The sequence below is a fragment of the Nomascus leucogenys genome, chromosome 14 (genome assembly GCF_006542625.1).
Source record: "Nomascus leucogenys isolate Asia chromosome 14, Asia_NLE_v1, whole genome shotgun sequence".
Classification (NCBI taxonomy): domain Eukaryota; kingdom Metazoa; phylum Chordata; class Mammalia; order Primates; family Hylobatidae; genus Nomascus; species Nomascus leucogenys.
The window spans coordinates 34,980,867-35,123,920 of NC_044394.1; the positions used below are offsets into that span (position 1 = coordinate 34,980,867).

The 143,054-nt window shown below is 43.5% G+C and overlaps 4 protein-coding genes, 1 non-coding gene and 1 pseudogene across 28 annotated transcripts; 1 reads left to right on the forward strand and 5 right to left on the reverse strand.

The window, feature by feature from the left end:
* Positions 1-8,811: 8,811 nt before the first annotated feature.
* On the reverse strand, positions 8,812-49,576 carry TIA1 (TIA1 cytotoxic granule associated RNA binding protein). Of its 21 annotated transcripts, XR_004033360.1 has the most exons (15): positions 49,324-49,576; positions 35,498-35,594; positions 30,101-30,199; positions 28,620-28,674; positions 28,415-28,447; positions 27,700-27,818; positions 27,091-27,178; positions 24,676-24,741; positions 23,903-23,978; positions 16,083-16,324; positions 15,739-15,834; positions 15,543-15,627; positions 14,708-14,831; positions 13,715-13,860; positions 8,812-12,222 (listed from the first exon to the last, which is right to left on the reverse strand). XR_004033360.1 is itself a non-coding variant. In XM_030827886.1 (14 exons), the coding sequence occupies exons 6-14, from the start codon at positions 27,704-27,706 to the stop codon at positions 12,096-12,098; spliced, it is 858 nt and encodes a 285-aa protein (XP_030683746.1). In that variant the 5' UTR covers positions 27,707-27,818; positions 28,415-28,447; positions 28,620-28,674; positions 30,101-30,199; positions 35,498-35,594; positions 49,324-49,575; the 3' UTR covers positions 8,812-12,095. The 21 variants fall into 21 exon arrangements, 11 of the variants coding, with proteins under 11 accessions (XP_030683746.1, XP_030683751.1, XP_030683750.1 ...); XR_004033357.1 differs by lacking the exon at positions 24,676-24,741; XM_030827886.1 differs by lacking the exon at positions 24,676-24,741 and having other exon boundaries at positions 16,216-16,324; positions 49,324-49,575.
* A 333-nt stretch (positions 49,577-49,909) lies between these two features.
* Positions 49,910-49,980, reverse strand: TRNAG-CCC. The gene has a single exon. It is a non-coding gene; the product is annotated as a tRNA-Gly (tRNA).
* Positions 49,981-55,077: 5,097 nt separating this feature from the next.
* On the reverse strand, positions 55,078-55,233 carry LOC105738585 (annotated as a pseudogene).
* A 3,395-nt stretch (positions 55,234-58,628) lies between these two features.
* On the forward strand, positions 58,629-78,938 carry PCYOX1 (prenylcysteine oxidase 1). Its single transcript, XM_003262516.4, has 6 exons — positions 58,629-58,815; positions 59,901-60,107; positions 61,760-61,934; positions 73,233-73,444; positions 73,785-73,937; positions 74,969-78,938. The coding sequence occupies exons 1-6, from the start codon at positions 58,704-58,706 to the stop codon at positions 75,625-75,627; spliced, it is 1,518 nt and encodes a 505-aa protein (XP_003262564.1). The 5' UTR covers positions 58,629-58,703; the 3' UTR covers positions 75,628-78,938.
* A 698-nt stretch (positions 78,939-79,636) lies between these two features.
* SNRPG (small nuclear ribonucleoprotein polypeptide G) lies at positions 79,637-92,351 on the reverse strand. Of its 4 annotated transcripts, none has more exons than XM_030827895.1 (4): positions 91,432-92,113; positions 87,949-87,971; positions 86,353-86,477; positions 79,637-79,959 (listed from the first exon to the last, which is right to left on the reverse strand). In XM_030827895.1, exons 2-4 carry the CDS (start codon positions 87,965-87,967, stop codon positions 79,909-79,911), a joined length of 195 nt encoding a protein of 64 aa, XP_030683755.1. In that variant the 5' UTR covers positions 87,968-87,971; positions 91,432-92,113; the 3' UTR covers positions 79,637-79,908. The 4 variants fall into 4 exon arrangements, with proteins under 4 accessions (XP_030683755.1, XP_030683756.1, XP_003262565.1 ...); XM_003262517.4 differs by lacking the exon at positions 91,432-92,113 and adding an exon at positions 92,198-92,351 and having other exon boundaries at positions 79,640-79,959; XM_030827894.1 differs by lacking the exons at positions 79,637-79,959; positions 91,432-92,113 and adding exons at positions 84,460-85,652; positions 92,198-92,351.
* Positions 92,352-94,594: 2,243 nt separating this feature from the next.
* FAM136A (family with sequence similarity 136 member A) lies at positions 94,595-101,327 on the reverse strand. Its single transcript, XM_012501182.2, is given in 4 exon segments — positions 94,595-96,095; positions 99,766-99,906; positions 100,517-100,744; positions 100,746-101,327. Coding segments are annotated over 4 exon segments (738 nt in total). The 5' UTR covers positions 100,926-101,327; the 3' UTR covers positions 94,595-95,906.
* Between the last annotated feature and the right edge of the window lie 41,727 nt (positions 101,328-143,054).

Genomic DNA, 143,054 nt, shown 5'->3' on the forward strand with positions numbered 1-143,054 from the left:
ATTTCTGTATTTTCATCTTTTGATCCCTTACCAAATTGTCTCATATAAAAAACAACTTGGCTGGGGGCAGTGGCTTTGTAATCCCAGATTTTTACTGGCACCTGCAATCCCAGCATGTTGGGAGGGTGAGGCAGGATTGCTTGAACCCAGGAGTTTGAAACCAGCTTGGGCCTTTTTTAGATACCGTGTCTCAAAAAAAAAAAAAATTTAAACAACAACAACAACAACAACAAAACTTAGACCAAAACGGAGCATAAGATAGAATGCACAAAATCAAATTTTCTTTTTTTCTCAACTTTTATTTTAGATTGGGGGTACATGTGCAGCTTTGTTACCTGGGTATATTGCATGATGCTGAGGTTTGTGGTATGAATGATTCCATCACCCAGGTACTGAGCATAGTACCTAATGGTTAGTCTCTCAACCTTCCCCCAAGTAGTTCCCAGTTTCTGTTGTTGCCATCATTATTTCCATGAGTACCCAATGTTTCACTCCCACTTATAAGTGAGAACATGTAGTGTTTGGTTTTCTATTCCTACATTAATTCACTTCAGATAGTGACCTCCAGCTTCCTCCATGTTGCTGCAAAGGACATTATTTCATTCTTTTTTGTGGCTGCATACTATTCCATGGTATATATATGTAAGGAAAAGGGCTGCATGGCAGTCAAGAGTAGGCCAAAGTATACATCTGGTGCAGCATGACACAGCAGGATTGGAGTGTGGGTGCACAATCCTGTGCATTATATAATCACAGTTATGTAACCATGTTATAAGTGAGCTCATCACCTGGCTCTGAGGTGCAAAAATGTATCACTGACACTGTGAGAGGGGCACATAATAAAGCCATATCCCGCCTGCCTCCGGACCCCCAAGTGTTCTTTCAAGTACGTGCCACCTGTCCACCAACTCCCCTCGGACTCCAGCTTGGGTTGGAACCTGACAATTGGCGTAGTTGGCAGTATTCTGAAGTGAGTGAGTCCTCAGCACCTGATGATCCCTGGTTGGCCATGTGGCCCCAACATGGGTTGTGGTACCTGGTGGCAGCTGTGCTGCTTGGATGGGCCCTGGTGGAAACATGGGCAGAGGTAGACAGGTCCCCCGTGAGCATGGAGAAGGCCCTGAAGCACCTGGAAGCACACAGCACCGAGAAGGAGGGTGCCTTTGCCGGCAGAGTTGGATGGGCATTTTTGGCTATAGAAAGTGCATGCCCAGTCCCTGCGGGATACAGCACAGGTAAGGAACCTCCAGGTGCTAGCTGAGTGCCTGGAGGCCCAAATACACAGCTTGGAATGAGAACTGGGAACTGCTTTAAGTGCAGGCTTGAGCCTGCCTTCCTGGCCAGAGACTCCCATTCCATCTGATAACAAGGAGGAAGAACCCCTGCTACAGACTAACCCTGTGGTCTGCCAGAAAATAGAGCATGAAAACAGCCACTTGGGCCCCAAGGGTGGGCCCAGGGACCCCCTACCGTGGTGGAGCACACTTCATATAGTGCCTACACCCCCACTCAGTTGCGGGAGTTAGGTAAGTAGCGGAAGCCCCTACCTGCCTGGATGCTCCACTTCTGGGACAAAGGAGCTGACAGTATTTCCGGTTCCACTGCTGAGATGGAAAAGTTGGCTTCTGTCACAGCTCACCCCTCCCTCCGTCAGCGGTTGCAGGTGAGCAGGCAGTTGGCACAAGGGAAAGGTGACCATATCCTGATTGAATGGCTGATGGCAGCCATGTGGACAGGGTGGAATGATGCCAGAGAATTATCAAAAACTGTGAGTAAATGGCGATCATATGCAGAGCTGGTGGAGGTAATTCGGAAGATGGGTATGTGGCAGGCTATGTTTGATTTGAATACCCAAGGGCCAGATGATGAACGCTTTACCTCCTACACGAGGGACCTTGTTGGGCTCTGCATCCCCGAGTGGTTTTGGCTCTCTGGCTGTTGTCCTTCTCCATACATGGGGCATAAAGTGACTACCATACATAAGGTGATACTGCCATGGCAGCCCTTGGGGAAGCAGAAAGCCAGCAGTGGGAGCAGGGAGTCTGTGCTATAAAGAAGGGGAAGGTATCCCTCCCATAGGGAGCCACCCCACAGGAAAAAAAGTGGCCCCAGCAGGCGACCCCCATGCAGATGTGAATTGATCTGATACTGGCTGGGGTTGCTTGAGAGAAAACTGACAGGCAACTCAATGAAGTGCTGTTAACTTTGTGGAAGCAATTGTCCCTGGGGCAGCAATTCTGGAAAATGCCCAAGATGGGGCAGGATGATGCTGCTCGACCCAGTCCTGCCGGACACTGCAGCTCAAGGATTACTTGCAGATGGGTGGAAGAACAAAGCCTTTCGTGTTTGATTAGGGAACTGGCCAAGGTGCCCGGCTTGGCAGGACACCAGAGATCAGAGGCCACATGTGGAATTGGCAATCCACTGGTACCCCACCAATGTACAGCAGGTGTTGGTGCTGGTAGGTACTGATGCAGATTATAGCCTCATCTATGGGAAAAGGGATAAGTTTTTAGGCAAGGCTGCATACATAGATGGTTATGGAGGCCAGTCAGTGAAAGTCAAACCTGTATCTTTGCACCTCGGCATTGGCTGCTTGGCTCCCCATTTGTACACTGTGTATATCTCTCCCATACTAGAATACATTCTGGGGATGGATATTTTGCATGGTCTTAACTTACATACCACAGCCGGAGAATTCAGACTCCAAGTACATGTAGGAAAGCCGGTACTATGGGGACATATGCATTACCTGCCCAGGTTCTGCCACAACCCCGATGGGTTACCTCCGCTTGTCAATATTGCTTGCCAGGAGGGCATACGGAGATAACTGAGACTATTAAGAAGCTAGAGGAGGGCTGGGCTTGGTGGCTCAGGCCTGTAATCCCAGCATTTGGGAGGCCAAGGCGGGCAGATCACGAGATCAGGAGATTGAGACCATCCTGGCTAACACGGTGAAACCCCGTCTCTACTAAAAATACAAAAAATTAGCCAGGCGTGGTGGCACACGCCTGCAGCCCCAGCTACTCGGGAGGCTGAGGCAGGTGAATGGCGTGAATCCAGGAGGCAGAGCTTGCAGTGAGCCAAGATCGCGCTACTGCACTCCAGCCTGGGCAACAGAGTGAGACTCCGTCTCAAAAAAAAAAGCTAGAGGAGGTGCGGATAGTGCATGGCACCCACAGCCCCTACAGTTCTCTGGTATGGCCAGTCAAAAGGCCTGTTGGGACTTTGTGGATGACAGTGAACTATCAAGAACTAAATAAAGTAACAGCCCCTTTACATTGCAGCTGTCCCGTCTATCACGGATTTGATGGACCACCTGACGATGGAATTGGGACAGTACCATTATGCAGTGGACTTGGCTAATGCATTCTTTTCAGATGATATCACTCCAGAGAGCCAGGAATAGTTTGGCTTCACATGGGAAGGGCGACAATGGACTTTCACAGTGTTGCCATAGGGCTATGTGCATAGTCCCACCATACGTCATGGTCTTGTTGCTATGGATTTAGCCGCCTGGAAATGTCCAAAGGGGATCTGCCTATTCCATTACATTGATGATATTATGTTAACCTCTGATTCTCTTGCAGATTTAGAAGCTGTGGTGCCCCTCTTGCAACGACATTTGGCAGCACGAGGTTGGGCTGTCAATGAATCCAAGGTCCAAGGGCCTGGACTGTCTGCCAAATTCTTGGGAGTTATCTGGTCAGGTAAGACAAAAGTCATACCAGAGGTCATCGTAGACAAAATTCAGGCATATCCCAGGCCACCACGTGAGGCAGCTGTAGACCTTTGTGGGCCTGTTGGGGTATTGGCAGGCGTTCATGCCCCATTTGGCTCAAATGACAAAACCGTTGTACTAGTTGACAAAAAAGGGGGCTACCTGGGATTGGGATGATAAAGCTAAAACAGCCTTTCTGGCAGCCACGTGGGCTATTCAATAAGCACAGGCCCTACAAGTGATTGACTAGGGGCACCATTTAAACTCTTTCTGCCTTGGCCTCCTAAAGAATGGGAGTTATAGGCCTGAGCCACTGCGCCTGGCTTGAGAATCTAAGGCTGATATTAATTTCAATCCTTTTCCATTTGGTAACTTTATTTTTACTTATTTTTCTTGAGATGGAGTCTCACTCTGTCGCCCAGGCTGAGTGCAGTGGCGAGATCTCTGCTCACTGCAAGCTCCGCCTCCCGGGTTCATGCCATTCTCCTGCCTCAGCCTCCCGAGTAGCTGGGACTACAGGCGTCCGCCACAACGCCCAGCTAATTTTTTGTATTTTTAGTAGAGACGGAGTTTCACCATGTTGGCCAGGATGGTCTTGATCTCCTGACCTCGTGATCCACCCGCCTCAGCCTCCCAAAGTGCTGGGATTACAGGTGTGAGCCACCACGCCCGGCCTCCATTTGGTAACTTTTAGAATATTGTCTGGTGTCGGCCGGGCGCAGTGGCTCACGCCTGTAATCCCAGCACTTTGGGAGGCTGAGGCAGGTGGATCACGAGGTTAGGAGATCCAGACCATTCTGGCTAACACGGTGAAATCCCGTCTCTATGAAAAATACAAAAAATTAGACAGGCGTGGTGGCGGGCACCTGTAGTCCCAGCTACTCGGGAGGCTGAGGCAGGAGAATGGCGTGAACCCGGGGGGTGGAGCTTGCAGTGAGCCAAGATTGTGCCACTGCACTCCAGCCTGGGAGACAGAGCAAGACTCTGCCTCAAAAACTAAAACAAAACAAAACAAAACAAAATTCTAGGCTGGGAATGGTGACTCACGACTGTAATCCAGGCCCTCTGGGAAGCCAAGGCAGGTGAATAACCTGAGGTCAAGAGTTCCAGACCAGCCTGGCCAATATGGTGAAAACCGGTCTCTAGGAAAAATACAAAAATTAGCTTGGCGTGGTGGCAGGCCTATAACTCCCACACTTTAGGAGGCCAAGGCAGGAAGAGTTTAAATGGCGCCCCTAGTCAATCACTTGTAGGGCCTGTGCTTATTGAATAGCCCACGTGGCTGCCAGAAAGGCTGTCTTAGCTTTATCATCCCAATCCCAGGTAGCCCCCTTTTTTGTCAATCAGTACAACGGTTTTGTCATTTTAGCCAAAGGGGGCATGAATGCCTCCCAATACCAATACTACAGCTGTAGTCCCAACTACTCAGGAGGCTGAGGCAGGATAATCGCTTGAACCGAGGAGGGGGAGGTTGCAGTGAACCGAGATCGTGCCACTGCACTTCAGCCTGGGCAACAGAGCAAGAGCAAGACTCTGTCTCAAAAAAATACAGTAAATTCTACCCACTCTATTTTCTCAGTTCTTTTCCTGGGATTCCTGTTGGTTATTAAACCTCCTGTATTGAGCCAACTTAATTTTTTCCCTTCACTTTTGATTTCTGTTCTAAAACTGTTCCTTGTCTTTTAATATTCTCATTGAATTCATTCATATTTTAAATTTCTTTTTCTGGTATTTTACTACTATCCTGCTCTAATTGTTTTTTGTTGTTTTTTGAGACAAGGTCTTGCTCTATCACCCAGGCTGGAGCACAGTAGCACGATCTTAGCTCACTGCAACCTCCGCCTCCTGGGTTCAAGCGTTTCTCATGCCTCAGCCTCCTGAATAGTTGGGATTACAGGCACGTGCCACCACATCTGGCTAATTTTTGTATTTTTAGTAGAGACAGGATTTCCCCACGTTGGCCAGGCTGGTCTTGGACTCCTGGCCTCAAGTGGGTGATGCACCCGCCTCAGCCTTCCAAAGTGCTGAGATTACAGGAGTGAGCAACAGTGCCCTGCCATATTTTATTTATTTATTTATTTTGAGACAGAGTCTCACTCGGTTGCCCAGGCAAGAATGCAATGGGATGATCTCTGCTCTCGGCACCCTCAGCCTCCTGAGTTAAAGTGATTCTTGTGTAGCTGAGATTACAGGAATGTGCCACCATGCCCAGATAATTTTTGTATTTTTAGTAGAGACGGAGTTTCACCATGTTGACCAGGTTGGTCTCGAACTTCTGACCTCAGGTGATCTACCTGCCTCGCTCTCCCAAAATGCTGGGCTTACAGGTGTGAGCCACCATATCCAGGCCCTAATTTTATTTTTTGTAGGCATGAGGTCTTGCTCTGTTGCCCAGGCTGGTCTCAAACTCCTGGGCTAAAGCAATCCTCCCACCTTGGCCTCCCAAATTGCTGGGATTACAGGCCCAAGTCACCGTGTCTGGCCTCCTAATTTCTTTTTGTTTGTTGGTTTGTTTTTTGAGACAGTCTCGCTCTGTTGCCCAAGCTGGAGTGCAGTGGTGCCATCTTGGCTCACTGCAACTACTGCCTCCTAGGTTCAAGCGATTCTCCTGCCTCAGCCTCTTGAGTAGCTGGGATTACAGGCTTGTGCCACCACGCCCAGTGAATTTTGTATTTTGTTTGTTGGAGACGGAGTTTCACTCATTACCCTGGCTGGAATGCAGTGGTGTGACCTTGGCTCCCTGCAACCTCCACCTCGCAGGTTCAAGTGATTCTCCTGCCTCAACCTCCTCAGTAGTTGGGATTACAGACATGCGCCACCATGCTTGGCTAATTTTTTTTTTTTTTGAGATGGAGTCTCGCTCTGTTGCCCAGGTGGGAGTGCAGTGGCACTATCTTGGCTCATTGCAACCTCTGTCTCCCAGGTTCAAGCAATTCTCCCACCTCAGCCTCCTGAGTAGCTGGGATTTTTTGTATTTTTAGTAGAGATGGGGTCTCACCATGTTGGCCAGGCTGGTCTTGAACTCCTGACCTCAGATGATCCACCCACTTTGGCCTCCCAAAGTGCTGGGATTACATGCGTGAGCCACCATGCCTGGCCTGCTTGGCTAATTTTGTATTTTTTTTTTTTTTTTTTTTTTTGAGATGGAGTCTCGCTGTCGCCCAGGCTGGAGTGCAGTGGCGCCATCTCAGCTCACTGCAATCTTTGCCTCCTGGGTTCATGCCATTCTCCTGCCTCAGCTTGCCGAGTAGCTGGGACTACAGGCGCCCACCACCATGCCCAGCTAATTTCTTTACATTTTTAGTAGAAACGGGGTTTCACCGTGTTAGCCAGGATGGTCTCAATCTCCTGACCTCGTGATCCACCCACCTCAATTTTGTATTTTCAGTAGAGACGGGGTTTCACCATGTTGGCCAGGCTGGTCTCGAACTCCTGACCTCAGATGACCCGCCCACCTCGACCTCCCAAAGGGCTAAGATTACAGGTGTGAGCCACTGTGCCCCGCCTAGTTTTGTATTTTTAGTAGAGACAGGGTTTCACCATGTTGGCCAGGTTGGTCTCGAATGCCCAACCTCAGGTGATCCGCTTGCCTTGGCCTCCCAAAGTGCTGGGATTACAGACGTGAGCCACTGAGCCCGGCTGTAATTTCTTGAATACAGCATCTTCTTTTATATGGGGACATTCCAGTTCCTCGAAATTTTCTGATTGAGAGTTGCTTTCTGTTTAGAGCTACCTTTCACAATCAGTTTTCCTCAAATTTCTAGTGGTATTTTCCCATCCCTAGGTAAAAGTGAAGCACTAAAAACCTGTCTGGATTTGTGCACATGGGCAGGCCTTATTGACTGGCTGCAGAGGGAATGGTGGCCAGTTGGCCTTTTTGGTGGGTACTCTTAAATGTCAGTAACTGTTGTCTCTCAAGAGTCACTTAGTTTTACCACAGAAGGATCCTCCAACATCCTGCCTGGTGGGCAGGTCTGGCTGTTGGCATTCTAGAGCTGAACAAGGATAAATAGCTAAGAATCTCATTTATCCAGTATACAAAATTGTGCTGAATCTCTATTTTCTGAACAGCATCACCTAGTAAAGTAAGTTTGCTTTTTCCTTTTTAAAGTTGAATTTACTATCTCAGTAACTTCACCCTCCAACTTTAGGAGCCATAGTGTAATTAATTATTGGCAATCTTGGGAATATCTTATCTCTGAAGCTAGTGCTGGAACAGCCATTTGAGTGAGCAGACATTTCAAATAACTGTAAGACACTCAAGAAATGCTACCATTGGCTGGGCGCAGTGGCTCACTCCTGTAATCCCAGCATTTTAGGAGGCTGAGGCAGGTGGATCACCTGAGGTCAGGAGTTTGAGACCAGCCTGTCCAACATAGCAAAACCCTATCGCTACTACAAATACAAAAATTTGGCTGGGTAAGGTGGCACATGCCTGTAGTCCTAGCTACTCAGGAGGCTGAGGCAGGAGAATCACTTGAACCCAGGAGGCAGAGGCTGCAGTGAGCTGAGAGTGTGCCACCGCACTCCAGCATGGGCGACAGAGAAAGAGAGAGACTTCGTCTCAAAACAAACAAACAAACAAAAAAAAACAAAAAAAACGGTTTTTATACACGAAAAATGAAGTGAATTAAGCCTGTTTTTAAAAAGAAGGCTGGGCGCGGTGGCTCACACCTGTAATCCCAGCACTTCGGTAGGTCAAGGCAAGTGGATCACCTGAGATCAGGAGTTCAAGACCAGTCTGGCCAATATTGTGAAACCCCGTCTGTACTGAAAACACAAAAGTTAGCCAGGTGTGGTGGCAGGAGCCTGTAATCCCAGCTACTCAGGAGGCTGAGGCAAGAGAATGGCTTGAACCCGGGAGGCGGAGGTTGCAGTGAGCCGAGATCACGCCATTGCACTCCAGCCTGGGAGACAATAGTGAGACATCATCTCAAACAAAAAAAGGTTTAAAAAAACCTGCTACCATTGACATCTGTTGTTTTCCTGTTTGGTTAATACATATGAATACATATAATACATATGAATTTCCTGTTTGGTTAATTCATATGAATTAAGGTCTTCAAATGAAGGTAGAAAAACCTATTCAATTGAGACACACTCACACATTTTATTAAGGCTCTTAAATTGAAACTCATCATTTTGGATGTACATTCAAATTCTAAACACAACAGTCAAAATGCAGTGACTGTAATAAAATGTAATAACCTCCTATAAAGAAACGACTGGGGACTATCATTTTTGTGATTTAATAACACAGTGAAAATCCAGGAAGAATGAATTGAGTTCCTTCTAGGAGTTGTTTATCCTGCTCATGCTTAAGATTGATGATTTCGTGAAATAAAGAACATTATTTAAGAGAGAAAAAAACTGATTTTTTTTTAAAGAAATCATCACTCTCATTTGAAAGGTTTGCTTTCTTATTTCCTATAAGTACATTTTGTTTTTCTAATTCAACTGTAACCTCAGGACCACTGTAAGCACTTAGTAAACCTGTCTTTGTACATGCAATCTAGTTCTTAGCAACTGCCTTCTCAAATGGAATAGAACTATAACACACAAATAAAAGGAAGATGTACACGCACAGGGAAAAACAGGAGGAAAATAAAGACTAGAATGTGAATCTTATTTTTAACAAGTATCCGCAAGGAAAATGAGACCCTGGTTTCATAATTAATTAAATCTGCAGAATGCCAATTCCATTTGGTGTTAAACAGTAACCCAATGTAAACCACTGATTCTGGAATAACATTAAAAAAAAATAACAAATACCCAAGTGAATATAACAATATGGATAGACCAAAAAGAAAAAAAATCTCACACACAATAATCACTGCAAGAAGATCCCATAGGTTATAGAAAACATAAAGGAACTTTAATATCCAAACATTCAGGGTAAAGAATACTGGATTAATCACCTATTAAGTGTGAATCACTTCAGGTTCTTTACAGTACCAGAAAGTAAAATCTAAATTTTGCATATTGCAGCGCATGAAACCATTTTAAAAACTTTAATTTCCTTACCTGATACTAATACCAGTATGATTTTTAGACTGAAAAACTAAGAGTAAGACTTAAACCAAAGATAGAGGTGTTCCTGAAATGTGAATTTGTTCAGTAGTAACCTTTTCATCTTAAGTACTGATACCACTTTCTTCTCAAAAAGTAGTCAATGTACATTTTAAGATTTGTGCAATAAGCCAATATGCTGGATAATAAAAACTGCTATTACTGGAGATAGTCAGAATAAAAGAAAACTATTTAAATTATTTATGCCCAAATAATTTACCCTGCAGTCCATGAGATGTGCAGGAAATAATTTTTTTAATAAGAGAAAAATGAGGGTCCTAAAGTAGAAACATAAGCCAGAAGAAATCTAAAAATAGCTTCCTGATATTTTATTTTTTTAAAATATTTCATTTAAGCTGCTTTTGGTTGCATGCCCTGATCTGTAGAAGTTAACAAGGAAATAAAATTTCCAAATATTTAAAAAATTTACTCATCTTCCATAAAGCGACTTTTAATGTATCAACACTTAAAAATACACAGTGACTTAATGAAATATCAGCACAACTGCATAGAATTGAGCTCCAGAGAATTATACACTCGAGCTGTCTTTCCTGGGCTCTGGTTTACAAGGGTATTGGCTCAGAGACCAGCTTGGAGTCATTTGCCCCTACCCGGGAAATGCAGGCCAGGAAACTTAAGATTTTGCAGGCCTTTTCTGTTTCTAGGTAAAATGCAGGGAGCTCTCTGAAGGTCTTGAAAACCATCAACCATTCAAATATGTATACTGGGACCTTTCCTCTCTGAGTCAAGGAAGAAGGAGGTTTGTGACCTTCACTGAAAACAAAGTGAAACTTCCCACACAAGTCTTCTAAGAGACTCTGAAATATACTAGAAATTTCAAAACTAGAACAATGCCAACAAAGATTAAACCTCTTAATGCTTGGAGCCACCCCAAAATAATAAAATCGGGAACTCCAGGAAAACAGGTACCAAAAGAATCAAAATAATGATTGCACTGAGGATTCTCTTATTTGAAGGCTGTTTAAAGAGGTAGGATTTTAAGGTTTTTTTTTTGTTTATCTTTTGGCCTCTGAACATTTAAAAAATGCTTTGCCCAGCTGGTCCTTCAGGCAAAATTTGGAGGTCACAATGAACTCCAAGCCTGACACAAAGATATTCTACAGTTTCACAGCTATCATTTGTACATATTAAGTTGATTCACTCTTTTTGAGCAAATCTACCTAGAAAACGGCAAATTAATATATTCCTTTACATACAACTTTGTGTCTCAAAATTCTTGAAAAACAAGAGCAGATGACTTTGTATTCAAAGACTACCAAAGTATGTATTTGATTTTCACATGCAAACAACTTAAAACCTTATAAATCTCATGTCAACTCTGCATGATGCCTTGAAGGAAATGACATACAAAGTTTGCTAACTGTGCAAAATATTAAATTGCTAAAACATTTTACATAATGAAATAATACATGTAAATGTTGAAGTTAACACATGAAATTAACATGGCATAAGAACTTATCACATTTCAGATATTTTCTTTAGTAACAAGTTTTTGTTTTTATAGTTCCTGGTACACAGCAAAGTTTATCACGAAAGATAAAAATCCTTTTAAACAAATCCAACAGGAAATTCTTGAGGCACCTTCTCATATAAAACACAAGATGAATGCAATTATCAATCCATCTGAGAAAAGTTTTCAATCTAAATGAACATCATTTTTTCCATTTAAGTATATTTTACAGAACTTTAATAAGGCAAGACAAATTTGTGAAAAAAGATGTAGATACAAAAATGATGTAAACTAATAATTTATATTAAAAAATCCCAAAAGGATAACAGTGGAGATGGGACAGCTCAAACAATGCCTTTTTTTTTTTAACCTAAAACAGAATTGTGCACAAGCTGAAGATGACAAAGAACTTCTAGACTCTGCACAGTTTTGGTTTTTTTTTTAACATCTTTATATTACATGTTTTAAATCATATTAGGAATGCAAACTAGAACTGCACACTACTTCAGTGGAAAAAAGTTCAATATTGTGCAATTTTCTGCCTCTTAATAGTTAAAAAGTGGCAGCAATCCCTGCATTTGTGTTTGAAACAAGGATCTGAGAAACTTTATCAAAAAAGGTAATGAAGGCAAAAATTGGCAGACATCCAGCATCTTGTTTCTTTTTAAAACAATGTGGATGATAAGTAATTTCATGATTAAAAATGAATCTTTTAAATAAATACATTGTATCTGACATTTGCACTGACTGATTTGATAAATCTTTAAGTAAACAACGGCTTTACTACACTCCCTGTAGCCTCAAGCCACTGGCTTTAGATTCTGGAGTCCTTTTTCACTGGGTTTCATACCCTGCCACTCGATACCCAGAAGGCTGATTGGGCAACATGCTGCCATTTTGCCCTTGAGGTGGTTGCACTCCATAATTTGGTCCCATCCATGGTGCAGAAGACTGTGTCTGACTGGTGGAGAATGTGAAAGAAGCAGAGGGGAGAGGAAATCCACTGATTAAAATAAAGTATTGGCAAGAACAAACAACAAGAACAAATCTGGGAAATGGGAAACATACTTTTTCTTAATCCCAAATAGAATAATTTATGCCAGGGAAAATGAAAGCTTTTACTAAAGTTTTTTTCTCTTAAAAACAAGCATCCCTGTATGTTTAATTTGGACAGTTTAATTTTAAGAAAATACCCTGAACTTATCAATATTCATCTCCTTTGAATATAGAAAAACCTAACCCCATTCTTGGAAAAGAAAACTGTCCATCTCATCTCTGTATCTTGGTTGAACATATTTGTTGAGGAAACCACTACCTGAAAGAGTCAGGTAGGTTCCCTACAATGAAAAAAAGAACATTATACTACTCAAAGAAATCAAAACAATTATTAGCATATGAAAGCTCATAAAAATTCATAGCATTACAAGATTTTTTTTTTCTTCTTTTTTTTTGAGACAGGTTTCCATTCTGTCACCCAGGCTGGAGTACAGTGGTATGATCTCAACTCACTGCAACCTACATCTCCCCAGGCTCAAGCGATTCTCCTACCTCAGTCTCCCGAACAGATGGGATTATAGGCATGCAACCACCATGCCTGGCTAATTTTTTTTTGTAAGTTTTGTAGAGATGAGATTTCGCCATGTTGCCCAGGCTGATCTTAAACTCCTGGACTCAAGTGATCCGCCTCCCTTGGCCTTCCAAAGTGCTAGGATGCTAGGATTATAGGCTTATGAGCCACCATGCCCGACCACAAAATTCTTTTTTTTTTTTTTTTTTGAGACAGTCTTGCTCTGTTGCCCAGGCTGGAGTGCAGTGGCGTGGTCTCAGCTCACTGCAACCTGCGCCTCCCAGGTTCAAGTGATTGTCCTGCCTCAGCCTCCCAAATAGCTGGAACTACTGGTATGCACCACTATACCTGGCTAATTTTTGTATTTTTAGCAGAGGTGGGGTTTCGCCATGTTGGCCAGGCTGGTTGCAAACTCCTGGCCTCAAGTGATCCACCCACTTCAGCCTCCCAAAATGCTGGGATTACAGGCAGGAACCACCACGCCCGGCCCACTCAATTCCTTTTTAACTTCCCAAGTATTTTTATTTCCAGTGTGTTTTTCAGAAATGTAAGTAAAATCGTGTAATTCAGGGTGTATAAGGAAGCTTGCAATATAACAATGCATATTGAAAAAACCCTTTGTACAGAAAAAAGCATAATGAATACAACAACTAGCATCAAAGTCAGTGTATATAAGAATGGGAAAGTGACCATTAGTCATGTGAAAAGCTTAACAACTATTAAGCTCTTATTTTCTTATTAAAAAACAATTTTAAGTTCTTTCAAGGCTATAGTTACGCTTTACATAAGAGGCCCTATTAGCCACTAATTCTTAAAATTTCTTCCTACTTAAAATTTCTTTAGACACTTTCAAAGGTTAGTAAAGGAAGAGATCAGATATGCTTACTTAAATCCTTGCTGGTTCCATGCCTGGCCATACATTCCATACGCAGGAACTTGCCAACCATTAGGCATATACTGGCCAATTTGTTGTGCATTTCCATACCACTGGCCCCACTGGCCATAAGGTTGGGGATATCCAATTTGATTCTGCTATTAAATAAAATTTAGTATTACTTGAAGTTGTATATATACAATCCTAATATGTTGATACCACAAATTCTTAGCCAAAACACACAGGGCCATCATTACAATTAAAATGACAGGATAAACAAGAGTTGACTGCTTTAAAAAAAAAAAAAAAAAGTTGAGGTTATACTGCTGTAACTCTACGTGATACTCTGAATGGCATAGTTTTTGGAAGGCATCAGTTGATACCCTAGTAATAAATGTTAAACTTAGTAGAATGTTTAAGTGTTTGGTATACTATCCACATGATTGTTTCCTTTAGATAGGGAAGATGTGATTAGTTATTTCTATATTCAGCTTACTTAAGAAACTTATATAGTTTAGGATTTGCTTACTCCCATCTCTGTGCTCCATTTACAGTTTCCTCATAGAAATCTTTGTGGAATCAAGTTTGAACCACTAAAGCTGCCTGGAAAAAAAAAAGGCAGCAAAATCTGGAAGAAAAATGCCAAGGCCATAACTATATTTACAGCTTTATTTTTGTTTCAGTTGAGTCAAGCATGCTTGTGAGTTCTCCAAATAGTATGTGAATAAATCTACCAAGTATTAAAAAAAGATTTAATACCCTTTTAGGTTTCTCGGAGCATTTTAAAATCCACTGTGTGAGCATGAGTCAATTGAGGCGGTCACATTCATCATGTCACCACTGCAATCCATGAAACACCATTCTGGAACTATAATACATGTAGGAAGAGCCCTTATATACTATCATTTTAGCTAGAAACTTATTAACAAGGATTATCAACAATCTTCACCTTAAAATAACATTATTAGCCCAACAATTACTTCTCAAAGTTAAGAACCCTCTCACCTGTTGCACGGGATTTATCATATCAAGAGTTTCTTTGCCCCAATAGCATTTCACAACATGACCTTCAATGGTAGTACCATTAACAGAAACAATTGCATGTGCTGCACTTTCATGGGAATTGAACCTATTGAAAACAATATTAAGAATCACCAATACAAATTCTTTTAAATATTTATGAATAAAACCTACTTTTAAAAATCAAGGTGTCTGAGGTAAAACAGTTTGCGTAACATGGTGTATTTTCTTTGCTATTTTTTTCAAAGATCTTGTAGTTCTGGGGAAACTTGTGTTAACAGAGAATGTGTGTTTCACTGGCCTTGTGTTAGGGAGGGAGCTATAAAATCACAGAGGCAAATATGCTAGATGCTAGAGAAATTTCAATTTTTTTTTTTTTTTGAGACGGAGTCTGGCTCTGTTGCCCATGCTGGAGTACAGTGATTGTGATCTTGGCTCACTGCAACCTCCACCTCCTGGGTTCAAGTGATTCTCCTGCCTCAGCCTCCCGAGTAGCTGTGATTACAGGCATGTACCGCCATGCCCGGCTAATTTTTGTATTTTTAGGAGAGACAGGGTTTCACTATGTTGGCTAGGCTGGTCTCAAACTCATAACGGTGATCCACCCGTCTCGGCCTCCCAGAGTGCTGGGAATACAGGCGTGAGCCACCGCACCCGGCCAAAATTTCAACTTCTTTACAACCAAGGTAAATCTTTAAGAAAACGAGGTAAATGTTCAAAAAATATTTTGGAGGAAAAAGTTTATTTTTTATTTTTATTTATTTTCTGGTTTTCCAGTTACATTACCAAGAGAAAAGTTTTTTTAAAAAACCATCCCTACCGAACAAATGAATATCCTTTATCTGGAAAGACTCGAATTTCCATTATTTGTCCAAATGGTGAAAAAGTCTGACGCATTAGTTGTTCTGTTAGACAAAAAACCAAAACAAACAAATCACACTAAGTTATATAAAAATCCTACAAATATTAAGCTTTGCATTTTAAAAATTAATGCCACACAGGGCAGGCTCCCATACCTGTTAGCCCAGAAGTAACACCTCCACAGTATACAGTACAGTTGCTTGGACTAGACTGATTTACAACCTCATCATATGATAGCTGTTTGGTATTTGCTGGTGAGAGAAAAGGTTTATGTCTTTAATTCATTAAATAAAATGTGCAGAAAGAGAAAAACAGCATTCACTACACTACTGTAAAGGTAACATTAACCTTGATCAAAATGCTTATATTACACATATTATACTTCAGGATTAAACCTCCCCCATGAATGTCTAAAAAATTACCCAGTATTTTCTATTTAATAGGAGACTTGACATTAGAAATAATATTATTTATAATTACAAAAATGAAAACTAAGTACATTTTTGAATAGTAGTCTTGATTTGCTTCTCATCTATTTCTGCAACAAGTCTCCGGGAACAGCTCTAACATTTAAAATCTAGTGTATTTTTCTCCAAAATTCCACATTTCCTTTTCTTCTCCAATACACCTACACTCATATGTACTCTTTGGAGCGGGAGGCTTTCGGGTTGCCCAGTTAGTTCTGATTTGTCTTCCACCAAGCCACTGGCCACCCATCTGTTGAATGGCGTTTTCAGCATCCTGTTCCGTACAACATTAGAAACAATAAAGAAGTCACTATTAGTTGATGTTAAACAACTTTTAGCAGTAGAGAAAACTTGGTGCTTTTCACAAATGTTTAAGTGAAAATGCTTTATGAAATACACAACATATGATAGCTTTCCTAAAATGCAATGGTGCTTTTTATATTTTTAAATTTTTTATTTTATTTATTTTTTGAGATAGAGTCTTGCTCCGTCACCCAGGATGGAGTGCAGTGGTGTGATCTTGGGTCACTGCAACCTCTGCCAACTGGGTTCAAGTGATTCTCCTGCCTCAGCCTCCTGAGTAGCTGGGATTACAGGCATCTGCCACCATGTCTGGCTAATCTTTGTATTTGTAGTAGAGATGGGGTTCTGCCATATTGGCCAAGCTGGTCTCGAACTTCTTTTTTTTTTTTTTAAGTCTCGCTCTGTGGCCCAGGCTGGAGTGCACTGGCGTGATCTTGGCTCACTGCAAGCTCCGCCTCCTGGGTTCACGCCATTCTCCTGCCTCAGCCTCCCAAGCAGCTGGGACTACAGGTGCCCGTCACCAGGCCTGGCTCATTTTTTGTATTTTTAGTCGAGACAGGGTTTTGCCATGTTAGCCAGGAATGGTCTTGATCTCCTGACTTTGTGATCCTCCCAACTCGGCCTCCCAAAGTGCTGGGATTACAGGCGTGAGCCACACTGTGCCTGGCCCTAGTCTCGAACTTCTGACCTCAAGTGATATATCCACCTCAGCTTCCCAAAGTGCTAGGATTACAGGCATGAGCCACCATGCCCAACCCAATGGTGCTCTTACATTATTTTTCTCTTATTTGAATATTAAACTTTAGGAACATTAATCATCTGAAAAGGTCCTGAGCCCAGCAGCCCTAATGAGGTAGATATCATAAAGTTCATGCAACTCAGACTACTACAGAAGAAAATCTTACTTTAAACAATCTAACAAGCTTGTTAACAATATGTGGTTTCTCATTCATCCAACAAATAAATATTGAACAGTTATGTTCCAGGCATGCGGTTAAGAGCTAGGGATACACTGGGAAACAAGCATACATCGTCTCTTACATTCTTTTGTGGGGAACAAATAAAGCAATTACAAATTGTGGTAAGACCTATGACAGAAACAAAAGGCTGAGATAGAGAATATGGGCACAAGGATCTACTACAGACAGGATGAATAAGAAAGGTCTTTCTGAAATGACATTTAAACTGAGCCTGACAGCAATAGGAGATAGCCAAGTCAAAACAATGAGGAAGAAAGCCCCAGTGGAGAGAAAAGTATTGCAAAGTGTGTTAAGGCACAAAAGTTTGGTATGCATCTGAAAGCAGCATGTGAAAGACTAGTTTCAGTGGAATCTAGTGAGCAAAAAAGAATGTCAGAGAATGAAACCGAAAGATTTTAATCAAGGAATCATCATGACCTATGTTTTAAGAAGGCCATTCTTTTTTTTTTTTTTTGAGATGGAGTCTCGCTCTGTCTCCCAGGCTGGAGTGCAGTGGTGCGATCTTGGCTCACTGCAAGCTCCACCTCCTGGGTTCCCGCCATTCTCCTGTACAGAAGCCAGCCACCGAGCCAGAAGCCAGCCACCGAGCCCGGCTAATTTTTTTTTATATTTTTTAGTAGAGACGGGGTTTCACCGTGTTAGACAGGATGGTCTCCATCTCCTGACCTTGTGGTCCGCCCGCCTCGGCTTCCCAAAGTGCAGTGAGCCACTGCACCCAGCAAGAAGGCCATTCTTAGGGCTAAGAGGAGAATGGCTTAGGATAATGGGTAGTAAGAGGATAAAGATACTTTATGAAACTTGTGCAATATTCTAGATTTTTAAAAAGTGTTGGTGGCCAGGAGCACTGCAGTAGCAGTGAATGTAACTTAAACTCAGGGCCAAAATAATGGGGGCTGGAGGGGACACCACAAGCAAAAGGAGAGAAAAGATAACTCTTAGGTTCCTCTAGAGAAATTGGAAAGACAGCATTTATTGAAATGGGGAGAAAGACTAGGAAAGAAAAGGGGAACAGGTCTGAGGAAGAAACAAAAAGCTCCATTAAGAAAAAACTTTGAGATGTCTGTGAGACATATAAATGAAGACCATTTGTTAATAAGTGTGGAACATAGAGAAGTAGACTGCAGATACAAAATTCATGCAGACTAGAGAAAGAGCTTAGGACAGAGCCCGGAAAAACAGCAAAACTTGAAAAATGGGTAAAGGAATAATCACTAGCTAAGGTGACTAGGGAGGAGTAGCCAGTGATGAAGGAAGAAAGCCACAAAAGTGTACAGTCCAGGGAGCCAAGAAAACAGAGGTTAAGAGGTGACCTTGAAAATAGAGTAGCATTGGTACAAAGTGAGTGTAAAACCAGCTTAGAGTAGACTAAAAAGTAAATGGAGTGTAACTTTTGTGTGCACACATCAAAGGTAAGCTTAACCTACTACTGAAGGAACAGGCAAATTCAAGGCCTTTCTTGAAATACGAAAAGGAAATGCTTTAAAAAAAAAAATTAAATAGGGTCTTATTTTGTCATCCAGGCATAATCATAGCTTACTGTAGCCTTGAACTCCTTGGGCTCAAGTGATACTCCTACCTCAGCCTCCTAGTAGCTAGGACTATAAGCATGCACCAACATGCTTGGCTATTTTATTTATTTATTTATTTGTTTATTTTTTACTATGGTAGGAACGGCCTTTACTGGTTGCAACAGGCAACGAGAGGGATTCGGGGTCCACAGACTAGGTTGCCAGGCTTTTTTTTTTTTTTTTTTAATGGAGACAGGGTCTTGCTATGTTGCCCAGGCTGGTCTCTAACTCTTGGGCTCAAGCAGTCGTCCTCCTGCCTTGGCCTCCCAAAGTTCTGTTATTACAGGAATGAGCCACTGTTCCTGGTAGGAAATGCACATTCTTAAAAAGAAACAAATATTATCACCCTAACCAGTCCGAACTCCATGAGATGCTTAACTAATGTTTTGTGTTGAATTGTGTCCCTCAAAATGATATGAATTCCTATACCCTGGTATCTGTGAAATATGGCCTTATTTGGAAACAGGGTCTTTGCAGAAGTAATTAAGATGAGGTTATATTGGATTAAGGTGGGCGCCAAATCCAATGACTCAAGTCCTTATAAGTAGTAAAGATTAGACTAGGCACGGTGGCTCACACCTATAATCCCAGCACTTGGGAGGCTGAGGCAGGTGGATCACTTGAGCCCAGGAGTTCGAGACCAGCCTGGACAACATGATGAAATCCTGTCTGTACAAAAAATAGAAAAATTAGCTGGGCATGGTGGTGCAACACCTGTAGTCCAAGCTACTTAGGAGGTTGTGATGGGAAGATCACCTAAGCCTGGGAGGTCAAGGCTGCAGTGAGTTGTGATTGTGCCACCACACTCCAGCCTGGGTGACAGAGTGAGGCCCTGTCTCAAAAAAAAAAAAGAAGATGATTATATGGATACACAAAGAGAGAAGATGGTCATGTGAAGATGAAGGCAGAGATTGGAGTTATACAGCTACAAGCCAACGAATGCCAAGGATTACCAGCAACCATCAGAAGCTTGAGAGAAGCAACAAAGGATTCTTCTACAGAGCCTTCCAAAGAGCATGGACATGCTGACACCTTGATTGTGAATTTCACGCCTCCAAAACATTGAGAAAATAAATTTTTGTTGCTCTAAGCCATCCGGTTTATGATACTTTGATACAGCTCCACAGGAAAAAAATAAAACTACTCACTCAAAAAAGTGGAAAAAAAACAGAGATCTATCTAAGTTGGTGGTTGTGAATGGGAGATCAAGTAGAAGCATATGCAAACAACTCTTGAGAATTATAGCCGAGAAATGGGGATATAGTTAGGGAAGGGATGTGAGGATAAACAGTGGTTTTGATTAAAAGATACTAGATGGCCGGGAACAGTGCCTCATGCCTATAATCCCACCACTTTGGGAGGCCAAGGCGGGCGGAATGGTGGAAGCCAGGAGTTCGAGCCCAGCCTAGGCAACAAAGTGAGATTGTTCCTACAAAAAAAAAAATTTTTTTTTTTTTTTTTTTGAGAAGGAGTCTTGCTCTGTCGCCCAGGCTGGAGTGCAGTGGCGTAATCTCGGCTCACTGCAACCTCTGGCTCCCGGGTTCAAGCGATTCTCCTGTCTCAGCCTCCTGAGTAGCCGGGATTACAGGCGCATGCCACTATGCCTGGCTAATTTTTCTATTTTTAGTAGAGATGGGGTTTCATCATGTTGGTCAGGCTGGTCTCGAACTCCTGACCTCATGATCTGCTTGCCTCGGCCTCCCAAAGTGCTGGGATTACAAGTGTGAGCCACCGTGCCCAGCCTTTTAAAAAAAAAAAAAAAAAAAAAAAATTAGCTGGGCATGGTGGTGTACACCTGTGGTCCCAGCTACTCCGGAGGCTGAGGCAGGAGGATGGCTTGAGCCCATGAGTTCAAGGCTGCAGTGAGCTATGATCACACCACTGCACTCCAGCTCCAGCCTGAGTGACAGAGAGAGACCCTGTCTCCAAAAAAAAAAAAAAAAAAAAAAAAAAAAAGGAGATCCTAGGTTGATGAGAATGATCCAGTAGAGAAGGAATACAGTGATGAAGTGATGACACAGAATAGTAGTAATAACAAGAACAGCACATCATGATTCCATTTATAGGAAATGTTGAGAACAGGGAAATCTACAGAGACAGAAGATTGACAATTGTTCAGGGCTGGCAGGAGGGGCATGAAAGGAGAAGGATAGTGACTGCTAATGAGTCATGTAGCTTCTTTTTGGGGTGGTAAAAATATTCTAAAATTTATTTTGGTAATAGTTGCACAATTCTGTGAATTACCTAGAAACCACTGAATTAAAAAAAAAATTTTTTTTCCAGCCTGTCGCCCAGGCTGGAGTGCAGTGGTGCAATCTCAGCTCACTGGATCCTCAACTTCCTGGGCTCAGGTGATTCCCCCACCTCTGCCTCTCAAGTAACTGGGACTACAGGTGTGTGCCACCATGCCTGGCTCATTTTTCGTAGAGAAGGGGTTTTGCCATTTTGCCCGGGCTGCTCTCAAACTCCTAGGCTCAAGTAATCTGCCTGCCTTAGTCTCCCAAAGTGCTGGGATTACAGGTGTGAGCCACTGTGCCCGGCCACACTGTATACTTGAATTATATCTCAATAAAGCTGCTGTTTTTTTTTAAAAAAAAAAAACAACAATGAAGCAGTGGCAGCATAGGCTCAAAGTCCTTGAAAAGGCAAGAGAGGTGGGGACACAAGCATAAGTGATTTTGCCTTTGACAGGAAGGACCTTTCCTGTACTATAATAGGAGGAAGAATGGGAAGGTGGATGAATTTTATGTAAGTTTGGTGGTTGAAAGATGAGAAACACATGTTTGCCAAGATGGTACTCTGTACTCATCTAAAGTGTGTGACCATTAAATTAGAGGCAAAACCACCTGAACTCAGTTTTTTTCCAGCAACATTCAGTTATTTTGGGGTAGGCAGAGAAGCTAAGCTCAATCAGTATTGTGGTTTTCCTAGCATATAGAACATAGGAAGAGAGGCTGGGGGTAATTACAATCAGGGCTGTAGCACCGCGTAACAGAGCCAAGCACGTATCACAAATTTTACATAAGTTGAAATTTATAGAAGATTTTATAGAAGATTGTATTATTTACTGCCAGGCGCGGTGGCTCACGCCTGTAATCCCAGCACTTTGGGAGGCCGAGGCGGGTGGACCACAAGGTCAGGAGTTTGAGACCAGCCTGGCCAACATAGTGAAACCCTGTCTCTACTAAAAATACAAAAAATTAGCCGTGCATGGTGGCAGCACCTGTAATCCCAGCTACTCAGGAGGCTGAGGCGGAAGAATTGCTTGAACCCGAGAGGTGGAGGTTGCAGTGAGCCGAAATCGTGCCATTGCACTCCAGCCTGGGCGACAGAGCGAGACTCTGTCTCAAAAAAAAAAAGATTATATTATTTACTCAAAGTTACATTTGTTTTATAATGGTTGTCAGAATTTGTATACATCTCTGGCTAACTCCAGAGGCCATACACAGGTTATCAATAGACATCCTTTGCTATTTGACTCTAGTTCACACTAAATACACATTCAACAGTGATTTTTATATAGCAGAACCCTATAGTCCACAATCTCGAAAATGTGAAAAATGAGTTCCTAGCCCATCAAACCCCCAATTTATTTCCCTAAGTTGCATTAAAACATCCTAAAACCTATGAATCAATCCTCTAAGGAACTCAAATTAATCACAGCTATCAATCCATTATAGAAGGTATTTTTCTACCTTTCTAAAATATTATGCTATGCTTAATAGTAAAGTTTCCAGAACCAAATAAATTCTCTTAATTTTTATTTTCTCATCTTACAGGAAAAAAAATCTTTGGTAGATGGGACATGTACATGATTGAGCTTGTATTGTTTTCACCTCTCAATATACTTTAAAATGTTCAACTTTTCTTTTTTTTCTTGAGACAGGGTCTCACTTTGTCACCCAGGCTAGAGTACAGTGGCTTGATCACAACTCACTGCAGCTTTGGCCTCCTGGGTTTAAGTGATTCTCCCGCCTCAGCCCCGCAAGTAGCTGGGACTACAGGCATGCGTCGCCATGCCTGGCTAATTTTTGGTAGAGATGGGGTTTTGCCATGTTGTCCAGGTTGGTCTTGAACTCCTGACCTCAAGTGATCCAGCCACCTTGGCCTCCCAAAGTGCTGGGATTACAGGCATGAGCCACTGGGCTCGGCTGAATTTTCGGAATTTCCGAAAAATAAAAAAATAAAAAAAATTAAAAAAAAGTAAAATAAAAAATATATATATTTTGCAGAGATAGGGTCCCACTATACTGCCAGCGTTTATCTCAAACTCCTCAGCCTCCCAAAGTGCTGAGGTTATAGGCATAAACCACTGTGCCCGGGTAATATATAATTTTTAAAAAAGTTCCTGTCCATCACAGTATTTTATTTATTTATTTTTTGAGACAGGGTCTCACTCTGTCGCCCAGGCTGTGCTGTGGCATGATCTTGGCTCACTGCAACCTCTGCCTCCTGGGTTCAAGTGATCCTCCTGCCTCAGCTTCCCAAGTAGCTGGGACTACAGGCGCCTGCCACCATGCCCGGATAATTTTTGTATTTTTAGTAGAGACAGGGTTTCACCAGGTTGACCTGGCTGGTCTCAAATTCCTGACCTCAGGTGATCCACCTGCCTCGGCCTCCCAAAGTGTTGGGACTGCAAGTGTGAGCCACTACGCCCGGCCTCCTCACAGTATTTTATTAGCTACTTTTAAACTACCATGGGAATATAAACTAGGGAGATAATGAATTAAATCCATAAATGGGATTTTCAACATCTACCTTTGGCTGATAATTTAAACAACTTTACTTTCTACATTCTGAAAACATCTTATCAGTACTCTGCATGCCTCAGGTGCCAATAAATGTTAAACAGACAAAACAGAAGAAGATATCTTCTAGTGAGGGTTTATTTTAATTATCAGTAAAATAAACAGCAGACGAAAAAAAGATTAGTAATTAAAATGGAGTGTTTCCATTCTTTACTTCTTTAAGCATTGTCCATGCACTTCTCATTGAGCTCACCCATTTGTTGAAAAAGGAGACAAAGCCATATCCCTTAGACTTTCCTGTTGCCATGTCTTTTACCACTCGGGCATCTCTGAAATCAGAAACAATCAGAAGTTTAGGTTTGCAAACTGTCCTCTGGATATCAAATGAGAATTTCACACACAACTCATTCTCATGTTTCACCTTCATTAAAGTGAACCTTTAATGCAAATTCACCTTTTATTCTACAAAATTTATCATGTATTAGGAAATGAGGCTTAATTTTACAGACATGCAAATCAATAACTTAAGTATATATGTATATTTATATTGTACAGAAATTGCCTCTCTCTTCAAAAAACTTTTAAAATTTTTAAATATTAAGCATGGTGAAAGCACTACTCACATGAACTACTTAACCACTTATAAAGTTCACAGGACATTAGATGAATGGCTTTCTTTAACCATGCAATTTATAACTTATTTGACACTATATTCTACCTAATTATTAAAAAAAAATAGAAAACTGGAAACCAAAAGAATGAAAAAGTTGTATATTCCCTAAACTAATTAAACTATTTAATTTTTTCAGATCAATTTATACCCCCCTTTTTGTCTAAATTTTGAGAACTTGACATTTTCAGAAATGTTAAATCATTGAAGAAAAATACTAGACACACACAAGTTTTAAGCTAGACAAGAAAAGATTTTACACTGAATTTTATAATAGCATTCATATAAAATTGATTGGAACTACAAGATATAAAAGCAAAATTTTAAAAAGTCAGAAAGTAAAAAAGCACGCCAACATTTATCCACTGTGAACCGTAGCTTGTAGTTAGCCAGGGCAATTCTGTCCATTCTTCAGAGACACTCTGCAAAATAACCAGAGCCCTATTATTTGAGATTGAGTAAAAACCCAGCCATGATAGCTAAAACTCCATACCTCAAAAAATTGGACTCAAATTGTGCTTCACAGGCAATCTGCTTTTAAGTTAGTCAGGTATGTCACAATGCTTGCTCTCTCAGGACACATGAACAAAACAGGCACTTTTATAACAAAAACCCAAGTCAGAAAGCCATGCAATGTAATTTTCTATTAAAGTATACATAAGCATATTTTAGATCAATCTGAGTGATTTATTAAGTGTTCAGGGTCAAAATGACAAAGACTTGGTGGTGAAAAGGGAAAACCAATGTAAGTCAATGCTCAATATGCAGAAATACTTAATAAATTATCTGTATGGTACGCATGCATTTAATCTGGTAGCTGACTCTTCTACGCTGTAATTTGTGAGTCTACCCTAAACTCAAGGAACAGGAAGAGTTTATAGGCTGTATATAAGGGAAAGCACCATATTTTTTATACTAAATGCTTTTACAGACCACTGTTTATTACACATCTATAAATCAAGCACTGATATTTTCACCTTTCAGAGAATATCATGAGAACCCTTCAACATACAGTTATCAACTTATCTCCTTTAACAACAAAAAATCAGGAAAATATGCTACTGACTGCCAAATGATTCCTTTAAATGTAGGAAAGCTAATTCCTTATATAGCCTAAAACTCAAACATTATACATTATCTCAATTGAAAATCATAAAACTTAAAGGTCTTACCAAGAAAAAAAAAGTATACACCAATAATCATGGGACCATAAGAAAATCTACAGACTAAAAATATGACATAGAAATATATTTAAGAGAAAAAATTATAACCCATGATTTGTAAATCATGAAATTGCTAAAATTTGAAGGTCATTTAACTTAAACTCACCAACTGTTAAACAATCTTTGCCTAATTCCAAATTAAAATTCCCGTGTTTTAAAAAAAAACTACCTCAATCAAAATCAAAGCATTTAATAAAATAGCTACTTTATCTGTTCACAATGTTAGAAAATTTTTTCTTCTTAAAGTTTCAGAAAATGTTAGCCTTGAAAAATATTCAACTCGTATTTATTTCTCTCTGAAAAGATTCTCTGGAGAAGCAGCAGCAAATATCTAGATCAGGCTTCTTTATCCTTTTATGATCCTATGACTACTCTGACAATAGGATAAAATTTACAAAGATTTTCCACACCAAAATGAAAACACAAAATTGTGCATAGAGATTTAGAGCCCTTGAGAGGCCAAAGGCTAAGACTGTCTAAGTCCAGATATTTGAAAGCAAGCTAATTATTACTGAAACTCTAAGATATTATTAACAGGGACAATCAAGAAATGAAAGCTGTACTTATTTTCCTGATCAGGTCTCACAAAGAAAAATGTCATCTGAAAGAAGTCCATTTATAAGCCCTAATTCTGTGACCACCTTTAAAGTTGGTAATTCTTTGGTCACATGCACTGTCATCCCCTAATCAACGAAAGATAACTCTTCAAACGAAAGCTCCTAAAATTCACCAATACTACTGGCATTTACTTTCCAGTCTCCTCATCTCATCTCTGCTGTTGGTCTGTTCAAACCAAACCACAGCTAGCACTGCCTTTTTACTACTCTTCTAGGTGGAAAAATAACCAAGCAACTGGAAACCCTGAAGTTTTCTAAGCTAATTACTCTACAGAAAGTACTATAAACAACTTGTTATTCTTACTCTAATATGGCATGCTTTTCAAAATTTTAAAGTTATTCTATGATGAATGCTATCTCAAGTAAGGTATTTATTCATAAGGGCCTAAAATGTATGATTAATAACAAGTGCAAGCAAGGCAGTGCTTCATAAAATATTATTAAGGCACTATTATTGTTAGCAGTATTTTTAAAAGGGTGTAAATATCTAGAAAATAATATTCAATAGCTGCTTTTTTAGTTGAATTATTAAAGTTTCTTTTTGTTAAAATACATTAACACAAAATGCATGGTATCATAGAAGTACCCAACAGATCTAAATTCCTTAGTTACAGCACAATTTTACTAAAGATTGTCACTAAGCTAGCTTGATACCTATATAAGAAAGTATAACATGTACAATGGCAAATTTGTCTCTTAAGAGCTATGCTAATTGAAAAAGGATTTTAAGATAATTGAAAACCAAAGGTTTATTCATCAATGGGAAAACAATCTTTTGCTGTTAACTTCTTGAATGATCTCTAAACAATGTAATACATTATAGTCAAGTGATAAAATTAATCTACAAAATTCACAATAGAATTATTTTCAAGTTATGTCTACATCTAATTGTTTCTAATTAAAAAGATTTTATTTATCTTCTGTTACTTACGATATTCTTCCAAATGGTGCAAAAGCAGCTTTTATATCTTCAGTTGTAATTTCTGGGCTGAGATCACCAACAAAGACATGGAAATGATCTTATAAGGGGAAGGAAGGGGAAGTGAAAAGAAAAATAGAACTTTAGAATTTAAAAAGCACTAAAATCTATCCAATAAAGTATTCTTAAAATGATTATGGCTTATGATAAAGTATAAATAAAACACTATCCTATATCTATACAAATCCTATCAATTTTAAACAATGAATCAAGGTAACAATATAGGAAAAATTCTCCTGAAATGACTGTGATACATCTAACTGTAAAGTGACATTTATATTTCTATTTACAGTCAATTATTACACTGGTCTAAGAAAATAAACTAATAACATACAAGTTTCAGTTCTGCAAAAAAATTTAATGACTTAGTTACCATTCTAATAATAATTATTTACTTTTATTCAGTTTACCACTATATTAAGGCTTTACAAATTAAAATAAAATAGTGGTACTGTGAATTATGTAGACTAGATTTGCCTCAGTTAACACAATTTACTGAAGCTAGCTACATGATATATACTTGGTTTAACCATATTTTGTGAAGAACAATCAAAGAAATACCTTGCATTGCAACAGTTTGATGTTAAAGTATTTGACAGTTTTCTCAAAAGCCAACAGTTTTGGTTGCCCAGACATTACACCATTCAGTTTATGTGAATCCATGTGCAAGTGAACTAAGACTGAAGGCAACAGAATGAAAACAGTAATCCCTTCACTTTATATCAGAACCATTAAAAACGCATTGGAGAGAAATAACCATCCCATATCTGAAGTTTTTAAAAAAGACAATTATCAAAAAAAGAAACACTTTAAAAATGCAAAATTGTTGGACCAAAACTTTAAAATGGACACATACATCAATTTGACAAAGCATATTTGGAAAGAAAAGTTACCCATATTTGACAGGCCTTAAACAACATTTTGGATTGCTTTTTGGGAAACAAAATTTGAGGAGCAACTCAAGCATTTGGAAGATCTGGGTATGAAGCCCAGATGGTGACCTCAAGAAAGGAGAGTATTTTGCCCCCTAGTTGGTGAAAGTAGTTCTAAGGCATCAGCTGCTACCAAACGGGTCAGAAAGTTTGAAATAGCACCAAAGTAGTGGACAAGCTATACTTGGTCAACACTGAGAAGGGAGAAAAGTATTGCTAGAGAGACAAATAGAAATAATATCTCCTCCCGCCCCCCTCCCCCAAATATCAAACAAAAAAACTTCAGGTGGTTAGTGAATACCCTTTCAAGAGATTTCATTTTATGTTTAAGAAGATACAATTACCTTGTGAACGCTGTGTGCTGACAACGGTACTACCTGATGACAAAGATTAGATTTGTTCTTAAATTTATTAACACAAACACATTCAATCATATCTTAGGATAACGATCAAAACATTACTGCAAACATGTATGATGTTTATAGGCTTTACAATAAAACTACTGGGTATAACAAAAACAAATGTTCAAAGAGCATAAAATATACTTACTGCTTGTATCTTTCTTTTGACTGCTGGGGGTTGTTGCCCAATTCACTTTGACTTCCTAAAAAAAAATTTCTACATTTATACTTCACAAAAATAAAGCCCAAAATCATATTTGCATCTATAAACACATAGGAAGATACCTGTTTAAGATGAAACACTGAAGGAGATACCAGCTCTGGTCAAGTTTCAATACTTAATCTTCTGACCTACATTTAGGCAAATAATGTTGACAAATCCTAATCTTTATGTGTCTGTTATCATTCAATTAACCTTTCTTACCTAAAGTACCCATATTATTTTTTTCCTTTCATTCTTTTCCATTAGCATCCAAGCTTGAGTAATTCAGCAAATATTTTGGTATTTACCATGTACAATCCACCATGGAAAATACTAACATAGGCTGCTGGTTCACACATGTAATCTCAGCACTTTAGGAGGCCAAGACAGGCAGATCACCTGAGGTCAGGAGTTCAAGACCAGCCTGGCCATCAGAGTGAAACCCTGTCTCTACAAAAATACAAAAATTAGCTGGGCATGATGGTGGGTGCCTGTAATCCCAGCTAGCCAGGAGGATGAAGCAGAAGAACTGCTTGAACCCATGAGGCGCAGGTTGCAGTGAGCCAAGATGGTGCCACTGCACTCTAGACTGGGTGACAGAGCAAGATTCCATCTCAAAAAAAAAAAAAAAAAAAAAAAATAGCTGGGTGCGGTGGCCCATGCCTGTAATCCCAGCACTTTGGGAGGCAGAGACGGGCAGATCGGATCATGAGGTCAGGCGACTGAGACCATCCTAGCCAACACGGTGAAACCCTGTCTCTACTAAAAATACAAAAAATTAGCCAGGCGTGGTGGCGGGCGCCTATAGTCCCAGCTACTCCAGAGGCTGAGGCAGGAGAATGGCATGAACCCGGGAGGCGGAGCTTGCAGTGAGCTGAGATCACACCGCTGCACTCCAGCCTGGAAGACAGAGCCACACTCCGTCTCAAAAAAAAAAAAAAAAAAAGAAAATACTAACATAAACACAGGCCTCTGGCCTCTAAAAGCTTTGTCCTATCTTTTAAATATTATATGTCAATAACTGACCTTTTGCTATAAAGTGTTTAATGTTTCAGCTAAGCGCAGTGGCTCACACCTATAATCCGAGGCAGGCAGATCACCTGAGGTCAGGAGTTTGAGACTAGTCTGGCTAACACGGTGAAACCCATTTCTACTAAAAATACAAAAAATTAGCCGGGTGTGGGGATGCGTGCCTGTAATCCCAGCTACTAGGGAGGCTGAGGCAGGAGAATCACTTGAACCCGGGAGGCAGACGTTGCAGTGAGCCAAGACTGCGCCATTGCACTCCAGATTGGGCAACAAGGGCAAAATTCCGTCTCAAAAAAAAAAAGAAAAAAAGTGTTTAATGTTTCTAAAAAGGAAACAAAATCAATATATAACTTAAATTTTTTCAGTGCAAGTCACCTTCTTTAATTACGACAGCTTACCTTACCCATTATCTTCCGTCCATTCATAGCAGCTAATGCTGCAGCTGCATGACGATGCTCATGAAACTCCACAAAACAATAGGGATCATTTCCAGCTGTCTGTGGGAGAAGAAACACAAAAGCCAATTTTAAGCTTTATTCACCCATTACCTTAAAATTATGTAAAAAAAAAAAATCTTAAACCAAGTTTTATACATCTAAGTTATCAGGTCATGGAGAATGGTCTATTCCACAAGTAAATTTTAGATTTAAAAAAGTAGGCTGGGTGAGGTGGCTCACGCCTGTAATCCCAGCACTTTGGGAGGCCAAGGCAGGTGGATCATGAGGTCAGCAGTTTGAGACCAGCTTGGCCAACATGGTGAAACCCCGTCTCTATTAAAAAAAAAAAAATATACAAAAATTAGCCAGGCGTGGTGGCAGGCTCCTGTAATCCCACCTACTCGGGAGGCTGAGGCAGAATTGCTTGAACCCGGGAGGTGGAGGTTGCCGTGAGCAGAGACTGTGCCACTGCACTCCAGCCTGGGTGACAGAGCAAGACTCCATCTCAAAAAAAAAAAAAAAAAAAAAAAAAAAAAAAAAAAAAAAAAAAAAAAAAAAAAAAAAAAAAAAAAAAAAAAAAAAAAAAAAAAACTAAACAGCCAGGCCTGGTGGAGAGCTCCTGTAGTCCCAGCTACTTTAGGAGGCTGAGGTGGAAAGAATGCTTGAGCCCAGGAGTTTGAATCCAACCTGGGCAACACAGCAAGATCCTGTCTTTAAAATAATTAAAAAGTAAAAAAAAAAGCAAACACTTAAAATCACACTGCTTTTATACATAGCTATTTTCTTCAACAGGTTATACTATAATACTATAATTTAATATTAATGACTAGGTATCCTAACTGGATATATAGCTATACATACCCCATCATCATATAACCATTTGTTCAAGCTACACAGATTAAGTTTGACTGAACTCCTAGGTTCTGAAGTCTCACTTTGGCTTTTTATGATTTTTCTATCCCTTCCCTGTTATAAGTTACCTTTTACTGCTACAAATGTACATAGCTCCTTGCTGATACTAGCTTGCTGAGTAGCAGAAAATCTTAGCCAACCTTCTTAAACCTGTTTTAAAATACAGGTAAATAGGCTCTGAAAACTGAAAAGATTCTCTGGTAAGTAAGATTTTAGAATAGGTTTTAGAATGTGAGCTTTCTGACATCAATTTTTTGCTTGCTCAGAAGCCTTTAAAAAATTATCTTCCCAGCCAGGCGTGATGGTTCACACCTGTAATCCCAGCACTTTGGGAGGCCAAGGTGGGCTGATCACCTGAGGTCAGGAGTTCAAGACCAGCCTGACCAACACGGAGAAACCCTGTCTCTACTAAAAATACAAAATTAGCCGGGCGTGGTGGTGCATGCCTGTAATCCCAGCTACTCAGGAGGCTGAGGCAGGAGAATTGCTTGAACCCTGGAGGCAAAGGTTGCGGTGAGCCGAGATCACGCCATTGCACTCCAGCCTAGGCAACTTTGAGACAGAGTGAAACTCTGTCTCAAAAAAAAAAAAAATTTTTATTCCCTTGGCTGGGCACAATAGCTCATGCCTGTAATCTCAGTACTTTGGGTGGATGAGGCAGGTGGATCACCTGAGGTCAGGAGTTTGAGACTAGCCTGGCCAAAATGGTGAAACCTCATCTCTACTAAAAATAGAAAAATTAGCTGCGTGTGTTGGCGTGCGCTTGTAATCCCAGCTACTTGGGAGGCTGAGGCAGGAGATTCGCTTGAACCTGGGAGGCAGACGTTGCAGTGAGCCAAGATTGTGCCACTGGATTCCAGTCTGGGCGCACAGCAAGACTCCGTCTCAAAAACAAAAAACAAAAAACAAAAAAAACTTCCCTTTTCTGCTGGTGTTCCAGGTAGGTAAGGCTATGTGATAAATAGAACCTGGATGTTTAATTATAAATTAAAGTAGCAGAAAAAAATTCCAATTTTTACACCTATAGTGCAAAATACCAAATGACATTATAGACCATTTTAAAATTCTTTCCATAACCTCCTAAACAGATTTGTTAAAATAAAAAACTAATTCAAAAGACTAGAAAGCTACTAAAATAGAGGAATATACAATTTTATTTCAAGTATAATTAATACTTTTTACTTAATTTTTTTTAGAGATGCAGTCTTGTTATGTTGCCCAGGCTGGTCTCAAATTCCTGGGCTCAAGTGATCCTCCAGCCTCTGCCTCCCAAAGTGTTGGGATTACAGGCATCAGTTACTGTGTACATCCACAATTAATAGTTTGAGAGTCACTGGCAATGACTCGTAAAAATTTTAAAGCAAGGAGGCCACGACAAAGTTTAATATATTGGGACTATATTTTGTCTAAAAAAATTAGACATAAAAAAATTAGAATAAAAATGTTATATAACTCAAACTAACAAAACACAATGGGAATTCTATTACCAAGATCAATGCTGACAGGCAACACTGAAATGAAGTTAGAAAAAGTCACTTGCGGCTGGGTGTGGTGGCTCACGCCTGTAATCCCAGCACTTTGGGAAGCTGGGGTGGGCGGATCATGACATCAGGAGATTGAGACCACCTGGCCAACATGGTGAACCCTTGTCTCTACTAAAAATACAAAAACTAGCCAGGTGTGGTGGCACGTGCCTGTAATCCCAGCTACTTAGGAGGCTGAGGCAGGAGAATAGCTTGAACCTGGGAGGCAGAGTTAGCAGTGAGCTGAGATAGTGCCATTGCACTCCAGCCTGGGCAACAGAGTGAGACTCTGTCTAAAAAAAAAAAAAAAAGAAAAAGTCACTTGCACTTAAGAGTAAATAAATGAAAAAGAATATGTTTTACTTAATTTATATGCAGAAAAAACTTTAACTTTTTAAATAAGAATCAAAGCATATATACACATTATCAGCATATTATCAGTCCAGGGAGTATAAAGTTTATAAATGTGAACATTAGTCTCAGAATGTGAACAGATTGGAATTTAGATTTGAAGAATAAAAATCTAAGCTTTTGAGCGATCAGAATCCACAAATGATAAAAAGTGGCAAAAGCTAACCTGGTTTTTTTCTGTAGCCAAGGCAATCATTAACATTTTGTCTAATGATCTTTCCCCAGGGAAATATATGACCAGCCAGAGAGAGTAGCAGCAGGCAAACCAATGGAGAAGATTTATATTCGGATAAATCAACTGGGGTTTACAGCCTTGTTTTGCCTCATTTCCTCATACATGAAATGAGAATAACACCTTCTTTATGTTTCTATTGAGCATTTGTGACAATGTATTAAAGTAACTGACAGGCAGCAAATTTTCCATAAATGCTACCATTGGGATAAATAAGGAGATCTAGATTAAGGAAAGACTGGCTTTAAATTCCTCTTCATGTTTCCCCATCTTTCCCTCTTGTCTTTCTCTATGGGTACAGGGATTTTTTCTCCTTTATCCAAAGGCATATCGATATTAAATGTGATAGAATAAAAGAACATAACTCTTTGTTGATTTCATCTATATAATATGCAGATGATTTTGTAGCATCGGAACAAAGGTCTGACAACATTTTAAGATCTAAGACAACAAATCAAAGCCAACTGGATAAATATATATTTTTGAGACAGTCTCCCTCTGTCGCCCAGGCTGGAGTGCAATGGCACAATCTCGGCTCACTGCAACCTTCGCCTCCCGAGTTCAAACGATTCTACTACTGCCTTAGCCTCCTGAGTAGCTGGGATTACAGGCGCTTGCCACCATGTCCAGCTAATGTGGGTATTTTTAGTAGAGACGGGGTTTCACCACGTTGGTCAGGCTAGTCTCGAACTCCTGACCTCGTGATCCGCCCACCAAGGCCTCCCAAAGTGCTGGGATTACAGGTGTGAGCCACTGTGCCCGGCTAAATAATTGCTTTTAAAAATATCAAGTAAAAAAAAAGTTGAGCTGGAATACAGCAGGAAAGAAAGTAACAGATTCACATACACACATACATGATTGTCTTTTCTGGAGAAAAGAAAACTGAAAGTTTATAGCAGGCTGGGTGCAGTGGCTATACCAAGACCCTGTCTTTCAAGACAAACAAACAAACAAACAAACAACCCAAAAGTTTACAGAAAGGAGAGACCATGGGACAAAAGGATTTCTCTTTAACATTGGCTTTCCCATTAAAAAATTTAGGCCGGGTACGGTGGCTCATACCTGTAATCTCAGCACTTTGGGAAGCCAAGACAGGCGGATCACCTGAGGTCAGGAGTTCGAAACCAGCCTGACCAACATGGAGAAACCCCATCTCTACTAAAAATACAAAATTAGCCAGGTGTGGTGGTGCATGCCTGTAATCCCAGCTACTTGGGAGGCTGAGCCAGAAGAATTGCTTGCACCCGCGAGGCAGAGGTTGCAGTGAGTAGAGATCGCACCATTGTATTCCAGCCTGGGTGACAAGAGCGAAACTCCGTCTCAAAAAAAAAAAAAAAAAATTTAAAGTCTTTTCCCCCCCACGAGGAGACAAAGACTCCAGGGAAATGGGGTAAGTATTCCCTAAATGTCTTTTTATACATATTATGATTCAGGGTTAACACCAATTAGATGAATGAGTTCAGTGTGTGTGTGTGTGTGTTTTAATACATTAAGGTCTCCAAGTAGGAATTGCCTAAATACAAGAAAAACTTGAATGATGACCTTTTTTTTTTTTTTTGAGACAGAGTCTCGCTCTGTCGCCCAGGCTGGAGTGCAGTGGCGCAGTCTCGGCTCACTGCAAGCTCCGCCTCCCAGGTTCACGCCATTCTCCTGCCTCAGCCTCTCCGAGTAGCTGGGACTACAGGCGCCCGCCACCACGCCCGGCTAATTTTTTTTGTATTTTTAGTAGAGACGGGGTTTCACTGTGGTCTCGATCTCCTGACCTCGTGATCCGCCCGCCTCGGCCTCCCAAAGTGCTGGGATTACAAGCGTGAGCCACCGCGCCCGGCCGAATGATGACCTTTAAAAATAAAGTTAAAAATACTTTCACTGTATCAAATGCCTATTATTTTTAAACCTGTTTTCCAATTTCATTGTAAGAGCTGAATTTATTAGTCAACCAACTGACACTGCATATAAACATTTCTGATGCCTCAATGCACCTGAAAGAGCCCACATATATATAGTTCCCATCTGATCTAGAAATAACTAGTTCTATTGTCATCTTCCATTATGTAATAAAACAAATTAAATTCAGCTGTCAAAACAGGTTCATTACAAATTCACTAAAATCCCTATTAATTTAGAATATAGTAAACTAAGACTATATTTAGACTACAGTAAACTAAGAATTTATACTATATTTAGACCATGGTAAACTAAGAATTCCTTCCAAGCAATGGCTTTAAGTAATGTGTAAAAAAAAAAATAAATAAAGTTAACTAAGTAAAATACCCTTACATCCATAATCATTTTGCAGTTTTTACAAGGTCCAATCTGGCTAAAGAGTTGCAGAATTAGAGCTTCTGTCACATCTCTGGAAAGGTTACCGACGTATCTGAAACACAAAGAAAAACAATTTACCTTTTTTTTTTTGAGACAGAGTTTCGTTCTTGTTGCCCAGGATAGAGTGTAATGGCACGATCTCGGCTCACCACAACCTCTGCCTCCAGGGTTCAAGTGATCCTCCTGCCTCAGCCTCCCCGAGTAGCTGGGATTACAGGCATGCGTGACCACACCCAGGTAATTCTGTATTTTTAGTAGAGATGGGGTTTCTCCATGTTGGTCAGGCTGGTCTCCAACTCCTGACCTCAGGTGATCCGCCTGCTTCAGCCTCCCAAAGCGCTGGGATTACAGGTGTGAGCCACTGCACCCCGCCTTTTTTTTTTTTTTTTTTTTTTTTTTAAAGAAATAGTCTGGTCATATTGCTCAGGCTGCTCTCAAACTCCCAGCCTCAAGCAAACCTACTACCTCGGCTTCCTGAGTAATGGACTACAGGAACCAGCACACCCAGCTCAATTTACTTCAATTTATTTATTTATTTATTTTAAAAAAGGTCTTGCTGGGTTGCCCAGACTGGAGTGTAGTGGCGCAATCTCGGCTCACTACAACCGCCACCTCCTGGGCACAAGGGATTCTCCCACCTCAGCCTCCCAAGTAGCTGGGACCACAGGTGTGTGCCATATCTGGCTAATTTTTTTACATTTTCTGTACAGAAGGGGTTTCACCATGTTGCTGAGCTGGTCTCAAACTCCTGGGTTCAAGTGATCTGCCCACCTCGGCCTCCCAAAGTGTAATATTAAAGATTACAGGCATGAGGCATTGTGCCCAGCCCTTGATTTACCATTTTTAATTTGCTTATTCTCCATCAGTTTCTAAAGTTGTTCATTAAAAATTAAACTTGAGAAATAGGCAGGTCTTTGCCTTAAACTATAATATTTGGGAGTAACTTTTAAAAGTTTGCCAACACTTCAAAATCTCTTTGAAAACAGATGTAAAGTATGTTATTTGAAAATATATTAGGTGGGTGTGGTGGCTCACGCCTGTAATCCCAGCACTTTGGGAAGCCAAGGTGGGAGGATCACCTGAGGCCAGGAGTTGAGACCAGCCTGGTAAACATGGTGAAATCCTGTCTCTACTAAAAACACAAAAATTAGCCAGGCATGGTGGTGCACATCTGTAAACCGAGCTACTTGGGAGGCTGAGGCAGGAGAATCACTTGAACCCAGGAGGCAGAGGCTGGGTTAGCTGAGGTTGCACCACTGCACTCCAGCCTGGGCAGCAGAATGAGACTATGTCTCAAAAAAGAAAAAAGAAAATATATTACACCTTGCTAGTGAAGGGGAAGCTAGTATGTGCATGTCTTAGTCATGGTTTTGCAAATTGATTGCTTGTTTCTCAGTTTCCAGGCTTACCTTAGGAAGACAAGCTTTAAAAACACTCAAATGAATCATCATTAGTTATATAAAATATCTTATACAATAATGGCTGGGTGTGGTGGCTCACACCTGTAATACCAGCACTCTGGGAGGCTGAGGCGGGTGGATCACTTGAGGCCAGGAGTTTGAGACCAGCCTGGCCAACGTAGCGAAACCCCTTCTCTACTAAAAACACAAAAATTAGCCAGGCGTGGTGGTGCCTGCCTGTAATCCCAGCTACTGGGGGGCGGCTGAGGCATGAGAATTTCTTGAACCCAGGAGGCAGAGGTTGCAACTAGCCCCGATTATGCCACTGCACTCCAGCCTGGGTGACGGAGCAAGACTGTCTTAAAAAAGAAAAAAAAAGGCTGGGCGCGATGGCTCATGCCTGTAATCCCAGCACTTTGAGAGACAGAGGCGGGCGGATCACGAGGTCAGATCAAGACCATCCTGGCTACACGATGAAACCCCGTCTCTAATAAAAATATAAAAAATTAGCTGGGCGTGGTGGTGGGCGCCTGTAGTCCTGGCTACTCGGGAGGCTGAGACAGGAGAATGGCGTGAACCCGGAAGGCAGAACTTGCAGTGAGCCGAGATGGTGCCACTGCACTCCAGCCTGGGCAACAGAGTGAGACTCCGTCTCAAAAAAAAAAAAAAAAAAAAAAAAAAAAATTTATACAATCAAACCTAAGAGGCATTGCAATTATTTCTACTTCTATGGTATTACTACTACTAAGAACACTGACGTTCCCCCAATTTTTTTTTTTTTTTTTTTTTTGACAAAGTCTCGCTCTGTCGCCCAGGCTGGAGTGCAGTGGCACGATCTCGGCTCATTGCAACCTCCGCCTCCCAGGTTCAAGTGATTCTCCTGCCTCAGCCACCCGAGTAGCTGGGACTACAGGCACCCGCCACCACGCCCAGCTAATTTTTTTATATTTTTGGTAGAGACGGGGTTTCACCATATTGGCCAGGCTGGTACCCCCAATTTTTATATTAACATTATTTCCCTTATTTGTTCAATGTAGGTAGACTTTGGTTATGCAATGAACACATTTTTGAAAAGTTATAGGTAAATTATCAGTTGTTTTGAATGCTCACAGTGGGATGAGAAACCTTCCATTTAACATTACTGATTGGTAGAAGAGGGTTGAAAGGGAGTAGAAAGATCACAGATTGAGTTGGTAATCAATAAAAATATAAACAGTGCATTACAAGATCATAAGACTGTGATGATCTTCATTTAAAGGGTTTAGACTAGGGGCAGTGGATAACATCTGTAATCCCAGCACTTTTGGAGGCTCACTTTAGCCAAGGAGTTCAAGATTAGCCCAGTCAATACAGTGAGACCCCCGTCTCTACAAAAAATAAAAATAAAGATAAAAAATTAGCCGGACATGGTGTCACTATGTCCCATGGCATGGTCCCAGCTACTTCAGATGCTGAGGTGGGAAGATCACTTGAACCCAGGAGTTAAGAGGCTGCAGTGAGCTATGATTATGCCACTGGATTCCATCCCAGGTGACAGAGCAAAACTCTATCTCTAAAAAGAAAATAAAGGGTTGTTTATTTATTTATTTTGAGACGGAGTCTTGCTCTGTCGCCCAGGCTAAAGTGCAGTGGCGCGATCTCGGCTCACTGCAAGCTCCGCCTCCCGGGTTCACGCCATTCTCCTACCTCAGCCTCCCGAGTAGCTGGGACTACAGGCGCCTGCCACCATGCCCAGCTAGTTTTTTGTATTTTTAGTAGAGATGGGGTTTCACCATGTTAGCCAGGATGGTCTTGATCTCCTGACCTCATGATCCACCTGCCTCGGCCTCCCAAAATGTTGGGATTACAGGCGTGAGCCACCGCGCCCGGCCAATAAAGGGTTTATAAATAAGTTTTTAAATGAGATTTTGAAATGAGATTACCTCTAGTCATTTTACAGAGTTAGAGGTTTATCAGTTCTGGAATCAGGGAATGCAGTCTCCCCAGAATGGTAGTTTCTCATCTGTCTCTCAGGTACCCTTCAGAAAATTTGATACAAGGTATGGACTTTCTCCCCAGAAAAATAAATATTCATACATGCTCACAAAGTGTGGATTCAATTTCTTCTTTCCATCTACCATTCAATAAACACATATTGAGTGCTTAACACGAAGCCTTCAGAAAAGGTTAAGATGGCAAAGGAAGAAATGCTGAGTCTTAATAACAAATGACATTCAAAGATCAGGTAAAATAATGGTACTCAAAAGAGAAAGTAACAGCAACATTTACCCAACAGCAATTTACCAGTATTGGGAGTTATTACTACACCAAGTCTTTATTCTGAAAAAGAGACAGAATTAAGCATTTATCCTATTAAGTAGGAACTCCTACTAAATAGTGTAATCTAATAGCTCTAGTTTAGAAAAGTTCTCCTTTACAGAAGAATGTTAGTTAATAAATGTAGAAAGATAGTATTAAGGCCAGGCGTGGTGGCTCACACCTGTAATCCCAGCACTTTGGGAGGCCGAGGCAGGCGGATCACGAGGTCAGGAGATCGAGACCATCCTGGCTAACACGGTGAAACCCCGTCTCTACTAAAAATACAAAAAATTAGCCAGGCGAGGTGGCAGGCGCCTGTAGTCCCAGCTACGCGGGAGGCTGAGGCAGGAGAATGGCGTGAACCCCGGGGGGCGGAGCCTGCAGTGAGCCGAGATCGCGCCACTGCACTCCAGCCTGGGTGAAAGAGCGAGACTCCGTCTCAAAAAAAAAAAAAAAAAAAAAAAGAAAAAAAGAAAGATAGTATTAAATTAACAATGTGTAAACCCTAATGAAATAACTGATTCAGGCAAGGATCTTTAATTTATGCTTAAACTACATGAACGGTTGGTGTGGAAATAGTCACAAGGTGTCAAAGTTATCACATAGATTACTTAATAAATTGCAAAGGGAAAATCTTACCTTAAAAATGAGAGCTTTGGCTGTTACGACTATGACCCAGTGATAAAATTTTCAATTATTTTATAGATGGGCAACGGCCAATGAGACACTGTGTATATATAATATGAATTACACAGTATCACCTATGAAATATTTACATAAAAAAGTCTAACCTAAATCTAACCAAGCTGAAAATTAGATTTAAGTTTATAGGATATCAGGCAAATAAAAAATTCCACGAATCCAGATGTGGGACATTTTATAAGACAACTCAGTCTCTTCAAAAAATTGTCCTAAAACAAAAACAACAGATGACTGTTCTTGAATAAAAGGGAGTGGTGGCACAAGCCCGCAGTCGCAGCTACTTGAGAGGCTGAGGTGGGTGGATCCCCTGAACCCAGGAGTTTGAGTCCAGCCTGGGCAACATAGCAAGACCTGATTTCTTTTTACTTATTTATTTATTTATTTATTTTATTTTTTTTTTTTTGAGACGGAGTCTTTCTCTGTCCCCCAGGCTGGAGTGCAGTGGCGCAATCTCGGCTCACTGCAAGCTCCGCCTCCCGGGTTCACGCCATTCTCCTGCCTCAGCCTCCCGAGTAGCTGGGACTACAGGCGCCCACCACCACACCCGGCTAATTTTTTGTATTTTTAGTAGAGATGGGGTTTCACCATGTTAGCCAGGATGGTCTCGATCTCCTGACCTCATGATCCACCAGCCTCGGCCTCCCAAAGTGCTGGGATTACAGGCTTGAGCCACCCCACCCGGCCGGCAAGACCTGATTTCTAACATATAAATAAATAAAAGAAACAGAAAGCTGGGCACCGTGGCTCAAGCCTGAAATCCTAGCACTTTGGGAGGCCGAGGTAGGCAGTTCACTTGAGACCAGGAGTTAGAGACCAGTCTGGCCAACATGGTGAAACCTCATCTCTACTAAAAGAAATACAAAAATCAGCCAGGTGTGGTGACGCACGCCTGTAATCCCAGCTACCTGGGAAGGGGAGGCACAAGAATCACTTGAACTTGGGAGGTGGACATTGCAGTGAGCTGATATTGCACTACAGTACTCCAGCCAGGGTGACAGAGCAAGACACTGCCCTCCCTGCCATCCCCCAACCAAAAGAAAAGGACATAAAAAACACTGACAACCAAATACAATGAATAATGTTTAAATGGATCCTGAATGGGGGAAAATAGTTTTTTCTTACAGAATTAATTAATAAATATAGAAAGAATGAGAGAAATAGAAAATCACCATTAAAACACCACAGTAATAATTTCTATAGGAAGATCCACCCATGGAAGCTCACATTAGTTGATGAAACCTTAAAAGGGGAAACAGGGTATCTGCATAGCCTCAAAGTACCTCCTCTAAAATATTTATTAAATATTGGTTTTGGGCCAGGTGCAGTGGCTCACGCCTGTAATCCCAGCACTTTGGGAGGCCGAGGCGGATCACAGGTCAGGAGATCAAGACCATCCTGGCCAACATAGTGAAACCCCGTCTCTACTAAAAAATACAAAAAATTAGCTGGGCATGGTGGCGCATGCCTGTAGTTTCAGCTACCAGGGAGGCCAAGGCAGGAGAATTGCTTGAACCCGGGAGGCAGAGGTTGCAGTGAGCCGAGATCATGCCACTGTACTCCAGCCTGGCAACAGAGCGAAACTCCGTCTTAAAAAACAAAACAAAAAGAAGTTTTGACCAATGAACTAGTAGTTTTATGTGACTATGAATTCTTTGGATATACCTCCCTCCAGGAAGTGTAACTTAATCTTCCTCTTCCTGAGTGTGAGCTAGCCTTGGTGACTTACTTCTAACCAACAGAGTAAGTTAAGAAAAAAGAAGTCATGGTGATTTTGGAGAACAGGAGAAACAGTACCCTTCCAACGTGTTGGCAGGGTGTGGTGGCTCACACCTGTAATCCCAGTGCTCTGGGAGGCCGAGGTGAGAGATTCACTTGAGGCCAGTAGTTTGAGACCAGCTAGGGCAACATAGTGATATGCCCCGTCTCTACAAAAAATAAGAAAAAATTAGCTGGGTGTGGTGGTGTGCACCTGTAGTTCCAGCTACTTCGGAAGCTGAAGTGAACAATGATTGTGCCACTGCACTCCAGTCTGGGCAACACAGTGAGACCTTACCACTAAAAAAGAAAAAAAGTGTTAAGGTCAGAAAGACATCTCACAGAATGAAGGAGAATAAAGAGACGATGACGAAATGCAATGTGGTATTTTCTTGAATTGGATCCTAGAATATAAAAAGGATATCAGTGGAAAAATTGGAATAAAGCCTATAGTGTTAATTTCTTAATTTTGATAACTATACCACAGTTATATAAGATGGTAACATTAAGGGATGCTAGATGAAGGTTATCATGCCATTCTTCCACAAAACCCTCCCCCGCAAAAAACAAAACTCTGTATACTATCTCTGCATCTCTTCTGTGTCTACTCTCACCTGACTCTTGTGCCTATAAGAAATTTTCAGGATTAGCCGGGAGCGGTGGCTCATGCCTGTAATCCCAGCACTTTGGGAGGCTGAGGTGGGCGGATCACTTGAGCTCAGGAGTTCGAGATCAGCCTGGCCAACATGTTGAAACTTGTCTCTACTAAAAACACAAAAAATTAGCCAAGTGTGGTGGTGGGCGAGAGAATCACCTGAACCCGGGAAGTGGAGGTTGCAGTGAGCTGAGATCTCGCCACTGCAGTCCAGCCTGGGTGACAGAGACTCCGTCTCAAAAAAAAAAAAAAAAAAGGCAGAATTTGGTAAGGTCTCTGTGAAAATTTGAGTAAAAAGTATGAATAGTTTTTTACCTAATAATAAATTCCATAAGAGGTTTTCATTTTTATTCTTAGTTGGTATCTACTATCTAGAACAGGGGTCCCCAACTCCCCCCCAGGCCATGGACCATTATGGGTCAGCAGGAGGTGAGCAGCAGGGGAGGGAGCATTACTGCTTGAGCTCTGCCTCCTGTAAGATCAGCAGCATTTGTGAACTGGGCATGCAAGGGATCTAGGTTGTGTTCCTTATGAGAATTTATCTAATGCCTGATGTTCTGAGGTAGAACAGTTTCATCCTGAAACCATCCCGCCCATGGAAAAATTGTCTTCCACAAAACTGGTCTCGGTGCCAAAAAGGCTGGGGACTACTAGTCTAGAACACTGCCTGGAACATTGCATATCATTGCAGTGATATTTATTGCTCTATAAATATCTGTTAAGGAGTTAAATGTACTGTCTCTGAACATTTTCAATTTGTTAGAAAATTCTCTCATTTTGCTTAAGTTACCCTAGGGGGAAAAGATTAGTTATGTCTTTTGCTAATGAAGAAACTGTGTAAACACCAGGCACGGTGGCTCACACCTATAATCCCAGCACTTTGGGAAGCTAAGGTGGGAAGATCGCTTGAGCCCCGGAGTTGGAGACCAGCCTGGGCAACACAGTGAGATCGCTTCTCTACAAATATTTTTAAAAATTAGCCAGGCATGGTGGCACATGCCTGTAGTCCCAGCTATTCAGGAGGCTGAGGTGGGAAGATCCCTCGAGCCTGAGAGGTCGAGGCTACAGTGAGCTGTGATCACACCACTGTACCAGAGCCTGGGCAACAGGATGAGACTCTATCTCAATAAAAAAAATAAAAAATTGTGTAGAATAGTAAGTGCTTGTGTATATACTATACATCAGCATCCTAACCTTATTATTTAACAGATGTATACCCATCACAAAGAATAATCTGTGGCCGGGCGCGGTGGCTCATGCTTGTAATCCCAGCACTTTGGGAGGCCGAGGCGGGCGGATCACGAGGTCAGGAGATCGAGACCATGGTGAAACCCCGTCTCTACTAAAAATACAAAAAAATTAGCCGGGCGTGGTGGCGGGCGCCTGTAATCCCAGCTATTCGGAGAGGCTGAGGCAGGAGAATGGTGTGAGCCCGGGAGGCGGAGCTTGCAGTGAGCCAAGATTGCGCCACTGCACTCCAGCCTGGGCGACACAGCGAGACTCCGTCTCAAAAAAAAAAAAGAATAATCTGTTACAAGAGATGGCGGAAACTGCCTTATTAGTTGGGACCTCCTTCACTAGGTAAACCAGCTTGAACAAATGTATCCAATATTATGCCTGCAGACATCTTAAGGGATATTGATCCTCAAGACTTTTCATTTTTACTTATATTTTGCAACAAACTATAACATTTTAGATAACTGATATTACACATTTTAAAATAAATCCATTTATTGTTGACATCATTCTCACATGCCCCATCTAAGCCACTGGTAATTCCTGTTGCTATTTTCAAAACATATCCATAATTCAACTACTTCCCATCATTTTCACCGGCACTAACTACAATTACAGGCGCTGCTTTCTCTTATACCTGGATTGGCTTCCTGACTAGGCTACTTGCTTCTGCCAGTTTTAAGGTTAAGACAGGCTATACCACTACTCTGCTTGAAACCCACTTACAGCTTCCATTCCTACTCAGATAAGATAGCCCTCATAAGGACCCGTATGATCTGGCATTTTCTTTTTTCTTTTCTTTTTTTTGAGATGGAGTCTCGCTCTGTCGCCCAGGCTGGAGTGCAGTGGCGCGATCTCGGCTCACTGCAAGCTCCGCCTCCCGGGTTCACGCCATTCTCCTGCCTCAGCCTCCCGAGTAGCTGGGACTACAGGCACCCACCACCATGCCCGGCTAATTTTTTGTATTTTTAGTAGAGATGGGGTTTCACTGTGTTAGCCAGGATGGTCTCGATCTCCTGACCTCATGATCCACCAGCCTCGGCCTCCCAAAGTGCTGGGATTACAGGCATGAGCCACCGCGCTCGGCCATGATCTGGCATTTTCTATCTCCCCTAACATTCCTATTTATCACTCTGACCTCACTTCCTACTCCTCTACTACATTTACTCTCTTCAGGCTAACCAACCAGCATGCCCTGCCCCCAAGGGCCCCTTGCACTAGCTCTTTCTAGGGTGCTCCTCCTTCAGATAGAAGCATGGCTCTCCCTCATCGCCTTCACTTTTTTCCTCAAATGTCACTTATCAAAGGATGACTTTCCTTTATTATTCTCTATAAATATCCACCCCTTCCTCCTTACCATGCATACCCTGCATTGTTTCTCCATAGCACTTATTACCATCTAACATAATTACTTACGTAAATTCGTAAAAGGCCTATTATATGTACTACCATATCCCCAGTTTCCAGAAGAGTGACAGCCATGTAGTATGCTCTCAATATTACTGAATGTAATGTTTCTAGCATATTCTTAATTTCTAGCAGTTATTTGGAAACATAAGTATTATCTAATAAATATCTCATTTTAGTCAACCTTGCCTTCAATCTAATCTTTAAGATAGGTCTGATTCTCACCTGTAATCCCAGCACTTTGGGAGGCTGAGGCAGGCGGATCGTGAGGTCAGGAGATGGAGACCATCCTGCCTAACACGGTGAAACCGTGTCTCTACTAAAAATACAAAAGATTAGCCGGGTGTGGTGGCGGACGCCTGTAGTCCCAGCTACTCGGGAGGCTGAGGCAGGAGAATGGCGTGAACCCGGAAGGCGGAGCTTGCAGTGAGCCGAGATCCGGCCATTGCATGCCAGCCTGGGCGACAGAGCAAGACTTCCGTCTCCAAGATAGGTCTGATTCTCAATACAAAAGATTTTATTTCATACAAATTACAAGGCCAATACTATTTGGAGAGTGGGGTAGACAACAAGAATGAAAGATAAGCATGGAGCAGAAGAAAGGCAAGGCCCACATTAGTATATAGCAATTAATTGGGCTCCGTCTTGCTCTGTCATCCAGGCTGGAGTGCAGTGGCGTGATCTTGGCTCACTGCAACCTCCACCTCCTGGGTTCAGGCGATTCTCCTTCCTGAGCCTCCGGAGTCTCCAGTAGCTGAGGCTACTGGCATGTGTCACTACACCTAGCTAATTTTTGTATTTTTAGTAGAGATGGGATTTTACCATGTTGACCAGGCTGGTCTCAAACTTCTGACCTCAGGTGATCCACTCACCTCAGCTTCCCAAAGTGCTGGGATTACAGGTGTGAGCCACCATGCCTGGCCAGCTGGAGGCTTTTAAAGATGGTCTATAATTTATAGATCTGCACTCTTAGCAAATGTGAAAGCCACACAATAACAGTATAGTTATCTCAAAAGAGAACATTCATGCATTTGAGAGTAAACCACACAAAGGATATTAAGGTGTCTGGATTTGAGGGAATTAACTTTCATCAACTAACACCAGCAATGTTTTTCTAGTCTAGTGTGTAGCTTTTAGTTAAGTTGAGTATTTTTAAAGTGACCAAGGCCAATTCAGACTCACTATACACGTATTTTTATTTTTTTTATTGTGGAAAATTTCAAACTTATACATGGAGAATAGTAGTATATATCACCCATATGCTCACTACAAATGTTTGAACTTAATAACTGTACCTTGAATACTCCTCAAAATAATCCTGCAGTATAAACTTTAGGGAAGTTTGTCTCAGAATATGACTCCAAAGTATTGGTGACAAGAAATCAAATATTGGTATTCTCTAACTTAACATGGAGATGCCACTCAGATGTAGCAAATGAAGGAATTTCCAGTGAGCCATTTAGGTATGCGGGTGATAAAAATTCAGACTCTATTTTATCCTCAAGAAAGAGTAAAATCTTAATTCACTGCTTGAAATTCTACCAGATATATATATATTTTTTTGAGATGGAGCCTCCCTCCTGTTGCACGGGCTGGAGTGCAATGGCGCAACCTCGGCTCACTGCAACCTCCACCTCCCGGGTTCAAGCGATTCTCCTTCCTCAGCCTCCCGAGTAGCTGGGATTACAGGCATCTGGGCTGGGCGTGGTGGCTCACACCTGTAATCCCAGCACTTTGGGAGGCTGAGACAGGTGGATCACCTGCGGTCAGTAGTTCGAGACCATCCCGGCTAACATGGTGAAACCCCGTCTCTACTAAAAATACAAAAAATTAGCCGGGCGAGGTGGCAGGCGCCTGTAGTCCCAGCTACTCGGGAGGCTGAGGCAGGAGAATAGCGTGAACGGCAGGGGGCAGAGCCTGCAGTGAGCCGAGATCGCACCACTGCACTCCAATCTGGGCGACAGTGAGACTCCGTCTCAAAAAAAAAAAAAAAAAAAAAAAAAAAAAAAAAAAAAAAAAAAAAAAAAAAATACAGGCATGAGCCACCATGCTCAGTTAATTTTTGTATTTTTAGTAGAGACAGGGTTTCGCCATGTTGGCCAGACTGGTCTTGAATTCCTGTCCTCAGGTGATCCACCCTCCTCAGCCTCCCAAAGTGTTAGGATTACAGGCGTGAGCCACTGTGCCCAGCCAATTATACCAGTTTCTTAAACAAATTTATTCATCACTTACCGTGGACCACACTAAGAACATATATTAAGAGGCTCTGTGTTTTTAATGTGCTAAGAACATATATTAAAAGCCTCTGACTTCCAGGGTCATTAAAGCAAAAATCTTACATTAAAATTAAAAACACTACTAGGAAAACTTAGGGATTAGTACCCTCATGTTTGGTAAAGGTTTGCCTGACTAGAAAAATGGGAGTTTGGGTTGAGGGAGGTAAAAACAAGAGAAGACTTTTACAGCATGACTACTTTGAGGAAGAGTCTCTTGGATGGGGTGTTTTAGTGAGTGATACAAGGCAAAATAAGTCATAAATGTAATAGTTAAAAGTTGAGGACAGGCCAGGCTCAGTGGCTCACACCCAGCACTCTGGGAGGCCGAGGTAGGCGGATCACCTGAGGTCAGGAGTTTGAGACCAGCTTGGCCAACATGGTGAAACCCCATCTCTACTAAAAATACAAAAATTAGCCGGGCATGGTGGTGCCCGCATGTAATGCCAGCTACTTGGGAGGGTGAGACAGGAGAATCGTTTGAACCCAGGAGGTGGAGGTTGCAGTGAGCCGAGATCGCACCACTGCACTCTAGCCTTACTGCCTGGGTGACAAAGTGAGACTCCATCTCAAAAAATTAAAAAGTAAAAACAAAATTAAAAAGTTAAAAAGTTAAGTGGCCAGATACTTCTGGCAGTTTTTAAAATCAAACATTTTCAAACTAATACGGAGAATATTAAGTCTACATTATAAAACACGAGCAGTGCCTTAACCCAAAATGCTGATGACTGTCATAGCTAAGAGGCAAGCGGGAAAAGATTCCACCAACACCGTGAGGCTAGTAGTTTTTTAGGGAGTATCCATCTACAGATACAATCTTTCCTAAAACAAAGGTCGCGCACTAATTGCTACGTCCTACTGAAAAGATACTTTCTGAGCCTCAGGAATAGAGAAAAGAAATTTCAAGGTTACTAACAGATTAACTGACAATCTATTAAGAAAACAAGTGTAACCACATTTCCAATATAGATAAAAAATAGCAACTTAAAAGTGGAAAAATTTTGGAAGTAAAAAAAACAATTACATAGTATTTCAGAGCAACTTTATTAGAGAGCTGCAAAGAGAAACCTAAAATTGCATTTTTAATGCATGGAGCTCTCAAACTACATTCCAAGAATATAAACAAAAAGCTATGTCAAGAACTCATTGAGCTTTTCTTCTTCCGAAAAATGCCAACAAAGGCAGGATCAACTCATCCGATAATACTTCGAAAAACAAAGAACGCTGTGGGGGAAGCCACACGACAAAGAAAATATCCACGCTCCGATAATTTAACGCTAACTCTAAAAATTATCTGTAAATATGTTAGGGCATTTACAGCCCGCTCGTTCAACACCATGTCAATCAAAACAGTAGCAAACGACTATAAAAATAATACTAAATCCATTTCCCCTCAATTGATATATTCCTTCTGGGTGAGATTTCCAAATCCTTGGGGTGTCTGGTTAGGCTTTTTGGTCGGTGGGTGCTACAGAAGGAAAACCAGAGGTTAAAGAAAAATGCTTGGCTTTTTTCCAATTGGCAACTGCAAGAATAAAGTTTACTGCACTGAAAATGAGTACAAGCAGCCTCGAGGGGGGAAAAAATCTTATCACCGAGAAGAAAATGAAAGGAAGAATTTCAGTAGGAAATCAAAAGTAAAATTAAAGGGAGACGGCTGTAAAGATAAGAAGAGGTTAATCAAAAAGGGGGAGAAGCGGGAAAAGGAAAGAAAGCATAGGACAAAAGGAAGGTTCGATGAGTTCTAAAAAGAGGTCTGAATTGAAGTCTTTTCTCCAGGTCTAAGACCACAGAGGGCCCGTGGCGAGAGCAAAGGTCATGCAATGGTGTTGCTAAAGTGAAGGGATTAATTGAGAGGGTTGAGCCCCATCTCTCTTCACCTGGTCCTCTCACAGATTGGGTCTTGGTTCTAAGCATCCAAGTGCATGCTAAGGAAACAAAAACCACGATATCGCGGCGTCCACGGAGAACAATAGGCTGGGAGAGGCGCAGGGCCGAGGCCTTCCCTCCGGGACGACCACCATCCCGCCTCCCTCATCGCTGCCCCAGACTCACAGAGTCTTGGGCATCTCGTCCTCCATGGCTGCTGCTGTCGCGGCGGCGCCTCCGGGTCCAGCTCCCTGCCCTTCACTACCTCCCAAATCGTTTAAGCGGTTATGGCTACGGGATAGTGGGGTTTCTCGGCTGACCAGAGGTTACTCCGCCTCCTTCTCCGGCGGCAATTACACTAAACCGCCCGGCCCAGCGGGAACAATGAAGCCCCAATACAAGATGGCGGCGAGCCGGGAGCCTAGGAGCAGCCAGCAAAGTTACCCGGGCCGCGCAGGCGCAGAATAACCTTGCACTCTCAACCTCCGGGCCGCTCGGCTACACCTTAATCCATAGGTTCACTTGTTGCGCAGCCGCTCTTCCACCCGACACGAGGGACGTCTCAGACTGCGCAGGCGCAAGGATTAACTACTTCACGACTTGCGTGAACTTTTTTGTCTTCTGGCTGCGGATTCGAGTGTTTCGACCGCGAATTATAAGGGAGTGGAAACCTTCAGGGACGGTAAAAAGCCTAAATCTTTCCTCTTTTGGAAAGATATATAAAGATTCTTCAAGCTATCTGGTTTTTGGAGAGCGAGAAGCAAAACGCTTGTGCGCCGCCCGGGAATCGAACCCGGGTCGCAAGAATGGGAATCTTGCATGATACCACTACACCAGCGGCGCTGTTAACACGTGTAGCCGCCAGAGTGTTTTAGGAGGAAATGGAAGCAGACGTTCGCTTTCATGTGAAAAGAATTGTCATGTATTATTTATTCATTTAAAAGTAAACGTTTTTTGACAGTCTATAATCTTCTGTTTTCCAATAACATAAATAATTTATCTTCTCTCATCCCAAACATGGGAATGGATGTTTCAACTTTCTCTGTACAGAAAAAAAATTTCGATTTAAAATGTTTACTTAAGAAATAAGAAAAAAGAAAAAAAGTTTTACTTAAAAAAGTAAGGATTTTATTAAGAATTTGCCTCGGTGCTAGTCAAATTTTTGAGCGCGGGGAGGATATTTCCAGATGCTAGATTTTTATTTATATTTGCATTTCTTTCGTGTATTGATTGCACATTGGAAAGCATTTAAGAAATAGCTGTTTAGGTCGGGGGAGTGGCTCACGCCTGTTATCCCAGCACTTTGGGAGGCTGAGGCGGGTGGATCACCTGAAATCAGGAGTTCGAGACCAGCCTGACCAACATGGCGAAACCCTGTCTCTACTAAAAATACAAAAATTAGCCGGGCGTGGTTGTGGGGGCCCGTAATCCCAACTACTCAGGAAGCTGAGGCAGGAGAATGGCTTGAATCTGGGAGGCGGAGATTGCAGTGAGCCGAGATCTTGCCATTGCACTCCAGCCTAGGCAACAGAACGAGGATCCATCTCAAAAAACAAATAAACAAACAAACAAACAGCTATTTAATGCAAATTGGTCACAAGAATCTTAAAAGTAAACAAGTCAAAAGGTGCATAAACTTCAGTCCAACTTTAGGAGGCAGAGAAATTAGAGCTCTGAAATGTGATTCAGTATACTCTGTATGCATTTCATATTGCTTATTATATATGTATCACTAAAGTAATCCTATGTCTAGGAATCTATCCTACAGAAATAAAAGAATTAATTTATAAAGATTTATGTGCCAAGATACAACTGCAGCATTGTTTATAGTAGAAAAAAATGGAGTAACTTGAATATCCATCAATGCCACTTATGGTAATTTATTCAATTTACACCGAATACATGTGGAACTTTTTCTTTTTCTTTCTTTTTTTTTGAGACAGCCTTGCTCTGTCTCCCAGGCTGGAGTGCAGTGACACAACCTTGGCTCACTGCAACCTCTGCCTCCTAGGTTCAAGCGATTCTCCTGCCTCAGCCTCTCTAGTAGCTGGGATTACAGACGTGCGCCACCACCTAAATTAGCCTAACTAATTTTTGTATTTTAGTAGAGACAGGGTTTTGCCATGTTGGCCAGGCTGGTCTTGAACTCCTGACCTCAGATGATCCGCCTGCCTCAGCCTCCCAAAGTGCTAACAGGCGTGAGCCGCTGCTCCCGGCCGGAAGATTCATTTTATGGACTATTTTGCAGTTATTGAAAAGCTATTAATCAGATCTGTAGTGTTGAACTGGAAAATATCTATGATCTAAGTTTATTTAAGTTGTAGAAATTTTTCTTTTTTTTTTTTTTTTTTTTTTTGAGACGGGGTCTCGCTCTGTCGCCCAGGCTGGAGTGCAGTGGCGCGATCTCGGCTCACTGCAAGCTCCGCCTCCCGGGTTCAAGCAATTCTCCTTCCTCAGCCTCCCGAGTAGTTGGGACTACAGGTGCCCGCCACCACGCCCAGCTAATTTTTTGTATTTTTAGTAGAGACGGGGTTTCACCATGTTAGCCAGGATGGTCTCAATCTCCTGACCTCGTGATCCATCCGCCTCAGCCTTCCAAAGTGCTGGGATTACAGGCGTGAGCCACCGCGCCCGGCCGAAATATTCTTTAAACAGAAGAATTTACATATCGAAAAACGTGATGTCGGCCGAGCGGGGCGGCTCACGCCTGTAATCCCAGCACTTTGGGAGACCGAGGCAGGCAGATCACTTGAGCTCAGGAGTTCAAGACCAGCCTGGCCAACATGGAGAAACCCCGTCTCTACTTTAAAATACAAAAATTAGCCAAATGTGGTGTCACATGTCTGTAATGCCAGCTACTCGGGAGGCTGAGGTAGGAGGAGAATCACTTGAACCCGGGAGTTGGAGGTTGCAGTGAGCCCCTGGGCCACAAAGCAAGACTCCTCAAAAACAAAACAAAACACCAAAAAAACAAAAACGTGATGTCCTCTTTAAAGTAGTTTCTTCAGACTGGATACATTCTGGATTTTCATTTCTGGAATTGTCTTTAGAGTCTCTGGCACATTCTTCAGATTATTTTCAAAGATATCAAGTACTAGTCTTTTGATGGTGAATAAAACAAATGTTAATGGGGATGGTATTTTTAAAACACCTTTTTGGGACATCCATATAAAGTGTTTTTCAGTTTAATGGTTTTTAGTTTATTCACAGAGGTGTGTGTGCAAAAATCACCACAATCAATTTTATAACATTTTCTTCACCTCAAAAAGGAAACCCTTAGCAATTAGCAGACACTCGCTGTCCCTCATCCCATTCCATGTCCCAGCCACCAGTCTTTCTGCCCCTATAGATATGCCTATTCTAGACATTTCATATAAATGGAAGCATGTAATATATGGTTTCTTGTAACTGACTTATTTCACTTAACATTATGCTTTTCAGGGTCATCCATGTTGTAACATGTATCAGTACTTCATTCCTTTTTATTCCCAAATAAAACTCCATTATATGGATATTGCACAAGTACTTTTTTTTAAGTAGAGTAGTTTTTAAGTTACAAAAGTACAACGTGCTTAGTGTTACAAACGAAATGAAATGGATACATAAGGAAAATATTAAAAATGTATCTTCTTCCCCCTCTTGAGGTAAGTAATATTAATAGATTCATTTGTAATGTTCCACATTTTACTCTATACAGATGCACATGTATACACTTGGGATTTTTAGTGTTTTTTTTTTTTTGTTTTTGTTTTTGTTTTTTTTTTTTTTACAGAGTGTCACCCAGAGTGGCAGTGTCTCGGCTCACTGTGAACTCTGTCTCCTGGGCTCAAGTGATTCTTGTGCCTCAGCCTCCAGAGTAGTTGGGATTACAGGTGTGAGCCACCACACCTGGCTAGTTTTTTTTTTTTTATTTCGCTTTTTTTGCCCAGGCTGGAGTGCAATGGCATGATCTCGGCTCACAGCCACCTCCACCTCCCGGGTTCAAGCGATTATCCTACCTCAGCCTCCCGAGTAGGTGGGATTACAGGCATGTGCCGCCTAGCCCGGCTAATTTTGTATTTTTAGTAGAGACGGGGTTTCTCCGTGTTGGTCAGGCTGGTCTTGAATTCCCGACCTCAAATGATCTGCCTGCCTCGGCCTCCCAAAGTGCTGGGATTACAGGCGTGAGCCACCATGCCCGGCCTAATTTTTTTTTATTTTTACTAGAGATGGGATTTCACCATGATGGCCAGGCTGGTCTCAAACTCCTGACCTCAAATGATCCACCCGCCTGATCTCAGCTCACTGCAACCTCTGCCTCCCAGGTTCAAGCGATTTTCCTGCCTCAGCCCGCCTAGTAGCTGGGATTACAGGTGTGGGCCAGCACATCCTGCTAATTTTTGCATTTTTTAATAGAGACGGGGTGTCACCATGTTGGACTGTCCGGTCTCAAACTCCTGACCTCAAGTGATCCGCCCACCTTGGACTCCCAAAATGCTGGGATTACAGGTGTGAGCCACTGCGCTGGGCTTTTTTTTTTTTTTTTTTTTTTTTTGAGACAGGGTCTTGCTCTGTTGCCCAGGCTGGAGTGCAGTGGCAGTGATGTCAGCTCACTGCAGCCTCTGCCGCCCAGGCTCAGGTGTTTCTGCTACCTTAGCCTCCTGAGTAGCTGGGACTACAGGCGTGTGCCACCATGCCTGGCTAATTTTTTTTTTTTTTTTTTTTTTTTTTTGAGATAGAGTTTCACTCTTGTTGCCCAGGCTGGAGTGCAATGGCTCGATCTCAGCTCACTGCAACCTCCACCTCCCGGGTTCAAGCAATTCTCCTGCCTCAGCCTCCTGAGTTGCTGGGATTACAAGTGCCTGCCACCACGCCCGGCCAATTTTTGTGTTTTTAGTAGAGATGGGGTTTCACCATATTGACCAGGCTGGTCTCGAATTCCTGACCTCAGGTCATCTGCCTGCCTTGGCCTCCCAAAGTGCTGGGATTACAGGCATGAGCCACCGTGCCCAGCCCACACCCGGCTAATTTTTGTATTCTTTGTAGAGACAGAGGTCTCACTTTGTTGCCCAGATTGGTCTCAAATTGCTGGGCTCAAGCGATGCACCAGCCTCGGCCTCCCAAAGTGCTGGAATTACAGGTGTGAGCCACTGCGCCCAGTCCTGGACTAATAGTTTTTTAATAGTTGCAAAATCGTCCATAAAATGAAAGTTCCACAATGTATTGGATGGTAAATTGAATAAATTACCATAACTGGCACTGATGGATATTCAGGTTACTACTTTTCAAAAATCTATTGTATTACAAATAATGTTGCAGTTGTATCCTGGTACATATATCTTTTTTTTCTTTTTTTTGGAGGTTGGAGGGCAGAGTCTTGCTCTGTGCCCAGGCTGGAATGCAGTACCACAATCACTGCTCACCTCAGCCTCTACCTCCCGGGCTCAGGTGATCCTCCTGCCTCAGCCTCCTGAGTAGCTGGGACTATAGGTGCACACCACCATGCCAGGCTAATTTTTTTGTATTTTTTCGTAGAGATGGGGTTTCGCCATTTTGCTCAGGCTGGTCTCGAACCCTGGGCTCAAACCGTCCGCCTGCCCTAGCCTCCCAAAGTGCTGGGATTACAGGTGTGAGCCACTGAGCCCAGCCTCTTCCTCCAAGTTTAACTTTGTTTTGTATCCATCCTATTTTCCTCTCATCTATATTGTTCTTCATGTTCATGTACTAGTTATTCTTTTTTGTTTGGGTGAAGTATTGTAATTACAGAAATGAGATTTTTTTTTTAAATGAAAGGCCTCACATATTTATTACTGAACCCAGCCAACCAATGCGTTCATAACAGATTCGGAGAGGAAAACATGTCGTACTCTCCAGATAGTGGTGACATTTTCAGCTTGATATGATAACATGATCATGACCTTTAGACAGCATAAATATGTATGCCATCTCATGTACAATTCCTTACAAACCCAGCTTGGTTCTTCTCCAATGTCTCCTTTTGGAGTTGTACCTGATTTTATTTCCAGTTTTCATCTGAATCCACTGGGGAATGGGATGATTTTGCTTTTTTTTCTTGGCCAGGAATCACTTAATCCTGAAAGTTTTGTGAGAAGACATGGTGAGGGCGGAGTCAGGAACACACCACGATGGCGGAGAAAGGAAAAGAGGCATGAGATCATTTTATACCCATCATGCAACCACAAGCTTTTCTCAACTGATAATACTAGGACATTAGTTATAGACCCATTTTTTGTTTTGAGACGCAGTCTCACTCTGTCGCCCAGGTTGGAGTGCAGTGGTGTAATCTTGGCTCACTGCAACCTCTGCCTCCTGGGTTCAAGCAATTCTCCTGTCTCAGCCTCCTAAGTAGCTGGGATTACAGGTGTGCACTACCACACCTGGCTAATTTTTATATTTTTAGTAGAGACAGGGTTTCACCATGTTGACCAGCCTGGTCTCGAATTCCTGACCTCAGGTGATCTGCCTGCTTCGGCCTTCCAAAGTGCTGGGATTACAGGTGTGAGCCACTGCACCAAGCTCCAACATTCTTTTTTTGTATTTTTTATTTTTTGAGAGCAGCCTGTCAGGTTGGAGTGCAGCGGTGCGATCTCAGCTCACTGCAACCTTGGCCTCCCAAGTTCAAGTGATTCTCCTGCCTCAACCTCCCAAGCAGGTGGGATTACAGGCATGCATCACCACGCCCAGCTAATTTTTGTATTCTTAGTAGAGGTGGGGTTTTGCTATGTTGCCCAGGCTGGTCTCGAACTCCTGACCTCAGATATTCCACTTGCCTGGGTCTCCCAGAGTGCTGGGATTACAGGCGTGAGGCACCATGCCTGGCTTCTTTTTAATGCATGCATAATATTCTACTGTATGGTATGTTGGGCAGAAAAAAAGAGTTTTCCTCTACCCTTCTGAGTTTTTGGTTGTGATAGACCCCTATAACAAAAGACAGATTAACAAGAAGAAAACAAATGGGACCAGGCATGGTGGCTCACGCCTGTAATCCCAACACTTTGGGAGCCCAGGAGTTCCAGACCAGTCTGGGCAATATGGCAAAAAACCATCTCTACAAAAAATGTAAAAATTAGCTGGGCATGGTAGTGGATTCCTGTGGTCCCAGCTACTCTACTCTGGTGGCTGAGGTGGGTGGATCGCTTGAGCCCAGGAGTGGGAGGTTGCAGTGAGCCGTGATAGTGCCATTGCACTTCAGCCTGGGTGACAGAGGGAAGCCATCTCAAAATAAATAAATAAAAGAAAGAAAGAAAAAAAAAGAAAAACAGAAATTTAAAAACATGTACGTCACATATTCAAAAGAGAGACCAGGGAAATGAGCAAATCTCCAAGAGGTGGCTTTGAATTCAGGATTATACAGCATCTTCAAAAAAGAACAGTATATGTTCAGAGAAGTGTTAAGAGAGCCGGGCGTGGTGACTCACGCCTGTAAAATCAGCACTTTGGGAGGCCGAGGTGGGCTGAATGGAGAAACCCCATCTCTGCTAAAAATACAAAATTAGCTGGGTATGGTGGCGCTTGCCTGTAATTCCAGCTACTCAGGAGGCTGAGGCAGATGAACTGCTTGAACCCGAGAGGCGGACGTTGTCGTGGGACTGCACCATTGCACTCCAGCCTGGGCAACAAGAGCAAAACTTTGTCTCAAAAAAAAAAAAAAGAAAAAAAAGAAAAAAAAAAAGAGAAGTGTGAAGAGAAGGAAAATGATTTTGAGTCTCTAGGGGTGCCAAATTATGGGAAGGCAAATAAGCGATAGAAAAAGGCTCATTAATGAAGTTTGTCATGTAGACTCCTGGCTGATAAAGGTTTGTCAAAAGACAAAATTACAACTAATTTAGTTTAAAGAGCATAATTGGCTTTTAGTTGCGATTGTAGAATTGCGCAACACCTCATTTTATAAAATCGAATGAGTATTCCTATAGGTTGAGTGGAGGAGGTTGGCTTTCAGAAAGGGCTGAAGAAAGCAGAAACAGAAAAGTGAATTGGTTGTTTCGAGGTTACTTTACTTGTGAAGTTTAAAGCAGAGGGTATTTCCTTATCATGCCACTTAAAACTGGTCTGTCGGGAATTTGGCTATTATTTTTCTTTCTCCTGATTTCTTAGAAAGTTAGATCGACAACTTAGTTTTGACCTTGTGATGTGGAACATGAGTGACTTGAGTGACTCCATTTTGATTTAGTCTGTTGGGCGTAGTCTAGTGCAGGAGCTCAGTCCAAACCAATGGCTTCCTATAAATTTGATTTAACAGGTGTAAAACTGTCTTCAGTGATTAACCTTTGTCTTTCCAGGCAGTGTGGGAAGAGGGATACCTTTGCTTTTTAAAATTTATGTCCTGCTTTACTTCAGACATTACACTAAATAGGAGTGTTGAGTATAAAAATGAATTCACAATTAAAGTTGTTGATAAATTATTTATATATAACTTTAAAATGAGATTTTTTTGAAGCTTTGTAATTACATTGAAAGTATATTTGTTTCCTTGAAAACAATTTTTTGAAAAGTGAATAATAATGTAATACAGCTTTCAAATTACTTTATGCTGTTACTTTATTTCTATTGTATTCACATGTGAAAGTATGTGATCAGTTGTTGCTGTATCAGAGATATTAGAGATTCTTTATTAGTTGGGCATTCTTTATGACCTTTTCTATAAAAGAGTAAGGACATTAAAATGTAAGATGCATGATGAAAATATAAGTAGAGAGGCTCATTGTAGTTAACCTATATTAAGTAATGTTTAGGGTAGGTGTTCAGAGTAATACTTTTCTACATTATACTGACAGAAAGAAATTATAAATTATAGTTAAAGTATATCAAATTATTATATCATTTTACTTTTATGTAATAAAATGCAATATATTTAAAAATTGTTAAAAAAATAAAATTTATGTCCTGCTTTTAGGCAAATGGAGGAAAGCGGAGAACTTTCCACCCGCGTATCTACATCTTCTCAATTGTCTTCAGCTTGAAATAATCCTTAGGCTAAAGAGGCGTATTTTGGGGTGACACATTCTGGTGTCCTTACAGGTACACTACTTTTATTCATGTCTGTTACTATTATTACACCCCCTTCACCTTGGGCCACCCCATCCTCAGTCTCCCTCATTTTTCTTTTCAATTAGCACCATTTACCCATTCACGGAGAACCTGACAGTTCTCGCAACAGGGTGATCACTCAGTAAGTACTGTTGACCCTTTGGTCTGTTTCTGGCAGCGATTAGCTGTGTGCATTCTTTGAGAGGAGCGACGGAGGGAACAGAAGAGGGTACTAGTGAAGAACTAAGGTGCTTCACCCAAATAGATAGGGAGGGAGGAGGAGAGCTGAGGCGAGCCTCAGCTTCTGCCTTCGATGTCTTCTGAAGGAGTGTGGGCTTCGAGGAGGCAGGATGTGCTTAGGGCACTGAGTGGCCCAGAGTAGGGAGCTCCTGCAGGGTTGAGGGGACTGGCGGGGCGAGGTCGGGGCGGGGCTCGCAGGGGCTGGGCGGCCTGGGGGCGGGGCTGGGCGGAGCGCGCAGCCGCGCAGCGGTGGGAGGACTGCGGGGCTCTGGAGGCCAGCTGCAGAGCTTGTGGAGGCCATGGGGCGCGCCGTCGCGGAGCTCGTCTCCTCGCTGCTGGGGCTGTGGCTGTTGCTGTGCAGCTGCGGATGCCCCGAGGGCGCCGAGCTGCGTGCCCCGCCAGATAAAATCGGTAGGCGAGAAGGGGGCGGCGCGGGAGGGTGCTGGAGCGCGCCCCGCGCCGGGCGGCCGCTGCGCAGTGCGCCCAGATCCCACAGCCGCGGCGCAGTCCAGCGGTACAGGCCGAGCCAGCTGCGCAGGTCGCGCTTCCCCTATTCACACTTTAGGGCGGCTTTCGGCTCTGCTCGGAATAGGACTGTACATTCCCAGGCGTGGAGAGGTGCCCACTTGAGGAATGGGCGTGGACGAGGAGAGGGGCGGGCGGGCGGGCAGGCAGGCGCCTAGCGTACCTGTAGCCCCTGTCTCTTAGGTCTGGGGCTCCGGGGAGGCCTAGGTTTCTCTATCTTTCCGTTGAACACTGACCGTGAAGACTCCAGTGTTCTGGCTTGACCTGGGGCGCCCGGCCAGATTGCAGGCTCACGCAGGCACAGCACAGGGAGGAGTACAAACAAGTTGACCCTGCCTGCCTCCCTTGGGAGGCTGAACCCCCTTCCCCCAGCTCCGCTTTGCTGAGGTCGGCCTGCTCTCAGAGGCCCCTGGCTTGCACAGTTTCTCCGCCTAGGACTAACATAGCTGCAGAAAGAATCTGTTCTCTTTCCAGTGTCAAGAGCTCCAGTGTCAGGAGCCTTGGTTTTTTGCTTCCTGTCTCCCTCCCGCCCTCCTTTAAAGTTGTGTTCTTCGGTATCATTAACCTATCTACATTGAATCTAGACACAACAAAGCTAGGCATAAATGGCCGTCACTTTATTAAAAGTGCGTGCTGGAAAGGTCCACCTCTAATGTGCCCGTGAGTTGGGCATCAAGAAGGTTATGCAGGCCCCTTGGTTCCTCTGTAAAGACCTGTGAGAATCTTTGGACATCTGGAAAAAAAATTGAATTAATGTCAATATGTTAATTAATCTACTGCTTTTGTCTGGGGACAGTGTCTGTCCAGATTCAGGGAGTTAGACCTTCGCTGCAGGTGTCACTCTTCCCCCACCAAATTGTTGGTAATAGCTTTGAGTAACAACCTCCGCTATTAATGGTCTTTCAAAAACAAAACAACTCACAGAGCTGGTAAAAGGGGAAAATATAATCTTCTGTTTTTTTCCCTCATAGCGATTATTGGAGCCGGAATTGGTGGCACTTCTGCAGCCTATTACCTGCGGCAGAAATTTGGGAAAGATGTGAAGATAGACCTGTTTGAAAGAGAAGAGGTCGGGGGCCGCCTGGCTACCATGAGGGTGCAGGGGCAAGAATATGAGGCAGGAGGTTCTGTCATCCATCCTTTAAATCTGCACATGAAGCGTTTTGTCAAAGACCTGGGTATGTAATTTTGGTCTTGGAGCTCACCAGATTACTGTGTGACATCCCCGGATATTTTTATCAGATGGAGAACTGAAATTTCTGCCTTGTTAATTGCCTTACGGAGACGTTGGTAAAACTGTTTTCCTCACTTTCTTGTTAGTTGGTACTGCCTTAGTTAGGAGCAGTTCTGCTGTAATGGGACACTAGTTATCTGTATCTTCAGTTATCTGGAATTACAGCCATGGGGTGGGGGTGGGAATGGCTGCCATTGTCTTTTTTTTTTCTTTTGAGAAAGAGTTTCGCTTTTGTCGCCCAGGCTGGAGTGCAATGGTGCGATCTCGGCTCACTGCAACCTCTGCCTCCTGGGTTCAAGTGATTCTCCTGCCTCAGCCTCCTGAGTAGCTGGGATTACAGGTGCACGCCACCACGCCCAGCTAATTTTTGTATTTTCAGTAGTGACGGGGTTTCACCATGTTGGCCAGGCTGGTCTTGAACTCCTGACCTCAGGTGATCCGCCTGCCTTTGCCTTCCAAAGTGCTGGGATTACAGGGGTGAGCCATCGTGCCTGGCCTCTGTTGTCTGTTCTTAAAATTCTGAATTTGTGTTAAAGAATCAGAGAAGGTTTGGAGATAGTCACCTCATTGTGATCATTTTGCAGCTAAGTAAATGAGACCCAGAGACTTGAAGTGTCTGGCTCAAAGTCACTCACATATGGCCATGGCCGGGGTCAGTGGCTCATGCCTGTAATCCCAGCACTTTGGGAGGCCGAGGCAGAGGATCACTTGAGCCCAGGAGTTAGAAGCCAGTCTGGGCAACATAGTGAGACCCTGTCTTTACTAAAAATAAAAAAATTAGCCTGGGGTGATGGCGCAAACCTGTAGTCCCAGCTACTTGGGAGGCAGAGGCAGGAGGATCCTGTGAGCCTGGGAGATAGAAGCTGCAGTGAGCCTTGATTGTGCCACTGCGCTCCAGCCTGGGCAACAAAGTGAGACCCTATCAAAACAAACCACCACCAACAAAACAAACTCCCTCACACAGCTATGGATGCAGACATGTGCCTAGAACTTGGGACATGCAACTGCTGCCCTGACAACAGAGGAGCTGGATAGGTCATGGGGAAAGTCTGACAGGCCTCTGCAGGCCCTTTTGGCAGGGAGTATTTTGTAACTTTGGCCTCCTTCCAGTTATCTGAAATATCCAGTTTTGCAAAATAGGATTCTTACAGGAATGGAAGTGCCTCTTTCCCCTCAGCTGCCTTCCACATCCTCTGTAGATGCTGCCTCTGCTTCCGTTTCCTCCACGAGGGCAAAGGTGTACCCAGAACAAATTATGCCACGAAGATACATGTCTGACATCTTTGTTTTTAAATTGAATTCAGTTGGTACTCTGGCTTTTTTCCTTTGACTATCCAGTTTTTTTAGACTAAAAAAGCCAGGTAAAAATATATCTACTTTTGATATATTAATATTTACATGATCATCTGACCCATCGCCTAGCAAATCTGCTTTTGGACAGTGTAGTGAAAGTATAGTGTTTCACACTGTTCCAAAGATAGAGCTCCTTTATGTGTCTCCTGAGAACTGAGAGAAGCCCCAAATTCACTCAGATTACGTTCTTTCATTTGATCAGCATAGACACCACTGACTTAGCTGTGCTTTATGTTTTTGCAGGTCTCTCTACTGTTCAGGCCTCTGGTGGCCTACTGGGGATATATAATGGAGAGACTCTGGTATTTGAGGAGAGCAACTGGTTCATAATTAACGTGATTAAATTAGTTTGGCGCTATGGATTTCAATCCCTCCGTATGCACATGTGGGTAGAGGACGTGTTAGACAAGTTCATGAGGTAATTTTTTTTCCTTCCATTTAACCTAAGATCTTTTAATGTAGGTTAAATTAAACTTGATGAACTTTAGGAATTATGATTTCTTGTAAGCATTTTCTACCTCACTGCAAGGCCTATTTATAACATTGTTAGGCAAAATGTTTTGTAGAAACTATGCAGACTATTTGCTTGGATATTGAAAGGTTGGTTTATTTTTGCTTCTGAAGTGTATTTTGTGAATGCTGCTTTAGTGTTGCCAGATACTGTTAGATGCCTTGAATTCTTATGACAGCTTACTCAGGTAGGTACTGTTTTTAGCTTCTTTAAACAGATGCAGAAGGTGGCAGTGTAGAGAGGTTTTAAGAGGCACGTTCACCCACATAGTAAGTGGTATAGCTGGAGTTGCCACCCAGGCAGTCTGGCCTTTGAGTCTTCACTCTTTTTTTTTTTTTTTTTTTTTGAGACGGAGTCTCGCTCTTTTACCCAGGCTGGAGTGCAGTGGGGTGACCTCGGCTCACTGCAAGCTCTGCCTCCGGGGTTCACGCCATTCTCCTGCCTCAGCCTCCCGAGTAGCTGGGACCACAGGCGCCCGCCACCGCGCCTGGCTAATTTTTTGTATTTTTAGTAGAGATGGGGTTTCACCTTGTTAGCCAGGATGGTCTCGATCTCCTGACCTCGTGATCCACCCGTCTCGGCCTCCCAAAGTGCTGGGATTACAGGCGTGAGCCACTGCGCCTGGCCTGAGTCTTCACTCTTAATCTCTATGCTGTGCTGGTGTTGTGTATATGAATGAGATAATGTGTACAAGAGCTTGTAGAAAGTATCAGAAAACTTAAATGGCCTTTAATAGTGACATGTTTTCAGTGAACCAGCAGCCTGAAGTAGAGTAAAAGTTCCATATTCCAAGAATTTACATTCTAGCACTGTTTTGGGTAATGAGAATTCAGGTGCCTTTTTCGTCCTTATGCTTTTCTGTATTTAAACAGTTTTTTTAATGTGTGTGAATAGGCATCGCTTTGGTAATCAGGAAGACTGACGTAAAATAGCCAGTCTAATTTTGAAAGGTACAATCTGTTTTTTTAAAGTTGTTGGCATGTGCTAGTTTTTTTGTTTTTTTTTTGTTTTTGAGATGGAGTTTCGCTTGTTCCCTAGGCTGGAGTGCAGTGGTTCGATATTGGCTCACTGCAACCTCCGCCTCTTTGGTTCAAGCGATACTCCTGCCTCAGGCTCCCGAGTAGCTGGGATTACAGACGCCTGCCACCATGCCCAGCTGATTTCTGTATTTTTAGTAGAGATGGGGTTTCACCCTCTTGGCCAGGCTGGTCTCGAACTCCTGACCTCAGGTGATCCACCTTCCTCGGCCTCCCAAAGTGCTGGGATTACAGGTGTGAGCCACTGCGCTCGGTCGGCATGTGCTAATTTTTTTTTTTTTTTGAGATGGAGTTTTGCTCTGTTGCCCGGGCTGGAGTGCAGTGGCACCATCTCGGCTCACTGCAACCTCTGCCTCCCTGGTTCAAGTGATTCTCCTGCCTCAGACTCCCGAATAGCTGGGATTACAGGTGCCTGCCACTGTGCCTGGCTAATTTTTTGTATTTTTAGCAGAGACGGGGTTTCACTGTGTTAGCCAGGATGGTCTCGATCTCCTGACCTCGTGATCCGCCTGCCTCAGCCTCCCTAAGTGTTGGGATTACAGGCGTGAGCCACTGTGCCCGGTTAGCACGTGCTAATTTTTATGCTGGTTTATAGTTTTAGGTGCTGGAGGCCAGGATTGCGTCATTACACTCCAGCCCGGGTGACAGAACAAGACTCCATCTTGAGGGGAAAAAAAAACAACAAAAAAAACATGTCATATGAGCAGGTATTGAACAGGACAAATATGAGTTAAGCAGGGCTGGGCACAGTGGCTCATGCCTCTAATCCCAGAACTTTGGGAGGCTGAGGCTGGTGGATCACCTGAGGTCAGGAGTTTGAGACCAGCCTGACCAACATGGTAAAACCCTATCTCTACAAAAAATATAAAAAATTAGCCGGCGTGGTGGTGCATGCCTGTAATCCCAGCTACTTCTGAGCCTGAGGCAGGAGAATTGCTTGAACCCAGGAGGCAGAGGTTGCAGTGAGCCAGGATCCTGCCATTGCACTCTAGCCTGGGGGACAACGCCAGACTCTGTCTAAAAAAAAAAAAAAAAAAAAAAGAGTTAAAGAGTTATGCAGGATATGCTCTGGTTTCTATAACTTATGGCAGTTTGGGTGCGGTTTCTTTCTTTCTCAACATCATTCTTAGGTCAGTTCCTTAAATGCCTTTCCCGTGGGTACCTTAAGTCCATCTACAGTGCATAATGTTTTTAAATAGCCATTCATTCATTCACCCAATATTGAGTGCCTGTTAGGTGCCAGGCATTGTTCTATGTTGAGAGTATAGGACCTACAACATGTCCTTGTCCTCAAAGAATATATATTCTAGTGGAGAGACAGGCAATACACAACTAAGGAAATATATAGAATTTGTGTGGAGACAGCCAGTCACTTTATAGAAGGTGGGTGGCATGGTGCTGCATACTCAGCAGGCAGATGAAGTTCCGATGGCATCAGCCCTGCTTGTGTGTATCGTTTTTCTTTTCTTTCTTTCTTTTTTTTTTTTTTTTGAGATAGTCTCGCTTTGTCACCCAGGCTGGAGTGCAGTGGCAGGATCTTGGCTCACTGTGACATCTGCCTCCCGGGTCCAAGCGATTCTCCTGCCTCAGCCTCCTGAGTAGCTGAGATTACAGGCATGTGCCACCATACCTGGATAATTTTTTTATTTTTAGTAGAGACGGGGTTTTACCATGTTGGCTAGGCTGGTCTCAAACTCCTGGCCTCAATTGATCTGCCCACCTTGGCCTCCTAAAGTGCTGCGATTACAGGCGTGAGCCACCGCATCTGGCCTAAGAAATCACTTTTGAAGTGAATTCAAGGTATTACAGAACTGGGAAAAAGAACCAGTGAGGGGATACATAGGTTATACTGTTTTTGACTTTAAAAAATAATTTACGGGCCCGGTGTGGTGGCACATGCCTGTAATCCCGGCACTTTGGGAGTCCGAGGCAGGTAAATCATGAGATCAGGAGTTCGAGACCAGCCTGGCCAACATGGTGAAAGCCCGCCTCTACTAAAAATACAAAAATTAGCTGGGTGTGGAGGCGCAGCTAATCCCAGCTACTTGGGAGGCTGAGGCAGGAGAATCACTTGAACCCAGGAAGCGGAGGTTGTGGTGAGCCAAGATCAAAGTATACACAGGGTGGAAAAAGACCTAACAGTAGTAAACCATGACACTCGAAAGAGGGCTCAAGCTTGTGGTAGGCAATACTCAAAAATAATGCATTCATTCATTCTCTGCTGTTGGAGGTACTTGGGTGGAAATCCTGCAGCCCCTGACATCAGCACTAGCTAGCTTAATTTCCAGTTCTGCACATACATTTATGTAGTTGTTCTGGTTGGATGCCATTCTTACTAATTTTTTTTTTTTTTTTTTTTTTTTTTTGAGACCAAGTCTTGCTCTGTCACCCAGGCTGGAGTATGGTGGTGCAATCATAGCTCACTGCAGCTTTGACCTCCTGGTCTCAAGTCATCTTCCAGCCTCAGCTGGGACTATAGGCATGTGCCATCATGCTTGGCTAATTTTTTAAATTTTTGTAGAGACAGGGTGTTGCCATGTTGCCCAAGCTGATCTTGAACTCCTGGGCTCAAGTGATCCTCCCACCTTGGCCTCCCAAAATGTTGGGATTACAGGTGTGAGCCACCGCACTCAGCCGGATGCCGTTCTTTACTCCCAAGTCCAACCTCTTATCTCACTTTTTCAGCAAAGCATTTCCTTAATACTTCAATCGACATTCATCTTTCTTTTCAAACATCCCTTATTATACGGTGCACACCATGTGCTTGTGTTCTATACTACGCACAGTAACTAGAATGTAGTAGATGTTTACTCAGATGTTTGTGGAATATAAATCTCTGGTCCGCTGATGGCTTCCTGTTGAGATATCTTGGCTTGTAGACTAGGTTAAAGCTTATTCTTCTCTCTCAAGTTAGTGCATTTCTGGGGACTTGTAAGATCCTTAACACTTCTTGATCTGAGACTGATAGGACTCACGGGGAAAGGCTTTATAAACACCCTTTCTTCCTTCCAGTTACTCCTACCAAATATTTTGAGTCAGTTTTTGTTCTTTCATTTCCCAAACCCACTCTATCTTGAATCCTATCAGCCATTAAAATATGTCCAGTATTCCACTACTTCCCTCCAGGATTACTGCTACCACTTTGTTCCAAGTCACCACCACTGTCTCTTGTCTGGATTGCTAGAGTAGCCTCCTATTATAGGCTGAATAATCCTCTCCCCTGCCGCCTGCCATGAGATGTCCATGTCTTAATCCCCGGAACCTGTGAATGTGTTACCTTTTGAGGTAAAAGAGACTTTGCAGATATGGTTAAGGATGGGTAGATTATTCTGGATTATCTAGGTGGGCCCAGTATAATCACAAGGGTCCTTAGAGAGGCAGGAGGATCAGGGTGGGTAGTAGGAGATGTGATGATGGAAGGAAGAGATTGGAGTGATGCTAGGAAGGGGTGTGCGTCCACAAGCCAAGGAATGCAGGTGGCCTGTAGAGGCTGGAAAAGACAGTCTTCCCTCAGAGCTTCTAGAAGGAACCAGCCTTGTGCACACCTTGATTTTAGCCCAGAGAGACTGACTTTGGTCTTCTAACTTACAGAACCGTAAGATTATAAATTTCTGTTTTTTTTTTTTTTTTTTTTTTTTTTTTTTTTTTTGAGGTAGAGTCTCGCTCTGTCACCCAGGCTGGAGTGCAGTGGCACGATCTTGGCTCACTACAACCTCCGCCTCCTGGGTTCAAGCAATTCTCTGCCTCAGCCTCCCGAGTAGCTGGGATTATAGGTGCCCACCACCATGCCTGGCTAATTTTTGTATTTGTAGTAGAGATGGGGTTTCACCATCTTGGCCAGGCAGGTCTTGAACTCCTGACCTCGTGATCCACCCGCCTCAGCCTCCTAAAGTGCTGGGATTACAGGTGTGAACCACCGCACCCAGCCATAAATTTGTGTTGTTTTAAGCCACTAAGTTTGTGGTAATTTGTTATAGCAGCAATGGAAAACCAATACACCTCCTAAATCATCTGCCATTACTGTTATATTGCTACCATTTGTTCTCAGGTTAGCAGCCAAAGTAGTTCTTTAAAATCTAAGGCTCATCACATCACTCCACTGCTCAGAAACCTTCAGTGGCTATTTCATTAATAGAGATTTATGGCCAAAATCTGTTTTATGACTGAGAAGACATGACAGGATTCTGTGCTCCCATCACTTATTTTTAAATTTGTTTTCCCCAAAATTCATAGGTTGAAACACTAGCCACCCAGTACTCAGAATGTGACTGCTTATGTAGGTAGGGCCTTTAAATATGTGATTAAGTTAAAATGAGGTCTTTAGGGTAGACTCTAAAACAATTTGATGGGTGTCCTTAAGATTAGGACACAGAAGGGAGGCCAAGGCGGGCGGATCACCTGAGGTTGGGAGTTCAAGACCAGCCTGACCAACACGGCAAAACCCCTTCTCTACTAAAAATACAAAAAATTAGCCGGGCGTTGTGGCGCATGCTTGTAATCCCAGCTACTCAGGAAGGCTGAGGCAAGAGAATCACTTGAACCTCGGAGGCAGAGGTTGCAGTGAGCCATTGCACTCCAGCCTGGGCAACAAGAGTGAAACTCTGTCTCAAAAAGAAAAAAAAAAGATTGGGACACAGAAGAAACACACAAAGACCATGTGAGGACACAGCAAGAAGGTGGCCATCTGCAAGCCAAGGAAACAGGCCTCAGAAGAAACCGAATGCATCCACACCTTGATCTTGGACTTTTGGCCTACAGAACTATAAGAAATAAAACTTTTTTTGTATAAGCCATCCAGTCTCTGGTAGTGTGTTATGGCAGTCCTGGTGAACTAATACACTGTTGTCATTTTCAGTAACTGTCCATTATTGAAAATGGGATATTGAAGTCTCCATTATTGTTGAATTATGTATTTCAATTCTGTCAAGATCATTTGATCATATTCATGAAGGTTTATTTCTGGGTTTTCTTATTTGTTTCAAGGATCTGTATGTCTGTTTTTTTTTTTTTTTTTTCAGATGGTGTTTTACTCTGTTGCCCAGGCTAGAGTGTAATATGTTCACAGCAACCTCTGCCTCCCGGGCTCAAGCAATTCTCCAACCTCAGGCCCCTTGAGTGGCTGGGACTACAGATGTGCACTACCATGCCCAGCTAATTTGTTTTTTTTTTTTTTGAGACAGAGTCTCGCTCTGTTGCCCAGGCTGGAGTGCAGTGGTGCTATCTCGGCTCACTGCAACCTCTGCCTCCCCGGTTCAAACAATTCTTGTGCCTCAGCCTCCTGAGTAGGTGGGACTACAGGCAGGCACCACCACACCTGGCTAATTTTTTGTGTTTTTAGCAGAGATGGGTTTTTGCCATGATGGCCAGGCCGGTCTTGAACTCCTAACCTCAAGTGATCCTCCAGCCTGTGCCTCCCAATGTGCTGGGATTACAGGCGTGAGCCACTGCACCCCGCCTTTTTTAAAAAGTTTTTTTGGTCAGTCTCTTGTAGCCTCTATTGATGTCATAGCCTCCGGCATCTGTGATGTTAAACAATTGCCACAGATTTTTTTTTTTTTTTTTTTTGACACGTGGACACGCGCCCTCAGGATGGGGCTATTGCCTAGAGTGAACTCTGAATCAGGTCGAATAAAGACAAGCCTTCAGGATAGAGCTTTTTGGGAGCTGCCAGATAGGTCAAATATTGACAGTTCTCTGAGGATAGTGCTTTTTGGGAGCTACAAACTCGTTGTGTTCTCTCCAGTGGCTTCTAGCTTGCTGGTTTCACATTGCAGTTGGAAGGGTGCTGGTTTTATTTTTTATTTTTCTCTCTCTCTCTCTTTTTCTCTTTCTTTCTTTCTTTCGACAGAGTCTCCCTCTTGTTGCCCAGGCTGGAGTGCAATGGTGCGATCTTGGCTCACTGCAACCTCCATCTCCTAGGTTCAAGCGATTCTCCTGCCTCAGCCTCCTGAATAGCTGGGATTACAGGCGTGTGGCACCACACCTGGCTAATTTTTTATATTTTTGGTGCAGATGGTGTTTCACCATGTTGGGCAGGCTGGTCTCGAACTCCTGACCTCAAGTGATCTGCCTGGCTCAGCTTCCCAAAGTGCTGGGATTACAGGCGTGAGCCACCACGCCTGGCCATACATTTTTCTTGAATAAATACTCCTTGGACTTGGAAAGGCTTTGGTTTATCTGCAGAGCTCTGAAAGAGTCAATGTTGATCATTTTTGGCAGTATTCTCATAGCTTTTATGGAGGAGCAGATTTCCAGAGGTCCTTCCTCTGCCATTCTGGAAGTTTCCTCTCCCCAGTAACATTTCCGGCTGTACCATTCACTGTTCTCCCAGATCACTGTGCTTCAGCTGCTCTGGCTTCATTGTTTCTTGAATGTGCCAGGCAAGCTTCTGTCATGTGACCTTTGCATTGCTTTTACCTCTACCTGAAATATTTTCCCCCAGGTGTTTGCCTGGTTTGCATCCTTGTCTCCTTCAGGTCTTTGGTCTATATCATCTTCTCAGTGAGGCTTTTCCTGACCACTCTTGTTTTTGGACTGTCTTATTTAGAATTCAATCCTCCTAACCCCACGCATTTCTAGTCATCTTTTCAGACCTATTTTCTCCTTTTTTTTTCCCCTTTGAGACGGAGTCTGTCTCTGTTGCCCAGGCTGGAGTGCAATGGCACGATCTTGGCTCTCCTCGGCTCACCTTGGCTCACTGCGCCACTATGCCCAGCTAATTTTGTATTTTTAGTAGAGACAGGGTTTCTCCATGTTGGTCAGGCTGGTCTCAAACTCCCGACCTCAGGTGATCCACCTGTCTTGGCCTCCCAAAGTGCTGGGATTACAGGCGTGAGCTACTGTGCCTGACCCAGTTATATTTTTTAAAAAATTATTATTATTTTATTTTTGTTTTTGTTTTTTTAAGACAAGGTCTCACTCTGTTGCCCAAGCTGGATGGAGTGCAGTGGCATGATCACAGCTCACTGCAGCCTCAACCACCGGGGCTGAAGTGATCCTCGTGCCTCAGCTTCCTGAATAGTTGGGACTACAGGCATGCCTCACCATGCCTGGCTAATTTTTAATTTTTTTTTTTTTTTTGAGACGGAGTTTCACTCTGTCACCCAGGCTAGAGTGCAGTGGCACGATCTCGGCTCACTGCAACCTCTACTTCCCGGGTTCAAGTGATTCTCCTGCCTCCGCCTCCCAAGCAGCTGGTATTACAGGCATGCGCCACCATGCCCAATTAATTTTTGTATTTTTAGTAGAGATGGAGTTTCGCTATGTTGGCCAGGCTGGTCTCAAACTTCTGACCTCAAGCGATCTGCCTGCCTCAGCCTCACAAAGTGCTGGGATTACAGGCATGAACCACTGCACCTGGCTAATTTTTACATTTTGTGTACAGACAGAGTTTTGCTATGTTGCCCAGGCTAGTCTTGAACTCCTGGCTTCAAGGGATCCTCCTGTCTTACTCTGTCACCCAGGCTGGAGTATATTGGCTGGCTGTTCACAGGTGCAACCATAATGTACTACAGCCTTGTGCCCCTGGGCTTAAGTGATCCTCCCACCTCAGCCTCTTGAGTAGCTCTGACTACAGGTGCGTGCTGCCTTACCCGGGTGCTGTTTTTTAGTAGTATTTATTCTGTTTTTTCATTTATTATTATTATTTTTTTGAGATGGAGTCTTGCTCTGTCACCCAGGGTGGAGTGCAGTGGTGTGATCTTGACTTACCACAACCTCTGGCTCCTGGGTCAAACAATTCTCATGCCTCAGCCTCCTGGATAATTTTTGCATTTTTAGTAGAGATGGGGTTTCACCATGTTGGCGAGGCGGTTTCAAACTACTGACCTCAAGTGATGCTGCCCCACTTTGCCTCCCAAAGTGCTAGGATTACAGGCATGAGCCACCATACCCAGCAGTGTATTTATTCTAATGCAATTAGTTGTATCATGAAACAATTAGAGTGCTCTCTGTTTATACTGTGTATATAGTTTCATCTCACCGCTGCCCCCCCAACCAAGGAGACTTGCTTGAGTGAGGTTGCAGCTCTGGCGGGAGCAGTTGGGGAGTATGTTTTTTATAGCATCATTAGTAGCTTATTTAATTGACTGCTACTTTCTCATGTTGACCATTAGCCAAAGATCACTCTTCTTTGGATATGAGATATCCAGGCTATTATTTTTCTGAAGAATTCAGTGTTTCCATCCTACTTTTTCCAGTCTCCTAAAGACTGGGACCCAAATGCTATGGTTAGAAGGTGTTATTTTAGTTTCTCAGTTTTGGCATAGATATCGAATCAGTTTTTCCAATAAAAATGTGTTTAACATTTTGTACACTTATACTACTACTATGCTTTTAGTAGGTAATACTGAAATGGTTATAATACTGTCCCTTGTTCTGTAAAAAAAATAGTACATTTTGAGAGAAAAAACTTGATGTGAAAGTTTCCCTCCCATGATCAGTGATAGGGATCTTTCCTTGGCTCTTTAATTTCTTATTTTCTTTTTTTTTTTTTTTTTTTTTTGAGACGGAGTCTCGCTCTGTCGCCCAGGCTGGAGTGCAGTGGCGCAATCTCGGCTCACTGCAAGCTCCGCCTCCCGGGTTCACGCCATTCTCCTGCCTCAGCCTTTCTGAGTAGCTGGGACTACAGGCGCCCACCACCACGCCCGGCTAATTTTTTGTATTTTTTAGTAGAGACGGGGTTTCACCGTGGTCTCGATCTCCTGACCTCATGATCCGCCCGCCTCGGCCTCCCAAAGTGCTGGGATTACAAGCGTGAGCCACCGTGCCTGGCCTAATTTCTTATTTTCATATACTTATCTCTGCATGTGCCTTATTACTTATCCCTAACTGTAAGCCCCTTAAGGGAATAAGAGATAAACCCCTTATTACTTACCCCAACCTTAAGCCTGTTTTCCATCTTTGTACTGTTTGCAACGTGAAAAATTGTGTTTGAATTACTGAATACACTAATTTATGTGAATGTTGTTTTAAATCCATAAAATGAAGAGAAATGTTGGGTGATATTTTTCTTTTTGGTCAAGTGATGTTTTCTAAAAAATAATAGAAAGCATCTAATTGTTGAATGAGTGGCATTGGTGCTAAGTTTTATGAGGCTTCAGGAGATGATATAACTGTGGAATGGGAAGTTGAGCAAGACTTTTCAGAGAAGGTGGGCTTCAAGTTCTGTTAAGGAAGAATAGATGTTCCATGGTTAGGAATGGGAAGTGTATTCAGGTTGGAGGGAAGAGCTTGTGCACTGGTGGGGATACAACACGTAGGGCATATTTAGAGACCAGTGAATGGGTCAGGTGTGCTCCAGTGGAGACTGTGCATGTGTGGGTGATTGAGAGCAGAGTGGGCAAGTTGTGATTGAGCCTTATACTTGCCATGTGGCCTTTAGACAAAGTATTTTACTTCTACTTTTTTTTTTTTTTTTTGAGATGGAGTCTCGCTCTGTTGCCAAGGCTGGAGTGCAGCGGTGTGATCTCGGCTCACTGCAACCTCCACTTCCCGGGTTGAAGCGATTCTTCTGCCTCGGCCTCCTGAATAGCTGGGATTACAGGCATGCACCACCACGCCCAGCTAATTTATGTATTTTTAGTAGAGACGGGGTTTCACCGTGTTGGTCAGGCTGGTCTCAAACTCCTGACCTAGTGATCTGCCTGCCTCTGCCTTCCAAAGAGCTAGGATTACAGGCATGAGCCACTGCGCCTGGCCTTAGTTCTACTTTTTATTTTTCCTTTCTCTTCTTCTTTCTTCCTTAGTTTCTTTTCTTTTTTTTTTTCTTTCTTTTTTTTTTTTTTTTTTTAAAGAGACAGTCTCACTGTTTGGCCCAGGCTGGAGTGCAGCGGCATGATCACAGTTCACTGCGGCCTTGAATTCCAGGGCTCAAGCAGTCCTCCTGCCTCAGCCTCCCAAGTAGCTGGGACCACAGGCACACACCATTATGCCCGGTTAATTTTTGTATTTTTAGTAAAGATGGGGTTTCGCCATATTGGCCAGGCTGGTCTTGAACTCCTGACCTCAGGTGACCCACCCACCTCTGCCTCCCAAAGTGTGGGGATTACAGGTGTGAGCCACTGCACCCAGATGTCAGTTTGATTCTTATGACGCCACTTCCCTTCTTTATACATCCCTTTCCCCACATCTTATTTGGTATTTAATGGATTTCTCTTCTTTTCCAAAGGATCTACCGCTACCAGTCTCATGACTATGCCTTCAGTAGTGTCGAAAAATTACTTCATGCTCTAGGAGGAGATGACTTCCTTGGAATGCTTAATCGAACACTTCTTGAAACCTTGCAAAAGGCCGGCTTCTCTGAGAAATTCCTCAATGAAATGATTGCTCCTGTTATGAGGGTCAATTATGGCCAAAGCACGGACATCAATGCCTTTGTGGGTAAGCCAGGGCTTGGAACAGTGGTGGACATTAGTTCACAAAGGGGCTTACCTGATGCTATAGTGGTTCCTGACTTTAGGCTGTGGATTGGAGGCTACTTTTCTCTTGAACCTCAGACATTGTTAGCAAAATTGTGCATATGTAGATGTGCATTTTTAGGGGGAGAGGGTCTTTAGCTTTCATTAGTTCAGTAATTCTTAACTGGGGGAGATTTTGCTCCCAGGGGCCATTTAGCAATGTCTAGAGACATTTGGAGTAGAACATGTAATTGGGAAGGGAGAGTGGGTAGAGAGCCTCTTACAAAGTCAGAATTAAAACACATTTTTCCTCTTGTTGACAGGGGCAGTGTCACTGTCCTGTTCTGATTCTGGCCTTTGGGCAGTAGAAGGTGGCAATAAACTTGTTTGCTCAGGGCTTCTGCAGGCATCCAAAAGCAATCTTATATCTGGCTCAGTAATGTACATAGAGGAAAAAACAAAGACCAAGCACACAGGTAAGCTTGAATTTCTGTCTTATTGTTCCTGAATTCCCCTGCAGAAAATGATTGCTCAGGGAGAAACACCTCTCTTCTGTCATCTCTTACTCAGTTCTAAAATGATGAAACTTGAAATTGTATATGTTGCGCCATGTAGAAATATTCCCTAATGGGCCGGTCATGGTGGCTCACGCCTGTAATCCCTGTACTTTGGGAAGCCAAGGAGGGTGGATCACCTGAGGTCAGGAGTTCAAGACTAGCCTGGCCAACATAGTTAAACCCTGTCTCTACTAAAAATACAAAAAATTAGCCGGGCGTGGTGACGGGCACCTGTAATCCCAGCTACTCGGGAGACTGAGGCAGGAGAATCACATGAACCCGGGGGCAGAGGTTGCAGTGAGCCAAGATCACACCACTGCACTCTAGCCTGGGTGACGGAGTGAGACTCCGTCTAAAAAAAAAAAAAAAATTCCCCAATGTAGTTAAGTGCTGTGGCATGACTCCTTGGATTTGAAAAATAATCTTTTTTTTTTTTTTTTTTGAGATAGAGTCTCGCTCTTTTGCCCAGGCCGGACTGTAGTGGCCTATCTCGGCTCACTGCAAGCTCCGCCTCCCGGGTTCACGCCATTCTTCTGCCTCAGCCTCCCAAGTAGCTGGGACTATAGGCGTCCGCCACCGCGCTCGGCTAATTTTTTGTATTTTTAGTAGAGATGGGGTTTCACTATGTTAGCCAGGATGGTCTCGATCTCCTGACCTCATGATCCGCCCGCCTCGGCCTCCCAAAGTGCTGGGATTACAGGTGTGAGCTGCCACGCCTGGCCGAAAAATAATCTTATCTTCAAAAGTAAAAATTCTATATTTTGTACTTATTGACTTTCTGAATAATAAATTGGCCTCAATGTAATAAAAATGCAAGGGACAGCTATCTTAAGGGATATAACTTCTTCAATTCTTTAGAATTATAGAGAAATTATGAAGAAGGTATACAATTATTTTTAGAAGGTATGTTAGAAACACTAAACAAATATATGCCTCCTTATTTCCTCTAGGAAATCCAACAAAGATGTATGAAGTGGTCTACCAAATTGGAACTGAGACTCGTTCAGACTTCTATGACATCGTCTTGGTGGCCACTCCATTGAATCGAAAAATGTCCAATATTACTTTTCTCAACTTTGATCCTCCAATTGAGGAATTCCATCAATATTATCAACATATAGTGACAACTTTAGTTAAGGGGGAATTGAATACATCTATCTTTAGCTCTAGACCCATAGATAAATTTGGCCTTAATACAGTTTTAACCACTGATAATTCAGATTTGTTCATTAACAGTATTGGGATTGTGTCCTCTGTGAGAGAAAAGGAAGATCCTGAGCCATCAACAGATGGAACATATGTTTGGAAGATCTTTTCCCAAGAAACTCTTACTAAAGCACAAATTTTAAAGCTCTTTCTGTCCTATGATTATGCTGTGAAGAAGCCATGGCTTGCATATCCTCACTATAAGCCCCCGGAGAAATGCCCCTCCATCATTCTCCATGATCGACTTTATTACCTCAATGGCATAGAGTGTGCAGCAAGTGCCATGGAGATGAGTGCCATTGCAGCCCACAACGCTGCACTCCTTGCCTATCACCGCTGGAACGGGCACACAGACATGATTGACCAGGATGGCTTATATGAAAAACTTAAAACTGAGCTATGAAGTGACACAGTCTTTTTTCCCCTCCTAGTTCCAAATGACTATCAGTGGCAAAAAAGAACAAAATCTGAGCAGAGATGATGTTGAACCAGATATTTTGCCATTATCATTGTTTAATAAAAGTAATCCCTGCTGGTCATAGGAAAACACACGGTTCTAATTAAGTGTGAAGGTATAGCTATTGCACTTATGCCATCTCCAAAATTTCTTAAGTATTGTTTCATTGTCCATTAGGAGTTTTTCTTAAACTTGTCTGATAATAAGAATCACCTGGAGTTAGGAGGTGGCGGTTGCAGTGAGCCAATCGCACCATTGCACTCAAGCCTGAGCAACAAGAGCAAAACTCCGTCTCAAAAAAAGTAAATAAAAATAATCACCTGGAGTTTGTTTAAACCATATGGATTCTCAAGCTCCTCTCTTGAAGATTCTGATTCAGTAGGTCTGGGGGTGGGGCCCTGAATTTTGATCAAAATTGTAGAGCATTTTAAGGTGAGTACCTGAGGGAGAACTTAAAAGACATCTTAGTTGGGGAGTAGTCCTTTTGAATTTTACAGCTAGATATAATCTTCAGTCAGATAAAATTTATGGGAGCTGGTGTCTTATGCCTGACTCTTAGTAATTTCATACCGGTTTGAAGTACGTGTGCCCATGCCTAAAGCCTTGACTTTCAGAATGTTGTCTTTCGATTCTTCTGTCTTGATTTGATTAGGGGTGAAATTTAGAAGTCTTAGAATGTAATTTGAAGATGTTAAACAAAAATCTCAAGTAAAATGAAAAGCAAATATGGGCTACTGAATTAAGAAACTGGCATTCTATTATTAAATCCTCACTTCAGGAGCTTTTAAAAATATTGAGAGACCCCCATAACCAGAGATTCAGATTCAAAGACTGGGGATAGGACCTTAGCATTGTAGCTATTTAAAGTTTCTAATGTGCACCCAGGGTTGAGAATCACCAGTGTGGGTGTGAAAATGCCTACAAAGGGTTTTAGTGACTTAGAAGTCCTAAGAAACCCAATCTGTATCAAAGCAGATCCATTTTGCAAGGATCTTTCTCTTAGTAAGAACTTTCTCTTAGTTCTTTCTCTTAGTAAGAACTTTAGAAGTAATCTTGATAATAAGAAGCACAGACAGCCTAACAGCAGAGGCAACTTAAATAACTCCTGAGCAGTTGGCACTAGAACAGAATACTTGGAATGACACCAAAGTTAGCCAAGTCCAGCATATGTCCAAAGAGTTAAGTGTTTCATTTACTGTAGCATTCTGGGTGAGAAATTGGTTGCTGAAATCTTAAGACAGTGGCTGTCAACCTTGGCTGCACATTGGATTCACCTGTAGGGTTTTAAAGCATCCAAATGGTAATTAACAGGCAGCGAAACTTGAGAACTAGTTCTGCATCTACTGTACAAAGATCATGATTAACTGTCAAGACACTGGTAGAACAGAACAAGCAAAAGATTAAGAATTCAAAAGTAAATGCAACCAATTTAACATGTAGTGTTATTAAAAAATAAAAAGGCCTAGACCAGCCTGGGCAACATGGTGAAACCCCATCTCTACAAAAAATTTTTAAAAAGTTGGCCAGGCATGGTAATGCGCGCCTGTGGTTCCAGCTGCTCAGGAGGCTGAGGTGGGAGGATCACTTGAGCCTTGGAGGTCAAGGCTGCAGTGAGTCATGATCATGCCACTGTACTCCAGCCTGGGCAACAGAGACCATCTTAAAAAAAAAAAAAAAATCCTTCCATTGAATAGAAACTTAGTCTATCAGATCATGGCATTAGCTACTTTAGCAAAATAGTGTAAACTTTGGTTCTGAGTAAAAATGACTACTTCCCTACCATAGTTGTGAATGTTAATATGCTGATAAAACTGCCAAGATGTATTTGATAGGTAGGGGATTAAACTCATGGTTTGTCAAAAGGGTTTTTCTAGTTTTATTCTTAACAGATATGTTGAGGTATTCATATGTTTCCTTTTGTGGTTTTAATGAAGACAATTTGTAAAGTAATACTGTTATGTATATGCTAAATATTGGTACATACTAATTAATTCCTATCATTTGTAGACTTGTTTTGCAATGGGATATATTTTTACTTATAATACCAATTTAGGCTGGGCACAGTGGCTCACGCCTGTAATCCCAGCACTTTGGGAGGCCAAGGCAAACGGATCATGAGGTCAGGAGATCAAGACCATCCTGGCCAACATGGTGAAACCCCATCTCTACTGAATATACAAAAATTGGCTGGGCATGATGGCACATGCCTGTAATCCCAGCTACTGTAATCTCAGCTACTTGGGAGGCTGAGGCAGGAGAATTGCCTTAACTGGGAGGCAGAGGTTGCAGTGAGCCGAGATCACACCACTGCACTCCAGCCTGGCAACAGAGTGAGACTCTGTCTCAGGAAAAAACAAAAAAAACAAAAACCAATTTAGGCTGGGCATGGTGGCTCATGCCTGTAATCCCAGCACTTTGGGAGGCTGAGGCAGGTGGATCTCTTGAGGTGGGGAGTTTGAGACCAGCCTGGCCAACATGGTGAAACCCTGTCTTTACTAAAAATACAAAAATTAGCCAGGCGTGGTGGCGCATGCCAGTAATCCCAGCTACTTGGGGGGCTGAGGCATGAGAATCGCCTGAACCCTGGAGATGGAGGTTGCAGTGAGCAGAGATCGCACCACTGCACTCCAGCCTGGGCAAGAGTGAGACCGTGTCTCAAAAGGAAAAAAAAAATTAAAAATGTTGCTGGTATTACATCAAACCCTACTGTGGATAAATTTTCCAGTAGGGCATCTGAAATTGCTTTGGCAAAACCAAAACACGTTATCAATACACCAAGGACATTAAGTAGTTTTAATGCAACTACAGTATTGAGTACTTTTTTACTGGGAGAAAAATTCTAGCAGAACCTGCGAACTCCGGGCGCATTAGGTAGTTTTATGCAACTATAGTATTAAGAGTTTTATTGGAAGAAAAGACACTGTCAGAGCTCGCTGATCCAGACCACTCTTTTTTTTTTTTTTTTTTTAAATAGAAGAGACTGGTAAAAATGATGCAGGGGCTGAATGAAAGCCAGCTGTGCTCCAGCGGTTCTGAGTCGAGCATGCATCAGTTACCTTAAAGGCTTGTTAAAACATCGCTAGGCTCCATCCTGTTTATTCAATAAGTTTGTTGTGGGATATAAGAAGTTGCATTTTATTAAGTTCCCCAGTGATGCTGCTGTTCTACTATAGGAACCACACTTGAACTAGTTCTACAATTCAGCTGTATGTTTGTTGTAAAAAAAAAAAAAAAAAAAAAGAGTCAATGAAGATTTACAAAGAGCTGCTGAAAAATGGAGTAACAAGTGTATGGGACTTCACATCAGTTCTCCTTATTGTGATTGTTAGTTTGATCCCTCTTGTTGTAAACATTTTCTATAATTAGGAAATGCCATTTAAGAGTGAGAGAGGTATATATCTATGAGCCATTGTGCTTGGTGTTTTACAATAACTTTACTATACTTGTGTGTATTTCGTTCTGTATAGTTTAAAAGTGATTCATGATTTGCAGGCTTTTTATCAGATCACAAAAAAATCAGCCTTAAGCATTTGCTTGGTAAGGTTTCTTAAGATTAGGTTTATAATACAATCATCTGTAATGTATCTCTCGTTTGAGTTTGTAGGCCATACAATTCATTAACTAGATGAATACATTGTGGACAGCATCCTCGCTACCCTTCTCTACTCACAAAGAAAGAACCATGATACACTGGAATGTTTTTCTCTGGAATCCTCTTTCTACTCTTGTATTAAAATTTTTCCCCACTTCATGATTATGTTCAAAATAAACAACTACATCATTACTTCCTGTCTTTTGCTTCTGTTGTACTATATTTGGAATGTAGATGTACTTGGGAAAGTCAGACTAGATCAAAGTTACTATTCTTAAGTTTTGAAAATTAGTGTTTTAGAAGAAACTCACTCATGTTTGTAACTTCTTTATCTGTTCAGTGTTGAAAGATGGACAAAAGGAATCCTTGCCATGTTTCACATTTAATAAGATTCTTTCACTTTAATGCATAAAACCCTTTGAAATCAGTGTCAACCAGAAAAATTCATGTTAGAAAAAATTGGAATGAGAGCTGCTATTCTATATTCAGAACATCTGAGAAAGCATTTTTGACTATTACAAAAGTTTATTTAACAAAAAGTCTAATATGAAAATGTACATGACCTAATTTTTACATCATAGTAAAACAGGCCCTATGGAGAGAGGACATGGGTTTCTCTGCTGAACAGCCATTATTCATACTCGTTCCAAGGCTTCTAACATGATGATACTATTTCCTCGTATTACCTAAGAAAGAGAAAAATAAATTTGAAAAGAACAACTCAGGTAACAGACATAACTATGATGATTTAAGAATTTTCACCAAATCATTAATGGTTTTTTAATATTACATGTCGGTTTGCAAAGCTTTGTTCAAGCCACAGGGACACCAAACAACTCTAAGCCCTTTATAAGACGGACATCTTTTAGATTTAAGGCTAACAATTTGCTTTATGAGATTCTAATGCCAAGTCTCCAATGACTAATTTCACCTTTTTTTTTGAGACAGAGTCTCACTCTGTTTCCCAGGCTAGTGTAGAGGCACAATCTCGGTTCACTGCAGCCTCTGCCACCCAGGTTCAAGCAATTCGCCTGCTTCAGCCTCCCAAGTAGCTAGGATTACACGAGCCCCACCTCCCACCATGCCCAGCTAATTTTTATATTTCTGGTAGAGACGGGGTTTCACAATGTTGGCCAGGCTGGTCTCAAACTCCTGACCTCAAGTAATCTGCTTGCCTCAGCCTCACAAAGTGCTGGGATTACAGGTGTGAGCTACTACGCCTGGCCCTACTTTCACCTTCTAAAATGCAGGACTCAAATTTAAATGCCCATCCCTGACTCTATGGGATCCAAAAATTAATGAGTAAAATATGTACAGTAGAGTATGTTAGGTACAGTTTGGAGGTATGAGATCATTTAGGGAACAAACCAGGATGGGAAATGGTGAAAGGCATGCTTTATGAAAATCACATTTTACCTGGGTCTTGGAAATTGGGCAGAATTTTGAAAAGGAGATTTTAGGAAATTCTAGACAGAACCAAGATGAAGACAAACTATGAGAGGATAAGGAAGTAATCTAATTTGAATGCAGTAAAAAGTTCATAAAGACAATCGGGAAACAAAGATAGTTGGCATTCAATCTTGGAAAGCTTCAAATGCCAATCTTAGTGTTTGGAGGACATCAAAAACTAACAATGAGCCAGTGAGAGTTTCACATTTGAGGGAATGACGATCATAAGTGTCCCTGCAACAAGATATTATATAAATACACCAAAGTTTGAATAGGACAGAACCTAGAGGCAGAAAGAGAAGTTATAAAAAAAGGGCCCTAGGACAACAGTGCTTGACCTAGTAGATAAGCCATAAATGAAGATAAGAATACTTATCGGGGGCGTGGTGGCTCACGCCTATAATCCCAGCACTTTGGGAGGCCAAGGCAGGTGGATCACCTTGAGGTCGGGAGTTCGAGACCATCCTGGCCAACATGAAGAAACCCCCATCTCTACTAAAAATACAAAATTAGCCGGGTGTGGTGGCACATGCCTGTAATCTCAGCTACTCAGGAGGCTGAGGCAGGAGAATCACTTGAACCCGGGAGGCGGAGGTTGCAGTAAGCTGAGATAGCGCCCCTGCACTCCAGCCTGGGCAACAAGAGCAAAACTGTCTTTTGTCAGAAAAAAAACAAACCAAAACCAAAACAAATCAACAAACAAACTTATCAGAGTATAGATGAATCAGCTGGTAAATGAATTCAAGAGGGGTAGAAAAATAAGTGAAACTGGAAGGCTAGGGGACTAAAAACAGTAAGTCCCTAATAGACCGCAGATCATCATCTGTCAAGTGTCATAGATCACCCATCAGTCAAGTAGAATTGGACAGGTGAATGGAGGGGTATGGGAGGGAAAGGATAGGTAATGTAGGGGAGGGAAAGGATAGGTAATGTAATAATTTGAGGTGTTTATTAGAAATGGAGGCATTCTAAAAAGATTCAAACTGGAGCTATGCTTATAGGCAGCTAGAGTAAAAGTAGTTGTAACTTGTTCTTTTCTCACAGTATCATGCTTGTTTTATTTACACATGCACTATGATTTATTGTGTTCTCCATACAAATGTAAATTTTATGAGGGCAGGGACTTAGGTGCAAAACCCCAGTGCCTAAAATAGTAGCAGGCACACAGAGGGCTCAAGTACCTGGTAAACATGAATAAAATAACTCACATGTGATTACTGCAGCTGACAGAATAGAAGGGAACACAATTGGTAGGAAAAGTGTCTTGGAACCTGGCAGCCAATTATCAGCAATGAGTATGATAAGGTAGTAAAGAGCAGATTTAAAAAAGAATGGCTGGGCACAGAGGCTCACGTCTATAATCCCAGCACTTTGAGAGGCCCAGGTGGGCAGATAGCTTGAGCCCAGGAGTTTGAGACCAGCCTGGGCAACATGGTAAAACCCTGTCTCTACAAAGAATACAAAAATTAGCTGAGGGTGGTGGTGCACACCTGTGGTTCCAGCTACTTAGGAGGCTGAGGTGGGAGGATCAACTGAGCCCAGGGAGGTTGAGACCACAGTGAGCCCCATGCTACTGCACTCCGGCCTCGCTGACAGAGTGAGACCTTGTCTCAAACCAACAACAAAAACCAGTAAGCACAGTGCCCTGAAAATGACAATGGAAACTGAAAGAGTCTAAAGATTCACACTCTTCTTGTAAGTTAACAGAGCTCCCCTCCATTTTTTTGAGACTGGGACTAGCTATGCTGACCAGGCTGCAGTGCAGTGGCTATTCACAGGCACAATCGCTGCACACTGCATCCTCAAACTCCTAGGCTCAAGTGGTTCTCCTGCCTCAGCCTCTTGAGTAGCTGGGACTATAGGTGCACATCACCGTGCCCAGCATAAGCCAGGAGTAGAAACATGCTTACCTAGTTATCAGAATTTTATTTTCATTTTAATTATTATTTTTTTTGAAACAGGGTCTTGCTCTGTCACCCAAGCTGGAATGCAGTGGTTCAATCACAGCTAACCGTAGCCTTGACCTGGGCTCAAGTGATCCTCCCACTTCAGCCTCTCAAGTAGCTGGGACCAGAGGCATGAGCCACCAAGCCGGGCTAATTTTAAAATTTTCTGTAGAGACAGGGTCTCACCATGTTGCCTAGGCTGATCTCAGACTCCTAGTCTCAAGTGATCCTCCTGCTTTGGCCTTCCAAAGTGCTGGGATTACAGGTGTGAGCCACTGCACCTGGCCAGTTATCAGAATTTTAAATTCTCAATTTTTTTTTTTTTTGGCAACAGATACTGAACATCACATCTCATTGACCAAAGCAAGAAAAGCTAGCCTTCCTGCCTAGCTCCCTGCTAAATTTACGTATTTCTTTGTCTTGTCACATATTTAGAAAATAAGGCTAGATGGTGAACTTTGTCACACCTTATCTGTGGTCCAAAAACATTAAATGTATAATCCCAGAAACAGACATCCGTAAGTTTTACACTGCATGCTGTTCTGAGCAGTGTGACGATACTGTCCCTGGATGTGGATTATCCTTTGTCTAGCATCTCCATGCTGCCCATTAATCAGTTATCTCAGTTTTCTGAGTTTTCTGATTGACTGTTCTGGTATCAAAGGGTTACTTGTGTTCAAGTAACCCTTTTTTTACTTAATATTAGCCTGAAAGTATAAGAGCAGTGATGCTGGCAATATGGATATGCCAAAGAGAAGCTGTAAAGTGCTTCCTTTAAGTGAAAAGGTACAAGTTCTTGACTTAAAAAGAATCATATGTTGAGACTGCTAGGATTTATGGTAAAGACGAATCTTCTATCTGTGAGATTGTGAAGAAGTAAAAAGAAATTCGTGCTGGCCAGGTGCGGTGGCTCACGCCTGTAATCCCAGCACTTTGGGAGGCTAAGGCAGGTGGCTCACGTGGTCAGGAGTTTGAGATCAGCCTGGCCAACATAGTGAAACCCTGTCTCTACTAAAAATACAAAAATTAGCTTGGTGTGGTGGTGTGCGCCTGTAGTCCCAGCTACTTGGGAAGCTGAGGCAGGAGAATCGCTTGAACCCAGGAGGCGGAGGATGCAGTGAGCCAAAACCACACCATTGCACTCCAGCCTGGGTGACACAGTGAGACTCCATCTCTCACACACACACACACACACACACACACACCCATTTGGGCATAGGGTTCAGTACTATCTGTGGTTTCTGGTACCTATTCTGAGGATAAAGGAGGCCTATCGCAGTGCTCTTCCTCTTTTGCTATTGTGCTTGAGGCCTAATTCTCCAAATCAAACTCGAACCATCATGTCCAGAATTACATACTGCTCCCTTTTTTGTGCTTCAATGATGCTACAGAAGGACAACCCTAGCAAGAGTGCCTGAACTATGTAACATAATAAAAAGTAAGATAGAGGCGATGCCACTGACAACTCTGGGGATGTCTCAGAAGATAGTTGAGATTTATCATTAGGTAACGATCCAGCTGACAGGTTAAAAACAAACTCACTCCTGAAAACAAACATACCCTTTTTCTTTTTGAGACAGGATCTCGCTTTGTCACACAGACTGGAGTGCAGTGGTGTGATCTCAGCTCACTGCACCTTCGACTTCCTGCCTCAGCCTCCTGAGTAGCTGGGACTACAGGTGCACACCACCATGCCCAGCTAATTTTCTGATTTTTTTGTAGAGATGAGGTCTCACTATATTGCCCAGGCTGATCTCAAACTCCTGGGCTCAAGTGATCCTCCTGCTTCAGCCTCTCAAAGTGCTGGGATTATAGATATGAGCTACTGTGCCCAGCCAACACACACATAACTGCAATAAAACAGTATTAATTTCAGTGGCCTCAATGGATCACTGACTTGGACAAGGTAATAATGAAGCCAACTGTCCTTTGTTAAACAACTTCTAACAAAATGAACAAAACCTTAACCTATTTGTTTCCCTTCTTCCAACTTTAGAAAAGTCAAAAAGTTCACCTCTGTTCTTGCCTTTTAAAATGTCTTTTATTAAAGAAGTCTGATGTGTTATTATTTCTTTTTCAAAGTGAAGACTCAGCAGCAAGAATTATTGTCTGCTGATAAAAACTTTTTTTTTTCTTTGGCTGGGGGTTGGGGGTGTGTGTGTGTCACATAAACCTCAGAGATGGAATAGGAGGCTGCCCAACAACACACTAAGTAGGTAATCATTACTTAAATGACTTGGGATGGCAGTGCTTTCAACCAATTTCTGTGCAAAGAAAATTAGGCCCATAAAGTTTAGGGGGAAAATTGCCAGAGGGATGCTCTATTCCTTCTCTGATAAAATTCCAATGAGCAGTGTGTTACCTAATTCTCTAATCTTCTCAAAGCAGAATTGACAATTAGGTGCCAAGTTCTTCCTGAATCCTTTTCAGCAAATTTGTTGCAAGGAACTAAAAACCGAATCTACCTTCTATTAGAAGGAAAATTTATTTGTAAAAATAAGGGCTTAGAGGAAAATCTTGGGGTATCTAGAAAATGTTTTTATAAGGACTTGGCTACTAATGATGCTGGCAGCCTTATTCAACAGAAGCTCACAAGGGAATATACCTGAAAGACAAGTCAATTTACATGAAACTTGGGGGACCACGTGTGGTTATCTGGAGACTCTAAACTGCTTTTTCAGTCATAACTATTCATTTGCTTTTCAAAATACAGTAATGAAAAAGTATCTGAAATAAGTAATAACACAAACCTTGGAAAAAATGGTATGTAAAAAAATTAAACAGGCAGAGATGTCAAAATAGGTCTATCTTCAACTTTACTGCTCAAACTTAAAAATCAAGGTTAATAAATCAAGGCTAATAATTAGCAACTCTTACCACTCCTTGGAGGTCTTTATGCTTAATAATTTGCTAAAAGTAAGTTGTCCTTTTTGGTTCACCTTTTTCAAGAACTTTGGGCTTACCACTTTATTAGGTATGTTGTCCTGTGTTAGACAAAGAGGGACTCAAAGTCTGGGTCTCAAAACTCTTCTTTAGCAATCACTAAAACTATGGCCCAATGAATGTAGGAATGTTTAATCCTATGAGGGCTCAGTATGTGCTTTTTTATTTTTTCCTGCTTTTTCTGTCATGTGAATAACTGTCATTGTGATTATCCCTTGTAACTTTTACCTTGGCTACCTTAAAATTTTGGGTGTGGTAAACCAGAAAATCCAGGTTAACTATGTATACAAGTAAAATCGGAAAGCGTTATCTGTGAACTGGCAGATCTGCATTAGGCATTAGCAGAAATGCAAAACCTTAATTAAGTTCCGCCCCATACCTACTGAAGTAGAATCTTCATTTTAACAAGATTCCCTGGGGATTCATATACACATTAAGGTTTCAGAACTACTGCTCTAATGAAGGACCAACAATGAGCCTCTATTGCAGAATAAAGCTCAAAAAGGATTTCCAACAGCTATTTCAAGCGCTAGGACCTTAGGTTCTGTATAGTCGAGATCTTACCTACAGGTAACCAGGATATTACCACAGCTGAGTAACTGCCGTATGTTCAACTAAAAAGGAGATGGAAAGTCTAATCTTGCCTGTTATTTGCCATTTCTGGGGGTTACTAACTAGGAGTTAATACACATTCCAAAAGAAAAATGAAATCTCCAAGAGAACTCTTATATCTTTACTTACCACCATTCCAATATTGTTCTGTTGTCCACTAGTCGCCATCTCCACACATTCATCAATCACAAGGTTCATAAAGGGATCAAATCCCCGCAATATTCCTTGGACATGTCTGCCACCATTTAATTTCACTATTAAAAAGAGAAAAAGAAGTTTTAGAAAAACCTTCCATTAGTTACCAAGCATCACTAAAAATCAGGTGGGATAAAACACAAGTATTTGAGATGTCTGAAACCCACTATCCTTACTGTATGACAAAAACTGGGTTAAACATTTTTGTATTTACTTCCACATTTTAATTTATAAGAATCCTAAAAAGTAGTAGTATCCTTACTTTATAGGACAGAACTAAACTTCAGAGCTTTTTAAAAATTTTTATAAAGATGGGGGCTCCCTATGTTGCCCAGGCTGGTCTCGAACTCCTGAGCTCTAGGGATCCTCCCGCTTCAGCCTCCCAAAGTGCTGGGGGATTATAGGTGTAAGCCACCGTGCCCGAGCTTTTAAGTAACTGGGTTCATGGTTATACAGCTACTGTACGATAGAAGTGAGATTCAAGCTGAAGGCTGCTTACCTCTAATGCTCATGGTTTTTCCCCCTACATATATTTCAAGTGCTGTGTGGGTCAGATTTTTAGATAAATTGAACAAATGTTATTCCTACATATTCCCAAGAAACAAAATAATTGTTCCTTGTCTAAGTCCTTGGTAGCTTGTTTAAAGAAAAAAGGTTGATAAATCCTGTTAATTTTGCCAAAGTGAGGAAGGGCTTACCTACGATAAACTCTGAAGTGCTGTTAAACTTATTAAATATCAGAAATTAGGTAAATAAAATTGTCTAGTTAGGATTAAGTAACCTGCTTAATTAATGGATGTGAATTAGAGGTCCTGTGTGCTTTTTTTTTTTTTTTTTTTTGAGACGGAGTCTCGCCCTGTCGCCCAGGCTGGAGTGCAGTGGCGCAATCTCGGCTCACTGCAAGCTCCACCTCCCGGGTTGACGCCATTCTCCTGCCTCAGCCTCCCAGTAGCTGGGACTACAGGCGCCCGCCACCATGCCCGGCTAATTTTTTGTATTTTTAGTAGAGACGGGGTTTCACCGTGGTCTCGATCTCCTGACCTCGTGATCCGCCCGCCTCGGCCTCCCAAAGTGCTGGGATTACAAGTGTGAGCCACCGCGCCCGGCCCCTGTGTGCTTTAAATATTTTTTTTTTTTTTTTTTTTTTGAGACGGAGTCTCGCTCTATAGCCCAGGCTGGAGTGCAGTAGAGCGATCTTGGCTCACTGCAAACTCCGCCTCCTGGGTTCATGCCATTCTCCTGCCTCAGCCTCCTGAGTGGCTGGGACTACAGGCGCCCGCCACTGCACCCGGCTAATTTCTTTTTGTATTTTTAGTAGAGACGGAGTTTCACCGTGTTAGCCAGGATGGTCTTGATCTCCTGACCTTGCGATCCGCCCGCCTCGGCCTCCCAAAGTGCTGGGATTACAGGCGTGAGCCATCGCGCCTGGCCGCTTTACATTTTTATAAAGTTGCTCCCAACATATTCCTAAGACACATGTAAAAAGCAATTGAATAATTAAAAAAAACCCCAAAACAACAACAAACTTACATGATAACTTCTTGTCCATAAATCTGAAAAAGGAAAAGGGTAAAGATTATATAACCAATTAAAAAAATTTAAGCATAAACAAGTACATAAATAGTTAATTTGCTAGAATTTATATAATGGGAATAATGAAATCTAAAATAGTAAAAATAATGTATTGCTGTAAAGAGTGAGGGAGTAGGGTGAGGTAGCTCACACCTGTAATCCCAGCACTTTAGGAGGCTGAGGCGGGTGGACTGCTTGAGCTCAGGAGTTGAGACCAGCCTGGGCAACATGGTGAAACCCCATCTCTACCAAAAATACAAAAATTAGCTGGGGGTGGTGGCACATGCCTACGGTTCCAGCTACTTGGGAGGCTGAGGTAGGAGAATCACTGGAGCCTGCCACGTTGAGGCTGCAGTGAGCCATGATTGCGCCACTGCACTCCAGCTTGGGCAACAGAGCGAAACCGTCTCAGGGGAAAAAAAGAGTGGGGGCATAAAGGGTTACCTAAATTAGACATTCTACGAAGCGAAGTAATTTGGGAAGAGGAAAGGCAATAAAAATGAAATATATTTTGACTATATTAATTTACATTAAGTACAGTATACTAATGTGAATTACATTCTTATTGTTCAATACTATGTTGTTTCATTGACCTAAATTTCTTACTTTCTTTTCTTTTTTTTTTTTTTTTTTTTTTTTAAGATATGGGAATCTCACTATGTTGCCCAGGCTGGTCTTGAATTCCTGGCCTCGAAAAATATGCTCCCCCTCAGCCTCCCAAAATGCTGCTGGGATTACACAGGCATGAGCTACCACATGTGGTCTCATTGACCTAATTTCCAATGATTGGATTTTATAGTCATAAGAGAAAAACAAAGACTTGCCTACGTTTGGTTATTTCCAAAACTAAGTTGTAAAGACAGCAAACAGTAATCAAATCATATCCAATTCAATAGGTATTTTATATTTGAGATAAGTAGTGTTCTTTTATTTAATATTAAAGCATCAAGCATAAATGTTCAGGGTAGTCCTCAACATTTAAGTGTATTTTAGTATAATAAATGCACATTTGAAACTTCAAACGATATGAATTAAAAAAAAATTCCATTTTAGTGGAATAAGAGACTATTAAGCCATGCAGTCAACTCAGTTTTTAATCTCTTCCATTTATAGGCCAGAAAACATAAAATTTCATTCAATTTTAAATATTTCATTCAAATTTTAAAATATAAAAAAATGAAAAAAAAAGTTTAGTATATGGGCCACGAAGTGGGGCACTTATTCAATTTTAATGTATAGGATTATCATGGGAAAATGTAAATATAAAACAAGGAGCATGACTGAAGGAGGGAGTAGATACATTTACAAGTAAAAATATATTTATGGGCTGGGCGCGGTGGCTCATGCTTGTAATCCCAGCACTTTGGGAGGCCAAGGCGGGCGGATCACCTGAGGTCGGGAGTTCGAGACCAGCCTGATCAACATGGAGAAACCCCGTCTCTACTAAACAACAACAACAACAACAACAACAACAAAGCCGGGTGTGGTGGTGCATGCTTGTAATCCCAGCTACTAGGGAGGCTGAGGCAGGAGAATCGCTTGAACCCGGGAGGCGCAGGTTGCGGTGAGCCGAGATCACACCACTGCACTCCAGCCAGGGCAATAAGAGCGAAACTCCATCTCAAAAAAAAACCCACATATATATATATATGAAGTAAACTATATTTTAATAAGATACATAAAATGTATCAAATATAACACACAAGATCTTATACAATCTTTACAATGACTTTGCAATTATGGTCTATCGTTTCCACCGTTTTTACAGATGGAGAACTAGGCTTGGAAAAGCTAAATCAATTTTTCAAAGTCACACAGCGTGAGAGCAAACACAAATAGTTCAGTCTGACTGGAGAACAGAACACGTGAGTATTAGCAGCTATAAGGTTTGGCGTTTGAATGCTGGGTTAAGAATAGCCTCGATTTTGCATACCGTGATAAATTATCAAAGCAGTCACTGGCAAGACTACTGTGGCAGCAAATTTTAAGAAGTGGAAGGAAGAATTCAGTTAAGCCAGTGTATCTCAACTTCTGCACTACTGACATTTGGGACCAGATAATTTTGTATTGCTGGGGGCAGTCGAATAAGCGGTAGGATGTTTAACAGCATCCCTGGTGTCTACTCACTAGAAGCCGGTAGCACCAGATTCCCTACTCCCCATTTAAGAACCCCACGCTAAGCCAGAAGGAGGGCATAATGGTGTAAAAGAAGATGCTATCTGTGAGAAAGCAAAGGAAGAAAAAATTTGAGAGTCGTTTTGGCGGCAGATCTGACCGGATTTCACAATTCATAAAACCTACAGATGAGAAGAGAAAGGTATTAAAACTAGCTTCCTTCTCTGAAATTTTCAAAAACTATGTTATGAATCAGAAAGAAAATCTTAGATTACAAGTAGAGAATGGTCTTTTTGTTAAAAAAAAAAAAAAAAAAAGAATCACCATTTCACCAGTCCCTGATGAATCCAGAAGATACTTACATCAACAACTCACCAATAAAATAACTTTCAGATAAAAAGAGTAATTTTCACAATAATTTCTGAGTAACTTCTATTTTTTTTTTTTTGAGACGGAGTCTCGCTCTGTCGCCCAGGCTGGAGTGCAGTGACGCCATCTCGGCTCACTGCAAGCTCCGCCTCCCGGGTTCACGCCATTCTCCTGCCTCAGCCTCCCAAGTAGCTGGGACTACAGGTGCCCGCCACCACGCCCCACCTAATTTTTTGTATTTTTAGTAGAGACGGGGTTTCACCGTTTTAGCCAGGATGGTCTCCATCTCCTGACCTCGTGATCCGCCCGCCTCGGCCTCCCAAAGTGCTGGGATTACAGGCGTGAGCCACCGCGTTGGGCTTATGTTTTACTACTTAATTCCTTAACAGACTTAACTAAAATACACATGGAAGTAGTTTTCATACAAAAGATGGCTTTGATACAAATGCACCTTTAAATGCAAAAATATTATTATTTTTTGAAACAGAGTTTCGCTCTTGTTGCCCAGGCTGGAAGGCAATGGCGGGATCCTGACTCACTGCAACCTCCGCTTCCCGGGTTCAAGCGATTCTCCTGCCTCAACCTCCCGAGTAGCTGAGACTATAGGTGCGCACCACCTGCCTGGCTAATTTTTTGTATTTTTAGTAGAGACGGGGTTTCACCACGTTAGCCAGGCTGGTCTCGAACTCCTGACCTCAGGTGATCCACTCGCTTCGGCCTCCCAAAGTGCTGGGATTACAGGCGTGAGCCACCATGCCCGGCCGCAAAATTATTAAATGGGAACTTTTCCTTATGTCTGACTTCCATGGGCCTGGTAATAAATGAACTACACACAAAGCCAACCACATGCTACGCCAGAAAAAACTGATCCCTGTAAAAATTTTGCATCCTTTGTGCAATCCAACTAATACATGTAGAATTCCAGCATCAGGGAGTATAAGCAAAACAGAAACGTACTCAGGAAACACATAACCTGTTAAGTCCACTCAAAAAGTATTTGAGGAGTTCAAAGCTTTACGTTGAGTCCTACCTAAAGTAAGGCTCTCCTACTTAAAGTTGTTTGACTTTACTGGGTGTGTAGAAAAAACTTCAAAAAATTAGCCTTCTCTGACTAGAAAAAATTAATGTTCTTAAAAAAAAGAAAAATGAATGTTCTTACATAGTTTCAACATCAGAGCAAGATAACACATGACATTCAAGCTTAACGTAAAAGAAGGTAAGAAAAAGGAATGAAGTTTCTAAGTAAAAGCTCAAACACCTACAAACACATTTGCTAAGACTAAAGTGGCTTTTGGATTCTGATGCCTCACATAGTTTTAAAAACACTTCCCTTCCAGCCCCTCCTTAGTTCCTTTAGAGAATTTCCCCCTCTAGCCGTCTATCTAGAACATGGTACTATTCGAGATGCTCAACAAAAGGTGGCATTGGAGATCTTCAAGGAACGAGGGAGAGCGCCGGGTGACCAGGGGCCGGACCGCGGGACCTGGAGACTAATCGGCCGGAAGGAGGTGCCGTGGCTGCCTGCTGTAACCACACCGACGCGCGAGCTCTGCGCGGGCTTCACGTCTCATGCGCGGGAGCCTGGCCGGGATCCCGGCGACCTCGGACCGGAAGAAGAAATGAGGTGAAGCGGCTCAAGACATTCAGCTAATGGAGAGGGAACCAAGGGACTCGCGGGACGCAAATAACTGACCACTTCAGTTTGGCTCTCACACATACTTACTTTTTCAACTCGGGAGGGTGAGCTTTGCTCATGGTGTATACTCCGCGGGCTCACAGATGCCTTGGAACGGAACGCACGGCTTGCCTCACGCTCCCGCAGTAGGCCCGGCGTCTTGCGTCTGGCGTTATCGACCTCGTTAGCCAATGGATTGTTGGCAGTTTTTACATTTCACCTCGCGATATCTGAGCGCCTCGGTCGCGGTTGAGCTTCCGGTTACGTCCTCAGCGATTGGCCAGGACGGAGGGGTGCGTCCTCTAGGCACCTTTCTGAATTCCGTTTTGCGTGTGCAAAATTTAGATAACGGGTATTCCGCCGGTGGGTATCCCTGCTTTTTTTTTTTTTTTTTTTGAGACGGAGTCTCGCTCTGTCGCCCAGGCTGGAGTGCAGTGGCGCGATCTCGGCCCACTGCAAGCTCCGCCTCCCGGGTTCACGCCATTCTCCTGCCTCAGCCTCTCTTGAGTAGCTGGGACTACAGGCGCCCGCCGCCACGCCCGGCTAATTTTTTGTATTTTTTAGTAGAGACGGGGTTTCACCATGTTAGCCAGGATGGTCTCGATCTCCTGACTTCGTTATCCGCCCGCCTCGGCCTCCCAAAGTGCTGGGATTACAGGCGTGACCTACTGTGCCCAGCCGGGTATCCCGCTCGTCTATGGAACAGCCAAAAAAAAAAAAAAAAAAAAAAAAAGAAAAGAAAGCCGGGCTCCGTAAATCCCAGAACTTTGGATCTCTTGAGCCCAAGAGTTCGAGACCAGCCTGGGAAACATAGCGAGACCCCTTCTCTATTTAAAAAATGAAATTGAGATATTGATATAACGGTCCCGTCTCTAGCTTCGGGGCAAACCCGGCCAATCCCGCATGTCTGTGGATCGTATCGCTTATTTTCTTCATATATACCAACATACCAAATGTTAATGACCCTGGAGGAATGGGCCTCTCTCTCTCTCTCTCTATATATATATATTTTGTTTTGTTTTGTTTTGTTTTTTTTGAGACGGAGTCTTGCTCTGTCGCCCAGGCTGGAGTGCAGTGGCGCGATCTCGGCTCACTGCAAGCTCTGCCTCCCGGGTTGATGCCATTCTCCTGCGTCAGCCTCCCGAGTAGCTGAGACTACAGGTGCCCCCCACCACGCCGGGCTAATTTTTTGTATTTTTAGTAGAGACCGTATTTCACTGTATTAGCCAGGATAGTCTTGATCTCCTGACCTCGTGATCCGCCCGCCTCGGCCTCCCAAAGTGCTGGGATTACAGGCGTAAGCCCCCGCTCCCGGCCGGGCCTCTATATTTCTTTGGCAGGTATCCCTACAGCATACTGTCAGACCAAGTAGGGTTCCGGTAACATGTAAATTAGCAGCCTCTGAACCATTGTAGAGTAAGGTGACTGGGCCTGTCTCCAAGAATTTCAATCTATTTCCGACTGAGGGGTCTCGCAAAAAAAATTTTTTTTTGAGATGAGATCTTGCTCTGTCACCTAGGCTGGGGAGCATGGTGTGATCATGGCTCACTGCAACCTCGAACTCCTGGCCTCAAGCAATCCTCCCACCTCAGCCTCCTGAGTTGTTGAGACTACAGCCGCACGCCACTGCACCCAGCTAATTTTTTTTTTGTAGAGATGAGGTCTCGCTTTGTTGCCCAGGATGTTCTCAAATTCCTGGCCTCAAGAGATCTGCCTGCCTCCGGCTTCCAAAGTGCTGAGATTACAGGGGTGAGCCAGCATGCCTGGCAGTTCTGAAATTTTTCAAACACTACCTCCAGAATTCACTGATGTGCCATTGCCCCTGTATATAAAACGTGAAGTGCAGCACACAAACATTTTCTAATATAAGGTGTTCTTTTTTCATGTCAAGATGTGTAAAAAGTGGTCTCGGACTTGTTCCCAGTTGTTACCCCAAAATTATAGAAGACTAAACCAAAATAGAATGCCTTGTTGATTTTAAATAGGGGATAGTTCTCAAAAATTCAGTTAATTCCTGATATTCTGGAATGGCTCTATATAAATATCAATGATAGTAAAGACTTAAACTCATCACATATTTTGCACTCTCTTAGTAGTCAAAATCCTAGACACTGAATTTTTTCTAGCAGGGTCATAGCTTTGTACCTTTACTACCACTTGCTATTAGTGTTTAGTTGTTGAAGCTAGAGACCTGACATAGATAATGAATTTCTCTTTTTAGCCTCATAGACAGTTTCTTTTCTACATTAATGAACTTCAAGTCACAATGTCGTAGTCTCCTCTCAAAGTTTTTCCCATTTACAATGAACCAGTTCTGCATCTGAACCATAACAAGTAATTTCCACTCTTCTGGACATTTTAAACTCATTTAACGTGTTAAAAGAAGAAGCATCCTAAGAAAGTTATATATTCACCACCCAGATATAAGGAAAGAAAACACAATAGTGGGGAGAAAATTAAACCTTATTTATTTTTAAAACCAAACCACTAGGAAAATATATCACAGCCTGGAAACAGCAAATGGACAGGCTATATTATAATTTCAAGTAATAAGTTGGTGAAAATACAATGAAGTTGCTATCAAAACAATAAGGTGCCATGCTGGGGCAGGAACACTGCTAGCTGCACAAGCCCCAGGCAAAAATGGTATTTGGTAATGGGGGCTGCCTCTCCTTTGCTCTAAGGGAGTCAGCTCATCCTAGCCCAAGTTGCTTACTTTTTCTCCCTTGAATTTCCTGTTGCCAGGGGTTTGTCTCAATTGGGCTCTGTTAATTCAGGGGGCTAAGTAGGCAATGCTAGGTGTAGGCTTTCATTCCATCTGTTCTAATAAAACCAGGTTTTTCCAAATCCAGTGCTTCTTTACTCTGTTGTCATCAAGTAGCCAACTGCTCCTCTTTTACTGTTCATTCCTAGATACTAGTATATATCACAGTCAAAACCCCCTTCTCTTCAAGGGGAAAGTGTTACTGCAAGATTGTCCTGTCATTTTGCTACACACAGCCTCAGGGCCCATCAGCCAGTAATTCTGTTTCCCACAATTAGTGTGTCGTCACCTCTCATGTTTCTGCACGGTCTCCAGGCTGAAAGATGCAGCATGTAATAATTTTAAGAAATGTACATCCACATCTTGATGACCAGAAATGGGGATCCACAAGGAACATTTCAAAGTTGTTATCCAAACTAGTCTGCCTCCCAGTTCCACATCTTAAAATCAACTTGTATGCCCTTGTATAAATTACCCAAAATCAAGAAAACAAAGACCCAGAAAACTTTCTTTCCCTTCTAAGTTAGTGACCTCATTGATTTTGTTTCACAGCTTATGGAAGATGGTGTGGTGACACTTCTGGTAAACAGGATATTGGCAACAAAGAGAAAATATCTCTCCTCAGACTCCACCAACTCTAACCTGCCAGCCTGTTAGTACCTGTATAGCAAGAAGAGTCTGGTACCTTGGAGGGCTCTGGCTTGTTACAGGGGAGAGCCTTACTGCCAGGACAAGCACTGGCCACAGGAAATAATAAGCTCTAAAACTCTCCTGTAATATCTCTGACCCGATTTAGCACCACTTTTTTCCATTTCATTTTTTAGGGACTGAAACATAAAATAACCAGTGTCCAGAGGCAAGTGACATATGCCTTACACTTGCGGCCATCCTTCATTTCTTCATTCGTAAACTTTGCTTAAAAGACTAAAATTCCCAATTCCTTATAAAAAATATATTCTTGCCCTCAGCCCTGATGGCCACTGGCAAAGACTTTTATTTCCCAATGGATAAGAGAGCCTCCTTCATCTTCTTGGTCATAGTTGGGATGAGGTGCATGTGGTCATCCACACACTTGGTCACACAACTGTCCAGCTGCTGCTTCACCTGAAGCTCCTTACTCCCAGCATCTATTGAATCTTTGGCTTTGTCGTTGCAATGCATGGTGCACCGGGCCAGGCGGTCCTGTGGCAAGAAGGAAGAGGGTAGAAAAAGCTGAGAGTAAGGCCTCCATTTACTGTGTGCTCATTATGTGTTAGACCCTGTGCTACAGGTTTAATATGTATTATCTTGGTCAATTAAAGGGACATGGTAGTGTGATTGGCCAAGTTTTTTTTTTTTTTTTTTGTTTTGTTTTTTGAGACAGAGTCTCACTCTGTTGCCCAGGCTGGAGTGCTGCGCAGCAGTGGCACAATTATGGCTTACTGCAGCCTCAATGTCCCAGGCTCACGCTGTCTTTCCACCTCTGCTCTCAAGTAGCTAGGACCACAGGCACATGCCACCACTCTTGGCTAATATTTTCTTTCTTTTTTTTTTTTTTTTGAGACGGAGTCTCTCTCTGTCGCCCAGGCTGGAGTGCAGTGGCGCAATCTCGGCTCACTGCAAGCTCCGCCTCCCGGGTTCACGCCATTCTCCTGCCTCAGCCTCTCCGAGTAGCTGGGACTACAGGCGCCCGCCACCACGCCCGGCTAATTTTTTGTATTTTTAGTAGAGACGGGGTTTCACCGTGGTCTCAATCTCCTGACCTCGTGATCCACCCGCCTCGGCCTCCCAAAGTGCTGGGATTACAAGCGTGAGCCACCGCGCCCGGCCTAATATTTTCTTAAAAATTATTTTTGTAGAGATGGGATCTCCCTATGTTGCCCAGGCTGGTCTTGAACTCCTGGGCTCAAGTGATCCTCCCTCCTTGGCCTCCCAAAGTGTTGGGATTATAGATGTGAGCCACTGTGTTTGGCTTTCCAAGACTGTCTTGACTCAAACAGAAGATGGCACCAGGAGGGCTCAAACTATTACTAGAAAGCAGGTGAATGACAGAATAAATTGTGCAGAACATTCTTCCAGGAAATGAGAGGTCCCTAGAGGTTATTGTAAGATGTACAAACATCTTGATTCTTTTTTATTTTTTTGAGACGGAGTTTCGCTCTTGTTGCCTGAGCTGGAGTGCAATGGCACAATCTTGGCTCACCACAACCTCCGCCTCCCGGGTTCAAGTGATTCTCCTGCCTCAGCCTCCTGAGTAGCTGGGATTACAGGCATGCGCCACCATGCCCAGCTAACTTTTTTTTGTATTTTTAGTAGAGACGGGGTTTCTCCATGTTGGTCAGGCTGGTCTCAAACTCCCAACATCAGGTGATCCACCCGCCTCAGCCTCTCAAAGTGCTGGGATTATAGGTGTGAGCCACTGATTCTTTAAAGTCTGTTCTTTCTACAGGAAAACATTCAATTCAACAAATATTTATTGAGCATCTACTATGTGCCAGGCACTCTTTAAATGTTAGGGAATATAGCAATGAGTAAAACAAAGTTCTTACCCTTACAGAACTTACATTCCAGTGAGAGGAAAGAGACAAAGTAAATGGAGATGTTGAGGAATTAGTTGGATATGTGAATGTGGAGTTTATGAGTGAGCTCTGGCCTACAGATATAAATGCAGGAGCTGTCAGCATAGAGATTATATTTACAGCTATGAGGCTAGAGGAGACTAGAGAAGTAGGCAGAAAGGAGAAAAGAAACAAGGACAGTCCCAGGCACTCTGATGCTCAGAGGCTGGAGTGGGGAAGAGATAGCAAACGAGGCCAAGGAAGGAGGCAGAAAACCATGAGAGTGAGATGTCCTGGTGACCAACTGAATAAAGTGCTTTAAGAAGAGGAGGGATCCACTGTGTCAATGATGCAGACAGAGTAAGATGAAGACTGAGAAATGACCCCTGGATTCGGCCCCACGGAGGTGAGTGGCAGGAGCGGTTCTGGCCCAGTGAAGAGTGAAAGTCCACTTGGAGAGGACTAAAAACATAATGCAAGGGGAGTTACAGAGCAATCCAAGAATCACATTTTCCAAGACCCCATCTATAAAATTAGCTGTCAAAAAGAACACAAAGAAACCCTTTGGGGTTCCGTGATCTTGAAGAAGTTATTCCTTCATAATGGCAGTAACTTTGAAGCGTTTTGAATGGAAGAATGTAAAGATGTATCACATTAGGTGTAAGTTTTCCATGTGGATGGAACCTCAGGCTATGAAAGCCTGGCCTGGAAGTAGGCTTGCTTCCCCCAGGTTCCAGAAAAATATACTTAGAAGATGGGAGTAAAATGAAGTTGTGGATACTCTTTGCTCCAGAGAAGGAAACAGGGAGCTCTTTTGGTAACCTAGAGGGGCTTGTGAGCCAGGAATCAGTGAGTCAACAGTAATAATGATTCACATAAATGACTGCTCCTTAGTGTCAGAGGGGCTGCCCTCTGGGTATAGCAAGTAGGGGCAGTCCTGGGTGGGTGTATAAGTCCACAAAATGGTGGAAGGGTGTTCCTCTAATCTGTACCTTTTCAAGGCTATCCTACCTTTCTAGAGATTCTGCTGTTTTAAAAATAATATATGTTTTAGGAAACTTTATTTTTTTTATTTTTATTTTATTTATTTTTTGAGACGGAGTCTCGCTCTGTCGCCCAGGCTGGAGTGCAGTGGTGCGATCTTGGCTCACTGTAAGCTCTGCCTCCCGGGTTCATGCCATTCTCCTGCCTCAGCCTCCCGAGTAGCTGGGACTACAGGCGCCCACCACCACACCTGGCCAATTTTTTGTATTTTTAGTAGAGACGGGGTTTTACTGTGTTAGCCAGGATGGTCTGGATCTCCTGACCTCGTGATCTGCCTGCCTCGGCCTCCCAAAGTGCTGGGATTACAGGCGTGAGCCACTGCGCCCGAACATTATTTATTTTTTTTTGAGATGGAGTTTCGCTCTTGTTGTCCAGGCTGGAGTGCAATGGCATGCGATCTTGGCTCACTGCCACCTGCGCCTTCCGGTTTCAAGCGATTCTCCTGCCTCACCCTCCCCAAGTAGCTGGGATTACAGGCACCTGCCACCATGTCCAGATAATTTCTGTATTTTTAGTAGAGATGGGGTTTCACCATGTTGGCCAGGATGGTCTCGAACTCCTGACCTCGTGATTCACCCGTCTCAGCCTCCCAAAATGTTGGGATTACAGGTGTGAGCTATGCGTCCAGCCAGGAAACTTTATACTACACAGTATACATACTGTATTTGGTGGTTGTGGCAAAAGAACAAACAAATGCCTCCTCCCCAACAAACTGCATAAGGGCTCTTGGTCATGAACTCCCCTGGTAACTCCCCATTACATCATTTCTTTTTTTTTTTGAGACAGAGTCTCGCTCTGTTGCCAGGCTGGAGTGCAGTGGCACGATCTTGGCTCACTGCAACTCCACCTCCCGGGTTCAAGAGATTCCCCTGCCTCAGCCTCCCTAGTATCTGGGACTACAGGTGTGTGCCACCACGCCCGGCTAATTTTTTTGTATTTTAGTAGAGACGGTTTCACCATGTTGGCCAGGATGGTCTTGATCTCCTGCTCTCATGATCCACCTGCCTCAGCCTCCCAAAGTGCTGGGATTACAGGCGTGAGCCTCCATGCTCGGCCTACATCATTTCTATAGGAAATGATGTTCAACCTAAGGCACTCGACCGCCAAGACTTTTTCTAAAATTTCAAACCCTGTGAAAACTGGTTGGCCATCACTATCACAACTGTTAACAGAACCAAGATACTAAAGCCAAGAGTTTTGAACAAATGCTTGTCATCTCCTGCAAAAGTCTGTATCAAGGACTAGAGTGCTCTGTCTAGGATATTTCTCACCTGGAACTTCTCCAACTCACTGGTGACCAAAGCCTGGGCTTGAGCCAGAGGCACATGGCAGCGCTCGATGCACTGGTGCACCTGCTTCATGGAGGCCTGGCTGTCCTCACAACAGCTGGCGCTGCACCGGAACATGAGACCCTGGGGAGAAAGGGCAGAGAGAGGTTAGGTAGGAAAGCCTCTGGGGACAGAGATGACTATGGAGCACTACAGGAGTTAGAAGGCCACGTGGATATTTGCACCTCCCTGTCCACCTTCTGCTTTCACCTTCCCTGAGAATAGACACCAGGACCTTAAAACCACCACTGGGGAAAATTATCCTCAATGTTTAGCGTAGTGTTTCTAGCTCATCGGCACCTGTTGCACCGATGGCTGGGTGAACAGAGGTTCGCCCGAATGGGTGAGGGTAGGGTGGTCTGACGAAGCCAAATTCTGAAAACCAGGTGCCTCTTCCACGGGTTTCAGAGGTCGGCAACCTAGTAAATACAAACTCCACCAGAGGGCAGCCGACCCACTAATCAATGACTCAAGGGGCACTATCTGGGAAACGCATACTCCGTGAGAGAAGCAGGACCGACACACACAGAGGCATTGCGGGGCTCAGAGAAGAACAGTGTAGAAACCCGCGCTGTGTGAAGCGAGGTTGGGCCCAAGAGAAGCGGGCATGACCTGGCCATCGGGGAGGCCGGAAGCCCTCGCCTTTCTGGTCTTTCACGTTGGCAGCGCCTCTGCTGGGCCTTGGGCCGCTCACCTGCGGAAGGGGCCGCGTAAGAGGGGAAGGTGGTGGGGCGAGCGCCTGCCGCCAGGGGCTTCCCACCTGCCGCCGGGGACGCTCCTGCCCCGGGCTGGAAGGGGCGGAAAACAGCCTCGCGCACGGCAAGGGCACACGGATTTCATCCAATCCGCCAAAGCTTCCGAAGTCCTGTCCGAGGCCGCTGCGGCGACCCCAGGGCCGCCCACACCCGGTCTGCGGGGACGCGGGCTGCAGTGCCAGGCGTCGCGTGGTGGCTGAGGGAAGGGCCCGGAACCCACCCGCTGAGAAGGAGGTCCCGGTTCGGCCCCAGCCCGGCTACCTGCATCTTCCGGATGTTCTCTCTTTCCAGACTCTTCACCATGGAGTCCACCGCCTCCTGCACCCGGAGCTGCTGCAGCTCCGCCATGGCGACCCCGCGCTGCCCCGCGGCGCTCCGCGCCGGCGCCCATATGGAATCGGCGTACGGGCCCGCCCCCTCACCGCCTTTCGCCGCCCTTCACCGCCCGCCCTTCCAGGGCCCACGCCCCACCTGGCGGCCGAACAGAGCCACTGCATGCTGGTGTCCGCGAGCCCACCGCCCTCCTCCCGCTTGGGAACCGGTCACCGGGACACCTGCCCTGCGGATGCTGCTTGCCTTTCCTCCTCCCCTCCCTTGATCCCTCCCTTTACATTCTTTAAAATTATTTAATGTAATTTACATACAGAGAAATACCCAGATCTTAGGCGTGCTGCTTGATGAGTTTTAACAAACCCTGTCCGCCGGGCGCGGTGGCTTACGCCTGTAATCCCAGCACTTTGGGAGGCCGAGGCAGGTGGATCAACTGATCTCAGGAGTTTGAGACCAGCCTGGCCAACCTGGCGAAACCCCGTCTCTACTAAAAATACAAAAATTAGCCGGGCGTGGTGGCACATGTCTGTAGTCCCAGCTATTTGGGAGGCTGAGGCAGAAGAATTGCTTGAACCTGGGAGGGAGAGGTTGCAGTGAGCCGAAATCACGCCGTTGCACTCCAGCCTGGGCGACAGAGTGAGACTCTGTCTCTCAACAACAACAAAAACCCAAACTCTGTCTTGTCCCAATCTCCGTCCTTTCTACCCCATCTCCCCACCCCTGCCCTAACTGGTCTGCTTCTGTCACTGTAGATTACATTTTCTCTTTCTAGAATGTCATATGTATGTTATTATCCAATAAGTACTCCTTTTCTGTCTGGCTTTTTTAGCATATTGCTAAAAAATTCTTAGCCTAATGCTTTCGAGATTGAGCTGTGTTGTTGGTTCTTTTTTGCTGCTGAGTAGTATTCTACTGAATGGACATTTGTCGTTGTTGTTTTTTGAGACAGGGTCTCATTCTGTCACCCAGTCTGGAATGCAGTGATGTGGTCTTGGCTCATTGCAGCCTCCACCTCCCTGGTTCAAGTGATTCTCATGCCTCAGCCTCCGGAGTAGCTGGGATTACAGGCATGTGCCACCACGCCTGGCTAATTTTTTTTTTTTTTTGGTAGACACGGGGTTTCGCCATGTTAGCCAAGCTGGTCTCCAACTCCTGAGCTCAAGGGATCCACACGCCTCAGCCTCCCAAAGTGCTGAGATTGCAGGCATGAGGCACCGGGCCCGGCCCACATTTGTTGATCCATTCCCCTGCTGATGGGTGTTTGGGTCTTTTCCAGTTGGTAGCTATTATGAATAAAGTGGTGACTATGAACGTTCTTGACCATTTTTTTTTCTTTTGGAGACAGGATTTTGCTATGTTGTCCAGGCTGGTCTCAAACTCCAGGCCTCAAGCTATCCTCCTGCCTCTGCCTATCAAAGGGATTACAGGCATGCACCATCATCCAGTCCTGGACCAAGTCTTTTGTAGACAGATTTTTTCTTTTGGGTAAATATCTAGAAATGGGATTGTTGGATCACAGGGTAGATGTATGTTTATGCATTTATTTCTAATAAAAAATGAACTTCAGAGACAAAGCAGGGGCTACAGATCATCACTGAAGCAGTCATCAATGAAGCACTTATATGCCAGCAACATGAAACTGTTTCTGAATTCCTGGAGCAGTTTTTTTTTGGAATGCCTAACTGTCCCACCCATAACAGTACTGTCGTGTGCATTCATTTATCGAATACATTAGCTAGGGGTGCAGGTCCAGAGGGGAGCGTCAGTGGAGAAGGGAAACGCACACTCCGTGGAGAAGGGGAAGGGGCAATGTTGGAGGAGGTGGCCCAGGCTGGCAAGGAGGGAGTGAGCCATCGGGTTCCTCAGGAAAGTTTTCTTAGAGGAGATAAGGCTTGAATTGAGGCTTTGAATTGAATTGAAATGAGTGGGTGTTTGCTTGGCATATGGGACTGAAGAGAAAGCCATGTCAGGCATGGGGGTGCAAGGTGGGGGTGGGGGTGGAACAAAGGAATGGGGCCGTCATTGGAATTTAACCATTTTCTGCCATTGGGCGCTAGATGGCAGGAGAACTCTAGTTTGAGGGCAGTGAGGAGTTTGACTCAACCCAAGCTTCTTTGAAGAAAGCTGTGTTCTGACTTGGCGCCGTGGCTCACGCCTGTAATCCCAGCACTTTGGGGAGCTGAGGCAGGTGGATCACCTGAGGTCAGGAGTTTGAGACCAGCCTGGCCAACATGGTGAAACCCCGTCTCTACTAAAAACACAAAAGTTAGCCAGGCGTGGTGGCAGGCACTTGTAGTGCTGGCTACTTTGGGAGGCTGAGACAGGAAAATCGCTTGAATCCGGGAGGTAGAGGTTGCAGTGAACTGAGATCACGTCACTGCACTCCAGCCTGGGCAACAAAGTGAGACTCTGTCTCAAAAAAAAAAAAAAAAAAAAAAAAAGCAAGGAAGCAAGCAAACAAGCTGCGTTCTTCCAGCGCCAGGCCCTCTCTAGTGAGTACAAGTGTGAGTATCTCCTCATAAATCACAGTTCAGGGTCTTGAGACAGCCTGTTCACTTCAAGCTTGACTACAGGTGGCTCCCAGCAGCAGCTGGAATCAGGGTGACGCCAACTATTAAATAATGTGCCAGACAGTGTTTTAAGTGCCTTCCATGGGATGATCTCATTTAATTTCCATGACAAAGCACCCTATGAGGTGGGTACTTTACTCTCCTCTTTTCTGTCACTCAGGGCAGAAAACTGAGGCCTAGGGAGATGAAACTACTTGCCAGAGATTGCACATTTATAAACTGTTGGAGCTAGAATTCCAATCCTGATGGGCTAACTCCAGACTAGAAAAAGTAGGACATCTCTATTTTGACTGATTTAATGTTTATACTTAAGTCCCATATTCCACAGAAAGATCTTTCTTTCTTCTTTACAGCACAATCTGAAACTACTCACTTTTCCTTCTTATTCCTAAAATGCCAGACAGAACCTCTCCAACAGCTCCTACTTGTAGGAGCCAAGTTAATCACGCTAAAATGAGTTTAAAAGTCCTTGAGTAATGCAGCCTTATTAGTTTGTATACACAAATTGAATGGTACTTTTAGTACTTATGAAAAATGATTCTTGGCTGGGGCGGTGGCTCACATCTGTAATTCCAGCACATTGGGAGGCTGAGGCAGGCAGATCACTTGAGGCTGGGAGCTTGAGACCAGCCTGGCCAACGTGGTGAAACCCCCATCTCTACTAAAAATATAAAAACATTAGCTGGGCATAGCGGCACACACCTGCAATCACAGCTACTCAGGCTGAGGTGGGAGAATCACTTGAACTCAGGAGGTGGAGGTTGCAGTGAGCTGAGATGGTGCCACTGCACTCCAGCATGGGTGACAGAGCGAGACTCTGCCTCAAACAACAACAACAACGACAAAAAAAAGGAAAAAAAAAAAAAGAAAAGAAAAATGATTGCTGACTTCCAGTTAGTTGGCTGTGGAAATCCCATGTGAGTCATGGTGGAAGCAGAGTTTAATCTCATGTTAGGAAGCTCAGATACCTGTCTGTGCTATTACCCTGGTGCTTTGATGGTGGGAAATGAGGTTTCAGGATTATCTGGCTCAAGCCTGGGCTGACTCACTGGAAACAAGTCACAGCTCTTTCAGGATCCTGGGTAGTCCGTTCTGTCATCTTGATTCCTTTCCCACCTCTCCTGCATGCCATCCTGTGAATGCAGGCCCTGCAGTGGTAGAAGCACTCCCAGCCTCTCTGCCAGAGACAAACGGTGGCACAAGAGGGACTAGGACTCTTTCTTATTTGCTCATGTTCAGGATGTGGGTGAGATAAATGGGGGCCAGGAGGCCCGGGATGAGGGGAGGAAGTGAATTTTGCTAGATGCTGCTACCTTTTCTAACCCTCAGGTTAGCTATGGGTGATAGCCAGAAACCCAGCTATGGCCAACCTTGGTTAAAGACTTCCAGATGAACCTTTATCAATCAAACTGATAATTCAGAAAGCAATTCTCATGTTATCACTTTTTTTTAAATTAATGCCAACAAGAATGAGCTTGAAGTGTTATCACTCTCTAGTCATGATACTCCTTGCTTGATTATGATGCCTTGCTGGGGAAAAGAAAACTGACAAGCAAAGAACACTGTCTTCTGCAGAATGAAGAATTCAGTCAACTTTTTGGAAGTCACAAGTACTTTTTAAAAATATATTCAATTGCCGGCTGGGCATGATGGCTCACGCCTGTATTCCCAGCACTTTGGGAGGCCAAGGCGGGTGGATCACTTGAGGCCAGGAGTTCGAGACCAGCCTGGCCAACACGGCGAAACCCCGCCTCTACTAAAAATACAAAAATTAGCTGGGCGTCGTGGCGAATGCCTGTAATACCAGGTACTCGGGAGGCTGAGACATGAGAATCACTTGAACCCGAGAGGCAGAGATTGCAGTGAACCGAGATCACTCCATTGCACTCCAGCCTGTGCGACAGAGACCGTGTTTCAGGTTCAAAAAAAAAATATATATATACACACACACACACACAATTGCTTCAGAGCTTTCTGCCAAAAAAAAACATAAATATTCAAAACTTTGGTTGAAAAATTATTTTATATATGTATATTATTAAATATAAAATAAAGCAAATGTTTTATGATTATAAATATCCAATTATGTAAATATCTCTTGAATCTATTCACATCTCTCTAGCTTACTGTTATCACCCTAAAGCCACTATTATTATTATTATTGCCTGGCCTACTACAGTTGATCCTGTTTAAATCTTCCTATTGTGGCTAGGTGGTGGCTCACGCCTATAATCCCAGAACTCTGGGAGGCCGAGGCAGACGGATCACTTGAAGCCAGGATTTTGAGACTGGCCTGACCAACATGGTGTAACCCCGTCTCTACTAAAAATACAAAAATTAGCCAGGCACGGTGGCACGGGACTGTAATCCCAACTACTCAGGAGGCTGAGGCAGGAGAATCGCTTAAACCTCGGAGGCAGAGGTTTCAGCGAGCTGAGATTGCTCCACTGCACTCCAGCCTGGGTGACAGAGCAAAATTCCATCTCAAAAAAAAAAAAAAAATCTTCCTATGGAGTGGTCATTTACTTGTTGGCTTGTTGAAAATATATATATATACACACATACATATATATATATATATATACACATACATACATATATATACACACACACACACATATATATATATATTTATTTATTTATTTTTTTGAGGTAGAGTCTCGCTTCGTTGCCCAGTCTGGAGTGCAGTGGCGCGATCTTGGCTCACTGCAACCTCCACCTCCCGGGTTCAAGCAATTCTCTGCCCCAGCCTCCCGAGTAGCTGGGATCACAGGTGCGCACCACCTGCCTGGCTAATTTTTGTATTTTTAGTAAAGACTGGGTTTCACCATCTTGGCCAGGCTGGTCTTGATCTCTTGACCTTGTGATCCACCCGCCTCAGCCTCCCAAAGTGCTGGGATTACAGGCCTGCACCACCGAGCCCGGCCTGTCGAATATATTTATATAGTCTTGTAATGACTCTTTGTCAGTTATATGTGTTACAATATTTTCTCCTACTTCGTGGACTTTTCAGTTTTTAAACGGTATTAATGAAAGAAGTCCTTAATTTAAATATAATCCTATTTATATTTTTTCCCTTTATGGTTAATTCTTTTTGTGTTTTTTTTTTTTTTTAAATCATTCTGGCTGGGCAGGATGGCTTATAGCTGCAATCCTAGCACTTTGGGAGGCCGAGGAGGGAGGATCACTTGAGGCCAGGAGTTTGAGACCAACCTGGGCAATATAGGGAGATCCTGCCTGAACAAAAAATAAAAAAATTAGCCGGGCATGGTGGTGCATATCTGTTGTCTCAGCTACTCAGGAGGCTGAGGTGGGAAGATTGCTTAAGCCTGGGAGATGGAGGCTCCAGTGAGCTATGATTGTGCCCCAGCACTCCAGCCTGGGTGACAAAGTGAGACCCTGTCTCAAAAAACAAAATACAAGTTTCTTAACTCTAAGATTTGAAAGTATTCTTGAGATGTTAAAAAATTATATTTGGCTGGGTGCGGTGGCTCACGCCTGTAATCTCAGCCCTTTGGGAGGCCGAGGTGGGCGGATTACCTGAGTTTAGGAGTTCGAGACTAGCCTGGCCAACAAGGCGAAACCCCGTCTCTACTAAAAATGCAAAAATTAGCTGGGCGTGGTGGCAGGCGCCTGTAATCCCAGCTACTTGAGAGGCTGAGGCAGGAGAATTGCTTGAACCCAGGAGGTGGAGGTTGCAGTGAGACGAGATCACGCCATTGCACTCCAGCCTGGGTGACAGAGACTCTGTCTCAAAAACAAAACAAAACAACAACAACAACAAAAAACTGGCTGGGCGCGGTGGCTCACGCCTGTAATCCCAGCACTTTGGGAGGCTGAGGTGGGTGGCTCACCTAAGGTCAGGAGTTCGAGACCAACCTGGCTAATATGGTGAAACCCCATTTCTACTAAAATACAAAAATTAGCCAGGTGTGGTGGCTGGCGCCTGTAATCCCAGCTACTTGGGAGGCTGAGGCAGGCGAATTGCTTGAACCTGGGAGGCGGAGGTTGCAGTGAGCCGAGATCGTGCCACTGGGCGATAGAGCAAGACTCCATCTCAAAAAAACAAAACACAAACAAACAAACAAAAATTTTATTTATTTATTTTTATTCAGCCTTTCTTCTAGTATTTGCATTTTATGGTTATAAGTGTTCCTTTTAGTACTGCTTTAGCTTTACACTGCCACAAGTTTTGACATGTAGTTTTTTAGTTCAAATGTTTTCTAATTTCCATATGAATTATTTGACCCATGGGATTTTTTAGAAATACACACACACACACACACACACATATACACACACACATATATTTTTTGAGATAGGGTCTGGCTTTTCTCCCAGGCTGGGGTGTACTGGCACAATCTCAGCTCACTGCAGCCTCTGCCTCCTGGGCTCAAGCGATTCTCCCACCTCAGCCTCCCAAGTAGTTGGGACTACAGGCACATGCCACCACGGTTGGCTAATTTTTGTATTTCTTTTGGTAGAGATGGGGTCTTGCCATGTTGTCCTGGCTGGTCTCTTCCTGGGCTCATGTGATCCTCCCACCTTGGCCTCCCAAAGTGCTGGAATTACAGGCACGAGCTATTGCACCAGACCAAAATATATTTCTTAATTTCTAAACATATGGGTATTTTTAGGTAACTTTTTATCTAATTGCAGGCGTGATTGCATTATGGTCAGTAAACACACTCTGTAATTTCAATCTTTTGATTAGTGGGAACTTGCTATATGGAATCAAAAAGACTTTTCTTATGGCATAATTTTTTTTTTTTTGAGATGGAGTCTCACTCTGTTGCCCAGGCTGGAGCGCAGTGGTGTGATCTCATCTCACCACAATCTCTGCCTCCCTGGTTTAAGCACTTCTCCTGCCTCAGCTTCCTGAGTAGCTGGGACTACAGGCGTGCACCACCATGCTCAGCTAAGTTTTGTATTTTTAGTAGAGATGGGGTTTCACTATGTTGGTCAGGTTGGTCTCTAACTCCTAACCTCGTGATCTGTCCACTTCTGCCTCCCAAAGTGCTGGGATTATATGTGTGAGCCACCACGCCCTGCAGGCATAATGTTTTTTTAAAAAAGACTTCTCTGATTGCCCCCTTCCCACTCTGTATGCTCCCCTGTCATTTTCTTGGCACTCTGTACTTGTCTGTGATGGTGCCCATCACTATTATTCATTACTTGTCCCATGTTAATTTTCTTTGCTAGATTAAAAACTTTATGAGGAGAGGGACCATGTCTGTTTTGTTCATTGCTTTTCACTAATTCTTTGCCTAATGTCTGGCACATACTAACCCCTCATTAATTTCATTATACAGGTAATCAGATTACTAGAAATATTTGGAAACCAGAGAAAAGCAACAATGAATAGATAAAAATGTAAAAATCCGTAATACTACCCTACAACTTTATTTATGTATTTTTATTTATTTATTTATTTATTTTTTAGACGGAGCCTCACTCTGTTGTCCTGGCTGTAGTGCGGTGGCTCAATCTTGGCTCACTGCATCCTCCACCTCCTGGGTTCAAGCGATTCTCCTGCCTCAGCTTGCCTAGTAGCTGGGATTACAGGCATGTGCCACCATACCCAGCTACCCTACTACTTCAAATACTACTGTTAAATTTTTGATTTCTTTCTTTTGTTGAAACGTGATAAATGTTTGTTTCTCATATATCATCTGAAGGTAAGAGTTCTAGAGCTCATGTGGCAGCTCCATGTCTCTTTTTTCTAGGTGTTCTGTCATCTCCAGGGTCACACTTTCATCTGTATGGTCTTGATTTATTTCTTTCCAGTCTTTTTTTTTTTTTCTATATGGGTTTTTAAAAACATTGTTGTAGGCCGGGCATGGTGGCTCTCGCCTGTAATCCCAGCACTTTGGGAGGCTGTGGAGGGCAGATCACGAGGTCAAGAGTTTGAGACCAGCCTGACCAACATGATAAAACTCTGTCTCTACTAAAAATACAGACAAATTAGGGCCGGGCGCAGTGGCTCATGCCTGTAATCCCAGCACTTTGGGAGGCCAAGGTGGGTGGATCAGAAGGTCAGGAGTTCGAGACCATCCTGGCCAACATGGTGAAACCCCATCTCTACTAAAATACAGAAAATTAGCCAGGCGTGGTGGCACGCGCTTGTAGTCCCAGCTACTTGGGAGGTTAAGGCAGGGGAATTGCTTGAACCCGGAAGGCGGAGGTTGCAGTGAGCCGAGATCGCGCCACTGCACTCCAGCCTGGTGACAGGGCAAGACTCCATCTCAATAAATAAATAAATAAAAATTGTAGTAATAAAATATATATACTTTGGTATCTTGCTTTTACAATTATATTACAAATGTTTCCATGTCATATACAAATAAGAGGAAACATCGCATACAGCCAGTGACCAATGTTAAGCAGAAAAGGACTGAAATTATAATTCAAGTGTAAAGATTTGAGTAAGTCCTGGGATGGCGGTTGATAGAATCCCCCAGGTAGGCTGAGCAATCCAGGAGCAAAGGGGTCATGTCTGCCTTTGTAGAGTCCCAGGGAGTTGGCCAGGCTCCAGAGGGGTGATGGCTGCATGGTGGGTCTAGGCAGAGAGGGCCTTAGGCAGTCCACAGGGTTCTCCAAGGCTCAGTGTGAATAGGAGCTGCCCTAGAGTAGCACGAAACTAGTTAGGGCCACAGACAGCCCGACGGTATCTCTTTCCCATGGCCCAGAATGGGAACTGCCCAGTGATCTCCAGGCAGCTCAGAGGAGCCCAGAGCCCAGAAGTACCTGAGAGAACTGGATCTGGAGAAATCTTGTCATTGGGAAGAGGAATGACTCTGAGGCAGCTGGTGTGAACCAAGAATGGAGACCTTTTCTCTCACAGATGCCAGTGTGGACAGATGATCCTACTCACCTTCTCACCAGATGAAACTCGAGGATGAACTCCCAAATTGATTGAGATTATGTCCTTGTCACCCAGCAGAAGGGAGCTCACATTAGAAATTCTTTCCCCTTTTTTTGGTTAGTTTTCAAACTTAACAACTAGGTGTGCGGGAGGGGTGGGGGGGCAACTCCAATATAAAGAATGGATGATGTTATTTTAACAATCTCAATTAATTTTATAAGTTTACATTTCAAAGATTTGTTTATTGTAGATAGACTATCTACTGTGCCATCCAGGATGGCAGCCACTTAGCTACATGTTGTTACTTAAATTTAAATGAAAAGTAAAGGCAGACATGGCAGCTCATGCCTATAATTGTAGCACTTTGGGAGGCTGAAGTGAGAGGATCCGTTGAGCTTGGGAGTTTAAGACCAGCCTGGGCAACATAGTGAGACCCCATCTGTATTTTAAATATAAAAAGTTTTTGGCTGGGCGCAATGGCTTATGACTGTAATCCCAGCACTTTGGGAGGCTGAGGTGGGTGGATCACTTGAGGTCAGGAGTTCGAGACCAGCCTGGCCAACATGGTGATACCTTGTCTCTACTAAAAATACAAAAATTAGCCAGGCATGGTGGTGCTTGCCTGTAAACCCAGCTATTCAGGAGGTTGAGGCAGGAAAATTGCTGGAAACCAGGAGGTGGAGGTTGTAGTGAACTGAGATTGCACCACTGCACTCCAGCCTGGGTGACAGAGCAAGACTCCATCTCAAAAAAAAAAAAAAAAGGGGGGGTGCCAGGCACAATGGCTCACTCATGTAATCCCAGCATTTTGGGAGGCCGAGGCGGGCAGATCATGAAGTCAGGAGTTCGAGACCAGCCTGGCCAATATGGTGAAACCCATCTCTCTAAAAATACAAAAATTGGCCAGGTGTGGTGGGGCACGCCTGTGGTCCCAGCTACTCGGGAGGCTGAGGCAGAAGAATCGCTTGAATCCGGGAGGCGGAGGTTGCAGTGAGCTGAGATCGTGCTATTGCACTCCAGCCTGGGTGACAGAGTGAGACTCCATCTCAAAAAATAAAATAAAATAAAACAAAATAAAATAAAATAAAATAAAATTTTTAATATAAAAAAATTAAAGAATTCAGCTTAGTCACACTAGCCACATTTTAAATGCTCACTAGGATATGTGGCATGTGGCTACTATATGTAGATACACAGCATTTCCATCATTGCAGAAAGTTTTATTGGCCAGTATAGCTCTAGAACAACAACATTGTTTCAATCAACACAAAAAATTGAAATTGGGTTATGAATGACATACCAGTTCTAGGACAGTCTCAGCTTCCATTGTACATCTCAGTTATGCTTTATTTACACAGAATCAAGACAACCTTGATTTTACCAGGTAAGTAGTTACATATGGTGGCTTCTTCCCACCACTTCCTTTTTCAGTCTTGAGATACTCTTTTACGAAGCAGAAGTGGCAGGAGAAGCTTCAGTCTAAGCCTGGACTAAAGCAAGTTAACCTGGTAGCACAAGAAAATTCCCCAATGATGTCTCCTAGGCTAAAACATGGCATGCAATATACTTGAGCAGGTGTTTTTTGAAGGGCAGATAAAAAAGAATTTTAAAACATTGAAAAAATTAAAATTCTCAGATATCTTGTGGAACCCTGAATGCATCTCTATGTAGCCCCAGAGTGATGTGGGGCAGAGCTTGAAAACTCTTTAAAAAAATAATTTGCCGGGTGTGGTGGCTCACGCCTGTAATCCCAGCACTTTGGGAGGCCGTGGAGGGCAGATCATGAGGTCAAGAGTTTGAGACCAGCCTGACCAACATGATAAAACTCTGTCTCTACTAAAAATACAAACAAATTAGGGCCGGGGGCAGTGGCTCATGCCTGTAATCCCAGCACTTTGGGAGGCCAAGGGGGGCGGATCAGGAGGTCAGGAGTTCGAGACCAGCCTGGACAACATGCTAAAACCCCATCTACTAAAAATACAAAAATTAGCCGAGTGTGGTGTCATATGCCTGTAATCCCAGCTACTCTGATGGATGAGGCAAGATAATTGCTTAAAAAACCCGAGAGGCAGAAGTTTCAGTGAGCTGAGATCTCCCCACTGCCCTCCAGCCTGGGTGACAGAGCAAGACTCCATCTCTGGGAAAAAAAAAAAATAACCGGGCATGGTGGCACATGCCTGTAATCCTAGCTACTTAGGAGGCTGAGGCAGGAGAATTGCTTGAACCTGGGAGGTGGAGGTTGCAGTGAGCCATGATGGCACCACTGCACTCCAGCCTGGGTGACAGAGTGAGACTCTGTCTCAAAATAAATAAATACAATAGAAAATACTTATTTTGGCCGGGTGCGGTGGCTCACGCCTGTCATCCCAGCACTTTGGGAGGCTGAGGCTAGCGAATCATGAGGTTAGGAGTTCGAGACCAGCCTAGCCAACATGGTGAAACCCCGTCTGTACTAAAATTACAAAAAATTAGCTGGGCGTAGTGGCGGGTGCCTATAATCCCAGCTACTTGGGAGGCTGAGGCAGGAGAATCACTTGAACCCAGGCGGTGGAGGTTGCAGTGAGCTGAGATTGTGCCACTGCACTCCAGCCTGGGCGACAGAGTGAGACTCTGCTTCAAAAAAAAAAAGAAAATATTTATTTTTAGTAAAGACAAGGTCTTCCCATGCTGCCCATGTTGGCCTTAGGCTCCTGGCCTCAAGAGATCCTCTTGCCTTGATCTCCCAAAGTGCTGAGATTGAGGCAGGAGAATAGGGTCTGGAGGCTGGGAACATAAGGCTGATTCAGACTTCAGCTATGAGAAGAAATATTGTCTACATAGGGTGTACACCGAGTAAATGACTTTGTAACTTTACTTCATCCTCTTCATTTACATCGGGTGTACCCCAAGCAGAGGGTATTTAAACTCACAAAAACTCTGTAACAGGACCTTTGAGTCTGTGTGCTCAGGTCTGCTCCTACACTGTGGAGTGTACTTTTATTTTCAATAAATCCCTTCATTCCTTCCTTGTTTTGTGTGCTTTGTCCAATTCTTTGTTCAAGACGCCAAGAACCTGGACACCCTCCACTGTTAACAAGATTATAGGCGTGAGCCACCATGCCAGGCCTGAGTTTGAAAATTCTTGATCCAAATCAACCTTCTCATGAAACTGGGCCCTAGAAAGACATGGGTTTCATGTCATCACACAGTGAGTGTCAGAAATTAGAATACACATGGATATCTCTGACTGTCATCCCAGTGTGTTTTCTATACACCTCTGAAATGACATGGCTTGAATACCCCGGCCTCTGTCCCCGCCATCCTCTGGGTCACATTCTCTTGAAGCCACTTCATGATAACACTCCTTGTTGCAAGGTAGGCCGTGGAGCTGAGTGCAAGTGGGGGGCTGAGTGGGGCCTCACTTTTCTCATCTGGGATTTTACCTTCAATGATAATAACAGTAGCTTCTGTTTACTGAGCACCCACTGTGCACCAGATATACCAGGCACTTAAAGATAGGACTTCTAACCCTCTCCACAGCTTTGCAGATGTTATTGTTATCCTTATTTGACAGACAAGTGTCAAAACCACGTTCAGACTTAGTAAGGAGACACTTTAATTCAAAAGGATTGCTGCAGCCGGACATGGTGCTGTACACCTGTAGTATCAGCTATTCTGGAGGGCTATTTGGGAAGTAGGAGGATCACCTGAGCTCAGGAATTCTAGTTCAGCTTGGACAACACAGCCGGAACCCATCTTTAAAAAAAGAAGATTGTTGCAATAGGGGAGGGGACTATTGCAATAGAGGGAGAAGTACTGTTGCATTAGGGGGAGGGTACAATTGAGTGGGAGGAGGGGAGTATCGCACTGGGGTAGGGGACTGTTGCAATGAGGGAGAGAGAATATTGTAATAGTGGAGGGGACTAATGCAGTGGGGGAAGGGACTACGTCAGTAGGGAGCACCTTGTGATCGTAACATCTGCAAAGATCTTGAGAGTTAGACAAAGAAGAGAAGTTTTTTCTTTTTCTTTTCCTTTTTTTTTTTTTGAGACAGAGTCTTACTTTGTCACCCAGGTTGGAGTGCAACAGTGTGATCTCTGCTCACTGCAACCTCTGCCTCCCGGGTTCAAGTGATTCTCATATCTCAGCCTCCCGAGTAGCTGGGATTACAGGTATGTGCCACCACGCCCATCTACGTTTTTTATTTTTAGTAGGGATGGGGTTTCACCATGTTGGCCAGGCTGGTTGAGACCTCAGGTGACCTCCTGACCTCGAGTGATCTGCCCTCCTCAGCCTCCCAAAGTACTGGGATTACAAATGTGAGCCACTGTGCCTGGCCGAGAGTTTTTTTAGAGGAGTAAAAAAGCTAGAAAAGAACCAGGTTTTGGGAAGCAGGAGAAGAGGATGATGTGACCAACAAGATAGTAGATCAGAGAATGTTTTACTGTGAGGCTAGCATATTTTCTGGGAGGAAACTCTCGGGAGTGTTGTGCTGGCTCTGGCTCAGGCTGAGGGTGGCCAAACCTCAGAGGTCTGGAGAGAGGAGGAAAGCTCTCAACCCAAAGATTGGTTAACCGACATCTTGTTCCTATTGATCAATGGGAGCAAGCAATTCAGGTAATTATTTATAAGGTAAAGAATGGGAATTTGCAATCTGTGTCTGGCCTGGTCATAAGTAAACAAGGGAGGCATCTGTGAGTTTTCTCTAAGTCATATGGAGAAGTGTGGGTCCTTGCAGTAAGTGTTTTCCAGAACAAAAAGCGTTGGGGATTTCTTAACCTTCACTGTTTTTCAGAATCACTGGGCTCAGGTAAAATTCAACATTGTCAAGAGGAAGTGCTTTTAGAGGTCAAGTACATTGTTTAAGGTCACACTGCTAAGACACAGTGGAAAAGGCACTCAAATGGGATGTGATGGACTCCAAAACTCACATCCTGTCCCCTGCTCCTGCTGACCTCGCAAGTCTAAAATTGTATTGTCAACCAGAGCATTTCTCACAGCATCTGGTGGAGTGCTGGTCAGATGTACCTGGTAAATACTTATTGAGTTGAACTGTCCCATTTTTCCAGGGTGGTGAGGGTAGGGTGAGAATGTGAGAATGTGTGGGTTGGTTCATAGCTATTATATCTTTTTTTTTTTTTTTGAGGTAGGGTCTTGCTCTGTTGCCAAGGCTAGAGTGCAGTGGCACAATCATGGCTTACTGCAGCCTCCCACCTCAGCCTCCCAAGTAACTGGGACCACAGGCATGCACCATCATGCCCAGCTAAGTTTCATATTTTTTTTAGAGACAAGGTCTTGCTATGTTACCCAGGTTGGTCTTGAACTCCTGGGCTCAAGCAATCTGCCCACTTTTGCCTCTTAAAGTGCTATATGCATGGGTGTAAATGTGAAATTATATTTCCTACTGTGGATAATGATCAAAAGAGTTTGGAAAGTCCTGAGCTGAAGTACTGTGTAGGTTGCAGATCTAGTTTCTGTTGAAAACATTGGTTTACAGATTCAATCTTGGGCTGAGCATCAAACTCTTCTGTGTTCTTAGCCTACTTGTGCCAATTTGTCCTTCAGCTAACTCAGTGATAGAGCCACTCCCTTTTCTCTTCCTTCCTTCTCCCTTTTATAAATTTCGGACAATACTATTAATCTCAGGGGTGTGGTGGCAGGCAGCGAGTTAGTGTCTCTGAGGTATGAGGTAAATAATTATTATTGTTCCTGGGAATCCTGTATTTCCCTTTCTCCCCCTCTTATTACTGTGGTTGTTATAGCAAAACAACAATGGTGATAATAATAATAATTTGTGGAACCTGTTGTGGGCCAGGCCTTGGGAGCAGAAGTGGTGAGGAGCCCCTTAAGGAAGGTCTCTTGTGGGGCTGGGCTCTGTTTCACCAGAGAAGGTGACCTCAGGCCCGTCACACACACTCAACACAAAGGGCTCTGCTTCTCCTTACAGTAAAGGTCCATTCAGGGAACTTTGGTTGAAATCTTTGGATCTGGTTTGGTCTTAGGCATTCCTTTCTCTGGGATTCAATTTCTTTATCTGTAAAATGAGCTTGACTAGATTAAACCATCTCTCTGTTTCCTTACCAAAGAGGCCAAGAGTCCCTTCTTAATCAGGCAACATCCCTGGCTCCAAATTGTGAAGAGCAAGAAGAGAAGAGAGATCCATTCTGAGGTGTTGTCAAGACTGAGTGGGGTGGTGGGATTTGAGGAGATATTGTCAAAGTTGCGGACAGTTAGAGGGCTGAATGTGGACACTGGGCTCCTGAAAAGAACAGGGATTAGGACAGAAGTTTTAAGAGGGGATCCAGAGTTGCCAAAGACTTATTTCATCTACTGTAAATACTGAATACTTTACCCATGTAAACACCATGCCACACAGATATTCAAAATATATCCAAGCTCAACAAGAAGAATGATACTAATGGCTGGACATGGGTTCTCTTGGTGATACTAGAACATCAGTGGCACTTCATATAAAGTCAGAAATCTCAGTTCTGACAGGACAAGTATCTGGCCCAGGACCACTGTGGGTCATTTAATCCTGGAGAAATGAAAAGGTTGCCGTCAACTTTTCTTCTTTTTTTTTTTTTGGCATGGTCTTATTTAGTCTGGAGTGCAGTGGCACGATCACAGCTCAAGTGATCCTTTCACCTCAGCCTCCTGAGTAGCTGGGACTACAGGTGTGCTCCACCATCCCCAGCTAATATTTTATTTTCTGTAGAGATGGGGTCTTACTGTGTTGCCTAGGCTGATCTCGAGCTCCTGAGCTCAAGCAATCCTTCCACTTTGGCCCCACCAAAGTGCTGGGATTACAGGCGTGAGCTACCAGCCCCAGCTTGCCTTCAACCTTTAAAGACAAGATCTGTACACTTACTTTTGTCATTAAGTCAATGTAACTTAGTGGGGTGTGGGGAAGGTGATGGTGGGCTGAGAAGAGATAGTTACCATTTAGGTGGTCTGTGCGGAGAGGGGGTGAGAGATGCTTCAGGGAATGAGGGAGGGGTTATCATTGTACCAGCAGCACCGCTGGGCTTGGAACCTCTAGCCATGGCTTGTGGCTCCTGGTCAGGAACCCAAGAGAGGCAAGACCATCAGGTTCCAGCTGAACTTTTAGCAGACACGCGGGGTGGCTCCACCAAACACCAAAGGAGGTGGGACACATTTCTTCTCCTGACTTGAGGTTATGCTGGCCATGACCAGAAAGAACATTAGTAGTGGGATTTCATCTCTTCCCTGTTAGAAGCATGGACAGTAGCTTAGCAGAGGGCCAGCTGAGCACATTCTTAATGGAAGGGCAGAGGGGAGGAGTAAATGCCCTTGGTCTACCTGTGCTAGTGGAACCCCTACATGGGAAGACCTCAAGCCACCCAGGGCAGAACTGTGTGTTCTTCAGAGGAGCGAGGCACAGGGCATGGCCAAGGTTGGGTTTCTGCATCACTTGTGCACAGGAATAATAATGCTTAAATGTATTCAACAGGCAGATGTGAAGGAAACAAGATATTGTATCTGGACAACTGCAAAGGGGTGAGCTATGGGTGGGAGGTGTGGGAAAAGGAAGGAACCAGCCAGTTGGGATCCAGAGTTGCCTGGAGTGCAGGCAGGTTGTATGTATATGAACCTCAAGTATATTTTAGCACCAGATTCTTCATACCTGGTTGTCCCCATCACTACTCCACTGGAGCTGCCATCTCCTGAGGGCACCCTGGGTCTCTGCAACCTGGAGAGGTGGACAGCATGTGGAGTGGTCATCCCTTGGGATAGTGGAAATAAACAAAGACCAGCTGAATGAGAAAAGCAAAGGCTATTTATTGTGAACTTGCTATAGCAAGGGAGTCAGCCACTATCACTTGTGTTTAGTGAAGGCTCAAAGGCAAGCAGAGTGGGAAAGCTTCACAGTGGAAGAAAGTGAAGGCATCAGGTGTGCTCTGATGCGAGGCAGTTAGCTTGGGGAAGCTGTAGGGGCCACGGAGGTGAAGTGAATGTGATTAATCCTCTGTGATTCATTAGAAGGGCATATTTGGCTTTCTCTGGTTTGTTTTAAATTGGATGTGGGGGCTGGGCATGGTGGTTCATGCCTGTAATCCCAGCACTTTGGGAGGCCGAGGCCGGTGGATCGCTTGAGTCCAGGAGTTTGAGACCAGACTGGTCAACATGGTGAAAACCTGTCTCTACTAAAAATGCAAAAATTAGCCAGGTGTGGTGGTGGGCACCTGTAATCTCAGCCGTTAGGGTGGCTGAGGCAGGAGAATCACTTGAACCTGGGAGGCGGTGGTTGCAATGAGCCGGGATCGTGCCACTGCACTCCAGCGTGGGCAACAGAGTGAGACTCCATCTAAAAAATAATAAGTAAAAAAAATTAAATAAATTGGATGTAGGGACAAAAATGAGGGAAGCTGCATCCTGGATTGTCACTAGAGACAGCAGGCAGGCTTGCTGCAAGTCTGATTTGTAGTGGTCTGGTCTCCTAGGTTGTTTATTGTGGATGAAGGGGTTGGTTTCCCGGCGGGCTTCTGCCAGTTGTAGGGTGGCATCTCATCTCCCATATGTGCTATTCCATTTTTGGACCTTGTCATTCTACACTAGGTACATCCCTGATTGCTACATGCCCTCTCAGTACCGCACACACAATGAGTGAGTGTGAGTGGTGGTTGTTGACGGAAAGTTTGAGGCAACAAGAGAAGTCATACAGCATCACGGCAGAGCAAACAGCTTTAACTTGAACATAGGATCGTGTGGTTCAGAAAGGCCTCAGCCATTCCTGCTTCTGTGGAGAAGAACATTCTACTCACTGTGAGGTTTGCCCTTTCTTTCCTCCACCCTTATCGTATCTTCCTTTCTGGATCCAGTCTCCTAGGCTTCTTTGTGTGTTTTCCTTTCACCTGTGCAGCCCAAGTCCCAGAAGCTTCACTTTTATATTCAAGTTAAGTAAAAGAACTCATTTCTCCTCAGGCAGAACTCTGTCTCTATATCTTAGAATAACACACACATACACACAAATACACATATTTCTCTCTCTGCTACACAAATGTTTTAAAAATTAGTCTGCCTGATAAGCACATAGGCATTGGCTGTATTAGTCTCTGTGTTTACTTTCCTGTGTGCTCGAAAATATTTCAAATTAAAAAATTAAAAGGAAAATGAATGGAGAAGACTGGGGACGTCATGATCAATGCTGGACGTAGAGGAAATAGCTCCGTTGGTACAGAGAGTCTCATTTATTTATTTACAAACGTCTGGCTTACGATGTGCTGGGCATTATTCTAGGTGCTTTGGAAATATGTCTTCAAATCCTCATTCTAATCCTGTGGTATTATTATTATTGTCTGCATTTTACAGATGAGGAAACAGAAAAGTTAAGCACCTTACACAAGGTCACGTGTTTGCAAGTAGTAAAGCCAGGATTCACACCCAGGCTGTCTGGCTCCAGAGGCCATACCCGTAACCATCGTGCCTTCCTGCTTCTTGACAAGAGTCCCTTGTAGGCCAGTGGGATTCAAGGGCAGTGGGGACTCAGGGGGCAGTAACAAAGCAGCAAGCTCTTAGTAGTTTTTTTTTTTTGAGACAGGGTCACACTCTGTCACCCAGGCTGGAGTGCAGTGGCACGATCTAGGCTCACTGCAACCTCCACCTCCGGGGTTCAAGCGATTCTCATGCCTCAGCCTCCCTAGTAGCAGGGATGACAGGCACCTGCCACCATGTCCGGCTAATTTTTTGTTTTGTTTTGTTTTGTTTTTTGAGACGGGGTCTTGCTCTGTCACCTAGGCTGGAGTGCAGTGGCGCGATCTCGGCTCACTGCAAGCTCCGCCTCCCGGGTTCACGCCATTCTCCTGCCTCAGCCTCCCGAGTAGCTGGGACTACAGGTGCCCGCCACCATGCCCAGCTACTTTTTTGTATTTTTAGTAGAGACGGGGTTTCACTGTGTTAGCCAGGATGGTCTCGATCTCCTGACCTCGTGATCCGCCCGCCTCGGCCTCCCAAAGTGCTGGTATTACAGCCACCATGCCCAGCCAATTTTTGTATTTTTAGTAGAGATGGGGTTTCACCATGTTGGCTAGGCTGGTCTCGAACTCCCGTCCTCAAATGATCTGCCTGCCTCAGCCTGCCAAGTGCTGGGATTACAGGCGTGAGCCACCACGCCCCATCTCTTAGTAGTTTTTGAGGAGCAGTTTAGAGTGTCAGTAAAGTTCTTCACAGATCCAAGAGGTGCTGGCTGATGTAATCCGGCTGGATGAGGGAGGTAGAGAGGAAGGGAAGAGGTGGTGGGTGGCTGAGGGCTGCTTGCGTAACATCTTGACTGTGGCAACAGACACAGTGGAGGTTGCGAGATTTGTTATGGATGTTAAGAAGGGCTAAAGAGCCACCAGGTGATCATAGCTCACTGTAGACTGGGTTCAGTGACTCATCCCTGTAATCCCCAGCACTTTGGGAGGTTGAGGCAGAAGGATCACTTGAGCCCAGGAGCTTGAGGCTGCGTGAGCTATGATTGTGCCATTGCACTGAAGCCTGGGCAAGAGAGTGAGATCCTGTCTCTTAAAAAAAAAAAAAGCTCATGATAGCCTTGAACTCCCAGGCTCAAGTGATCCTCCAGGCACAGCCTCCCTAGTAGCTAGAACTATAGGCACATGCCACTATGCTCAGCTAATTTTTAAATTTTTCGTAGAGACAGGGTCTCACCATGTTGTCCAGGCTTGCATTGCATTGTTCTTTTTCTTTCTTTTTTTTTTTTTTTTTTTGAGACAGAGTCTTGTTCTGTCACCCAGGCTGGAGTGCAGTGGCACCATCTCTGCTTACTGCAACCTCCACCTTCCAGGTTCAAGCGATTCTCTGTCCTCAACCTCCCAAGTAGCTGGGATTATAGGTGTGTGCCACCACACCTGGCTAATTTTTGTTATTTTCAGTAGAGATGGGGTTTCGCCATGTTGGCCAGGCTGGTCTTGAACTCCTGACTTTGGGTGATCCACCCACCTTGGCCTTCCAAAGTGGTGGGATCACAGGTGTGAAGAGGCTTGCCTTGTTCTTTAAATAAAAGTCAAGAAAACATAGTTTCTAGGAAATGGAAAAAAAAAGATAATGAGATAATAGAAATGAAGATGGATCTGCCTAATGGAGTACATAAAGAGGAAGGAAGATGAAATAAAAAGGAAAGAACACTTTGAAATGAAATGTGGTAGTGGTTTCCATAGAACTTAAACATGTTATAGAAGTGGGGATCTTATGGGAAAATCTAGGTTTCAGTTAAGACAAGGAGGTGAAGGAAACCTTAGTAGAAAGGTTGGCAGTATGGGGGCATTTATTACATTCAAAACTAATTCTGGTGGGCATGGTGGAAAAGCTTGAGAAAGAAACAGAAGGAAGTTGAGTCAGGGCATGGAAACCCTCAGTGCTATGATGATGAAAATACCGAGGTGGTAGACGGCCAGAGAGCCTTGTGTTACGGAGTCATGGGTGTGGGGCAGGGTGAGTTTAATTGGCTACTCAGGGTAGGACACAAACCAGCTAAGGCTCTGGAAGTACACATGCACCTTTCACCAGGAGTATATCCCACTGGTGTGTGTGCAGCAAAGTACAGCCATTGTTAAGAGACACTCAAAACAAAAGTAACCCAGAAAGGCTACAAATAAGAGGGCAGCAGACCCAAAGAAATCAGGGATCGCAGCATCAGTATCAGGACAAATGAATCCAAGATAAAAACACGCTGAAGTTCTTTTAGGCCTTCAAGGAAAAAGATGAGTCCCAGGTTTAATAAATCCAACACTGACTAACTGAAATTAATAAAGGAATTTATTGGTTTAAGCCATCAAATCAAAGAAACAGCAGAGACAGAGCTGGCTTCGGCCAAACCAAGGGACTCCAGGGCAGTTTGAGTGGTTTTTGGTTTTTCATTTCTGCATTTCTCTGTGTGTTCACTCTGTTTTATCCTTCACATGGAGAAGAACATGGATCTTGGCAGCTTGAGGGTCACATCCTTTCAGCTTGTACCCAGAGAGGAAAAGAAGGCAGCTCTTACTGCTAGCTTTTACAAGAAAAAGCCTGGGAAAGAGCTCTGATTGGCCTGGCTTGGGTCCCATATATACCCTGGAAACAGCAATTATGAGGTACCTGATTGGCTCAACCTCACATGTGTGTACTCCTGAGGTCAAGGCTGCAGGGTCTGTTAATGGAGAAGGGGTTGGGGAGAGGATTAACAGATAGCTTTGCAAAATATAGCTACTACCATAAGTAGATAAGCAGATTCAACACATTGTTATTAAAAACAAAGCAACTATAAAATGGATACCACACCTAATCTAATAAAGACAAAATGAGTAATCAGAAAAGGAACACAGATACCATGGTGAACAAAAATTATTAGGAGAATGTAATGCATAATGCTATGCTAATATGTTTTTAAACCTGATGGAATTCTTTTTAAAGATAATATAAATTATCAATATATGTTCAAGATGCTTCTTGCATACTGAGTTTTTTCAAGTCTTCAAAGGAAAGAATTCCTGGCTGGGAATGGTGGCTCACGCCTGTAATCCCAGCACTTTGGGAGGCCAAGGCAGGCGGATCACTTGAGGTCAGGAGTTCGAGACCGGCCTGGCCAACATGGCAAAATCCCATCTCTACTAAAAATACAAAAATTAGCCAGGTGTGGTGGCAGGCACTTGTAATCCTAGCTACTCAGGAGGCTGAGGCAGGAGAATCACTTGAACCTGGGAGGTGGAGGTTGCAGTGAGCCGATATTGTGCCATTGCACTCCAGACTGGATGATGAGAATGAGACTCTGTCTCAAAAAAAGAAAAAAAAGAAAAGAATTCCTGTGATACATAAATTATTGGATAGTAGAGAATTTTATTTTACAAAGCTAGCATGAAACAAAAAGAGAAGAAAACATCCCGTCAACAGGCTGGGCACAGTGGCTCATGCCTGTAATCCCAGCACTTTGGGAGGCCGAGGCAGGAGGATTGCTTGAGCTCAGGAGTTCAAGACCAGCCTGGGCAATGTGATGAAACCCTATCTCTACAAAATATACCAAAATTAGCCAGTGTGGTAGCACACACCTGTAATCTCAGCTACTCAGGGGGCTGAGGCAGGAGAATCGCTTGAACCTGGGAGGTGGAGGTTGCAGTAAGCCAAGGTTGCACCACTGCACTCCAGCCTGGGTGGCAGAATGAGAGTCTGTCTGAAAAAAACCAAAAAACCCTAAAACATCCCCCTGACAAGCATACAAAACATGTAGACTGATTTAACGAATGAATGTGGATGCAAAATGATAATGTACTTCCAAATAAAATCCAACGAATAAACATCACACTCAGGTAGGGTTTATTCCAGGAATGTTGATATAGTTCAATATAAAGTGATGTATCAGTATAAACTATTCATTTCATCAACAGTTCAAAGGCAGCAAAAGCAATCACTTCAATGTTCAGATATAATTCAGTGATGCCCATGTTGAAAACACAACATGGTTTCCTATATAAAGACAAAACGCCTTAGTACACAAAGCCCTGTATGTTGGGCCCTCCTCCTCTCTCTGGGCTTACCTTCCCCATGCTCTGCCTGGCGCTCTGTGTTAAACACGTGCACTGGCCTTTTTATTTCTTCATGTGCACCAGGCTTCCAGCACCACAAAGGCTTTGCATATGCTCTTTCTTCCACCTGCAACTCTTCCCTCCCTTTTTGACTTCGTGCCTTCTCTCCTTTCAGATCTAGGTTTACTCATTACTTCCTTCAGGAACCTTTCCTTACCTCTGTAATCAGTCAAATCCTCCCTACTCCTGGGCTTCTCAAACTATGAAGCATCCTAGTAAGGTGCAGATTCTGGTTCAGAAGATCTGGAGATGCTGTGTTTCTAACAAGCTCCCAGGTGGAGCCCAGGTTGCTGGTGCATGGACCACAAATTAAGTATTGTAATCCTTTTCTTCCCAGCACCAGTTGCGGTTGTACCTTTACTTTATTTATTTATTTATTTATTTTTTTGAGATGGAGTTTCCCTTTTGTTGCCCGGGCTGGAGTGCAATGGCGCGATCTCGGCTTACTGCAACCCTCCGCCTCCTGGGTTCAAGCGATTCTCCTGCCTCAGCCTCTCGAATAGCTGGGATTACAGGCATGCGCCACCATGCCTGGCTGATTATATATATATATATGTATATATATTTTTTTAGATGGAGTCTCGCTCTGTCGCCAGGCTGGATTGCAGTGGTGTGATCTCGGCTCACTACATCCTCCGCCTCCTGGATTCAAACAATTCTCCTGCCTCAGCCTCCCGAGTAGCTGGGACTACAGGTGCACACCACCACGCCCAGCTAATTTTTGTATTTTTAGTAGAGACACGGTTTCACCATGTTGGCCAGGATGGTCTCGATCTCTTGACTTAGTGATCTGCCTGCCTCGGCTGCCCAAAGTGCTGGGATTACAGGTGTGAGCCACCACGCCCGGCTGATTTTATATTTTTAGTAAAGATGGGGTTTCTCCATGTTGTCAGGCTGGTCTTGAACTCCTGACCTCAGGTGATCCACCCGCCTTGGCCTCCCAAAGTGCTGGGATTACAGGCGTGAGCCACCATGCCTGGCCGTACTTTTACCTTTTTTATGGGATTATTTGACTAACATCTGTGTCCTCCACTAGATTGTAATAAGCATCACGAAGGCAGGGACCATGTCTGTTTTGCTCACTGTCGTATTTAGTACTCAGCGTAGGGCCTGGTACATAGTTGGTGTTCAAGACATATTTGTTGAATAAATAAATGAGAAAAATGATGTCATTATCTAGAGACATAGTAAGAAGGCATTTGATACAAATGTATTTTGGTGAAATTACCTAATAAATTAAGGATGGAAAGTTTTCCTTGAATATGATAAAGAATATCTACCTTAAATATTAAAATGTATTATAAAGTATAGTATGGCAATAGACATAGAGAAAAATATTTAAAAATGAATAAAGAGCTCACAATAGATTCAAATATATATAGGGATTTAATAAAAGATAAAGATGGTTTCAAATCACCAAAGAAAAAGAGGAGCCACTCAATCAACATATTAGAACAACTGGCTGGCCATTTGGGAAAAAAGTGATCTAAGTCTTATGTCAAAATAAACTCCAGATTTGAAATTTAGAAACATAACAACAAAGTGCTAGGGGAAACACAGGCAAAACTGTTCTTATAATCTTGAGGGAGGATGATTCTAAGTAGGACGTAAAGGAGAGAAATAAAACAGAAAAATATGGATATGCAAAAATTAAAAGACTCTTGTTCTTCACAAACTGGGAAAACATTTATAACATATGTGTCTGATAAAAGAATGATAACAAAGTGTTTCTACCAATTAAAGAAAAAGGCAAAAAACTCAATAGAAAAGTGGGCAATTTGGCTGGGCAAGGTGGCTCACACCTGTAATCCCAGAACTTTGGGAGGCCGAGGTGGGTGGATCACCAGGTCAAGAGATCGAGACCATCCTGGCTAACATGGTGAAACCCCATCTCTACTAAAAGTACAAAAAAAAAAAAAAAAATTAGCTGGGCATGGTGGCATGAGCCTGTAGTCCCAGCTACTCGAGAGGCCAAGGCAGGAGAATTGCTTAAACCTGGAGGTGGAGGTTGCAGGGTTGCAGTGAACAGAGATCGAGCCACTGCACTCCAGCCTGGTGACAGAGCAAGACTCAGTCTCAAAGAAAAAAAAAAGAAAGAGAAGTGGGCAATTCACCAAAGGAAAAAGAAATAGGAATGGCTAATAAGCATATCATTGGAGAAGGCTTTGTCCTCCTAAAAAGATATGTTGAAGTCCCAACCCCCAGTACTTCAGACTGTGACCTTATTTGGAAATAGGGCCTGTACACTTGGATTAATTTATATTCTAGTTAAACTGAGGTCATAGAGTGGTCTGTAATCCATTGTGACTGGGTGTCCTTATAGAGTGGGGACATTTGGACAGAGGCAGACATGCACAGAGGGAAGACATGTGAAGAGGCACAGAGAGAAGACAGCCCTGCAAGCCAAGGGACAGCTGAGGCTACCTGCAGCTAGGAGAGAGGCGGGAGCAGATCCTTCCCTACCATCTTCAGAGGTGAGACCATCAATGTCTGTTGTTTTAGGCCACCCAGCTTGTCACACTTTGTTAGAGCAGCCTGAGGAAACTAATGCATGTGTGAAATCATATTCAGTTTCACTAAACATTTAAGAAATCAAAAAGAAAATAAATCACTGTTCTTCCTATCACACAGTTCAACTCGTTGGCTAGCAGGCGAGGATGAGAGGAAAAAGGACCGTTTACACAGTGGTGATGTAAATGGTATGACTAGCCTGTAGAGTAAGGTCATTTAGCAGTGAATATCACAAGCCACAAATACATGAAAACTCCTTGACCCAACAATTCATCTTGAAGGAGGGAGATAAGTAGACATGTTTGGAAAGATATGTGAACTAGGATGTATAGTACAGCATTTATAATATTTCACATTTGGAAGCAACTAAACGTGTAAGAACAGGAAACAGATTAAATAACTAACAAAAGTACCGTGCAATGAAGTACCCTGCAGACATAAAGAATCACACTGTAGGAGTATTTTTTTTAGTATGAAAGAAGTATGTTACATTTGATTGAGTGAAAAAACTCAAGTAACAAAATAGTTTATGCATCATGATTTTTTTTAAAATAAGAAACGAATGTTATATATACATGCCTAGAAGAAAATCTGAAGAATCACAGCACAACTGTTAAGGGTCATCACATATGAGTGATTGGATTAGAAATGACTATAATTTTCTTCTGAATGTTTACATGGGGTTTCTAAGTTTTCTTTAATAAATGTGTCTTCTTGCTTACAGCTGTAATCCCAGCACTTTGGGAGGCCGAGTTGGTCGGATCATTTGAGGTCAGGAGTTTGAGACCAGCCTGGCCAACATGGTGAAACCCCGTCTCTATTAAAAATACAAAAATTAGTCCGGGCACGGTGGCTCACGCCTGTAATCCCAGCACTTTGGGAGGCTGAGGCGGGCGGATCACGAGGTCAGGAGATCAAGACCATCCTGGCTAACATGGTGAAACCTCGTCTCTACTAAAAATACAAAAAAATTAGCTGGGTGTGGTGGCAGGCGCCTGTAGTCCCAGCTACTCAGGAGGCTGAGGCAGGAGAATGGAGTGAACCCGGGAGGTGGAGCTTGCAGTGAGCTGAGATCACGCCACTGCACTCTAGCCTGGGCGACAGAGTGAGACTCGGTCTCAAAAAAAAAAAAAAAAAAATTAGTTGGGCGTGGTGGTGCACGCCTGTAGTCCCAACTACTTGGGAGGCTGAGCCAGGAGAATTGCTTGAACCTGGGAGGCAGAGGTTGCAGTGAGCCAAGATCGCGCCATTGAACTCCAGCCTGGGCGACAGAGGCTCCATCTCAAAAAAAAAAAAGTGTCTTCTTTAGTTATATAAAATTTCTCTTGTTAGAACATCCATCCTAATTAATAAGAAAAAGAACGAGGACTGATAGTTCATATAATACTACAGCTCATTCAACAAAACTTTTAAATTATTATTATTTTTAGTAACTATCAGGTGCTTTATCTACAGATACTTAAGGCCTTATCACTGCCCAGAGACATCAGCTGGACCAAAGGGCAGCATGGGCAAGCTGGGCTGCTCAGCAGGGAGCAGGCACTGTGGATTTCCGTTTTCATCCCGTCAGCTTGCTCCCTCTGTAATCATAGCTCTGCCCAGATTGTCTTAATGACAGCCCTGCCTCACCTGGTTTCCGGAATGGATGCATTCCTTCCCACTTTGATCACAGAATGCTATTCTCATTCTCCAGGGTGTGGGCCCAGCCTGGCTCAGTGCCTGCTTGCCAAGGACCTGCCCTGAGTCACTCTATCTTTGGTGCCGACAATCTGATTGCTACAGCTGGATATTTTTTCTTTCCTCTCCTTCAACTTGAAGAAAACACCCTCCTACTCACTCCTGCTGCCCTGCCCATGGGAATCACTCTAGAGTTTAACAATGTTGTCTGTCCTCTGTCTGTAACTTTGGGAAAACAGGTGAGCTGGGAAGCGGCAGGTGAGCTGGGAAGCGGCAGGTGAGCTGGAGTACAGAGTACAGAAGGGCACACTGGGGCTTTGGCTTCTGTTCTGATGGATTGCCAGGGTGTACAAAGCAGTTCTCATGGAAAAGGCATGGCAATTTGTTTATGGTGGTTAGTCTTGAGGATCTGCTGTTAATTTAGCCATATATGTGTACACACACACACACATGCATGCAAATGTGTTAAGAACTATAAAGTGCTCTACAATTGTTATTTAAATATCAGAGATGCTCTTGGTTGAGCTTTTGCTTTTTTTAGAGACAGTCTCGTTCTGTTGCCCAGGCTGGAGTGCAGTGGTGTGATCATAGCTCACAGTAACCTTGAACTCCTGGGCTCAAGAATCTTCCTGCTTCAGCTTCCTGAAAAGCTGTGACTACTGGCATGGGCCACTATGCCTGCCCAATTAAAACAAATTTTCTTTTGTGTAGGTGGGGTCTCAATATGTTGCCCAGGCTGCTTTCGAATTCCCGGCCTCAAGTGATCCTTCCACTTCAGCCTCCCAAAGTACTGGGATTATAGGCGTGAGCCACTGCCCCTGGCCTCCAGCCAACTTTATAGAACATAACTACTGTGAATAATGAAGGTAAACTGTACTTTGCCTCACCCAAGATGGTGGGACCTGTAAAGATTCAAAAGTGCCGGCCGGGCGTGGTGGCTCACGCCTGTAATCCCAGCACTTTGGGAGGCCGAGGCGGGCAGATCACGAGGTCAGGAGATCGAGACCATCCTGGCTAAAATGGTGAAACCCCGTCTCTACTAAAAATACAAAAAATAGCCGGGCGTGGTGGTGGGCGCCTGTAGTCCCAGCTACTTGGGAGGCAGAAGCAGGAGAATGGTGTGAACCCAGGAGGCGGAGCTTGCAGTGAGCAGAGATAGCGCCACTGCACTCCAGCCTGGGTAACAAAGCGAGACTCCGTCTCAAAAAAAAAAAAAAAAAAAGATTCAAAAGTGCTTAAGAAGGTTGAGTGGGCATCTAGGCTCCTGGGGAACATCTGTGTTCCAGCGTTCTACAGCCAGAACCTCCAGCACTCTGTGAGCTCAGAGTGGGGCCCTCTCTCCTCTGCACCCCAGATACCAGCATTAAGTTACTGCTGCTCCTCCCAGCAACCCAGAGGTGCCTCTGGAATTTTGTGGCTCAAGCTTGGTGTTAGTGGATGTGTTTGATTCTAGGGGCGGGGAGAATTCTGCAGGAACTTCTTCGGAGGCAGTGTAGAGACTGCTGCTTAGGGCCAGCCTGGGTGGGAACAGACGGGGCTGCTCACCTCCCATCTGAAGCGAAAAAAAACAAGCAGGGAGGAGACTGCCCCCTACTAGAGGAGAGAAACAGAATTCACAGCTGGAGACACTATTTGGGGGTTGCAAAGAGAGACTATACATTGGATTTCAACCATGAGGTTGGAAGCCGATGGGACTGGGAGCAAGCTGAGCTGGAGCAGATGAAACAGGGAGATGTGCAACAAAAGAACACCAAGGAGGGGAGTACCAGAGAGGAGCAAAACACATGTCACCCTGCCCATGTCCCTCCAGCGGGGGACACAGATGCCAAATAGATAAGCAAAGTGTATCATTATAAATTGGGGGAGGTATTATTCAGAAAAGGTAGAGGGCTGTGAAAGAGAATAACAGAGGGATTTTAACTGGGATGGGGATGGGGGAGGCCAGGAGAGGCCCCAGAACCAAGCTTTGAATTGTGAGAGGATGTGAACCAGGCTGCAGGGGCGCCCAAAGCACATTAGGAGCAGAATAGCCCACCTGGGGTCACCAAGATGGACAGGGCTGCGTGCTTTCCAGGACTGAAAAAACAGTCTGCCTGAGGGGCAGAGAGGCCAGTGGGGTCGGGAGATGAGACCGGGAAGGGAGGCAGGGCCAGACCATACTGGCCCGCAGGCTGCGTGAAGGAGCTTGGAGTTTATTCTAAATGCAACTGTGCTCTAGGTGCCTGTCCTCACGGTGTGACTTTAGGACCATCAAATATATTTGATGGCATTGTTCTATGTTAGAGCAAACTTGCAGATTTTATAAACATTTCAAGGGAGACACACTGCCACGTTTGCAAAGTTGTTTTGAAGGTGGAAGTGGGTGAAACTGTGTTCCTCTTTCTACTTCTAAAATATTTTGCCTTATTTTCTTAACGACTGCATTACTTTGATAAATGTGAACATTATGGGAAAAAGAGCCCCCTGTGCTGATGGCTGAAGTCCCTGGGTCCCATGGGGTAGATTCTGGGCTAATGCTTTATGTTCCTGAAGTTTTATAAAAATTGTGATTTTGATTGGGATTGCACTGAATTTATGGATAATATAATTTAAGAAAAAGTGGCTGGGGGCAGTGGCTCATGCCTGTAATCCCAGCACTTTGGGAGGCCGAGGTGGGGAGATCACTTGAGGTCAGATGTTTGAGCCCAGCCTGGCCAAGATGGTGAAACCCCATCTCTGCTAAAAATGCAAAAATTAGCCAGGCGAGGTGGTATGTACGTGTAATCTCAGCTACTCGAGAGGCTGAGGCATGAGAATCACTTGAACCCAGGAGGCAGAGGTTGCAGTGAGCTGAGATTGCGCCACTGCACTCCAGCCTGGACAACAGAGTGAGACTTTGTCTCAAAAAAAAAATTTTTTTTTAAAAGAAAAAGTGTTATCTTTATGATAAAAATTAGCCAAACATGGTGGCATGTGCATGTGGTCCCAGCTACCCAGCCGTCAGGGGTTGGTGCTGAGGTGGGAGGATTGCTTGAACCTGGGAGTTCAAGGCTGAAGTGAGCTATCTAATAGTACCTTTTATCAAGGTCACTCAGTCCTGACCCAGGTGATTTAGCTTGTGAGGTCACCCATCACTGAACCCCTAGTCCTGCTAGCTGAGGGCCCCACACCCAGAGCTGGGGACAGTTTCTATTTGCCTTCTGCCTAGTTTGACAGGATCAACTTCATGAGTTTTTTTTTTTCTTTGAGGCCGAGTTTTGCTGTTTGTTGCCCAGGCTGTAGTGCAGTGGCACGATCTTGGCTCACTGCAACCTCTGCTTCCTGGGTTCAAGTGATTCTCCTGCCTCAGCCTCCCCAGTAGCTGGGATTACAGGCACCCACCACCATGCCGGGATAATTTTTTGTATTTTCAGTAGAGACGGGGTTTTGCCATATTGGTCAGGCTGGTCTCGAATTCCTGACTTCAGGTGATCCACCCGCCTCGGCCTCCCAAAGTGCTGGGATTACAGGTGTGAATACCGCCCCTGGCCCATGGGTACTTCTTTCTGCAGGAAAGCCGCCTGTTAACAGAGGGCAGAGCCTGAGTTCAGAGGAATGTGCTTTAATGGAGGTATTCATAGCAGCACCAAGTGTGGGATGGGTGGGGTGGGAGTGTGAAGGGAGGGAAGCGTAATCATTTGGGGTTGATTGTCTTCCTGGAGGGAGGAAAACAACGTGAAGTGTAGGAGTGGGGGAATCATTTTAATAAGGTAAAGGTAGATTATGGGCTAATGGTTTGTGTTCATGATTCTCGTGGTGCCCAGTGTCCCTTGCATGAGGCCCCTGGTCATTTGCCCTGCACCTAGGGAGACAGGTGTGGTACAGAGGCCTCAGCATCTCACTCTCCATAATTCTGTCTCTCTTCTTCACCTCAGGAGGTGTGCAGCTGGGACACATTGTGCCTCCTCTTCTCATCTGAATTTTCATTGGGGCAAAGGGCAGTTGGAGAAGATTCCCTCCAGGGATGCTCCCACCTTTCTGGTGGGCATAGAAGGGTTTTCTCCACTTCAATGCCAGCCCTTCCCTGTTCCAGCAATGCTTCCTTGACTACAGGATGGTCTAGAGGTTTACCTGTTATTCCTTTATCCCAGCTTCTTGCATTTTTGCATGTCACATGCACATTTCCTAACCATCCTCCATGTGAAGAGTTTGGTCTCCCTCACAGGCCATCGAGGGTTTGCAGCTGTCATCTGGTCCAGGTGTAGCCTCTGGAGTGTGTGGGCAGGCTCTTGTAGAACTGTTTATGGGAGCACCTCCTTTCTGCTGAAGGAGTCCCCATGCAGTCCTAGCTGACAGCCACCAGGATGTGGGGAAATGTCCAACTATGGGAATCCAGAGATCCTGCTCAGGTTAGGGTGGCCATATTCAAATTTGTCTTGCATTCTGGCAAAGAGCTCTTTCTCCTGGTGTTTCTCAATTCTGCTGGACTTGGTGCCCCTTTTTCAAACAAATATCTTATAGTTCCACCTTTACCTTAATGAAATGAAGTTATGGATAATATAACTCATGAAGAAATCAATATCACGTCCTATCATATAAAATATAAATAAAATATATAAAATAAAACAAACATATAAAACATATAAACAAATAAACAAAAACATATAAAATAAAATAAAAACAATTAATAATAAAATAGTATTGTCAGTATTGTCAATATTCACTGACCAAAGACTACCAGGAACATACCAGCAGTAAAGAAAAGGTAGGTTATTTAGTTTGCTGCAGGGAGGGAGAACACACCCCAGATGATTCACAATAAGAGTTAGTTGGGAAGGGCTCTCTCTCTCTTTTTTTTCTGAGATGGGGTCTCACTTTGTCACCCAGGCTGGAGTACAGTAGCGCGATCTCTGCTCACTGCAGCCTCAACCTCCTGGGTTCAAGTGATCCTCCTGCTTCAGCCTCCCAAGTAGCTGGGACTATAGGCGAGCGCCAACATGCCCGACTAATTTTTGTATATTTTGTAGAGATGGGTTTCACCATGTTGTTCAGGCTGGTCTCGAACTCCTGAGGTCAAGCAATCCACCTGCCTTGGCCTCTCAAAGTGCTGGTACTACAGGTGTGAGCCATTGCACCCAGCCTTATTTTCTTTTTTAAGTGCTTACATTTATTATTTTTTCCCTTCTGTAGACTGAATGTTTGTGTCCCCGGAAATTCATATGTTGAAATGTAATCTACCAGTGTGATGTTAGGAGGTGAGACCTTTGGGAGGTAATTAGGTCATGAGGGTAGAGCCCTCGTGAATGGGATTAATGCCCTTGTGAAAGAGACCCTTGTCCCTTCCACCACGTGAGGATACAGGGAGAAGATAGTCATTTATGAAATAGGAAGCAGGCCCTCACCAGACACTGGATCTATTGGCACCTGGATCTTGGAGTCTCTTGGACTTCCCAGACTCCAGAATTGTGAGAAATACTGTTTATAAGTCACCCAAATTATGGTATTTTGTTATAGCAGTCAGAACAGACTAAGATACTCCCTTTATGACTCATATATTTTGTGTTTTGCTTGAGAAAGCCTTTCTTTTCCTCAATGGACGGTTTAAACCCATTTTGCATACTTTCTGCTAATACTCTTTTTTCTTTTTTGAGATGGAGGCTTGCTGTGTCCCCATGCTGGAGTGTAGTAGCACAATCTCAGCTCACTGCAACCTCCGCCTCCTGGGTTTAAGCGATCCTTCTGCCTCAGCCTCCTAAGTAGCTGGGACTATAGGTGCCCGCCACCACGCCCAGCTAATTTTTGTATTTTTAGTAGAGACGGGGTTTCACCATGTTGGCCAGGTTGGTCTTGATCTCTTTACCTTTTGATCCACCCGCCTCAGCCTCCCAAAGTGCTGGGATTACAGACGTGAGCCACCGTGCCCCGCCTTCTGCTAATACTTTTTACAGTTAAAAAATATTTATCTTAGAAGGTATGATGTGAGGTTGAAATGTAGCTTTACTCTTTTCCGACTAGATAGCCCAACACCATTTATTCAACTGGCCACTCTTTTCCTACCATTTTGTCTTTTTTTTTTTTTTTTTTGAGACAGAGTCTCGCTCTGTCATCTAGGCTGGAGTACAGTGGTGTGATCTTGGCTCATTGCAACCTCTGCCTCCTGGGGTCAAGCGATTCTCCTGCCTCAGTCTGCCAAGTAGATGGTACTACAGGCATGTGCCACCATGCCTGGCTAATTTTTGTATTTTTAGTAGAGACAGGGTTTTGCCATGTTGGCCAGGCTGGTCTTGAACTCCTGACCTCAGGTGATCTGCCTACTTCGGCCACCCAAAGTGCTGGAATTACAGGCGTGAGCCACTGCCCCCTGCTCCTTTTCCTACCATTTTGAAGTGCTCCTTTATCATATACTAAATTTCCATTTATACATTAGTCAGTTCTATTTGTCTATTTATATACCAATACTACCATTGCCATAGCTTTATATGATAATTTGATAGCCAAGAGGACAACTCTACCTACATTGTCCCTCACTTTAAAAAAGAATCGTGGCGATTGTATATATTCTCTTGTGATGGATTTTTTTTATTTATTTATTTATTTATTTATTTTGAGATGGAGTCTCGCTCTGTTGCCCAGGCTGGAGTGCAGTGGTGTGATCTCGGCTCATGCAAGCTCTGCCTCCCGGGTTCACACCATTCTCCTGACTCAGCCTCCCCAGCAGCTGGGACTACAGGCACCCGCCACCACGCCCGGCTAATTTTTGTATTTTTGGTAGAGATGGGGTTTCACCGTGTTAGCCAGGATGGTCTCGATCTCCTAACCTTGTGATCCGCCCGCCTCAGCTTCCCAAAGTGCTGGGATTACAGGCGTGAGCCACTGCGCCCGGCCTATTTATTTTAAGACAGAATCTCACTCTGTTGCCCAGGCTGGAGAGCCGTGGCGCGATCTCAGCTTACTGCAACCTCCGCCTCCTGGGTTCAAGTGATTCTCCTGCCTCAGCCTCCTGAGTAGGTGAGATTACAGGCATCTGCCACCATGCCCAGCTAATTTTTATATTTTTAGTAGAGACGGGGTTTTACCATGTTGGCCAGGCTGGTCTTGAACCCCTGACCTCAAGTTATCCACCTGCCTTGGCCTCCTGAACTGCTGGGATTATAGGTGTGAGCCACCACACCTGACCTAGATGGAGTTTTAAAAATCAGTTGTGAAGTTTTATGAAAATTGTGATTTTGATTAGTATTACAACAAGTTTATAGATAATAATTTAAGAAAAAGAGATATCTTTATGATACTGAATCATTCTTTTTTTTTTTGAAGGGTCTAAGAAGGAATCTGTTATTGGAATATAGGTAATATATAGATTTGTGAGACTCTGGTTCTACAAAAAATTTTTTAAAAATTAGCCAGGCATTGTGGCATGCACCTGTAGTCCCAGCTACTGGAGGCTGAAGGGGCTGCTGCTGAGGTAGGAGGTAGGAGGATTGCTTGGGTGTGGGAGTTTGAGGCTGCAGTGAACCATCATCGTGCTTCTGCGCTCCAGCCTAGGCAACAAAGCAAGACCCTGTCTCAAAAAAAAAAAAAAAAAATTCTACACATTCCTCAAGTTTGAATATACCTGCTCTAGGCTGCACTGTTGGAGACTACACCCTCTGCTGGTGGCGGGCGGCGGGGGCGGGGGGGTGGCCCTTTGGGTTTCTGTGCCCACCACCATGCCTTTCCAAACATCCCTTGCTTTCTTGACTTCTCTACCGTGTCACACCTCCTAATCCACAATTGGAATCTGACAAACAACCAATGCCAACCTGTGGGCTTTGCTGGTGGGTGAGTGAGGGCCTTATCAAGTCCCTTCGGCACAGGGAGAATGAATGAACCCGAGGTTGGCACCATGGTTTTGCATGTGTCTCCAGGTCCCAGTAGCAGGGGTCACTGTATGTAAGGTTATAACCAGGGTGCCAGCTTTTCACCAGCTTCCTGGTGTTAGTGCAGGGAAATCGGGGTGGCTTGGCACCCATGAGGGACCAGTGGGCTGATGGGAGTCACAGGTAGAATCAGAAGAACTAAAGCTATTCCTGGAATTTTTTTTTTAGACCGAGTCTCGCTCTGTTGCACAGGCTGGATTGCAGTAGCACGATCTCGGCTCACTGCAGCCTCCACCTCCCAGGTTCAAGTGATCCTCCTGCCTCAGCACCCCCTAGTAGCTGGGATTACAGGCACGCGCCACGTGCCCAGCTAATTTTTGTATTTTTAGTAGAGACAGTTTTCGCCATGTTGGCCAGGCTGGTCTTGACTCCTGACCTCAGGTGATTCACCTGCCTCGGCCTCCCAAAGTACTGGGATTACAGGCGTGAGCCACCGTGCCCAGCCTGGAATTTTTTTAATTTAAAAAATATTTGGGGCCAGGCATGGTAGCTCACGACTGTAATCCCTGCACTTTGGGAGACTGAGGAGGGGGGATCGCTTGAGCCTAGGAGTTTGAGACCAGCCGGGGCAACATGGTGAAATCCCATCTCTACAAAACAAACAAAGAAACAAACAAACAACCACACCAACCCTCCTGCCCCAAATTAGTCGGGCATATTGGCACATGCCTGTAGTCTCAGCTACTTGGAAAGCTGAGGTGGGAGGATCAGCTGAGCCCAGGGAGGTCAAGGCTGCAGTGAGCTGTGATTGTGTCTCTGCACTCCAGGCTGGGTGACAGAGCAAGACCGTGTCTCAAAAAACAAAAACAATAGCCAAAAAACCTCCAAAACAAACAAAGAAAATATTTTAAAATATTTGCTCGATGGAGCTATGCCTAGTCGAGCTGAATGGATCTGACTTTGTTGTGGCTTCTGCCAGCTTCGTCACAGTAAGTGGGAGTCTGCCCACACTTTGAGTCTATTGCTTGCTGGGACTAAGGACATGCTGAGGCAATTTAGACCCACCCAATTAGATTGAAGGTTATTTATAAACTCCCTAGATGGTTATGCATATTAATAATCAAATCTCTAAATAATGGCCAAGGACCTGATCTCTGTTTTTTAAAATTTAATTATTATTATTATTTTTTGAGACAGAGTCTCACTCTGTCACCCAGGCTGGAGTGCAGTGGTGTGATCTCTGCTCACTGCAACCTCTGCCTCCTGGGTTCAAGCCATTCTCGTGGCTTGGCCTCCCAAGTAGCTGGGACTACAGGCACACGCCATCACGCCCGGCTAGCTTTTTTATTTTTAGTAGAGATGGGGTTTCGCCATGTTGGCCAGGCTGGTCTTGAACTCCTGATCTCAGGTGATTTGCCCACCTTGGCCTCCCAAAGTGTTGGGATTACAGGTGTGAGCCACTGCACCCGGCCGTGATCTCTGTTTTAAATACTTGACATCTTAACAATTCCAGCATGGTGGCTTATGTCTGTAGTCCCAGCACTTTGGGAGGCTGAGGCTGGAGGATTGCTTGAGGCCAGGAGTTTGAGACCAGCCTGGCTAACACAGTGAGACTCCATCTCTACAAAAAAGGGGAAAAATACATATTTATATATAATTTATATATATTTATATATAATTTATATATAATTTATATATTTATATATAATTTATATATAATTTATATATATTTATATAATTTATATATATTTATATATAATTTATATATATTTATATATAATTTATATATAATTTATATATATTTATATATAATTTATTTATATATAATTTATATATATTTATATATAAATTATATATATATAAATTCCAGGAATAGCTTCAATTCTTCTGATTCTGCCTGTGACTCCCAGCAGCCACTGGCCCCTTGTGGGCCCCAGACTCCCCTCGGGATCAGAGACCAGCAGGTACTTAGCATGCTTGTGAATCTTCTCTAAGTCTTTTCTTCCTGAAAACCTGAAGCAAAGAATGACTTACCATCTTGGGCAGGTTATTTCCCCTTCTTGGCTTCAGTTTTCCCCACTGAAGATGAGGTTAAATCAGTGTTTCTAAATCTCTCATCTGTGAAGTGATCCTAAACATCCTAAAACCAACTCAAACATTGTAAAACCAAAACCAAACTGTCAAAGCACAGAGACAATATTTTTTTCTTACATATATTGAAGAACATGTAATAAAATAGAAAGACATATATATTGTGTGTGTGTATTTGTTTACATAATAAACTATCCTTAAGGAACAGTGACCCAGGCCTGGAAACGTGAGGTTGGGCTTGCTAGGCAGGGATAGGCACTGATTTCCAACCGATAGTGGGGTTGGTGGTACTGCTCTATGTTAGGTCTCTTGTCTTGTAATTATTACACCTTTTTTTTGTCATAAATTGTGCTTTTCATTCTTAATGCAATGAAATGATTTAATCTATCTAATATTTTCACTTTATTATGAGATAAAACAACATGTAAATAAACTTTGCATCTTGTTGAGCATTTAACTCTCCTATGAGACCATTTTGTCTACTTAATCGAATCCAAGTGACCTACCAGCTTTCTGTTAAGGCATGATGATGATTTTAACAAAGTGTTCTTGTCAAATTTCTTAAGAAAGCACTGAATTTTAGGATCTCTAATGTTCCCTTTAGGCCAGTGAATTTATACTAATATGGATGTAATTCTGGGAAAGAAAGAAGAAGAAAGAGGCAGAGACTTTATCTAGTAGGCGTTTAGTTACCTACCAATCAAAGTAAAGTCTGAGCATGTATGTGTGTGTACCTGTGTGTGCAGGAGTGAATGAGAAAAACATGCAGGTATGACAAGGCTTAAAGTAGGCTGAATAGATAGGCCTGTCCTGGAGCTTATCAGGAAACGCCTTGTCTAACGAGCCTTTTCAGGACTCCTGCCACAGCCACACACATACCCAGATACACAGACACATGCAGCCAGACACAGACATACACACATGTGCATGCACACACACACACACTCGTCAGAAATACAACCTCTTTTTAAAGAAATGAAGGCATTTCCAGCTTTGCTTTTTACTTTACAGGAGCCCTGGATGAGCTTTCTTGACAATCAGGGCTATTTCCAGTTACATCCATGGTGCAGTGAAGATGTCTCAGGATTCTGACCAATTAGGTCTTTGGATGAGTTAACTTTTTTTTTTTTTTTAAAGACAGAGTCTCCTTCTGTCACCCAGGCTGGAGTGCAGGCCTTTGCATGATAGTTAACAGCCTTTGCATGACAGTTAACCTAAAACTTTTTTAAAAAGAGATGGGATCTCACTATGTTGCCCAGGCTGGTCTTGACCTCCTGGCTCAAGTGATCCTCCTTCCATGTTCTCCCAAGGCACTGGGATTATGGGCATGAGCCACCACGCCCAGCCCTAAGTTTCAATACTCATACAATCTTCCCTGTGACTCAGTAGATCTCAAACTTTAGTGCGTTTATAATTCTTTTGGGGGGCTGAGTTAAGATACAGAGTCTTGGGCCCCCTGCCTTACGTTTGAACTGTGGCCAAGGGATCTGCATTTTTACAAGCCCCCATGTGATGCTGATGCAGGAGTTTTATGGAGAAACATACCATCAAACTGTCTCAGAAATTCCATTAATTACTGAGAGGATGAAGGCACCAAGTATTATAGTAAAAATATCCAAGAGCCATCTAGAACACCACTTTTCTAGGAGTTGCCTCCTTTCTTGCTCTCACAAGCAGAAGGCATTTCTGTTCCTCTGCTTTAGATGACAAAGCTAAATGGGTGCACCTGTAACTTGCTTATAAGGTACTAGAATTTCCAGCCTCTTTGACTCACTGAGATGATCTTAGTGGAGTTTGGTTTTTGTAGTTTCTGGAATTGCACCAATAATCTAGCCTCTTAAAACTTTAAAAACTTTACATGATGCACAGAAACAAATACATTTTATTATTGATCCAGTATACACATATGCAAACACACATATTGAAAAAAGTTTCTCAACAAAACTTTTGTTATTACATTTTCCATTCTATTCTGTTCTCTACCAGTTAATTCTTAAAAATCAATGCTGATCATGACACACTCGAATGATTTCATGACCCACTGTTCTAGTTATCTATTGCTGCATAACAAATCATTCCAACATGATGACCTAAAGCAACAGTAATTATTTCAGTATCTTTCATGGTTTCTTTGGGGCAGCAATTTGGGAAGGGCTCAGCAGGGCCGTTCTGATTTAGGTGTCTCATGTGACTGTGGTCGGTAGCTGGGGCTGGAACAGTGACAGACTGAATTAGCTGTCTCTCTCTCCAGGTAGCATCCCCGTGTAGTCTCAGTGTGGGCTTCCTTGTGCGCGGCAGCCTCAGGGCAGTTGAACTGATTAAGGTGCCTCAGAGCTCCAAGTGGAAGTCATATAACATCATTTTCTTCAGAATCACAAGCCCACTCCAATGCAGTGAAGGGAACATAGACTGTACTTCATAATGGGTGGAGTGTCAAAGTCCCATCATAAGAACAACAAGTGGGATGGGACATACGAGTCATCTTTGGAAAATACAATTAGCCACATCGAGAGCACCACTGCAATTTGAAAAGTACTCCTCTAGAGGGCACTGCTGTCATGTGACGCTGGATCCATTTGACTGGGGAATGGGGTGGAGTGATGGGAAGTGTGATGGGGAGACAGAATAAGGAATTTGGGTGTTGGCAAAGGGGCGGCTTATCCTTTTTGAATTGATCATTCCTTCTGTTGCATAGAACTTGTGATGGCAGTGATGGGGGGGTGTGGCCATGTGGATGTCCTAAGGGAGGGGAACCCAGCAAAGGAGAAGAGGGGCTAGTGACCGGCTTGCAGGGCTTTAAGCCTCTGTGCATTCTCCCCAGTGCCTAGCAGAAGTCCTTGCCCATGGATCAATTTGACAGCTAAGCATAAAGTGTCCATGGGTCACCAGGCAGAAGTCTGAGCTTTGGGAAGGATAGCACCAAGCCTAGCACCCTCACAGTACCCACAATTTCCACCAAAGCATGACTGGCTCCATACTTCTGGTGCTTGGGTGCTGGCAATGATGACTTGGAAGACTGATGCAGATGTATGAGTGGATGAGATTGTCCAGGAAGAGTGATAAATAAGAAGAGAAAGGGGCCAAGGAAAGAAAACTGGGGCCTTCCACATTTAAAGAGAAAAAGAGGTGGCAGAGGAGGCTGGGAAGGCATGGTCAGAGATGCAGAAGCAAACCCAGTGAGATGGTGGCATGGGCTGGGATGGTTTCTAGGAGGCAGTGGCCCTCAGGGTCAAGTGCGGCTGCAAAATCAAGAAAAAAGGGAACCATCAGATGTGGCAATGAGGAGGTCCCTGGTGACTTTTATGATGCCATTTGCAGGAAACCAGGTAGGCAGGGCATTTAGGGAGTGCAGTAGAGATGGGAGGGAGGAGTGAAGGGCTATAAGCTGAGAAGAGGGAAGGGTCATGAGGTTTTGTTTTTTAAATCTTGGGTAAGACTAAGCTGGCACACAGGCAAGGGAAAGGAGATGGAATGAGAAACCAAAGACTAAAAGGGAATAACTGGGGTGGGCGTGGTGGCTCATGCCCGTAATCCCAGTACTTCAGGAGGCCAAAGCCAGCAGATCACTTGAGACCAGGAGTTTGAGACCAGCCTGGCCAACATGGCAAAAGCCCATCTCTACTAAACATACAAAAATTAGCTGGGTGTGGTGGCGCATACCTGTAATCCCAGCTACTCGGAAGCTGAGGCATGGCAATTGCTTGAACACAGGAGGCTGAATTGCTTGAACACAGGAGATCGCACCACTACACTCCAGCCTGGGAGACAGAGCGAGACTCCGTCTCAAAAAAAAAAAAAAAAGCAAACAAAAACAACAAACAAAAACAAACAAAAAAGGAATAACTGATACGGCCTGGTGTGAGGCATGGGGTCCAGCATCCAGATGGAGCGGTCAGCCTTGTTGGGGTAAGGTGGGTGTTCCTTCTGAGAGAGATGGGAACTAATAAAACAAGGAAGAGATGAAGATTTAGGGAGAGGGGGGTGGTCTGCTGAGCTAGTTCAAGTGAGCAGTGAGGATTGGGTAGGTGGCTTGAGAAGAGTTTACTTGTTAGAGATGAGTGAAAAGCCTGTTTAGCATCAACTCACACATATCTAGTACCTACTCTGTGTCACATGTTTTCACAAAAATGATTTTATCCTGTTTCACAGTATGTGAAACAGAAAACATCCTTATTTGCAGGCTCCGACCTCTTCCTTGGTGAGTGAGTTCCTTGCTTCACCTGAGCATAAGAATGTGCTTATGAGGAAAAGGAAGGTATGGGATCCAGGTCAGTCCTGAAGCTCAGAGCAGCCTGGCATCGCCTAGCCCAGGGACCCTAGATGAGGCTGGTTGCCTACTTGAAACAAGGGAAAGCAACCATGATTCTGTTTGGAGTCTGGGAAGAGGGGCTAGCATGGAGGAATGGGTCCTTCTGACCTTTGCCCAAGGTCTAGTCAAAGGGAGGAGGGGGAGGTGGTGAACTCTGCCTTCAGGAATACATGTGGAGTGGGGTGCAGTGCAAATAGCAGGGCCCTACCATCCATGTCTTTCTAGCTTTGCACCCCTGGACAAGCCGCTTTGTATAAGCCTTTGTTTCTTCATCTGCAAAAAGGGGATAATTCTATTAAATTTGTATATCTGTGGAATGCAAAGTACCTGGAAATCCTAGACACCCAATACCTGCTGTTATTATTATTATTTTTTTGAGGTGGAGTCTTACTCTGTTGCCCAGGCTGGAGTGCAGTGGCACAATCTCGGCTCACTGCAACCTCTGCCTCCTGGGTTCAAGTGATTCTCCTGCCTCAGCCTCCTGAGTAGCTGGGATTACAGGTGCGTGCCACCACACCCATCTAATTTTTAATATTTTTGGTAGAGATGGGGTTTCACCATGTTGGCCAGGCTGGTTTTGAACTTAAGTGATCCACTCGCCTCAGCTTCCCAAAGTACTGGGATTACAGGCATGAGCCACCACGCCCAGCCCCTGCTATTATTATTATCATCATCATCATTTCATTTACTATCTCAGAGAAAGTCAGGAACTCCTGACTCAGGATCAGGACTCTAAGAATGTGGTAAGATTTTG

Excerpts from the sequence above, each read along its gene's own strand:
- PCYOX1 (XM_003262516.4), top strand. The coding sequence starts at position 58,704 with ATGGGGCGCGCCGTCGCGGAGCTCGTCTCCTCGCTGCTGGGGCTGTGG. Across the intron at positions 58,816-59,900 it reads TGCCCCGCCAGATAAAATCG|CGATTATTGGAGCCGGAATT; the intron begins GTAGGCGAGAAG and ends TTTCCCTCATAG. Across the intron at positions 73,445-73,784 it reads GGACATCAATGCCTTTGTGG|GGGCAGTGTCACTGTCCTGT; the intron begins GTAAGCCAGGGC and ends TCTTGTTGACAG.
- SNRPG (XM_030827894.1), bottom strand. The coding sequence starts at position 92,229 with ATGAGCAAAGCTCACCCTCCCGAGTTGAAAAA. Across the intron at positions 87,972-92,197 it reads CACCCTCCCGAGTTGAAAAA|ATTTATGGACAAGAAGTTAT; the intron begins GTAAGTATGTGT and ends TTCCTTTTTCAG. Across the intron at positions 85,653-86,352 it reads AGAACAATATTGGAATGGTG|GACAACATACCTAATAAAGT; the intron begins GTAAGTAAAGAT and ends TGTCTAACACAG.
- TIA1 (XM_030827882.1), bottom strand. The coding sequence starts at position 49,349 with ATGGAGGACGAGATGCCCAAGACTCT. Across the intron at positions 35,595-49,323 it reads GACGAGATGCCCAAGACTCT|ATACGTCGGTAACCTTTCCA; the intron begins GTGAGTCTGGGG and ends TTTGTGTTTCAG. Across the intron at positions 12,223-13,714 it reads TGGAACCAGCAAGGATTTAA|TCAGACACAGTCTTCTGCAC; the intron begins GTAAGCATATCT and ends ATTCTCCACCAG.